This window comes from Idiotropiscis lumnitzeri, chromosome 3 (genome assembly GCF_059441095.1).
Source record: "Idiotropiscis lumnitzeri isolate Australia: NSW breed Sydney's pygmy pipehorse chromosome 3, RoL_Ilum_1.0, whole genome shotgun sequence".
Lineage (NCBI taxonomy): Eukaryota > Metazoa > Chordata > Actinopteri > Syngnathiformes > Syngnathidae > Idiotropiscis > Idiotropiscis lumnitzeri.
Genome location: NC_142393.1, coordinates 20,465,469 through 20,587,326, shown reverse-complemented (window position 1 = coordinate 20,587,326; position 121,858 = coordinate 20,465,469). Strand labels below are relative to the sequence as shown.

General features: G+C 39.2%; 8 protein-coding genes across 11 annotated transcripts; 2 read left to right on the top strand and 6 right to left on the bottom strand.

The window, feature by feature from the left end:
- Positions 1–5,931: 5,931 nt before the first annotated feature.
- LOC148340301 (muscarinic acetylcholine receptor M4-like) lies at positions 5,932–33,421 on the bottom strand. The gene is made up of 8 exons (XM_088290964.1): positions 33,402–33,421; positions 33,020–33,286; positions 15,575–16,173; positions 13,506–13,660; positions 13,229–13,433; positions 11,053–11,136; positions 9,741–10,010; positions 5,932–8,288 (listed from the first exon to the last, which is right to left on the bottom strand). The coding sequence occupies exons 2-8, from the start codon at positions 33,072–33,074 to the stop codon at positions 8,043–8,045; spliced, it is 1,614 nt and encodes a 537-aa protein (XP_088147090.1). The 5' UTR covers positions 33,075–33,286; positions 33,402–33,421; the 3' UTR covers positions 5,932–8,042.
- A 2,953-nt stretch (positions 33,422–36,374) lies between these two features.
- On the bottom strand, positions 36,375–50,157 carry sonb (SON DNA and RNA binding protein b). Of its 2 annotated transcripts, XM_088292072.1 has the most exons (21): positions 49,455–50,157; positions 48,168–48,362; positions 47,730–47,755; positions 47,469–47,656; positions 47,202–47,365; positions 46,900–47,069; positions 45,729–46,023; positions 45,467–45,657; positions 44,638–44,781; positions 44,386–44,564; positions 43,577–43,711; positions 43,195–43,281; positions 42,914–43,111; positions 42,725–42,835; positions 40,999–41,115; positions 39,476–39,623; positions 39,332–39,400; positions 38,983–39,098; positions 38,797–38,898; positions 38,307–38,362; positions 36,375–38,055 (listed from the first exon to the last, which is right to left on the bottom strand). In XM_088292072.1, the coding sequence occupies exons 1-20, from the start codon at positions 49,535–49,537 to the stop codon at positions 38,330–38,332; spliced, it is 2,751 nt and encodes a 916-aa protein (XP_088148198.1). In that variant the 5' UTR covers positions 49,538–50,157; the 3' UTR covers positions 36,375–38,055; positions 38,307–38,329. The 2 variants fall into 2 exon arrangements, with proteins under 2 accessions (XP_088148198.1, XP_088148197.1); XM_088292071.1 differs by lacking the exon at positions 38,307–38,362.
- Positions 50,158–50,303: 146 nt separating this feature from the next.
- Positions 50,304–58,771, bottom strand: LOC148340299 (calcipressin-1-like). Of its 2 annotated transcripts, XM_088292075.1 has the most exons (5): positions 58,586–58,771; positions 58,193–58,349; positions 52,751–52,924; positions 52,507–52,666; positions 50,304–51,471 (listed from the first exon to the last, which is right to left on the bottom strand). In XM_088292075.1, the coding sequence occupies exons 2-5, from the start codon at positions 58,316–58,318 to the stop codon at positions 51,272–51,274; spliced, it is 660 nt and encodes a 219-aa protein (XP_088148201.1). In that variant the 5' UTR covers positions 58,319–58,349; positions 58,586–58,771; the 3' UTR covers positions 50,304–51,271. The 2 variants fall into 2 exon arrangements, with proteins under 2 accessions (XP_088148201.1, XP_088148202.1); XM_088292076.1 differs by lacking the exons at positions 58,193–58,349; positions 58,586–58,771 and adding an exon at positions 54,406–54,961.
- Positions 58,772–60,582: 1,811 nt separating this feature from the next.
- Positions 60,583–70,450, top strand: LOC148340298 (uncharacterized). The gene is made up of 6 exons (XM_088292070.1): positions 60,583–64,129; positions 67,497–67,606; positions 67,810–67,935; positions 68,319–68,425; positions 68,847–69,028; positions 69,098–70,450. The coding sequence occupies exons 1-6, from the start codon at positions 61,175–61,177 to the stop codon at positions 69,257–69,259; spliced, it is 3,642 nt and encodes a 1,213-aa protein (XP_088148196.1). The 5' UTR covers positions 60,583–61,174; the 3' UTR covers positions 69,260–70,450.
- Positions 70,451–71,626: 1,176 nt separating this feature from the next.
- On the bottom strand, positions 71,627–74,580 carry slx9 (SLX9 ribosome biogenesis factor). Its single transcript, XM_088292074.1, has 6 exons — positions 74,255–74,580; positions 73,058–73,178; positions 72,872–72,943; positions 72,280–72,454; positions 71,999–72,064; positions 71,627–71,930 (listed from the first exon to the last, which is right to left on the bottom strand). Exons 1-6 carry the CDS (start codon positions 74,429–74,431, stop codon positions 71,807–71,809), a joined length of 735 nt encoding a protein of 244 aa, XP_088148200.1. The 5' UTR covers positions 74,432–74,580; the 3' UTR covers positions 71,627–71,806.
- A 513-nt stretch (positions 74,581–75,093) lies between these two features.
- dhrsx (dehydrogenase/reductase (SDR family) X-linked) lies at positions 75,094–83,104 on the bottom strand. Its single transcript, XM_088291155.1, has 7 exons — positions 82,961–83,104; positions 79,446–79,553; positions 78,943–79,011; positions 78,468–78,569; positions 77,317–77,524; positions 76,171–76,378; positions 75,094–75,957 (listed from the first exon to the last, which is right to left on the bottom strand). The coding sequence occupies exons 1-7, from the start codon at positions 83,058–83,060 to the stop codon at positions 75,775–75,777; spliced, it is 978 nt and encodes a 325-aa protein (XP_088147281.1). The 5' UTR covers positions 83,061–83,104; the 3' UTR covers positions 75,094–75,774.
- A 3,954-nt stretch (positions 83,105–87,058) lies between these two features.
- On the top strand, positions 87,059–101,610 carry cd99 (CD99 molecule). Of its 2 annotated transcripts, XM_088291193.1 has the most exons (13): positions 87,064–87,315; positions 88,733–88,765; positions 88,950–89,009; positions 90,163–90,195; positions 92,042–92,095; positions 92,201–92,239; positions 92,555–92,608; positions 92,748–92,816; positions 92,931–92,954; positions 93,723–93,743; positions 98,522–98,638; positions 98,719–98,772; positions 100,431–101,610. In XM_088291193.1, exons 1-13 carry the CDS (start codon positions 87,255–87,257, stop codon positions 100,457–100,459), a joined length of 648 nt encoding a protein of 215 aa, XP_088147319.1. In that variant the 5' UTR covers positions 87,064–87,254; the 3' UTR covers positions 100,460–101,610. The 2 variants fall into 2 exon arrangements, with proteins under 2 accessions (XP_088147320.1, XP_088147319.1); XM_088291194.1 differs by lacking the exons at positions 98,522–98,638; positions 98,719–98,772; positions 100,431–101,610 and adding an exon at positions 96,031–98,514 and having other exon boundaries at positions 87,059–87,315.
- A 1,530-nt stretch (positions 101,611–103,140) lies between these two features.
- On the bottom strand, positions 103,141–111,874 carry prkx (protein kinase X-linked). Its single transcript, XM_088291487.1, has 8 exons — positions 111,367–111,874; positions 109,009–109,177; positions 107,535–107,798; positions 106,748–106,867; positions 106,183–106,278; positions 105,694–105,751; positions 105,216–105,293; positions 103,141–104,448 (listed from the first exon to the last, which is right to left on the bottom strand). Exons 1-8 carry the CDS (start codon positions 111,503–111,505, stop codon positions 104,323–104,325), a joined length of 1,050 nt encoding a protein of 349 aa, XP_088147613.1. The 5' UTR covers positions 111,506–111,874; the 3' UTR covers positions 103,141–104,322.
- Between the last annotated feature and the right edge of the window lie 9,984 nt (positions 111,875–121,858).

Genomic DNA, 121,858 nt, shown 5'->3' with positions numbered 1-121,858 from the left:
TTTTTTTACAGATTTCTACATAATTTGGCACACTGGATTTTTAATATTTTGCCCCAAAAATAATTCTGTTGTCATTGTGGCGGTTCCTCTCTGGTTTGTCGGCCCTGCTAATTCTCTGGTCTTGAACACCGGATCAGGATTGATGCCATTGAGTAACTCTGACTCACTCTGGGCCTTCACTAACGATGGGCACACACAAGTTTGTGCTTAAATGAGATTGGATGAACATTTGACGTACAATTGTAATTCAGGAAAATATTCTTTCTTAAAGTTGTTCTTACTGGGTGAACAAGTTAAGAAAATACAGACTATGTGTGTATACATATCCACAAAAAAGAAAAATCAACTTTTGAAAATAAAAAAACACATTTACAGAAAATGCATAACATATTGAAACTACAATAATTTACAAAATCTTATAAGTGAATCCAGAACGTTGGTAATGTGTTTACTAACTGTCCTAAATCTGTGTTTCCCAACTTTTATTCAACCGAGGCACACAGCATCTGGACACACGGGTCAATTATGTGCTTTCTGTCATCTAGTGGAAGAGCATTTCATTGTTCTGCCTGGAATTATACGTTTTAAAACGTTTTTTTTTTTTTCAATTGGAAAATAATCGCTGGTCCAAATAATCAAATTGACACGGGATAACTTCCCGTTGCACGCTCGAGGATCTCTCACGCACTCATTAATGTGCTGTGACTGAGACATACTGACTGGGAAACACTGCGCTAAATAACCGTGAGATGGACACTTCTCAACTGTTCACATCGTCTTGAATCTTCAAGCGAACACTGTACAATACAACACATAATGGCAAATAAAATTAGATTCTACAGATGCCTGAGTTTCCTTTTGCAGCAGCCAAATGCTCGTCTTGTGTAGTCAGCTCAGGTGTTTTTTGTCCTTCCTCCGCTTTCTCCTTTTTTTCACTGGTCGGACCTAACAAGAACTTGGGCACCCTCGGTTTATGCAGACTGCAGATTGTGGGCGTTGCCTCATTTATTGGAATCCATTCTGATTTATTAACATACGGTAACACACTGTGGTGGGAACAAAATCATCTGGCGTGCACATGTCATGAATCCAACAGTGATTTTGCATATCCACTGAACAGCCTAAGAACATTTGTCCATATTGATTAGTGATGAGGCTAACTAAGAGAGCGCCTTGCATCCTCTCTTTATTTCCCCAGCTGGAAATTCCTCACTCACTCTCACACTGGGCCATAGAGACTGACACCCCCCCCCCCCCCCCCATACTGTGACTTTGATTCTTCTGCCTTGTGCCAAACTAAACCTTCCTGCTCCAAAAAACAAGAATTAAAGTCATTAACAACTTAACACGCCTGTGCAGCACTGCAGTTGAGTTGGTACAGCTTTTCACAATCCTGTGCGAATATTAAGAGATGATGGATGATAAAGGGAGTTGCTAATGTACACTAAATATTTTTTTAACCCCCCCTATATGTGCGAAAGGAGACCTCTGTTTACTCCAGAGCTACCACACTTTTTTTTATTTTTTTTTTAAATTGTTTACCAGCCTTGATGCCAGGAAAAAAATGAAAAATACAATAATAGACACAAATTTGAATCATCAGCAAACTCGTCCATATGGTTCATTCTAACTCCCAATCTAGGTCAGCTGTGATGTTCTGATTTCTTCCTCATTGGATCAACCCCAGAATGGGTGTAGTGTGGCTGCTATTGGCATCACCATGGTTACAGCATGTGGTGACATGAAAGCACCAGAGGGAAGAAGTCACCAGCCAACACACACACACACGCACACACTACAATTGTGCAACAAAGGCTGTTTATTTCCTGTAATGTTGTTTCGTCAACATAATTAGATCTGGATCACATACTGTATGTAGTATTTAGAAAGTATGTATTGTTATTGGTGAAGCTGGCTAAAATGCTGCAAAAGTTCAGTCTTTAAAAATAAATAAACAAAGCAACAAAAAACATGCCAAACATCAAAAGATGTTTTCCCAAAAGCTGCAATGAAATTTTTATTGGAAGAGTAAATTAAACGTCACGAAGATTTATCGACTATAACATTATATTATGAAATCCAAGTATCATTTGTTCTTTACATTTTTAATTGGCCATAAAAAAATCAAGATGCAAAAATGATTTCAATTTTTTTTCTTGTTGCTGTTTTTTTTTTTTTTTTTCAAATGAACTAACAATACACAGATCGTTTTGAATACAAGCAATGGGAATGAGTGTCTTCTGCTGGCTCAGCCAAGCTGGCAAGTGTCGCAGTCATGCCACATTGTGCAGCTTTTGCTTAGAATTTAACCACCAAAGACAACAAGAGAATCAAAGTCTTTGCACTCCTCAAGTAGAGGAGTTTGCAGTGTGGAAAATACTTGCAGGTGAAATAAATACAAAATAAAGAGGGACGCATTCATCAGTCATGCATCCTGTCGTGATCCTGAATGATCTGGCTGATGCACACATATCGGCCTTTATCCGTCCTATTTCCTCCGGTGTGTCATGAAAGCTTATGAAACCTGACACTGAAGTCTACATTTTCTGTAAGCCTTTTCGGGAGACTCCAAGCGCTAACGGCGGGATTAGCCTCGGCACAAATACCACAAACATACTGCCTGACGGAAAGCACAGAGGACCTACGTAAGCTGCAGCATCTAAAGTACACACGCCTCCATCGTACCGACAAACATCATTCACAGGATTTTGAAAAACGATATTTGGCTTTTGACTGAAATTTCAGCATAAACACGAAAAACACTTTAATCTTTAAAGGTGACCTTGTGTTGATTTTCTGTTCACTTTTTAATGCGCAAGTCCAGATGTAAAATATTTTTGCTTAACTTGTTCTCTAAGAAGGAGTTAAAGGGAAACATTTCCTGGATCAATTATAATTTTGAATCAAAAAGTCGTATTCAACCTGCTGTTCACATTTTGCCGGCCAGAGATCTAGAAGACATTGCCTCGGCATTGTGAGGCTTCAAACAGGATTTTCTCAAAAGGGGAGAAGGCATGAGCTTGTGTCATCCGCAGATTGCGGCAAAGATACAGACAGAATAGAAGAGCTGCTGGAAGGCTTACAAGTGGACGTCTTTCAAAAAAAATCCTTGACTTTTGAATTTTGCTGTTCAGATTCTTGTTAGAGAACAGCAAGTCGTGCGAAAAGTACTGAAACACTGATCAGTTGAACGTGTCAAAGGCAGGGGCGGAGCTAGAAATGTTTCAGTGGGGTGGCCAGATTGGAACAACGCTTCAGCAAGAGGAGGCCGTGCATGTGTGTGCATTTTATACAAAACTTGGAAGGAATCCTCACAAAGCTCTTGGGAAGTTGTGGCAATCAATTCTACACTTGTCTCGGGTTGCCGCACTGGTGTTGGGGTCAGGGGAGGTTGCGATTGGGATCCTTGGCTAGAGATCAGTCCAGGGTTGGGTAAGGTGCTTCTGTGGGTCAAACTGAAGAGATTAGAATGGAGCCTGCAATGCGATGTAGACAACAACAGTGAACCACACAAAGTGTTTCTAAATATAACAAAATATTGAGATTTATGAAGCTGTTAGGATTACATAACGCCTAATCGTCTGAACAGTGAGGTCATGTTTGGAGACAAAATCACTCAACACCTGCAGAAGTGCAGAAGGCAATTGCTGCTCACATCATGATTGATTAACCATCAATTGGAACAGAACTATTCTCTTACTTTGCTTTTGGGAAAGCAGTTAAAATAGAAAAAGTATAGACATTACACACAGTGTGTCGACATTTCCAAAGTAACGGAAACATAATTGATGCAGTGATTTATTTTCTCTTCAGTTTGTCTTAAATAGACGATGAGTCCACCAAGTCAAATACACGGTGTTCCAAGTTTGCATTTTTCCCGTTTCTTTATCATAATTGTTTCCCAGGGGAGCCTCATTAAAGGAAAACAATTGATTGTTGACAGTAATTGGAAAGACTGAACTGTTTTGCAAGAAAATAAGTACTGCTGTCATTATGATGGTTTTGCTTCGCAAAATCTTGAATATTATAAAGACCGATAACAAAGAATATCGAGCTCTTTAGAACTCTGTGTCTAAAAGCATATTCTTGACAGAAATGTTTTTTTTTTCTTGCTGCGACTTTATTGATGCTTTGTTTACTATGACAAGAAGGAAGAACACAATTCACAATGCAATGTTGGATCATAAAAAAGTGCATGCGCTGTACACCGGAAGTCAATTACCACGCCAGTTTTCGACAAAAGCATGCTCCACTGTCAGAAAAAGAAAGGACAACTTTCGAGGTAAAATGGTTTGTCACTGACGTAAGTGACACTTGTCTCAAAGCGGTTCTGTACATTTTGGCTCTGGAAAAAGTACAAACATTGAGTCTAATAAGTAGTCGGTTGGGATACATTTGGTCAACTGTCCGTTGAGGGACTTGACACCTACTGTACACCTACTTGTGCAGCGAGTAAACTAAACTGTGAAAATAAAGTGAACACTAACGCCAGTTCTGACGAGTTTGCAATACTGACCAGCTGTTGTGCTGACGTTGCAGAACTTTTTCATATACATTTTATGGACAGAAGTATTGAAATCGGCCCACTTGATTGGGAATATTGATTGTCTTTCAACAAAAAGATTGCCTCTGTTCTCCACTCACACGACATATCTCTTGTCCACAAACAAAATGCAAATGTTCTCTAACTTGATGGTAATTTGGGCCAATCAGTCTGAAGAAATTCATTTCTGGAAAAGGCACAATGACAACATGGAGATTGAAGAAAAAAATAAATAAATCACCACATACTGTACAAGCTGAATACGAACCGTCAATATGCATCCAGCCATGTTCAACTCCGTATTTTCTTATCAATTTTTTTTTTAAATCTTCGGCTAGCTACAAGTCATCATCCGTGTCCATGTAGCGTTTTGTATGTGTACATGTTACAAACATTTGACATAAATGTACTTTTTCAGCGTAGCATCAATGGGAGCTTTAACAATGCACATGTGGTTTTTGAATCTTGAATTAAAGCTTCTGATGTGGCCATCAACGCACGACAGATGATATTTCATTCCATATAATGCTCATTTTCGTAAAGTCAGAGGGTGATACTGCACACCCGTATCACTTTTTTGACAAAATGTACAGTCCACGACACCAACAACATGACATACACTTTCCAGGTAGGAGCTTTGTCGTCTGCGTGGCGAGACGGCACTGTTACATAAACACCATTGATACCACTTTCTTTTAGCCGAATGCCAATGATGCTCGACTCGGGCAGCCCGCCCACCGGCTGGTGTAATGACAAGTTGTTCATCTACAAACTAAACGCTGTCTTATTTTAATCAGACTTATAATGTTGTTAATGTTCAATGTTTAAGAAACATTCTACGTTTTTGATTTTTATCAGTATCTGGTTTCAATAAAATGGATTTTCAACACAAGTGCAATACAAAATGGCATTAACGTGGATCGGGAAGCTACTTGGTATCGACAAGTACTCAAATGTACAAAGAACAACAAAACAGCAAAAGCTGTATTGGTGTATTCCTCTGACTGCTCAGTCACGTGCCACCTGGTTGGGGCACATTTCTGTAGCAGCTTCATTTTTGGATTCAAATCAAGGTCAAATTTCACTCAATTAGATTTTTGGTGTCTTTGTGTGTCATTAAATGTCATGGAAAAGGAGCATTGAGTCAACCCATCATTATATTGCACATGTGTTGTAGAGAAGAAGAGTGTAGGATGGCTTGTCATTGGCTGGGAAAAAGCATGCATTCGTAAACCCGTGCATCTCGGGCAATCTGAGCACCTTAAAAAAAATCTGAGGCAATTACTTTGACAAAGGGTAATAAATGGGATTTAAATTATGCATTTTTCCACAAACAGAAAAGCATAAACATCAACAGGAAGTATTGGAGTATTTTGTTTATATAGGACTGATTTATTTTGTGTCAGTACTGTAAATTGTCATTGGTTCATCGGTCATACTCCGTCCTGTCTGGAGGCTATCGGTCCAATCGTCATTGTGTTTGCATGTACTGCAGCTCATTTGTTAAGAAATGGGCTTTGCTGTGGAACTAAAAGGTCGTGGTTGAAGTCATGCTGCATGAAACACAAATTGTGGCTTGTTGGACATACTGACTTTTTCCTGACTAATGTGCAGGTTGCCTTGAGCAAGGCATCAAGGCCACCTGCTGACTCATCTTGGGGGAACTTTCAACATTGGTACGTCCCATATCACTCCGACACATTCATGTCGAGGAATGATCATGTTAAATTAACCAGTGGATCGGTCAGAGGATTCAGATTTCTTTGCTACAAATAAGGTATCATTGTTCATCGTATGCTAGAGACTTAAATTCTCACTCGGTGGACGGCAGAAGATACATCGAACATATCCGACTGTTGCCAGTCGGATGGCTTTGTGTTCAACTAAACAACGAGACAAGACCATCATTATTTTGGGGTATATACTTTTAGTCTGGTGATGTTGTGTGAGAATTGTCAAATGTGAATTCCAGAGTGCGTCTTGCTTGAATGAAGCTTGGGGAAAACTGCTCTGCTATCGCTCCTTGCAAGCTGCTTAGTGTGGTCTGCATCTCTGTGTAGTGACGAACAAAATTATACAGCAGTGTTAATTGTGTTTCCCTGTCAGGGATGACAATAAGTATACTGAAATGAAAATGGGGGAAAACAATCCAGTAGAACGCTATATCATCAATGGCTTTTGCTAACAATGGCTGATATGGCTAAAGCAACCGTCGCTTCCCTGCAGTAATATCAATCAAACGTGAGTCGTAATACACAATTTTGAGGGTTTGGCAAAACACCACACACAGTTCTTAAAGTCCCTGTAAAGTGAAAATAAACATTTTCTAAATTTAACATACGGTGTGCCAGAGAAGAGTGGAAGTGGAATAGGCTTCAAAATCTTTTTTTTTTCCTCACGGGCTGTTCTACAACGTGGCGGTCTAAAGCAGCCCCGCCAGACCGAATCCTCGGCCGCACGCAGGCGGTCAAGTCGGACTTTTTAATTGTTTCCCTCCTCCTTGCTCTTCGGACTTTCTCTGCATGACATGAATGCACTCACGGCCAGCAACAAGGCACTCTAAAGTGGCCAAAAAGAAAATATCCAAGGAGACGATGCATTTTCAGGGTGTAGGGATCAGGAAAGCTGAAATGTTGAAAAAGAGTTCAACGCTATATGACCATAAATTTCCAACAATTATCTCAAACATGTATAATTCACTTTACAGGATCTTTAAAAATACTTCATCATCTATTCATTCAGTTTAGTCACATAGAAGCTGGAGGCGGACCGACCTGATTTTGGGTGAGAGGCTTTATACATCCTGATCGCCCAAAATAATAATATTGTATATTATACTATGAAATACTTGAGTGGCGTTTTCTTCGCTTGAGTTTCTTTGACTTTTCCCTCACTGGATTACGATAATCTTTGTAGTCCACAATCAATTTTCACATCCACCGTGTTGGCTTGAGCAGAATAAAGACATTAGAAAAGGATTGTGAATTAAATGTGTTATTAATCTCTGACAATAGTGAAATCTCGATAAAATATGAATCGTGGGAATCTTCTAAACATCTTTGGTCAGGTCATGTGATTAGATTATTGTTATCTACTCATCCGCTTGTTTTTTCTGTATATTGTATATCATCCAACCACCCACTGTACACAAAGTATCCATTTCAACACTGTCTGCAATCTATTCCTGCCGCCCTCCAATCATTGGGCAAGTCCTTCCTCCCAGTATTTTACACTCATTCATTTGAATTGTCATTCAAATGTATCCCTCCGACAGTTCACCGCTATCAATCGTTGTCCTTCCTGCTCCCCCCACGTCAATCATTTTCCTGCAGTCCATTTTATGGGGGGAACTGGAGGACTTACGGGCTCGATTTTCTATTATCTGCACATAAATCACGTGTGCTTCTCCACCGCAAACGTCTTCAACAGCCCATCTTTGAAATAACTCCATCCATCCCGACCCTCTCTTTTTTTCCCCTGTTGCCTCAATCCTCCCCACTCATCTCGTGCCAATGTTCTTGTATTGGCACAGCAGCAGGTTCTTAAAAGTCTTTTTGAACGTGGCGTTGCAAAGGGCGTAACAAGCCGGGTTGATGGTGGAGTTGACGTAACACAGCCAGTAGCCGATGGCCCACACGGTGTCGGGAACGCACGACTGGCAGAAGGTGGAGATCAGCACCATCACGTTGTACGGGGTCCAAGTAATGATGAAAGCCAGCAAGATGGCAAAGATCGTCTTGGTTACCTAAAAAGAGAGGAAAAAAATAATGAAATAAAACATGAGCCAACGAAGAGCAAAGAAGGCTTTCAATCATTTCTTTTCCCCAGGCGACCGGTGTTGTTTTCATTTAATAGGCGGCAGGAAAGTAAGGAGAAGACTCGAGAAAGTTTTGCAGTTCATTCCAGTGAACACTATCAAAGGCTGCTTATTTTTACAGATATCACATGAAACCTGGAAAATCGAAAGTAAAAATTGTATTTCAACCTTCCGGTAGTTTTCATCGCCGCGCGTCGCTCATAGACAAACACAAAACACATTACAAAAAATGTCTAACTCTTTCATGTGAAAATGAATAATTTTGTGCTAAATTGATAACTGACAGTAAAAATAGATTATATTATAATATTGTATTAAAAAAAATACATATTTTAAATATTGATGTTTTTTTTAATTATTTCGGGTTCGGGGTTAGGGTTAGGTTAGGTTGGAGGGTTATGGGTTTAAGGTCAGGGTTTGGGTTGGGGAAGGGTTAGGTTTAGGGTTAGGGTTTGGGTTAGCTGTTTGGGTTAGGGTGTTTGTTTAAGGCTACCACCCCAGAAGGGTTGGAGTGAGCACTGGCTCAGATTTGGAAAAACCCTTCTTGGAAGAAGGGGATATATTAAAAAAAAAAAAAAAAAAAGAAGAAAATCTGGAAAAAAATTTTTGGACTGAAAATGTTTGCCTCCCTTCATACCCCATCTCAGGTTCAAATTCAGCCAATGAGAGGCCGTTATCCATCACAAGGGAAAAGAAGAGGGGGGAAAGGGTGGGAAGAATATATCCGATAAAATCAGTCTGAACTTAGTTTTTGATTGATTTAGGCTGTATGTGTGTTATTTTGTAACAAACAAATTCATGTTTATCTGATATGTACTTTGTCAATCGGAGGCAAGCCATGCGTAAGAGGCACTTGTGACACATAAAATATATTCCTATGTTCATCATTATCTCATGTGTTTATTGTTTTAGTATGAGGATGAAAGCAGACCTTTTCCCCCTTTTCCTGCGTTGTCACTTTACTCATTTTTTGGGGGAAGTGGAGGGCAAGTTGTATGAGGCAGATGATAACTTCCTTTTCATGTGTGCATATTTGACCTCTCCTAAGTAGAATTAGTCAAACACTTCTTAGACAAGCCATATGGGTTGTAATTGAACTATCTTCGTGCGTGCACATTTTTATGAAATTACATCTCTCATTATTCTTCTGAGTGCTTGTCCTGATTTTGTCTCACTAAAATGCGAAACCGTTTCCCTTGACAATGGCGTGCTAGCAATATTAGCATTATTACTTGTGTGCCAGTACCCTGAACACTAAAGCCTACAATAATTTTGGCTCTGTTCCTTTATGGAAGATGACACAGGTGTAAAATATTTTCCCTCACCGGTGGTCAGTGCTATTTCAAATGCTGTAAATCACTTAAGACCCCCAAAACATACTTTCTTTTCCCTGGCGGCCATTTGTCGTTTCCGCTTCACTTGGCTCCGCGCGATGCTTGCAAACTTCCTGGCGACCGTCCTGGGGCGGCTGATCGGAATCGAATGCCTCTCGGCTCCCTCCACGGGTGGAACGATCTCTATGGCTGTGATGCATTCATCCCCAGCCTGCTTGGTTACGATCTTTATCTTGGACCACCTTGAGGTGGCATTGATTTTGGATATGGGGGGATTTGTCAGACTTGCTGCAACTGGGTTAGAATTAGTTGGAGCCTGGTAAAAAAATAAATAAAACAAGAAATGTGTGTTAGCAACTTTGCCTTTTGGGAGTACATCTCGGCCAGCTCAGCGAGCTCAGCTCAGTCAGACGGGATGGAGAGACCGTGTCCAGTAGAGTAAAGTAATTCAAGTCTCTTCCAATCGGACAATGAACACAAAAATAGTTTTGGAATGGATAAAACCCAAACATCAACCCGAATGAACATTTGTTTATTGCGCTGAAGACTCTAATCAATTCAACTTTATGTATAGAACATGTTAAAAACAAGAATTGTTGCATACAAAGTGCTTCACATGGAGTAAAATCAGATCAGACATGCAAAACCAAAGAGACTCCATGATGCGAGAACCACCAATTTTAATCGACACTACCAAAAGAAGAGTGTTCTAAATCCTCTTGGAGAGGAGCTGAAAAGTGAGCATCAACACGAGCATGTGGAGAACATGCTTGAGCCGACAATGGAATCGTAAACCTTTAGCTGAGAGGCAGACGAGCAAGCCGGTTCCCCACCGTGCTGACACCATGGCAACCATTACAATCTGAACCTGAGTGAGATCAATATTTTTTCTCACTTATATAAAAATATGACCATCATTAATTAGAAACCTCAGTATATCATGCGTTGTCTGCGGACATATTTCTATTCTTTGGCATTTTTTGTCAAATGTGCTACATAAACGAAGTTGTGCTGTATTGGATTGGATTTTGATGTGAACAAGAGATGTCACTAGAACTGGTCGGGAAAATATTACTTCCATCCCACCATGGTGCACAAAGGCGCAAATGCCACGTTATGCCTAATTCAGTTTGTGCAAAGTCAGCAAAATACCAAAACAAAGAAAACTCCATCCATGCGTACGATTGTGCTAGACCAGCACTGGCAGGAAAATAGGCCCATTATTTGATCAGATTCTGAAATTTTAAATTACACAATATAATTATTTTACATTTCATATAGGGCACAGTAGTTAATTAAGAACATTTTTTTTTAAAAAACAGGCAAAAATAGCAACAAGCTAAAATGCAAACGCTTACTTCAGGTATCACATCATTGCTGGCCTTTGGTTCTGTTGGGGGAATAAAAGCTGTGGACGAATCATTGGAGCTCTCCTTTTCCTCCTAGATGAGATAGAAAGACAAATACAGTAGATAGCGATTCCGACCGCAAAATCTGAGTAATGTGCGTGTGACAGAAGGTCAAAGCCACCAATTGAAGCACTTTACACTTTATGGACTGACTGAGAGTCATGACTTGACGCTCACACACTTTGCCGTTTTAACTAACAGCTTGTAGGTAGGTGGTGGAAATACATTTGACAATTGTCCAAAACATTCAATAAAGGAAGATTGATCAGAAGTAGCAAAAATAAAGTCTTTGGGCCCGGAATGTTAACGTGGGGGAGAACTATCACCGAAAACACGTTGGCGTTTTGCAATATAGTGCGGTTGTCCTGATACAGAGTGGCGCCACTTCATCCATCGACTAACAAGGACAGGACAGCTCATCCCATCACCAAAAAACGAATGTCAAGAAACAACCAAACTACAAACACCAAAGCCAACAGAAAAGAAAAATCATGGTCAACTTTGTTCAAAGAAATGATCCCGAAATGCGTGTCCAAACGCTTGGAAGCATCACATAATGACGGCATTAAAAACACATCGTCTGTCCAGCATGCAACGATTCCAGTATGCACCAAGCAGCTGGGCCACGTTCCAGCTCTCGCGCGACACAAATGAGCAGGTTATTATGAATCCCACTTGCATTTTAGGCATGACACACCCTGCTGCATCTGCGTAGGAAGGGCAGGCTACGCAAGTGAAACGAGATGACCGTTCCAAATATGTATCATATTGGTTCGAAATTAAAAAAAAAAAAAAAGTCCAATTAATTTTTTCCTGTTGGGATCAGTGGGAGTCATATCACACGTAAGTCAGATCTTGCCCTGGATGCGGCAGCAGCCAATAATTTTGCAGCGTGTCCTGCTGTGTAATAATGCCTAATGAGGAGGAGTTCATAAAAAGTAGATGGATGGACAAAAACTGTAAAAAATAATCACGACGCTGAGCAACAAAAACACTCCCTACGTTCCCATACACACTGATCAAAGCGGCAAAAACTTTTGGGAAAAAAGAAAATTGTGCTGATCTCACCTGGTCGACATTTATGAGGGCGTGTGAGGGGCAGTAACAACAATTTAACACACGTGACATGTGGTGAGGTTCATGACCGCTGAGCCATTGCTATCACAAATGAATAATGAAATGCACACATTTATGAGCCAAATTGAGTGGCGTATTTGACGTTCAATGGGAAGCCATTAACAGGAATCGAATGCACACGTTACGCTCTGCTTTCATCACTGACTTGTTGCCTCAATCACCTCGTGACTTATTCCAGTCGCTAATTTTAAATTATTCACTCTGATGGACGTGTGTTTTATTCACTTTTCTTTCTGTCACAACTGGAATAAATATTCCATTCTATAAACTTCTAAAAACACTTTATAAATAAAATGTATTTGCATTATTAGTCTCATTTTCTTTTAATGGTTTAAAAAAAAAAATCTACACACGTAATATTTGGCCTTAAAGACCATTATTTCCACCCGTTTAGAGAAAGCTTATTAGCCAACGCAAAAAAAGACAACTCATTAAACTACAAAGTGTTGTGCGAAAATAAACTTTTCTTGAGGCCAATACCAAAATATTACGTTGATATTTGAAAATATTTCTTTAAATTATAAGATGCACAAATACCTTTAAACACACACTGTTCAACAAAAAAACTATTTTAAAGTCTAGTTTGTAATTTGAATTTTGGATTATTTACAGTATTTATTTTATAGTCTGAGCTCAATTTAATACTAATACGCCTCCAAGCATTCGAGGTTTCTCTTTGCCACACGGCCGAAACGGCAGAGTCCCGTCTGCCTCCCCTCGTGCTTCATTTGCGATTGTATGTGCTCTGCCTCCTCTTATCATACATCCTCGCTGCTCCCCATTCACACCTGAAGGCTAATTGGACCCCATTTGGAAGCTTTGGGGTTTCGCTGCCAGCGGTTTAGACATTAATGGCAGTGTGTTGACTTGTTTTAAGGGGACAGTCCATTTACAACGTTATACAAGTGGTTATCTGACTGCTTCACATTGCAGCAAAGTGTCATTTAGTCAATGTTGTGCGATGAAAAAAAAAAAAATGTAGACAAACCTGTGTTGTGAGCGCAGGACTGGGTTGGGCCGGTGGCTGTGGTCCTTCCTGTTTGGTTGCGCCCGCCCTGCCGTTCTTCACAGCCTCCTCAACGGTGGTTGTCGAGTCCAAACTGAGCTTGGGAGTCATGCGGGGACTGTTCTGAGGACTGCTTTCATTGTTGTTGTTCTGTTTGAGCATGTGGCTCTTCGTCAAGCAGGGTGTTCTGGAAAATAGGAAGTTTGATGAATAAATACTGACAAATATTCCTGGATTTTTCATCAAATTTGAATTTTACTTTGAGCCTTTCTTCTCCTTCTTGTCGGGTTTATGTTTGGAAACCCTGCTCCTGGATGCCAGTGAGATGTGAATGTACAGCACGGTCATAATTATGACTGGGAGATAGAATGCCGCTATTGCTGTGCCAAACGTCACCGCAGGGTTCGACAGGAACTGCACAAAGACACAAAGACATCCTTTTCATCTGGTGGATACACAAGAAATCTTTTTTCTAAAAACAGGCACTCCAGGCGACTCCAGAAGTGACACCGATTACAAAATACTGCATAAGCGCCATCTCAAGAGGAGGAATACTGTAATAATAAGGCCATATTATTTCCCTGGCAGCAAAGTCTAATGTTATAAAATTAAAGTTATACATTATATGGTGAAAAAGCCCATAATATCACAAGTTTAATTATTGAATGTTAAAATTGAACTGAATAATCTGAAGTCAATTTCACACTTGCAAACCTGGTAAATGGTCACATTGGAGATGATCCGGTGGCGTCTGGATTTATCTGATTGTATTTGCAGCAGAACTCGGCAAAGTGGGACATTGCTGTGCCTGAAATGCTCGTTCACTCTGCTGATGTGGGTTGCTCAAATACCTGGTGAGGTCAGGGTGAGTCGACTTCGGCACTCGTATCCCGTACAAAAAGTTCAGCGAGCTGGTAAAAAGCTGAGTAAATGCCGTCTGATTATTGACGATTTGTTATTACCACTGAGTTGTGGAAACAAACACTGACTTGTGAAACAAATTTACACTGAGTTCCCTTTGTTAAAAAAGTCAACACTTTCAAAAACTTTTTGTGGTACGGATGCCGCAACTTGTTAGAGGTCGGATACTTGAAGAGTGGCTAATAGACGAGGCGATACTTCCAAGACGATATCGCATGAACGAGAGCGCCGGCCATCGTTCTTTGACAAATTCAAGGTAACATCAATATGTGACAATAACGCTACCTTGAAATGAACGTTTGCAACCAGCAAAGAGAGTCAGCGTGTCGACAATTGGTGAAATAAATGCTGCGGCCTTGCTGCCAAGGCAGCTAACTGGCATGACAAACTTCAGTTCATTTCCCCAAGGCCTTATCTCACAAAGTGTTTCAATGCAAAGAAGTAGCTACTCCTTTTCTGAGGAATAAATACCGTGAACTGTGCGTTGAAATATAAGTATCAGACCAGGGTTGATTTTATTCATGTCACAAATCTGTATTCAATATGTTCTATTTTGGTACAGAAGTGGCTTTTTTTTTTTTTTTTTGGTAACATAACTGTACATCATGTCGCTCAGATGTCACCAAACTTTTTGAAACTCCGAGGTACTTATTAACGCCAGGGGCTAACAGTTTGCTTCAGACATCTGAAATAACACATTTGCAATGAATATGTTATTAATAAGTAATGACATTTATGTGAAGACACTGATCATGTTCTAACGATTTCTCAATCATTTGGAAACAGATAAATATCAGATACTACTCCTTATTTTGATGAATCTTGGCCAGGGTTCAGATTTTTAAATGATCACATCAACAAAATAATCTCCCATCACTGGTGAGCTATTTTTAAAACAGGATTAAAAGTTGGTGCCCTCTTATGTAATGTGTTATGATCTCAAGTTTTGGACAGATGTGATACTGGTTTGTTTGCCGTGTGCATGTGTGATGTTGCCGCACGTGGTCCAATAAATGCTTAGGGACTTTGTGTGAATGCTCAGACGCATGAAGAGTTAGAGGGAACATTGGCAACAACACTATTTTATATTCTCAAATATGTATGATAATTGTTAACACCTTTCAATTGTGATTGTTATTACAATTTTATTCAAAGAAAACCTTTTTTCATAATCTTCCAGTAATATTTAGACTTTTCTATGACAAATTAGAACTCCAACTTTGATTTGTGCAGGTGCGTGGATTGGATCCGAGTGTGCCAAGAAGCCCTCCCAAAAAATTCATACATAACCTCCCGGGGACATCACCACCTGCAATTTGCATTCACGTTTGTTTGGAGTTGTGATTTACGATTTAATTAGAGGCAATTTCATGTCCTCCAAAAAAAGGACTAACGTTTTTAGTGTACCTGAATGTAGCACTCTCCAGGTGGTACGGTCCTCTGGCCGACGATGAATTGCCAGAACAAGATGGCAGGGGCCCAAAGGATGAAGGATAAGATCCAGGCAGCCGCAATCATCAAGCCCGCCATCTTAGTCGTCCTTCTCGTGGGGTATGTGAGGGGCTTGGTCACGCAGAAGTAGCGATCAAAACTGATAATCAACAAGTTCATCACGGACGCGTTGGACACGACGTAATCTAAAGCAAGCCACAGGTCACACACCACCGGTCCAAGGGGCCAGTATCCAACGATGATGTAAACCGTGTATAAATTCATGCTGAACACGCCAATGATCAGGTCAGCGCACGCCAATGAGAACAAGAAATAGTTGTTAACAGTTTGTAGGTGGCGGTTGACTTTGATGGAAAGCATGACTAGAATGTTCCCCGTGACTGTCACGAGGCTCAGCGAGCCAGTGACCAGGGCGATAAAAAACATCTCGACCGCCTTGTACGGGCTTGCAGCTTCCGTGCCATCGTCCGCCGGAGAGCAGTAGGTGGAATCATTTATGGACACGTTGCACGTTGCGTTGGCAAACAGGTCGTTGGACTTGTTGAATGAGGATCCTGTTGGGAAAGTAATTATCGTCAGTTGAACTCCAAGACCATAACACAAGGTTTGTCAAGAAGAACAATGTTGTCATTACTTAAAAATATGCCTATTCACAGTTCACTATTCATCAGTTCACCAGTTTTTTGGGGGGTTGAACCGGAACTCAGCAATTTGCTGAAAAACTGTGCTTTTCCATAATGCTGTCTAATAGGAAAGTAGTAATTGGTGCTAAGGAAGTGTTTTGAATTGATACATCTAGACTGTGAGATTCGAGGCCTTTTTGGATTCAGTTTTTTCTTAGAAACGTTCCTATTTGAGAGAAGTGGATCACTTTTGACCAACCGTTATGAAAAGGAATGGAGATATTCATTCCCCATAATCCTTATGGCAACAATATTTAAAGCAAAATGCCGCCAACAAAGTGCACTAGAGTTTCACGCTAGAGACTTTTGTCAGCAATACTCACCATCGCACGATGACGCCAAACAAAAGAAGAGTTGGATTCATTTTAAATAGCGCTGTTCAAAAGGCAGCATTGTCACATGTTCTGGCAGTGTGAAGCTAAGTTTAGCCTGGGTTGTTAATGGAAGTTGCAGCGAGTCCTTGCTGCATGTGCAATGTAAATGCCTACTTTTTCAATATTGTATTATCTATAAGCCATCATTTTTTTTAGCTTAGCATTGAATGTTGATCAATTTGAAATGACATTAAACCGTTTTGGAATAATATTTTGTGTTATCCAAGTGGCTAAAAGAGAAGATAACCTACTGTAGTCAGTTATTGATATTTTTATGAGGACGGCATCAATTGGTGGTACTTTTTTCTTTATTTTTCTTTTGGAATCCATGACACGGTTTGGTCGTGTACCTTTTTGGAGGGGGGGGGGGGGGGGGTGAAGCCAGGAACTCTTTGATTGATGATTGCATTTGTTAAGGGGATAATAAGGACACTTTGTGGTAAATGTTCTTCAGTGATTGTTTTCATCATAGTTTCTGTTACTACTGTCGACATCTTAATTTGTCAGCTCTTTGTAGACAACAATTAATATTAGAAGTGTTCCAATCAGGCTTTTATGCTTCCAATTCCGATACAGGTCATCCATCAGTGAGATTAGCTGATGCCGATTCCAATCACATGGACGAGCACATTTTTCAAATTGTCGTGCTTGTCATTGAAGACTCTTTTAATAATCGATGATCAATTATTTTTTCAAATGATTGATGAATCATTAAAAAAAAAACAATCTAGCCAATTTCCCATCCTTTTATTTGACAAAACCAGAACATTATTTCAAATTGACAGTGCAGAAAATTCACAAAGATATATTATATTCGGTCTGTCACATGTGCAGTATTGTTGTTTTTTTTTTGTGATCGGCAATGACACGCATTGATCGACATATGCTAACTGACAGGTGATTGAACTTATTCCTTCCAACACTATATTTAATAAGAAAAATAGTTTAGTAGTTTCAGGAGCGGCTACAGTGCAATTCAAGTGCAATAGGTCATCAGGAGTTGAAACGTGCACAACGTCAGCTGGCTCAATTGGTTTTGCGGCATCACTTTATTAATCACAATCTACTGGCTGATATTATTCTTCATACAAGCTAAAAGCAACATCGACAAGGAAAGCTCAAATGAGCTTGTCCACGGCTGAGATAAAACCACACTGGACAATAAATGTATTCACTTGGTGCTTTGAAGTAAAGCAAGTATGCAGCAATACACAATGTACTGTTTTTTTTTTTTTTTCTGAAAGATGCTGAGTCAAGTTATTCCAAGCAATTTAACAATGAGACTGGTTCCCCGTGATAACATTCAGTGAATGCTTTAAATTTGCCGAACAAAGTCAGCAGAAGATGGTAAGCAGAGGGCAATGTGAGTTGGTAGTGGGGGGTTGGGGACTACTTTTATAAACATGGACTCATGTTTTATTTGTTAATATTCAGGAGACTTATTCAGAAGTGCATACGGGCATTATGTACTGGTTTTCTGTTGCTGCTGTTTGTCCAACTGTCATTTTAGGTGAGACTTCATCAAAGTAACAATGCTTGCGGAAATAATTGCTGTAATTAGATTTTGGGCGAGGATTTACATTTTACACATTTAACAAATGCCTCGACTACTCACAATAGATTAGGTACTAAAGAGTTTCCGAAACAAATAGCATTCACACACAATAGCATTAGCGTGAATGCTTTTCTCAGCAATTCCTCCACCGCATCCAAGAAGAAAGATTTTCATGCATGCATTCATTATCTTTACTGTTCAAAGTCACGAGGAACAAAAAAAAAAAACTGTCTGCACTCTCTAAAAGTCAAATTGACAGTCCAAGTTCTGTATGCAAATGATGCAGTCAGCAATTTACAGAATGCTACAATTACTGCTCAGCAAAGTTCAACGCTGTATTGCAGCAGAAGTGGCTCTGATGTGTTTTTTTTTTTTTTTTTTTTGTATTTTGCCGAACGAAAAGACAAAGAACAGACTGTGTGACTCGTTTGGGACTGTTGTTTTTTCCCCCCCTCCCTAGTTCTATTGTTCTTTCATTAATATTGCCAACAGCATCTCTCAACCTTCACATCCAGTTTGGGAGAGTATTTGAATACAGTGGAACCTGTAGTCATAAATGATCAACGCCAACAATGAAACTATTTTCCATATCAGGAAGGCAACTGAGCATTTTCTTGAGGATCATTCCAGAGTTTAAAAATGTGTCCACGCATTATGTTTTAAAATTATTTACAAGTATGACACTTTCTGGTCCGGTTCTGTGCGGCGTTACAAATGAGAAACTTGGCCTTTATGTCCTAATTGAATTTGTCGTAAGCAGACCTCCATTATAATAAGTTTGTTGAACTACGAGAAAATTGTTGCACGAGCCAAATGAGAAAAGCAACTTAGTCACATCAACCCACCCCCAAACTTCCTCTTTGTTCGTATGCCTTTTCTTTGCGACATGCACACACTCACGCCTGACAATGAGGCACTCTAATGCGACCACACCAGCTCACAGCTGGCAAGTCAGACTTTCTTCTCCTCTCTATTCCCGTCCTGAAGCACGCTAGCCAACATTAAACTGCAGTTTCGGTGTGAAGGAATAGCATAGCTAACTACAGTCAGAGCATATCAAAATTATGCTGCTGATACAAAGAAAAGTGTTGTTGTCTAGTTGTTATATAGGTGAGGGGGGGGGGGCACAAAAGCTCGAGCCCAGGTGCATCACTGGGCCCTGTTTTGGCCATGTCCCAAAAATCGGGAAGGCTAAAATGATGAAAAACAGTTTAAGGTCTTTTCTCTAGAAGTCGGTACTGCATATTATATATATTTTTTTATTGCGTATGTGTAATATATTTTAAAACAAATCTCTCAGGGTCTTTTAAAAATGTGTTTTGCATGTAAACAGCATTTGTCTAACAGCTGTATTATAAAGAGTTCAAGAAGTCAAAGACCATTTCTGAAATGTTTGCTTAAAACAAGCTCAGCAAAAGAAGTCAGACTTCACAATATGACAAATTATTTTTTCACGAAAATATGGCTTGTGAAGTAAGTAAGTTTCGTATGGCTACACCTCTATTCATAGAGGTGTGGGTCCGGGAGCGAAACAGAGTTTTCGGTTCGGACGCCGGGTTTTTGGATCATTCTTGGTTTCCCCGTATGGGTACTCTGCCACCGCACGACGACAACGTGATGATCCGGTGCGGCGGCTTGTGAAGTATGTGCAGTTTATGCATTCACACATGCAACGTATAGAGAGAGTCACGGGGCTGTGATGTTAGAGACTGGATCTGCAGGGCTTGAATCATATATGTACTCTGCAACCTTCAGAGACTTTCCCTTTGGTGTTAATTTTTTATGTTTCAGTGCACCGCGACGCAACCACGTGCTCATACATTTGACAAACTTGACACCATAATTGCCATGCACCATAAACATCATTCTATTGTTGCATCGTATCATAGCCTCAGAAATTAAAGATGATACATCCCCTGATGAGGAAAAAATGATGAATGAAAAGTTTCCTCATGTCAAATGAGCCATGCACCCCCCCCTCACCCTTCATGTCATTGACTTCCAATGCATTGAGACTCCATTTGTGAGATGTTCATACCTTTTTATTACCACAGAAAGACAGTTTCATCTCTGCATTCACACAATGGTGCACAGCGATACTATCATGACACCATTTTCTTCAAGTTCAGGAAGTAAATTAGCGGTCTAACATGTTTACAATGATAAATGCTTCCTGAAGTTCACATTTTTTTCAATGTGCCACTTTTCATCCAAATTACCAGGAACTTAAAGTACCGTACAGTCGTTCACGGAACAAAATGTTCCTGTGTCTCGTTGTTGTGTGTTTGCACAACAGCCAAAGTTTATGTAAATGAGATGATGTCGCACTCGGGGGAACCGCACTACACCTGTAATGTAGACCGCAACATAAAAAGACCAAAATGGTCACAAAACAATATATCATGGAAGCAATGAGTGGTAATAACTGTGCTGCTAATATACTGGTTAACCTTCTACTCAACTTGAGTGGAACATTGCTTTTCTTTAAACAAGCAAGCACACCATTTCTTAGCTAATGGCTTTTTTGGATACATATTTGCAGTAAACTAACCACAACATGAACGTCAACACAGATGATTAACTAACTGACTCTTTCCCAAGTTCATTATTTTTTTCTTGTTGTTTACTTGCCCTTTGTAAGTTACTACAACCACGGCTACATTTTAATTGAACACCCCAAAAGAGAGTTGAATATTCATCCATTTACCCTCCATGCAGTTGTGCCTTCAGCACCTCCTCAAAAACATTATGTCCTGCTTGTCACTCTGCAATGCATCATTGGCCCCGCGAAAAGAGCTGCCTGCTGCTGCTGCTGCTGCAGATTAGGTTGACTGAATAACTGAGACTGGAGCGTACAGTAAATGAGGAGTTGAAGCATGAAGCTAAGAATTATTTGTCAGTTGGCATGTGATACAGGAAATCTCGGTAGCCGTTGTTGCCATGCTGTGGGTGGGTTATGAGATTCGAACTGCAATTACAAGAACTTGACGACATTAGCAATTAGGAGGAAATCACATACGTGCCTGTCAAGTCTCATGCACTCAGGCAAGTTACTGTGGCAAAAATCAAGCAAGTCAAGCCAGGTCCCCACTAAATTTCAAACAAATCAACAATTACTTGGGTTAAGCAAGTCATACAGCATTTATATATTTGCAAATTAGCCAATTTGCACGCAGACTTACTTGCGCTAGTTAGCTAAACTAACATTCATGATCACATTTTCAATGGGCCCAAACTAAGTTGTTTGACCACATGTGAATTTAAAGCGACAGTAACATATTTCGATTTACCGATGTTCATCATTCCCAAAGAACACTTAATTTCAATTATATGCCAATAAAAATAGGTCTACCACTTTGACGGAATTTTCTTAATCAGAATCAGAATGTTGGAGGTGAAGTAATCGCTAATTGTATTATAAAGAGTGCACCTCCCTTACAAATGCTGCATGTGTAACAAAATGCAATGCACTAACTTTGCCACTTGAGGGAATACTAAAAGTCGTTTGTGATGTGATTTTGCTAGCACCTCTGCTAAAGAAAGTGATGGTAGGATTGCTAAATTTGGTCTCTCTGAGGCACAGTAGTGCCTTTGAGTTTAGGTCGTTGTATTATATTAGATCACCACTAGATAGCGCTAAATTCTACAAACTATGCCTTTAATGTAGCTTATCTGACAGACAAGACTTGTCATCTAGTTCAAGTCAAAGTCAAACCAAGTGTCCAGTCCCTAAATACCAATCAGAGGGGGCTTTCCTCCGAATCATGCATTTCAAGGTCTCACTGGACCACAAATGGTGGTCAAGTCACAGTAGCTCTGACTGGTTTTTTGAAACCCCCAGAGTTCCCTGATACAGTAAAACTTAACATTATATAGTGGCCTCAGGCACACGTGCAATAATCACTCCGTCAAATCAGCATCTTGATATGTCACACTGTTGAGGCCGATGGATTATGGGATGGATTAAAGGAGAGACGCTCACTAACCTAGATTCAGACAGATATATGAGGACTATTGGAGAGAAACAGACTTGTTGTGTTCATAGAAAAACTCTCAGATCTTTGAATTCAGCTCATGAAAAAAAAAATAGGAGCAACACCAAAAGTATATTTTTGTTCGTTATATTACTTGAAACAGGTTGTCAACTGTTTGCTCCACACTTGAAGTGCAGATTTAGAGTCTCTATGAATTATGCAAACGCAGATGTAAGGGCCCTTACTGTTAATTTCATCACTATAGCCTCACATCTGGAGTGGATGTGAGCAGCACAACGTTGGGAACATGGAAACATGTTGTGAGCAATTTTTGTTGGTAAACAAAATATCAGAATCAGAATCAGAATCCGAAATCCCTTTATTGTCATTGTACTCGAGTGTGCAACGAGATTAGAGAGCTCCCCTCTCCAGTGCAATACAACAATATTGACCGTAAGAAAGCATTTCTCTACATGCTCAATTTCAAATGGGTTACAAATGAGTTTATTGGCAAAATTGCAACATGGGAGAAAGGAATTCAATGGAACAATTAAGACTCATGGCAGTGGCTCGAGACCATCTTTGTTTCTTCAGATTCCTGTTCATTTTAAATGTCTAACACAACTAATGGTAGATATTCATGACAAGGAAAACAGCTCATACAAGTTGAGCTGATCGAGACATTTGAGCCACTTAGTCTCTTGATACACTTTTAGTGGCACTAGACATTAAAGTGAACACGGAATTGACGACAATGTCATTTTTTTCCCATGGCTGTAATTAAAGAGCATTTATCATTCTATTTTAAGATTGCTGTAGTTAATCATAGGCACGTATATGATTATACTGTAGATTACCTTTGGCATAATCATTTCTTTGGAAATCTGAGTTATTTTGATAATTTTTTAGCCACCTGGCTCACTAAAACCCCACCTACGGAAGTTATGATCAATTGTCATTGGGATTATGAGGAGGACCATAGAAAAATGTCTTCCTTGTAAGGTTTCAATGAACCCAAAAAGTTTCAGAAAAAAAACTTTTCTTAAAAAAAATCATCTGAATTTAGACACCATTTTGGAGGTTATTTATAGTTCTGAATGTGATGACGGTTTAGCTCAACGGAGAACGGTGTTGGAAGACGATTCTGGAGTGACATTAGAGCTGAAGGCCACAAGGGAGCGCTTGCAATCCTCTGCGTTGGCTGTGGTGTTCGTGACGCAAACGACACACAAAAGACAAAGCTCAAATAATTCGACGGCAAAAAAGCTCTCAGTGTGCACTCTTTTTGAGTTGCATGTTGGCTGAAGAATCACAAAGGACAGCTTTAAGCCTCACATGGACCGTGTTTGGTTTAGTCGGGTTGGGCTTAAAGAAAACAACGCCAAAAAATGCCAAAGAACGGGACGAAAATACTTCAAACATTTTGTACAAAAGTACATTGCCGTCACAAACACCGCACCAATGCTCATTTTAAGATTAGCAGTTGTTTTGTTTTGTTATGTTTTGGTCGAGGAAGATTTTTGTCATTCAAAATTAATTTGCTTTGATTAATAATCCCCAAAGCGATAGAGCTCATTTGAAAAGTGAAAGGAAGATCAGACAGTTTGGATTGGATACTTTTAAAAAATTAATAGCCTGGAGGCTTTGCTTCAAAAGACAAATATTCATAAAGCTATCTTTAATTAAAATTCTTTGTTGACAAGTGTAATGATTCAATGAAAATGTCATGCACATGAAAGTTAAAGAAAAATTGTTCCCAAATAAACGGTTACAAACAAGCCGTTCTTAAAGAGCATATCCAAACGTCTAAAACTTAAAAGTTGAAAACAAATGAACTACACTTGGGCAGAGGTTTTTTGATGGACCGCTAGAGGGAGCCTGCATCAAGTTTTACTTTGGGAATCATTGAACTTGTTTTGTGTCAACGCTGGGAGAAGATCGTATACCATAAATTGCATTTACTCTAATAATAGAGTGCATCATGAATCGTATTATGATCATCTCCAATCAGACACTGGAATAGCGTCATATCGTGCAACGGATTTGAACTTGCTATTTCTCAGCCCCGAAACATTTATCAAGACTGCGAGAAGATCAAAGACGAGATCATGAAGAGAAAATAAAATAAGAGGGGGATGGGAATACGGACCACGTTATATATTAATCATCATAATCCTCAATTCATCTTATCTCTAGGCATCTCAGCTTCACATTTCACACATTTCAATTTTGTTTTAGACGAGTGCAATTTCGACTTTGAAGAGAAGCAAAAAAAAAAAAATATCGGAATTTGTAACGTATGGACTTTTGTAAAGCGAGTAGTCATGAAGGAGGGTCAGATATTAGCCTGAGGCCTCTCTCTCTATAAGACGCAAAGATTGCGCCCCCCCCCCCCCAGCCTCTGCTCCACTCCAGCAGAGCACATCATAGCATTGCCAATCCATATTTCACAGTGAGATGCCAGCGCTGCCCTGTGTGGATAGCGTGTGCATGCTTTAATATTAGATGTTCTCTTTGATATGTTCACAATGAGTTTTCTCTACTATACTATCATCAGCTCCCAAAATGTTACTTTACATATTTTCTCTTTAGCCACAGAATTAAAAGGGTCATTTTACCACACGTCCACGATAAAAAAAAAATTTTAAGTATAAACTACAGTGGTACATCTGAGGTTGCATACAATTCTGTGTTGACTTGCCTCCAATTGATTCAAATTCGGAATATAGAAAATAAAATAAATAATAAAAATAAAATCAATCCGCGCCAGGGTCAAATTGTCTCCACCGCTGATTTTCCAAAATCCGTCCCTTTCAAGTCACATTCAATATTCCACTGTACATAGTCGTAAATCTTGTGACACTAATTATTATAATGTACGGAAAATTGACTTTCCATGTGCCTGGGTGCCTGCCCAACTGTAAGTGTTCAGAGTAAAACGACTTAAAATGTCTTGATGAGTTTGCGATTCTTGGAGAAATACACTGTCTTGTCTGTGTACTGTCCTCTCAACCTCAAACAACGGGATACACTTTACTGCATTGGAAAATTTATAATCCAGGTTTAATCTGGAGTAGTCGGAGAAAACCCACACAACGTTCCCACTGCACACAGCAGGACCTCAAATAAAGTTTGAGCCAGGGGGCGCTCGACTGTGAAGCAGTCACATGAGCCACAATTCCAACATGTTGCTGGAAAACTTCATTTGAAAGAAAAACATGAAGACTGGTTAGTTATTACCGCCATCTTGTGGCATTTCATGGCGTTACAAACAAAACACGCTGCGATTCTGCAAATAGGTAAGTTTGTCAGTGAATTATGAGGATGACTGCAACGACATTTTTTTTCCTGCACCGCAGCATCAAAACAGAACACACATTACTTTCACTACAAGTACACGAGTTAAATCGATACCTCTACTTTCACAATAGTCTTTGTTTTAGATTGTGAGTATTTCGGCCACCTTGGATGTCAGACACCACCAACAAATCGTGCAGCGCAGCTGTAATTAAAGCTTACAGCCGATGACCATTTTCTGCAAGTCGACTCTGTGGTTTTTAATTAAATTAATGATGGGTATGGCAATGAATAAAATAACAGCAGTGTAAGCATAATTTCTCCCTCTGACTTAACATTCAAGCACAGCCATCTTGCTCCTCAAAAACATTTACAGCATGTGCAGCGAACACATTCCCACATAGGGACATCCGTGAAGATTACCGAACGACATGTGACTTGGGAACAGCGGTAGCCTCAGAAATTAGGTCATTACGGCACGAAACGGGGTGGAAGATCACACCATAACTACAGGTGGCCAGAGCTGTTGGGGTGATTGACGCATGCGTATTTGGGAAGGAAACAACCCAATCTTTAGCCTCACTTTCGCTCTAGGTCGTTTAAGAGAGCAGAACAATGAAGCCTCTGGCGCCATTTTTAATCTTGGTCGTCATTACTGGGGGAATTCTGCTTTTGGCTATGTTTACATACACCGTGTTACTCCAGCGCATGGAACGACAATAACATTTCCATTTCAATACGGATTTGTGATTTGAATGGGAATAAAATCACATATGGAGAAAACAACCATTCACGCTGGGATGGGCCCTGTTTGCCTCTCGCGTGTAAAGGTGTTATGCTGTGTTTGCCGTGGCTCATTTCCTTGCGCTTCCATTCAGTGGTCTCCAACCATTGGGTAGCGGGCTGCTACTGAGCCACACAAAGACACTGAACAAATTACCAGACGATTGACTAAGTCCCAAGAAGATTCACAATGTTCAAAGCATGTTCAGTTTCTCTTAGTACAGATGCCAGTTTGTCACAGTGGTGCCTTGAGATATGAGTGGCTGGACTACTGGGTTTTTAGAGATACGAGCCGTCATGCGGCCGGTTTTGTTGCTTCGGCTTGCAAGCAGAAATTTGAGGTTTGCTTATTGTCTGGTGTCAACTCACTTGACAGCAAGCAGCAATTTGGCAGCCAGAGAACAATTGTTCATAAAAGAGGTATCAAGAGGTTTTATACCTCTCCCAGATGACGTTTACTGTTGAACTAAACATAAAACAAAGAGAATCACTGTACATAAACTGCATTGGCTTTACAGTATAAAAACCACATAACGTTGCCTTTAATGTTTGCTAGCTAAATGCCAACTCACAATGGGAAATGCCAAAGACACGCTTAATAATAGTATCTATTTGGCTGTGTCGATGTTATGATATTGTACTTAACAAAAACAAATATAATCACTAAAATATAACAAAACGTTTTTGGGAACGAAACAAAATAAAAATTAGAATACTTGATAAAAATTATAGCTCATTCAAACTAATGTTTACATTTTTATAACAAACTGAAACTATAATTACCACGAACATGTTTTGAATTTTCATTTTGCCAATTAATAAAATCATTCAGAGCTTTTTTTGTGTGTATTTGTTTTGGTATTACTGCTAAGCTTTTCAGAAGAAGGAATTGTAATTTACCTTAACACGTAACACTTGCACTCAACAAATAATCCATATTTTAAAAAACTAAAATTAATACAAAAACAATAAAAACAACACTAATTACATTAATAATAATAATAATAATAATAATAATAATAATAATAATAATAATAATAATAATAATAATAATAATAATAATAATAAATAACTAAAATTCACTCAACAAAAAAAAAGGTCAAAATTACATCAAAATTAACTAGAATGAAAAATCTAAAATTATTATAACTCTGGGCTGCATCACAATGGTTTAAGCAAAGGACATTTCAACACACACTAATATTACTGCAGTTAGAAATTCCCTTATAGTAGTAAGTAGTAAGAAGTAGTCTTCTTCGTTTGTGTCTCCATGACTGTATTAGACTGTCCCTAGTGGCCAAGTGGCACACACCAGAAGAAGATGCAAGGACTTAATCATGCTCCACAAACTGTATTCTTCACATACTATTTAATTGATTTATTAATACATATTTAAATAATGAATTATGATAAAGTGTGCTGTGTTCCAGATTTAAAAAAAACATCGAGCAAAAATGTTCATGTTTTTTGAGGGAGTATCATGGAGGAAAGTGACAATATTGCATTTATTTCAATGGGCAAATTTGAGACACAAGTGTTTTGAGTTGCTAGCGTGGTCACAAAAAGGAATTAAACTCATATCGCAAAGCACCACCATATTTACTTGTATTATCCAGATTGAAAATGCTATCTTTAATATTCCCAGTTTTCTTCTCTGTTTGTGCTGAACAGTTTATTACCCGCAACTATAAACACTGTCAGCTAATTTTGAAATATTTATTATTGATTTGCAGCATCCCTCATATGGCTTGTTACACTCTATGTTGGTGTGTTTATTTATTTGTTCTGTTTACCAATTTACTTTCTTGATGTCTTAAGCGAATGTTACACCCTGTGACATTTTAATCCGCTGCAATGCCTCCGATTTCTTATTATGCCTCAAAACCCCTGAAAGCAGAGCTACAGTGTGTCCCCCTCCACAGTTGCAGAATTTTAGCTGCTCACCAGCACCTTTCCCATATTCACGTACCCCAGCACATCTCCCATATATTTGCTTGCCTCTGCCAACAGTCGCTATGTACATACTTCAGACATTTAGAGCATCAACTGGAGAGGTTCAAGATCTATATATATTCCTAGATATTCCAGTCCTCATCAACCATTCTCATAAGTGACAAGCCATACTCTCCATTACATTAAAGTGTCAAGTGTCAAACTTCAGTCACCCATGCTTCCTTCAGAGTCAACCTTATTTCATTGGCTGTCCGATTTGTGGGTATTCCTGAGATGACTATGCAAACTCTCCATTGGTGTCAGTGGCTACTACCCCTTGTATGTGTTTCCGATCTATCCTGGTTAGGCTTCCAATTTGTGTTTCTTTGTATTCTTCCTTGCAGCAAATCGATAATCTTCCAATCTGCAAGACTTGTGTGCTTTTCACCTTGCTTAGCACTCTTCGTCTTGTTTTGGTACGTTGTACAGGATGTCCAGAAAGTCTGGACATGGGGAAACATTTTATTGAAATTAATGGAAATGTCATTAATTATCTGTTCCATCCATCCCCCCAAAAGTGCTTCAGTTATTCACAGATTTTTTGGGGGAATTTATACCCCACTATTGAGTGAAGCCCTTGCTTATTCTTTTTTTAACCCATTAACCCGCTTAGTCACGTAAACGCTCGCTTATTATGTTGTTTTTTTTTGGTTTGTGTTTTTTTAATTCCAATGGCAATTATAATGGAGTGTTAATTATTTGCATATTTTTGCTATCAGTCGATGACCTCACAGCGAGAGACACCATCGGGCGTGGGTTCGATCCCGGCTCCGGCCATCCTGTGTGGAGTTTGCATGTTCTCCCGGTGCTTGCGTGGGTTTCCTCCGGGTCAGCCGGTTTCCTCCCACATTCCAAAAACATGCATGGCAGGTCGATTGAACACTCTAAATTGCCCCTAGGTATGAGTGTGAGCACGGATGGTTGTTCATCTTTGTGTGCCCTGCGATTGGCTGGCAACCAGTTCAGGGTGTCCCCCGCCAACTGCCCGAAGATAGCTGGGATAGGCTTTAGCACCCCCCGCGACCCTAGTGAGAAGAAACGGTAAAGATAATGGATGGATGAACTATATTAGTTCTCGCAGTACTTTTTTTGCAATATAATGCAACTTTATTTGTATAAGCGCATTTCACAATTCAATAACAAAGACAGTGAAAGCAGTAATTATTGAGCGAGAGAGATAACTTATAACCACCTAAATTTAGGCAGTTTTTGTTGTCTGAAATATGTTAATGACATTTCAAATCATTCAAATGGGGAAAGTTGATACATTACCCGAGGAAATTGAGTCATGACCTCTAATTAAACTCGTAAGTCAAGGTAGCGCTGTATTTTCCTTTTTCCGTTATAAATCTTTTCCAGCATCTGGGTTAATTGCGCCCTCTTAAGGTTGCTATGAATTATGCTTCAAGGGCCAAGCAAACAGGAAAAAGTGTTTTGTGTGAGTCGGTGTGTGTGTGAGCGCGTTTCTGCGTGTGCGTGTGCGTATGTGTGCGTGTGTGCCTGTGTGGGTGTGGGTGTGTGTGTGTGTGCGTTTGTGTGTTTGTTTGGTTGGTGGGTGAGGGGAGATGACTAAAACGGGATAACAGCATGAAAAGTGTGGGTGTTGCAACACCCACATACCGAGAGTTGCCACATCCTTGTTCAAAACATAACCTTGGTCCTACTAATGTCAGGGCAACTCAGTTCAAATGATTTGCCAAACCAAATAACCTAGACAGAAATAAATCAGTTTCATTACTATCCATCCATCGATCCATTTTCAGTACTGTTTATCCTCATCGGCCCGCAGGTGTGCTAAATCTTACCCCAGCTGACTTTGGACGAGAGGCAGGGTACACCCGAGACTGGTTGCCACTCACTCACAGGTTGTAGATAGACAAGCAACCATTCACACCTACGGGCATTTTTAGAGTCTCCACTGAAGCGAACGTATATTTTATATATTAGTTGTGTCGGGGTAGAAGGAGAAAGAAAATGCAGCACATTCTTCATCAATGTTTCCCAAGCATTACTAGGCCATGGCACGTGTTTATGCATGAGAAAAATCTCAGCGGCATTTAATTGTAGGGCCTGTCACTATACGATCACACAGATCTGTGAAGAGGGTACTCGGAGACCGCCTTCACCCAGATCGCACGTGTCCATGTATGACCAACTCCCCGCCCTGTCCTCCATCGCTGTGCCATGGCCAGTGGGCTGATTTTAAAAAGATATAATAAATAAGATGATAATAATAATGCATTAATTGTTTCTGCAATGATTCGGCGGGTTAGATGCACAATGTTGTAATATTTTGGAATGAACTGTGATGACCTCCACCACACACACGACTGCAGAGCTCAGAATGTCTGCCTGTGCTCCAATCAAATTAGAACAAAATCACGTTCTTCGACCGCCGCCAATAGTTAGACAGCAGTTATAATGTTTAGTCTAATTTCAGCCACTGTCAGGTAAGGCGGGCATGTGTCCAAGGAAACGCCTTCGGAATGGCGGAACGCCCAGCATGGCGCAGAGAGATGAACCAAATTACCAAACAAGCAAATCGAGGCTTGCAGCAGCACAAGAAGGATACACCGATTTGCTTGTCGGGCTACAAATATAGAGCCCTCTGTGTTTCCAAAGGCACATATTTTACATTTTTTTTTAAAAATCATGGCGCATCACTAGAACGCTAATGATACACCAAAGATCATATTTGTTTTGTAATTCAATTTTTTGACCCACAATATATAAAGTCGTGATCCCTGCATTTACTCATGGATTGAGACACATGGATTTCCATTTTCGCAGAGTTTTTTTTCCTAATTTTTTTTCAATTTTGAATCTTTTTTTGCTATTTTCCCCCACCCATTTTCCATCTTGCGTGGGAAATTTACATACAATTTTCAACAGGATTTTTAAAATTATTTTTTGATAAAAATAAATATTTTTTTTTCCACGAGCTCTTACACCACCATTTCGCCGTCCCTCCAATTAAGTGGGGGTCAGCCATACAGCAAAATCTTTCATAAAATAACAATTATATTTAGAATATTAATACATATCTTCCATGCACCACTTAAATTTATTTCAGGCTGGTGTCTTTGAAGGTGCATTAAACTGTTCAATGTGACTTGGGGAATATTTTGTGAAGCACTTACGGCAAATAGTCTGGGACTTGTCGACTCTGCGATTTTTATCTCTCTTCTCAACCGGGTAGCTGAAATGCTCCCACACTGCTGACATAAATGAGCTTGGAGGGTTTACAATTTCAGGGTTATTAGTTGAACTAATTTCTTCTTCTATTCCACTTTGCTTTCCTCACTTAGTTGAAGACAACTAGCCTTAGCAGCAGCCACAGTTTTGCTCACGCCGAAAAAAGTAATGACATCACGTGACACACAGTTGCAGGAGGCTTGCGAATAATAAAAAGAATGGTAATTATATTTCAACACTGTGAGCTAACATGACAGCATTAAATAGGAGGCGTAAAATTTGGTGTCGGAAAGGCATGACATAGATATGCTATTTCAATGAAGACAAGGATTTGTGTCTCAGAGTAGCGCGATATTTGGTGTTGACCCTGAAGATTTGTGCATGTTTGTATAATCCTCTAGTATTTGTTTCAAAACCTACCTATTATCTGTTTTTATGCTCATACAATAGCTGTGCCTAATATAAAAATAGGGATTTGGCACCATTTTGTCGCATTCTGGGGCCAAAGACGGATATTGAAATGAAGGGAGTCATTTCATACTGCCAGAGCCTTGTCTAAAAAAAAACAAAAAACAAACAAAAAAATGGTACTTTGCTGCCGTCTTGTGGCATTTTAAGGCAATTACACACCTTTCAAGGTCGTCGTCATTCACTCCTGCTTGTCCCGATTCCCCTCAGATAGTCGGGACCAATGTAGTACAGTTTTTCTTGAATAATGATGGATACTTGGCTAATTATACTTTCTGCCACCTAATGAGAACGCAAATATTAGTTCTGTCACTATATGTCGTTGACATAGATAGATAACCCAATCCACGTTAGTAAATAACATTTCCGACCATTTAAGTATAATAAAAGTATCCCATCTAAGGATCTTTCTCCACACACTGGTAGAGAATGATTGTCGTAGATTAGAATTATACTCTCCCATTTAGGCAAAGAGTAGACAAAGACCAGAACCGCAACTCCACTGAGCATCAGTCGAGTTACACAACATTAATATCCACACCATACAGTATCCCAGCATCAAGATTGCGGATGTTGAAGTAAACAATAAAAATGATAAATATCACATTCCTTCAACTGTCCTCTGTCAATATTTTGTACAATTACAATGCACTTCCACTTTATTCCCGACCTTCAGTCAAATTGCACTGGAATTGTAACCTCTTTTTTTCTATCTATCTATCTACCTATCGATGTTTTTAATTGAATTTTCGAGTGAATAAGTATGAGTTTAATAACGCGTGTATTTGTTGTGCAAATAGTTTGCATCGGTGTACAATTTTACTGCATCGCAATGACAGCTTTGTCCAATATTTTGCTTACCTCAATGAGTTACATTAACAGTATTATCTTGAAAAATGCAGACAATTTGACGCGTCTTTTATATCGTAAATGATTATATTTCGCAAGTGGTCCTAACGTTGTAGCTCTAATACGTGCAAGAGTGGCTCGCGCGCAACAAGAACAATAATTGGACCACTTGTCATCATTGTACCACACTGAAGAGTTAAAGGGCAGAAATTGGAATGTTTCGGACTCACCATTGAAGTTCCAGAGGGGCAGAAGCCCCCCAACTCCATCACTGATGTTACTCATGTCGCATGTCCAGGGGTTAGTTCCACACTGTTCTTCGTCCTTCTTCTCACTAAGCTTGTTTTCCCCCCTCCTTCTTTCTCCGAGCCAAATGAATGAGCCAGCCTGCTTGTTTCGACACCACCTTAATTGCGTGCGTCTGTCTTAGTCCTCACAGACAGTTGACCCGATTGGGCGCGCGCACCTGTCATGATTCATCTTCGTGTGCGTGACATCTACGACAGCAATCGATGAAATAACCAAGTGAGCCGACCTGCTTGTAAATATTAACAAGTAAATTAGATATTTTTGAAAATATTGACGCGAAGCATGTGTGGTTGGGTTCCTTACTGAGTGGATGAGCAGGAGCGGAGCGCGGCGCGCGCGAGGAGAAAGAAGGGCGTGTGACGTCACTTGCCACCTTCACCTATCGGATTGTTATATAGAACAGTGGTTCTCAAACTTTTTACTCAAAGTATAATTTAAAAATCGCTCAAGTGTTTATTAAAACAGAGACAGGTTATATTGCCAAAAAGTTTATACTTGTAAGTCACTGCAACATTATGTGCAGTTTGAACATCAATACGGCTCTTCAAAATGGTCAAATAAAAAATGCCCAAAATAATGATTCTATTAAAATGCACTGCACATAAAAGTCCAACAAAAATTCTAAAACAAAAGTTTGAAAAATAAACAGCTGTTGAAATAAGTCTATGCAAAGGAAGGTACTGAAAAGTTCAATACAACTGATTGTATAAACTAAGGCAGTGACTTGCATACCACTAGAGGGCGCCCGCTCGGAAACCCACTTTGACAATGTCTTTCTCAGCCTTTACACCATGACTTCACACACACTTCCAAGAGGCAAAAACCACACTGGCAATGCCTTTGCCGACAAATCAGTTTGCCTATTCAAAAAGAACATTTCAGATATATGGGCTTACATTTTTCATTCAACATATATTTAATTCAATATATCAAAATTTCCCTTTTCAGATCTTAAAACACATTTAACTGGCAAAATGAAGTTGTAGATATATGTACCGGGAATAAAGGTCAAAATCACGTTGTCACATCGTAAAATGGAGGTGCAGATATCTATGTACAACTCTTACACATAACTAATTCACAACAGTATGGGTGTGACTGAATAATAGATATTTGTAATTAGAAGCCCCATGAATATAAATGCCAAAAGTAATCTGTAATTCAAGCGCTATATAAATATGAGTTGAGTTAAATTAGGCAAAGGTGAATTAAATATATCATTACAAATGCCCGGAATAAAAATGTGAACAATACAGAATCAATCGAGGCTACCACTAGTTAGAACGAAGATGTTGATCTGCAATGTAACTTTTCAATAGTCAAACTTGACTTTTTTTTTAAAAAAAATAAGTCCGCTTGTCATAAACAAAAATAACTCAATTGCTCCACTTGTAAACAAATGCTTCCTTGACATTTGACCAAGGCAGAGTGATTGAGAAAAAAAGGGGAAATGCTTGATGATTTTAGCCTTCTTATCCATCGCCATAGTTTAAATGTGTGATGTCAGTCAAAAAATAAGTTATTAAATAAAGTAAATAGCTTCCAAGGAAGACGGAAGGCCGGTCTTAATTTGCATTTCAACAAGTTGATTCAAAAATCAATGAGGTGGAAATACAGACAGTCAACAAGATCGCTGAAGGGCTGGATAATTGAGTGACCTTCCTGCTGCTTGGATTAATAGCACAGCTGTTTTGAAAGTGAAATGTACGTTGGCTAGTGGACTAATTTGAGCATTTTTCCTCGCTTACAATCAAAGTCAGCAAACGCCCGATTGTCGGATGGGGCTGAAAGATGATCCTGAGCGATTATCCGGCTGTGCCTCAGTATATGTGAAACCGCTTCCACAAGCCAGCAAAATGAGGGGAAAAAAAAAAGTCTTTGGAGAGCTTCTTTAGAAATGGGAAAAGGTAAATGATGAGATGCGAGAGGAGACGACTACTTCCAAGAATTCAGAAGACAGAATCAGCAGTCCTACTCAAAATGTGCAACTAATTTATTGCCTCCCATTATTCCAAAATGGTACAGGACATTTGGCTAATGAGCAAACAACGCTCTGACTAGTGCTTTAGGTACAGTATGCACTAGAACTGAGTACCAGCACTTCTCAATTTTAGCTTGTAGCATACCAGGACTTCATATGAGACCACAGAACTCTCGCTTCTATTTCTTTTTTGCACTTTGTGGTACTCCTACTCCCATGACTACACTACATTCCCTAGTGTGCACTGGTACACGCCACTAAACTGTCCCTCGCGAATCGGTCTTGTGAATCGAGTGTGTGAAGAAAAAGGACGTGAAGAGGGAAAATCATTTTTATAAATAAGGCCGGCGTGTCGAGGCCGAAAACGTACCGAGATCGCGGCCGGAGGGCGGGGGACAGACCGGCAAAAAAGGGTCAAGTGCCCAGCTCTCCAAATAAGTTAATCACATTTTCACATATTGACAATTTCGAGCCTCCAATAAAACTAACATGCGTTTTTGGAATAGAGGAAGTACCGGCAATAAATATAAATAAACTGGGGACAAGCGGTTTGGATAATGGATGCGTGGAAGGATCAAAATAAATACAAGCATAGGGAGAACCATGCTAATTTCACACAGGAAGGTTGGAGTCAAGAGAGGAACCCCTAAACTCAGAACTGAGGCAGACATGCGAGACACTAGTCCACCAATGCTGCTTAGTAGAACATGAGTCAATTGTAATGATATTGAAAATTAATTGATATTCCAAATCAAATCCCTGTCAGCACTCCTACCGGCAATAGCAACAATACGCAGACTGAGGTTGCCAGATGACGATCACATAAAATGACACAATGCCTAAGTTTGAGCGCCACCTAGTGGCACAGAGTAGCTGCCTCTCTGCTGGGCCTGCCCTGTCTTTCCAGCCACTGTCACCTCAAAGCTAATATATCAGCTTTGAAGTGACAGCGCCTGTAAAGTTAATTAACGCATTATTTAATTAATCCAATTAAATCAGTATCCATGAAGAGAAACAGAAATTGAGTCCAAGATGAGCTTCAAAACATTTAAGATTCAATTAAAATACAATCTGACGTTCATCATTACTGCATATTGAGTTTATAATGCAGGGTTAAGCTTATGAAAAAATTTATTTATCAATCTAGCAAACCATCTGCTGAGCGGCAACTGAACCTACACTGTCTGCACAGAAGGCAGACAGGTAAGTGACAGCTAAACGACTAGTCATGAAAACTCAAAATAAAACACACAAGAGTGCACCACTACAGTGATAAATAGGTCAACAATGAGAACTCTATTTCACAACCTTTATTGAGCCAAGGCACATATTTACATTAGAAAAAAAACTCATAGCACACCACCAAACCAAAATGTCACAAAAGTACAGTATACATAGTCAAATAATTTTGTCTCAACTACATACTCAATGTGAAATGTTGAACTGTTTAGTTGAACACAAGGCTATTATTTTTATTGTATGAATGGCAACAGGCGCGTATAACGGTTAAATGTTACTTTCTGCCATTTAGCGGAAGACAATTTAATTGTTCTGCCTGTCACAAAACATTACTGACATAGATAGGAATATAGAATGATATGTTTCTCTATTAAAAACATGGCTGCAAATGATGAGTGGCATTTCAATTAATTTCTACAGGTAAATTGATTTGATTTACAAATAAACTGAGTAACAAACGTTGGCAAAGAACTAATGAAATTTTTAAGTCAAGGTACCAATGAATACTTGAAAAGTGAAACTCAGGGTAATTGTACCTTCTGACATTTAGTGGAATAGCATTTTAATGTTTGTAGTAAATAAATACTTTTCAGCCCAATTGAGTGAAATTGGGATCATTTCCAAAAACACACCTGATGATCTAAAAAACAATGCTAATAAAGAATATGAATACAGCTTGAATCAGGACTCAAGTGCATGACGTGCTTCCAAAATGAGAACTTGTGAGGGGGAAAAAACCTGGAAGGTACTATTTTCACTTGACTTTTACACACACTAGTATGCACGCACACACAAACACACACACACACATACACGCGCACACACACACACGTGTCCTGCATTGAAGTGGGCTGATTTTGGCTCAAGCCATTATCTTCTTACACAACCCACTAGAATAGTTCCTGTACATGTGTGCGCACTCTTGTGCTTGAGTGTCATTTTGAGTGATTTCTAAAATTACAAGGTAATAAAGTGCTGCCCCCTCCTGGTCTGCTTCAACATCAAAATTGGAACCTGCTGCAGTTAGAAACACCACACCAGAACACACTTTGTGAAAAATACAGGTTTCCTACCCGCTTTGCCTGCATTTGAGTGTAGCTACATCCATGTTTGTCTGCAGCAGAGGCCACTCACAGGAGGACCTCCTAACACACAATTCCTCCACTATGTGACATAAACAGCTTTAATTTTAATACAGTGCATGGGTATGTGTAACAATCAGTTGTCTGTTCTACAACTATACTAGACATAGTTATTGACTAAGACAATTCCACAGTCATTGTTGGTGTTTAATTTTAAAATACTTCCCAACTTGCACAAGTTCAAAAGGCCACCACTACTTTTCTCCCTACAGCAGTCATTCAACTTCTTAAACAAATTATGAGACATAGGTTGAACACAATTTAAAAAAAACAAACAAATACCTTGGATAAAAGTGGTACCCTTATATATTTGTATCATGATTGCAATGGAAGTCCCCCCCACACCCCACACCCTTCCAAAATCAAAGCAGCACAGCTTGCCTGTTCATCATCCATTGTAGCTTTACTAAAACAACAAATCTAATGGTGGCCCAATACATTTGCACAGTACTGTGTGACTATAGAAGCAGATTGAAAATGAGGATACCAGAACAATGGTCACATAACCGGTTGACGTCTATGTGGAGAACAGAGGGCCAGTGGAAGCCGCCGTGAAGACAGGACCAGTATAGAGTCCAGGTCCATCAGCAGGAACCTGGTGAACAAACACACACAAAAGACAGCTATGGATGATGGAGCAAAGGCTGAAGGATGTGGGTGTTTCAACTCCCACATGTTTCCTGGGGTGATTCTGCATAAACGCTTGACAGTCGCTCACTCTACCCCTTTGTGGCTACACTCGGGCTAAGTTGTTTTTTTAAAGATGCAATGGCGTCTATTTTCATGATACAGAGGTGATTTATAAAGGAGTTAAATTCCTAGTAAGGGAGTGAGTGAGTAGCTTACGTGCAAGTCGGAAGTGTGAAGTCTTAACTTTCACGTTTCAAGCAAGTCTCAACTTCCTGTGGCAAAAATCAAGCAAGTCAAGTGCTCACTAAATGTGACAATTTAAGTTCCTTCATGGTGTAACAACTGAACATCATCACTAAACTACGTAACGTAGTAGTAACGTCAGAATTACTGTACACATTTGTACAAAAACATTTCTAGGCATGCCTTTTTGTGCCATCTGAGGCACAATTCTTACGCTGCTGCAAAACTAGGTCAGTGCACAACCTGCAACCATTGTAACATCAAAACGATGTATGTAAGGCCCATAAACCAGGGACGATATCGCAATAAGCAGTAAGCATCAACATGACAGAAGATTCCATTATTAGCAGCAGGACTCGGATTCAAATTAAAATTGGAAAACAACATGTCTAAAATCATAGAGTGCATGCCATGTTTAAGGATATAATGCTGTTACATTCATTGAGACCTTGGACTTGGTTACCTCTCCAAGCGCCTGCAGGGCCACTGTTGCCGCCATGGCCTTGGCATGTTTCTTGTTGGGACTAGATGTTTGGGGCTGATAGTCTGCACCATTCACTGTGACCTGGTGAGTACACGATGCATTGATGAGTAACATTATCCAGTCGACAGCAGTGCAGTAAGAGCGCAAAAAGAAAAAGGGATTTACTTTGAAGAGGAAATTTTTGCGGTGGTCCGGGCCGCTGTGGTGAACCATGACGAAGTCAGGCTGCGTCATCCGTTTCTTAGTGCACAATTCAATAAGAGCCGACACTGGGTGCTTGCCTGTATGGAAAGAGCTAAATAAAATCAGGAGGCCTAGAAGCGTACGGTTTGGAACTATTGAAATAAAACAGTGACGCATTCACATTTGTTAATTTTTTTAAATGTATTAATCCAGCTACTACACTAATTTTTTCTTTAACTGAAGAGTATCAGTTGGTCAAAGAGTGTGTGATACCTTTTCAGTTATATATTGCAGCTACTTAGTGATCTTACTACAAAAACATGACATTTACCCATAAGGTCCTTGGTTACCACCAGTCCTCCTGTAGGCTTCTGTGGCTTCTCTCCTTCAGCAACCAGTCCTGAATCAAACAAAAAAAAACATTTTTTTTATCACCATTCATCTCAAGCATGGAGGAAGTACAGGACTGTCTGACCTTTACGATCCACCTTGAAGTCAATGATGATCGGCTCCACAGTGCCTTCACGGTTCCTGCCGAGGCCCTCTCCTGCCCTCCAGCCCATTTTTCTCATCAGAAATTCTCCTACGCCGCCTGATACTGGCGCTGCCCTGAGAAATTGGTCCTAACCAAGACATTTGAGGGTTATCAGAGCGAGCCTAAGATTAAGACAGGACACAAGGACATCAAATTTTGTAGTACGAGTCCCTGGGAAGTATATGGACTACAAGGTCAACCAATGAAAATATCATGGTATTATTATCCGGCACCTGAGCAAGACGCTTATTCACACTTAACAACACCAGGTTATATGGTGTCAAAGATCAAATTAATGCACATGGAAAAAATGAAAGATGCAAGGACCACCTTGACATTCTTTATCTTAAATTTCACATGATAAAACTACTTCATCACATGCTATATATTATTTATTTGATAAAGAGAGCAAGGCAATAAAGCAACTAATTTTGTGTGGCAAACAGCCCTACCACCCAATTGAATAAATCTGTTTGTGGACTAAATAGCAGTAGAATCCCATCACCTCATTCAGAAGCAGAACCAGAACAAGAGAAATGAGTACTAATTGCAATTTAGAAGTAAGGAAGTAAGTGATGAGAATAGATTTCCTTTTCTTTCCCAGTTCTGCCTTGCCACTCTGAGCAATTAATTGCATTTGCAATCTAATCACAGTTTGATGAAACATAATTTTCTAATCGCAAATTTGACTGCTCGTTTCTATAATGAGAGTGGACCATGTTAGCAGAGGGGAGCAGAGACTAAGGGAGGGTTCGCCCATGCAATATCAGGGGATGGCTTCTTTTCCAAGTTGATGCTCCTTCTACTACCGCAATCCTCCATTACTCGGTGACGCCAGAAATGTCTCCAAAATACATGTGATATGTAGGAAGTAGCAAAGTCACTTATTTACTTGCATTATTGTTGTAATCTGCACATAAGTTTGTGACTTACTGTTTTACAGTATGTATACTTGTTTACACCACACCTGTGTGGCAGAATTATGCTGGCATGATGAATGCTTACCAAATTGCACATCAAAGCATTTACTAAATTAATACTTATAATTCTAGTGGATGAACGGTCTTTCATATTAATAAATGCTTAATTTGCCTTTATCTTAGTCTAACGTAATGCATATTAGATCTGATATTGTTTGTTGTGATATTTGTTGAAAAATACATTACAAAAAAAGTTCAGTTAAATCACAATCGCAGTTTTGAGGGGAAAAAAATCAAACTAATTATTTTCCAGAATCATTCTGCCCTATTTAACACCCAGCGTAGAAAGTAAGCATGTGCAGTACAATACCATCAAAACAGCAGGAGTCTTGTCAATTGTACATTTTAGTGTATGCAGTGGGCTGCTAAACATGGGATGACACGACGCATACGTCCCTCAGGCTATAGTTTGGACACCACTGACATCGACACTTTTGTCATTTCACTGCATTGTTTGAGGACTTGTTGTGTTGCATCTTTTACCTTCTTCAACCAAGCTTGTGGGCCGCTGTTGGACAGCTCATCAGAGGAGAGGACTTGGGCTCCTGTGGAGCCCGTGAAAAGACCAGGAACAGTGTTGGACTGGGCCCATGCATCCACCTGTTAAAAAAAAAAAAAAAAAAAACTTGAGATGGGCTTAAATAGCATATGTGGTGATGCTCGGGTAACCACAGAACCCATACACAAGCATGGTAACCAAGTGACTTGTCTTATTTAAGTGATGGTAGAACGTAAAGAAAAGGAGGTGTCAAAAATGATAAATTCATCAACACTTAATTGATCAGCAAATTAATAAACAACTCTTCCGATGTGACGTGCAATGAGGTTCATGACCGGTGGAGAAGATTAGTCAAATATTTACACTTTGACCTTCATTAAGTTCAAAATGAAATTTTTTAAATTTGTTTTCAAAGCTTTTGTTAATTCCTCAATCAATTCCACACTGTTCAACAATGTGAAGCAATGTGAATGCAACAACAACAACATAATATTCAAATATAATGCCAAATTCATATTTACTGGGTTGTGGTGGTTGTTTTTTCTGATCACTATTTGTAAAATTAAAAAAATCATTTAGTCTTCCCTTTCATATGTTACAGAAGCCCCAATGATGTCTGGTATCATAACTGCATGTCTGATGTTATCATGATGTTCCCTCGAGTGGTTATGAATATCTATGAGCTTCTTCTACGCATTGCGCCAAAGGAGCACAGTCCTGTCACATGCTGGCACCAGCATGTTGCTTTCTTTGCACCAGCATGCACTTTGAGTTGCCTTTCTGGACTTCAGATTGGCTAAAACGCCATTCATTAAATATATTAGATAGACTGTTTTCTTACAAATATAACATAAAATCTATCCATTTAAAAAATATAAAATGACATTCTTACTGTACAGTATATAGCAGTGGTCTTCAATCCTGTTTCTCGGGGGCCGCCGTCCTGCCTATCATCAAATGATCCAATAATCAACAAGGTCTGCAGAAGCTGGATAACAATCCTGATCATTTGAATAAGGAGTCTTGCAGCAGGGACAGATGGAAAATAGGCAGGACAACGGCCTTTGAGGAACAGGGTTGAAGACTCCTGGTGTATATCCTCCAACTATCAGACAGGGAAGATGATTGGGAAATTGTTTTTCATCTGGTGTGTAACAGAAAAATAATAATTAGGGTTGCAATACGGCGGAAAATTGCAATCATGCAAATACAAAGTTTCCAATAAATTTCCATGGGAATTTTAGATGTGTAATTTGGGAAATATAAAGCATAAATACAAGACTTGTAAAATATTTTCGTGAACAAACATATCATTCATTGAAGTACAAAAATCTAAATGTTTCTTGAATATTCGCCATCCCGTTAAAAAAACCCCCACCAAAAATGCCAACAAAGACCCGTTTAAATTGTTTTATGGAAGGAGCCCCTTTCCTTTCACAAAAGTTGATTAAAAAAAAAAAAAAACATCTCTCAAGTCTGCGTTTTCGCTCAAAACTTTCAGACAATGGACTCTTCATATTCAACTGCTGGCAGGATGATTTTTAATAAATATTTTTCACAACTATCTTTTCAGAGCCAACCTTCGAAGTTTTAAACTTTGAAAATTCCCAGACGATTGCAACTTTAATGCTCATATAAATTGAATTTTCCCTTAAGGGATTATGATAAATTACAAAAATACACTAAGGAACAATAATAAACATCTACTACCTGCTCTTGGGCCCGGCTAAGCATGCAAATGGCGCTGACGTCATAAGGGTTCTCGGCCAAACGCTTCTGAGCTTTGATTCTCTCGCTCACAGCCTGCGAGATGTCGACAGGCTGCAAAAAAAATAAGATGTTCAACAAATGTGTCATTTGTGCAACTGGAGAGCATGTTAGTTCCCAATGCAACTCAACCTGAGGTGGCGGACCAGGAAAGACGCTGTCGTCATCTGTCGCCGACGGCTCAGCCGTCCCCGATAACTCTGCGGCTTTCGTAGTATCACTGGTACCTGATGATGAGCTGGCTGCTTCCTTGGGAACGGCCGTCTTCGTCTCATCAGACGTTTTTTCAACTGGAACCCAATCTCCATAGGCATCTAATGTCTTACTTTCCTGGATAGTACACACTGCATCACTCAAAATGTAAAACAAAAGAAAACAACTCTTATCGGCAAGTGTAAATCTTTCATTGAGACCTTTTTACGGTGTTGAGATCCGGAAGACACTGGGAACTCTTTTGCCATGCCTGCATCACTTCGAGCCGTGGGTCGCACTGTCGTGTTCTGGAAGGAGAACATGTTATGGCCACTAGGATTCACCTTTTCCCATTAATGAGTCCAATTAATCACATCACATGAGGAGTAACTGAGACAGAGAATTTACAATAATAATAAAAAAAAAAAAAAAGAATTGTGTTCCACACTGCCACACCAACTTTTTAAATCCGTCCACTTGGGATGGTGTTTTTATTTTTCGATAATAAGCGGAATTATTCAATAACTATTGAGGTCATGGACAGAAGTAATCATTATATTTTGTCTTGTGTAATTCCATTTGTGAAATGAGTGTGCATTTTACACTGATGTTGAAGCTGATGGCCTTATGTTCACGCAGAACCAATCCCCCAAATGGTTTCCCGTCGTCCTCCTCGACCGACACATGAGGCAACGCCACCGGCAGCTCACCTTTGCTGTCCACAATCATCTTGCATTTCTAAAAACACAAACACAATTTGCTGCAATTAGAAGCAACAACATATCTACTAGTAGTTGAAAAATGCAATTGATTGCCATCAATTGCAGAAAATGTTGCTATTAGTTAAAAAAAATGTAATCACTCGACAACACTATATGTGCAGTATATGTATACACAATATGTGAGTGTGTTGGAGTATGTCAGATGTCATGTGTCAGTGTGATATTTAGACTAATATGCTAATCCATTTGATGAGCTGCATGCTTTGTTTGTATTAAATAAATAATATACTGCAAATACTGAATTTGGTTGTTTATGTCATGTGGATTTATGATTGTGGACATGGTGTTGGTGCTTTATTAATATCGTTTGTTGTAAGTGCTTGGCCGCCATCTTGTGGCATATATTTGCAACTATAATTCCCTTTTTTTTTGCAAGGGGGTCAATTTTCAATTACATTTTTTTTCAATGGGTCACTACAGCTACAAATGAGAACCAGCACACCAATAAAATTAACATATGAAACTCATTATTTCTCCCTATCTGAGCTATGGGACAATTATAAATTCTGATATGATTGTGATGTATCACAAAAATTAGATAACCCCTAACTTAAATAACTGAATCAAAGAAAAGACCATCTTTTGCTCATAACCAAATCTGCAACTTTGGTATAGAATCTGGGTGTTTACATCTGTGAACTCCTTAATGCTGATGCTGTTAGCTTGCTTCGCGGCTTTCTTTTTCACTTCCTCCAATGCAGCATTTATGGTGGTGGTGAGGTTTGCACCAGGAGGTTTGTTGGTTATAGTAGGCAGCGGCAGCAGTGAGGACAAGGTGCTGATGTTGGACAAGGCAGCGGTCATGGTGGCTGCAAGGCAGACACAGGCAATTATGCACTGCTTTTGAAGCGTTAGCATGATTTATCCAACTGACATCCATACCTGCCGTCATAGCGGCATTCATGGCCATGCTTGGAAACGTCAACGGCAGCATTGAGCTTTTCAGGCTGGCGGGGATGGACATACCCACTTTAGCGCACATAGCAGCTGCATTGGCTTTGGCAATTTCCAGCAGTTGCTCTTTGCCTGGGGGGGACATAAAAGTCATGTTTTCAACAAGCAGTGCAATTCAATTACTGTGCAATCTTTGTGAACATTTTCAGGAATGAAAACAAAAATGAACCCAAAATGCGTCACTTTTTGGTACTCTCTACTGATGTACCGACCATAGCGGGACAGTTCAGGAGTTGAATCTTGGGGGTACCCAAAATTATTTTTATCATTGTCATACATTCTAAAAAACATGCACCTCATCCCTACACATGGAGACCAGCACAAAAAAAAACAAACACAAACCAATTATCTACTCCTCCCTACCGTAGCTCTGAAAATATTCAAACTCTAATATAATTTTGATCTACCATTCCTGGATAAATAAAGTTGTTGTCTTTTCAGGACAGAAGGTGTATTATTAAAGAATATTGCACCATTGATTTACAGAGTAAGGACTTCCTTGTGGAATGTTATGAGAATAAAGTTGTATTTTGAAAATGGGGCTTTCTGATCAATCAACGGAAAATTAATTTGAGTAATTTCTGTGACTGCTTACAGAATCGCTTTGGTCCACATCCCTAGCTCGAACCCAACTACAACATGGTGCAGAGTCTCTCTGCTCTCTCTCCTTTGTTCTTCTACTCATCACGGTGGACCGAAGTGGCAACTGTGCAAACATGTAGGAAACAATGCATAAAGCAAATTTCTCACATCAGACCTAGTTCACTGATTCGTTGAGAGCTGTCAGGATTAGCGCTATGTTTCCACGTCGGGGATCTTTTCTTGCGCAGTATGAGCTCAGGCGAGCTGCTTGGCTCTCTTTTCCAGCGGTCCCTTTGACTGTAAGTCCCTCGCCGCCTCCCGTCTCGCGATCCGGAGCGTGACCTTCGTGACCTCCGGTTTCTGGACCTGCATAGACCACATGGAGTATTTTATGACTATGACTACAACAAATCCTCCCTACCAGACGGGAAATCTACCTCGAGCGTGATCGCTTCCTCCTTGAAGAACTCCTGGATCTGGATCTGGATCTGGACCTGGATCTTGTCCTGCGAGTCCGACATGGTGATCGAGATCTCTTCTGCCTCTTAGCTGACTTCTCTTCTTTGCTCCTTGTTGGGGACTTGGACTGTTTATGTCTCTTTTTTGTAGGGGATTTCCTCGCACTGACCAAGTTGCATTCTGATGCTTTCAGCTGTGGGTCGACGGGCTCACCAGTCTGATGAGACTGACTGGATGGATTTGGCACTGACGGTGATGCGGCACAATCTGCACCTGGAACATTAAACCGCAACGAAAGATGAGTTTTAGGATGGCCATAACAGCAGCGGAGAGTAAAACTACCATCAAGAAACAAGAATTTACATGGAAATCTTACATAGTCCTGTCGCATCTGGATCAAGGTTATTATAGTTAACGAAAACAACAACAGCAACAAAAAACTACAACTACAATTTTAAAATTATTTTTGTTAACATATGCATAACATAAACTATATTTTATGATTATAAAACGAACTAAAACTAAGAATAACTAGAGGGAAAATGTCCCTGGTTTTCATCCTGGTCAATTAATGACATTCGAGTGGTGCTCCGATCGATCGACCACCAAACCCGATCAGCTGATTTCCATGGAAGAGTATGTCTTTGGCAAACGTCAATCAGTGCCTTTCATTGTTGATCACAAAAAAATGAGCAGCTTGTACTTTGCAGCCTGCAGCCAATTGGAGAACAGCCTATGTGCAGTGTAACGTCTCCTCCTCTTTTCCTTGACACCGGACATGTCACAGACCAAACCAGTTAATGAATCATGTATGTACCCACATTTTCTGCACTTCCAATTTGACATAATGTCAAGTTTAAATAGTGTTTTTAATATCTGATTCTTCAATGAATTAAAAAAAAGACAGATTAATCAAACAATAAAATAATCATTCGTGAGCAGCCTCTTGAATTGAAATATGTGCAGCTAATCCGTGTGGTTAGTATTGGCGGATCTGACTTATTGAAGATCGTATTGAAATCTGCAGCATAAAACGCTGATCGGAACACCCCTACGACATACATGAGCTTTCGTTTGATTGTCAAAATGACACAAAAAACTAACTGATGAAACAACATTGATCTAGATAGAAGAGTAGGTAGATTGTACCTGATTTGTCTCTGATGGTTTCTGTTGTGGTCTCTCCTGGTTCATGATTATGGTCCTGCAGTTCTGTTATGTCTCTTTTTTTAGAACTTGGAGAAAGAAGTTGGATGGCTTTTGCAGCATCTTGTTTGAACTCTGAGGTTGGGTCGAATCCATCCCTCTTGTCTAAGGATCTATGCACAAATGCAAAAAGAATACGGTATACAAGAATTACAAAGAGGTAGGGTTAGGATTTCAATAATTACATTTTCAAAAGTTTTAGCATCGTTAGCCGTATTTCATATGTCCTTTTGGTGCACAGTTACCTAGATGAGGCGTGGCGATCCTGTGAACCGGACCGAGAGCGAGATCTGGCTTTTCGTTTGCCAGGTCGAGAACTCCACCCATCCGAGCTGGAATGTGAACCGTGGGAATGTGAAAGGGAGCGCCTCCTTTTTCCCTCGTCTGCTTTTGCTCCACTGGAGCTGTCCTGGATTGAGCACAGACTAGTTAGTTATCCACAAAATATGAGTATTAGTAAGATACATTGACAATTAATCATGTGGGATCTCAGTTAAGCTTCTTCTTTTAACCTGTTTTGGGATGATATCAGGCAACTCCTCAAATGGCCTTGGCAACAAACTTTGAGCACATTTCTTCTTTCTTTGCTTTGTGTCAGAATCTGAGGAATTTCCCCGTCTCTCCTCCTTACGCCGTTTTTTTTTCTTCTTCTTCTTTCCTGTTTTGTGCTTGTGACTTCTGGAGTTACTGGCACGATCACCTGAAATAAGTCAATACCAAGTGTTAAATTAGTTAAAATTATGGTTCATATGGACAGGATAGAAAACACTTACAGGGCTGTTCATTTTCTGTTCTTTTTCTGCAAAATAAAAAAGGGAAAACTGAGTTTTTGAAAACAACACATTTTAAATTCTGGTGTTAATGCAGGAGTAAGGGTCTGATGTACTCTGGCCCACAATTTCCTCATTATTGTTAAGTTCAATGTAATTAATTCACATGGACAATTTTGCACAATAGATTAGCAGTGTACTCATGCACACACAACTCGAAAGGTGATTTGTGCATCGGTGTCATATAAGAAGGCGGTTGCGAATCACCACAGGAATTATATGAAATTAGATCCTGTTCTCCATATTATAAGCCAATGTACATCAAACTTATGGTCCAGTGTTGATTTTTTTGTTTTGTTTTTAATTGAAAAAAACATGTCACATTGTTTCTTTAAATATAAGAAGTCTAATGGCCAGTGTGATTTGATATGTCAGTTTTACCTGGAATGAGCATCCAATTCTTCCCCAGATTCTGAACTGCTCTTGTTTGTCTCCTTCTCTCTTTTCCGCTTCTTTGTTTTACTTTTATGCTTTTTGTGCTTTTTATGTTTCTTCTTTGGACTCCTGTCATCACAATTTTTGTCTCTGTTATCCTGTGAAGTCATTTCACTGCATACAGCCACACCTTGAGGAGCACTGTCAAGACGATTGAACAAATTCAAATATTAGGTTCACTAAAAACCAGAGGTGTCAAACTCATTTTTGTCAGACCTCTTTGTAGTAACGGCTTCACTCAGAGGGCCATTATGATGGGCAAACCAAATAAATTTTTCATCGTGTCATTGTATTACTACGTATAAACAAGAAATTGATAGATTACGAGTTTTGAAATCAGAAGTGAAGGAAAACAGTGTGTTTCTGTAAAAGGGGAACAAAAACTTAGTGCAAAATCTCAACGTTATTATTTATTAATGATGATAATTTGAAATGTTGGTACATTTCATTCATTTTAGCAAGGACCATGAAAGTTGACATGCTTTGCTTACAAGGGTCATATTAAATGATGTGGCGAGCAAATTGGGGTCAGGGTCAGATAATGGATGGATTTCCTTAAATTTATATAACAAATGCATTTTTTTACTTAAATGTAATACCTTTTTTTATTGATTGTATGGATATTGCTCATTTATTTTCGAGACCAAATATGTTTCAATTGATTATATGTATTCAACTTTTTCTAAATTACTCATGCATCCTGCATCAAACATTACGTTCATATCAAGATAATTAGACAGGATTTTTATTTACATTGCTGATCAAGAAATATGGAGCATCGTGGCTGAACATTTGAGAGGACCATAAAATAAATAAAAAAAGAACATACAAACGCAGTCTGATAAATATCAGTTCTGAAAACATTGTAAATTACAACAATGCCATGATAGAGATCTTTCCAATGATTACAACATTAGCAATCAATTACAAATAAACATTGGAGAAAATGTCATGTTACGTTCTAAGAATAAGAAGCTCCATTACACGGCAACATTTTGAACAATTAATTCAGCCTGCCAAGCCACACCGTCACTAGTTTATATATACTGTCCCCACTGTATACCTGCTCTTGTTACGACGTTACACTTTGCTATACAGATGAGACAGGATAAACAATCGTAAAAATCGTTCAGCGGCCACTTTAACGTTGTGCTCAAACCGAACATTTTCTGACTTCAGTTTATTTGCGACATGAGGGCAGCTTCGAGCATGCAAAACTGAATATTGACATACGTTTTGTCGACATTCTGGTCTTCGATTTCTCTGATTTTATTTAAAATAAAATCTTGAAAAATTTGTTCAATGTTGGTTGCCATTTTTAAAGTGTGCAGCTAGAGGTCCGACTAGGAGCAGTCGCTAAATCAACGTTCCGGATTATGCTTCGGTTCCTCTCCTTATGTTTGTTGTCTGCGTTCCATGTCTTGCTTTTCTTCTTCCACATAATCAGCAATGAAAGACAATGTCCGGTTATATTTGTTTATGTAACGCTGATATCGCAAAATAGATTTGTATTTTATTTTCTTAATTAGAATGGGGCATTCAAGACTGCATGAATGCTTAAAAAATGAAAGCTTGTGAACAGGGACGCAGCCATGTCGGAATAACAGCATAGCATTCGTGGCACAACCATATCGCTGCAATGACACAAAATGTCAGCACAAGGATCTATTCTGTTGGCTGACAGAATGCTATCGTTTGTTGTCGTACTGCTCTAGAGGGCATCATTGCACAGTCTATCGGGATCGCTGTTTGACGTCACGTATGAACACTTGCAGGTTGGCGTGCAACGTCTTTTTCATCGAGCTATGTCAGCGACAATTAAATACTCCCCCATTTGATTTCCGAAGGGACATCAAACCTGTGTATCTACCTACTACATTCATACAACAAAATGAGTCATGGCGAACTGGATGGAAAATAATCATCTTTGTGTTCAATTAAACAGGCCTAGTTTTCACACCGGGTGACAAGACCATTATTTCAGTATTTATACGTTTTAGACTTTTGGTCCATGGTATGCTGCAAGATATTTCTCTTGTAAGCCAGGTTCCTTATCTCCAAAAAGGCTGTGATACACTGTGGTATAATACTCACTTAATTTCTTTTATTGGCGTTTAGGCTCAGCAACAGTGATTTCTAGATCAGAATAAAATTCTTAGTACATCATATGTAAAGCCAAACCCGGACTAGAAAGGTGGCCCAATTTTACACTTTTTTTTTTGTATGTGTATGGCATAGCTGAAAAACCGCAACCATCATGTTGCCACAGGTGAAGAAGGCCTTGCTGGGTCTCTCATACATGGACAGTTCTGTAAATGAATGAAACGCAGAGCAAGTGTAACAATTCCTTGCTATTTTACAAGAAAAAAAAAACAACACTTTCCATAGCTCTTTTAACATAGAAATGACAACAGGGACAACACTGCAAATATTACATTCTCATTTCAGAGCAGTATTAGAACGTAAAGCAGTACACGTCGACAACATACACGCCACACAAAACAGGTACAATATTAAGGATGTGATCTCACACACCCACCATCTTAAATTACCACCATGGAAATCTTGAATTTAGTAGTGCATAATATGTAGCTTTTGTATTTTATTGAAAAGCCATTTTTCCACACCCAAAACATGATGCTTGCTTATAAGAATGATGCTGCATTTATGTTGCGTGGAAATCTTTTGTCAATTACAAGCTTATCTCATGCACACACGAGTTATAGCACATCGAACAAATCCATAAACCAAGTATCCAATCATAATGTGAAGCATGAACATAATGTTTTACACACTTCAAAATCTAGTACTCCATCATCCCAAACCCTCAAATTGGAGAGCGGTTGTTATCGTACAGCTGAACGTCTCAAAAAGAAGTTCCGATCTTTCCCAAAAGACACAAATACAGCATCTGATTCTAAGTTGGTCTCCTTGCCAACGGGACAATGCAGCACCTCTAAGGTACCTTCCCAAATTCAGAGAGCAAACCTCAGAAAGCACATCTTCTGCGCTGTATGAATGACATCACGAGGATGTTTTAACAGCTGTAATCACTCCAGTGCTGCTAACTGCTCAACACTGTGGGCATAATCGGGCCGGCGCGTCTGGACGATCTTTGGCCGTGCGGGCCGCGCCATGTTGTCTGGGTCGCTGTCACCCCGAGCCAAGCTGTCACCGAGTTCTTCTTTGCAAACATGGACGACGACGCTAGGGGTGGTGGGCGTGGCTGTGTGGAGCTCGTATTTGTCCCCTGGAGATAAGTTTTGTTAGCCAAGTGTGTTTATAAAGATCACATAAAAAATAATAGATTTAATTACAATTCCTACAAAGTAGTCATTTTATAGAAGAGGTCATCTAGTCTAGATGAGCTGATGAGTATTATATCAATCAGGGGATGCTGATCACTACGATAAACTAGGGCAAATCATTTTTTCTCAACACATCTGCCATTTCAAATCGGTTAAATGCATTTACATCCATCTCAATTCTGGCGTGGCATGGCAGTGACAACAGATGATAGGGGAGGTAGTGGCAAAGGGATTTCAGAAAGGCAAAAGCAACATTTTGGCAGAGTTGTAAATTGTAATTGTAAGGCACAGCACTACACTGGGGCTGAGAGGTGCAGAAACCTGTGTAGTCTTGGTAAAGCCTCTACGGCATTGTACAGATGTGTATTACATTTGAAAAGATTTTGTATTAATTTAATAAAGGAGCCATTCTGTTCCAATCCAATCCCTGCTCCCATGTGTGGGCTGCACCTGCACTGTGTCTGTGGTAGAGGGGAGTGACGGGGGGAGACATTCATTTACTTGCACATTTCGTAGAAAATGTTGCCAATGCCCTTTGATAACGTATTTATGTTTCATATAAATTCAATTAAATGCCATTTTATATCAAATATACTAATGCTGTGTATCATGCTTTTATGGAAATTACAAGAATTGCATAATTAAGTATGTGAAGTGACGGACATGTATTATTTACTCAGCCCCTCCAAACACCTTCAAAAGATAGGTTCCATGGCTCGTGCCCCGTTTTGTAGAAAATGGTTATGTTGCCTTGCTGGAACGTAACCCTACTACCTAACAGACCAGCAGTGCAATATTGCACAAGGTGGAGTCAATTACATTAATAAATAGAATTTCACAAGACCAACTAAAAGAAAAATATTAGTTTGGCCTTTTCAAATCATTTTAAAATCTCTATCTGATAATAGTAGTACATTTGTGCAAGTGAGCTAAATCCATAATCATAAAAAAATAAAATAAAGCAGATTCAAATGTACCTGGTCCTAGTTTGGAAATGGCACACAGCAGGTCGTAATTGACAACAGGCATTGCATCCTGAGACTGCTCCCAGCCCACCGGAGGTGAGGCGGGTGGTGAGATAAGGAACTGCTTCTCTGGCTTTGGAGGCTCAAGTCGAGGACTGCCAATGTGGACAGACTGCGGGGAAAAGACAACAACCATAAGTCCAGGCAATATTTATGGACAAAAACCATGAATGAAAGTGTCGCTCAGCGACATTACCTGAGCAAAGTAGAGGCGCATCTCTTTGCCATGAAAATCAGTTTTGTGGAGTCGCAGTCTCGCCTCTGCTGCAGCAAGCGCATCGTTAAAATTAATCCTGACCCGACGGAAGGACTTGAAGTACTGGAACTGAGCTTCTGGGTCAAAAGTATGGAATAAAGCCTCAAAGCTGGCCTGCAGAGAGAAGGGGGGGGGGGGTTATCAAGGGCAGTGCGAGAGGAGGGACAGAACATCAACTCACAAATAGATTTAGTAACGAAAACTTAAGACATGCTACAGTAGGCTACTGCAGACCTCGAGTATTTGTTAAAAATACCACAGGACACAAATGATAATCACACTATGCAGTAATTATTATAGTAAATGTAGTGTAAAGTATCACCATCCTGATCATTCAAATGATTTTACAGCAGCGGACCACAAACAGGTTTCATGAAAAAAAAAAAAAAAAAAAAAAAAAAAAAAAAAAAATCGACAGACCGGCTTATTTATAAATATTAATAAATAAATAAATGATAAAATAATAATGCTAAAATACCCAACTCATCATGACTCTTAATTTATTGATTGTAATAAGTAGCAGCTATGCGCTTGTTTCGGTTCATTGAGCAGATCCCGCCTCAACATAATTGCCATTTAATGCCGGGTGGCTACATATGCTGAAGCAGTTTTGAAGGCTTCATTGCTTGATTTGCAAGCAAGTAATGACATATTATGCAGAGCGGGTTTAATGCACACGAGCTGACGAGCATTAAAACTGTACCTGAAGTAGGACTGGTTCTTGAAAGCTCAGAATATTTTAGCTTAAATTTTTCCACCTATCACATGAACAAAATTGACGTTTTGATAAGAGGCACAGGGATGTAGCACCTGATTTTTTTTAAGGAAAACCTCTTTCAGAACTGATGATCAATGAACATTTTTGTTCAGTCTCTGTGCGGCCGAACATCAATTGGCGCCCAGTGGATGGGGGGTCCTTTACTGTGACAGACAAAACAACCCGTTTGAGCTTTACGCTACAATGAATGCAAGGGCAAGGGAACCTTCAACTCAACTTTCTTGAAAATGAAATAATTTATGATTCTCAGTTTGCACATTCTCCATTTTCTTGCAGGGTTTTCTCCGGGTACAACGGCTTCTTCCCTCATTCCAAAAACATGCACATTAAGTTCATTGCATTAATTAATTGTCTCCAGGTGTGGATGTGAAAGTCAATGGTTTTTAGCCTGAATGCCCTGTGACCAGTCCACGATGTTCCCAAATGAGGCTAAAAAGTATAGAAAATAGATAGCCAGGTGGATGGCTGTGTTACAATCACTGTTTATCTAATTATCAGTCAACTAAAACCACCCTCCCTTTATCCAGGCAGACAGAGTCAACAATGTGTCCTACGCCTGCCCCAAGTCTAGCACCTGGTTGGATACTGCACCGGAACACATCATTAGGGAACTGTCCAGAGTAACAGATGAGGATTTCAGAGTTAGAATCACATAATGACGGTTAGTAGAATTAAGGCCAAACAAAGGAGGCATCAATGACACCAAAACCGGTATCAAAAAAAGGGGTTTTTCCTGACAAGACGTAAAAGTGACCATTTCTGTGTAGTACTGCTGGGCAGCATCAAGTTATGAACTAGAAGCAGACACTTTGCTTACCCGAGCATCAGGATGATCGAACACTTCCCGATTAGTCACTGAGGCGACCAGACATAAGTGGTTACACTTGGTGCTCTTGATGTGCATGACAGGCAACAGATCACGGCGAAAACTCCGCCACTTAAATCTTGATTTCAGGGTTGCCAAGTGGCTCTTGAACGGCAGCCGAGGGGACGATGAAGAGGAAGGAGCGAAATGGGAAGGTCGGGGAAGCGTTGCCTTCCCCAGGGTTACAGATGAGCGAGAAGTAATCTGATGCCTCAAAGCAGGAAAACGGGCAGGTTTGGATTTTGGCCGAGCCTCTTTTCTGCTATCCTCCGCTGCACCACAGTGTCCGAGATCAAGCGCCTATCTTCTTTATTAATGTTCCATCAGCTCAGTGGCAATCTGTAAATTGAAAGAATTTTCCAGGCATTTGGGTGTGGAGAAATGACTCATTTAGTCTCTCTCTCTCGCAAGCTCGTTTCCTCACTCTGTGTGTCTCTCTCTCTCTCTCTTTTTATCACGCCCCTTCTGCAACATGTTGACGCACTGCCCACAGCTCCTGCCCACCAACTGAGCGATTTGCTGAGTTCCAACAGACATGGAAAGAGGGAGGAGATTGTCCATTTTCTCTTGACAAATATTATTCAATTGCGACTAATCAGGCAGACAAGAGGACAGCGTGCGTATGAAGAGGAAAGTACTGACATCGCCTGACATCTGACACATAAACCATTATGTTCAAATCTGATAAAATAACCTCGTGGAAAGTCAGATTGATTTTACACACACTGACCTGGAAAGGCATAAATGGAAATGTGTCAGCGGGAGGAAGACAGAAAAACAAAGGTTGAGAGAGAGAACAGCTGAGGGGAAAAAAACAGATGGCAGCTGGACAGCAGCAGAAGAAAAGGAGTGGAAAGAGTAACAGAGACATGACGGGTAGGAAGAATGCAAACTGGAGGGGCGAGGTACAGCTCATGGAAAGTATGCGGCATGATAACACGCTTTTATGAGGTATTAATAGCAATGAGCGTGAAGAGAATATCGTGTGATGTTATAAGGCTAACAAGTTATGTTTAGCACGTGCATTCATTGCTTTAGTTTGGTTAACCACTTTCCATTCATAATCACCTGGTATTTCTGCTGTTGCATTTGCCACTGTGGCATAAAGGGGGGGGGGGAAGTATGCAATTTTCAAGATTTAAAACAATTATGATGTGTCTTAATAGAATATTTCTTAACTTATTAAAGACACACAAAGGATAAATAATTAAGAGTACAATTGAAGACCATGTAATTTGAATTATACATTATCGTGGTGGGCACTGCATAAGTACCGGCGGGAGGTCCGTAACTGATGGACTGATGGAAACTTTGAAACGCTGACGGAATAAGCACTGATGCAAGCGATTTTCGGTCGTCACCCGAACCGTCCGTCACTAATCCGAAAAGCAAACTTTCGGAAAATAATGTTTTGCGGCACATGTTGGCGCGTTAACTACGTCCTCACGACAAAAACTGACGGAGTGACAAATTGACAAGACTATGCTGGCCCAGAATAAAGACAGAAAGATGATGACGATGGACAGACCGGCGGCATTCATTGACTCGCCCAACATATCATACACGTTTAAAGAGATTTAAAACGTAGAAATATTGCATTGAGCGGTTATTCACCAATTGAGATGACATGTTTTCTTGTCATGATTATAAAACGAAGTCCAGTGACGCATCTGGCCATCCAGCATGAGTCACCCCTCCCCCACTATGTAAGAAGCGAGCGCCTTTGCTATCAGTGGCTATCTCGTGCGTTTGCAAATTACTTGGCCCATTTCTACCACTTCAGTGAGCAGTTAGCAACCTCGTTATGCCAACACCCTCTGAAAAAAATGCAACTGCCCTCAATGCCACAAATTACCAAACAGCTTGGTGTCATTAAAAAAATAGCTCATTAATAAACTTGCAATTAATGGTCCCTTCGTGGCACCACATGAAGTCACTATTAGTTTATACATGTTCAAAGAACTCTTCCATTGAGTCATGCAGCTGAGCAACCCTCATTCTATACCACAACCAAAACAACATGCACAGTGGAAAATGTTGCAACCTGACTAGTCAGCGGACCCTTGAATCCTGTCAGGCATTGTGTAAAAAACGTGGAGGAGGGAAGAAACAAGTATTTCTTTCCCTTGAGAAAAGGACTCTCAATTTACTTTAACTTATTAGCTTTATCCAACAAAATGCATCTGCGGTTCTTGTTACAAAATGATACGGTCTCCCGAGAAAAGGACATTCACTCCAGTGTAATGTTTGCATTTCTTCAACGTGATCAACATTCAGGTTCAAACTTGCTCAAAACATTTCCATCCAAACGTTTGCAAAATTTGGGGGCTACTGAGGACAAGGTGGTTCAGGAACCGTCAAGCTTTTTCCATTCATTCATTTATTGATATCACACCATTTCTTTCCATTTGATGTGAGCAATGATATGAACAGACAATGGGTTGTATGTACTGTATCCAAGATGTCCCATGTGATTGCGGGCTTAGCAAGCATCCTGCCTGTTTCCACTGACTCAGACTTTCCAGTCTGATTAACATTGCAAACATCAGCATTTCAAATCTGTCAATGAGAAAATACTGACAATATTGAAAACGCTAGAATCTTCAATGTATTATGCTGATAAACACTTGCTGACTTTAACGCTGACTGTGCCGGTGTGATGGACACTTATTAATTTGCGGTTGATATACAAGGAGTCTACAGGAGTGACTTTTCAAGACCCTTTCAAGACAAATCCGAACAAAATTTAAGACCATCACAGGATAAAATATTAAATGGTGTCAGAAAAGTCATTCAAATTTATTACAGGTAAAAGAATAAAAAATCTTGCTATAGGTTTGCAAATACAGGATAATAAAAAAAATAACTGACAGATATTTTTCTTGTTTCATACCAAAAAAATAAATGATCGTTTGAATAATCTTGATTTCAATTATTACCATAATAGTCGTAATCCCCCCCCCCCCCACATAATCAACCAGCCGTACCTGCTCCCCATTTACCAAAGACACTTTGTAACAAGCAATTCATGTGACACTAAGGAGTAAGAACGGCTAATTGGAGCCAATTTCAATACAAACATGTTTGTACTAAAAATGTGAGGGCGTACTTGCTTACCAATCCTAAATATTCAATTTTTTATATGCCTGTTTTTCCAAACAGGATAAACCTCCAAAAATCACTTTTCAGGAGACCCCAAAATAGCATGTTTGTTCAACAATTAACATTGCATCATCAAAGAGAGAAGGCTATTGTCAACTTAGATTCTTTAATAATTTGTAAATACAGACAAGTGCGGACTGACCATTATTAGAGATTTTAGGAAAGGCTTTGGCCAGACAGCAGTGAAATGTATTTTTTGTGCGTGTGTTGGAGTGAGAGTTTGAGTAAAAGACGAATAAAAGCCATTAATATTGTTTACTTAGTAGCTAATGCTTTATGAAGTCGTCCATTGTCTGATTTATGAGGGATCTGACACATTCAAAATGGCGGATGCACTTACGTATTCTGAAAACACGCCAATCCGCTCAAGTCGGTATCTACGTAAACATGATGTCTGTGGGCAAAACGCGACATTCAAAAACAAACCCGACTCTTAATGCCACCTACTGGGCACCAAAAGTCACTGCTTCTTGGTTTCTGCTAGGAAGCTATTCAATCCAACGAGTTAAGAAACTCGGTGAACACACTCGGAGACACACAGATGACGGTAATAAATAATAAAAAAAAATAATCTTACCTTCAGACGTTCGTTATTGAATAAATCCTCCGGCACTTTGTACGCAACAAGGGCGTTTGCTAAGGCATTAAACTGGACTTCCACCGCCGTCGCGTCCTCTTCGCAAACATTCTCCGATTGCTGCATTGCCAGTGGTTTATTTTGTCAACAGCGCTTTCTGGAAACAGAAAGATAAAAGCCAGTTTAGCGTCGTAAACGCCCACTAGCCTTTATGTGTTCCGTGTAAGCACCTGTAATACCGAGCTATTATTCTTATGTTACAATCACATATATCTAGAAAGCTTCACGCCTTTTCGTACTTCTAACCAATGGTGTCCCGAACGAATATAAATCTACGCCAGCTACTAGTCGTTGTTAAAAACCGCTATAAGACAGTTCGCAGGATAAACTGACCAAGAAACTGAGAAGACGACCCTAAACGAGCAAAGTCCGTCCCATTCCGTAAATGTAACTTCTTTTACACACTCCGAACGTGAGCACTACACCATTTAACAGAATGTGCCAAATATCCAGGCCAATCCTGTAGTTTTTGTTTTTGAATGACTGTGGAGGATAGAGGAAGTGGCGTCATTACAAAGAGCAGCTGATTGCCATTCTTCTTCTTCTTGTGGGTTTTTATGGCGGTTGGCAAGAAACTGTCTGGTGCACCGCCACCTGCTGGTAAGGAGTGTGAACCAGGTATGTTGCTAACCTATTTCCGCAAAGGAGGAAGAGAAGGAAAACAACTCTTCCTATTTTTTAGTATTTGATGGATGAACTAAATCCAGTTTCAATTTCTTTTTTCCCCCAACAGATTTATCATTCGTCTACTCTGTGTCATATTTTGTACAGCTAGTTTATAATGACATGTTCTAAAGTCTCTACTTCTCCAGAATGACAGTTCCCGGAGTCGTACTTCCCTCTCTTATAGTTTTGACCCCATCATTAATATCCTGTACAATAATTTAGAATTTTCAGTACTAGATCTGTTCTGCTTTCCGAATGACTAACTTGTAAACTGTTTATCACTGAACTGGAACCTGAGCATAAAAGTGTACATAATGGTCTAGCCAATACTAATGCTACCACCTCCCCATTAATCCTTTTTCCCATTTCAGTCTTGAATTCTGCTATTCCAACTCTACCTAGTTTATTCTTAGATGCATCAATATAGATGTTTACATAACTAATGTAGCTACTGGCAATCTTTTATTTATTTATCTGCTCCCAGGAGACCTTCCCCTCTAAATACAGCCTTCACAATGATTTTAATCTTTTTGTTTTTTTCTTTAACCTGCACTACACAATCTATGATACAAGTATAAAAAGAAGGACCTCTCAAAATCCTCACTCTGTTTTTTATTCACTCATTATCGCTTCAGCATATTTTATATTAGCGGCCACTTTAATTTGACAGATTTCAAAATTTTTCCACAATTCACAGCCTCCATATAACACCCTGTATTCACCTCCACAATTGCAACATTTTACTGACACATCCCTACACTCCTCAAACCTGCGTCCACCTCACATTTAGGATACCTCAGTTTCCCTTTACACACCACGGATATTATTATTAATCTATTTTGGCCCTGGGATTTACTGGTAACTAGTTCAAGGGTGTTCGCTGCCTCTCACCCAATGACAACTGGGATAGGCATCAGAACACCCAGGACCTGAGGGTAAGCAGGTCAGAGAATGGGTGGATGGATAGACTGTCAATTATATATGTACAATACCCACATTGATAACGTCACACGATAAGGGGAAAAAAAATCTGAACTGTTGCATTGACTCAGGCTTTCATTCTAACAAACAATATGTTCCCAAAGTTTCTTAACGTTGTGAACTGACTAGAAAAAAAAATGGGTAGGTGTACCCAAAGTCAGCTGATATGTAGTCACCAGCTCAGCTGAGCCCCAAATGAGGACAAGAGGTACAGAATATGGATGGATAATGTTTGTAATGCAATGTAAAGAGCTGTCTGTAAATTCAGCTGAGACTTGACAATAGTTTAGCATGCATTGTTTCATGAATTTGTTCCCCGATGTCTTAAAAAAGGGTCTATGACAGAATTTCAGCACACCTAATGACCACTTGTAAAGCTCAAGTAAAAATAACTCCGTTTTGGGTGAGGTGGTTCTGTCTCAGGCAAAGGCAAAGTATGACTTTTGTGACCGTGACCCCGCCCCCCCCCCCCCAGAGAACAATTTATTTATTTATTTTTTAAAGTGTCTCGTAGAATCTGTGAGAAGTAGTTCTTCTTGACATCTTGTCAAACGTAATTGAGCTGAATTACCTACAATTTCCACGTGTTTTCAGCAGTGCAGTCTGGTGTTGTGCTTAAACTCAAATTGTGCTGGGGTTTAAGCTCAGAGTCATGTGGGGATCAGGCTTACTTTAATCCTCCAGAGAGAGAGAGTGTGTGGGTGTGTGTGCATGTTTGGGAGGGAGAGAGAGAAACAAAGAAAGAAAGAGAGAGAGTGAGGGAGGTCTGATTGCGTTTGTTAATGTCTAACTCTGCTTCGGGTGCGGTAGACTTTTTGGTTTTCAACAGGGAAAGACTGACTGCAGCTTCATTGCCTAAAAAATAGTGGAGGCCTCAAAATTTGGAGTTTTTAACACTACCTTGTCATCCAAAAGGTATTTTGTATTGCACCTTGAAACTTTGGAGTGACCAGACTCTTACCAGGCTTGGCTGGGAGGTACCCGAATTAAAGCTTTTGGTTGCCTTTTGGAACTACAGTTTATTTTGATTTATCACAATTTTTTCATTTTACAGTATAATTGATTCTTAGGTTTGCACTTTGTCATTTTAAATCTGGAATATTGTGTTCATCTTACAATTGTTGTCGGCGACACTCGGACATTCAGTATTTAGACTCACTTGTGAACTGAAAAAAAAATGGTATCTTGGAAGTCCATTGTTTATCCAGAATTCTGAACACCTTAGATAGATTTACGATCCAAGAAGGTGGTCGTTCAGCCCTTTGTACTTTTCCAATGGCTCAGTCAGACTTCTGGCCAAACCCGGACCTTTCCAACTCCACTGTGGTCCACAGCCCTGTCACTTTTTCTTCAGATGCAAATGACCAAAGAGGGGAAAATGATGGGGACAGAGAAGAGGAAGATGAAGAGGTTGAGCTTGGTGAAGAGGTGGGGGAGGACATTTTGGCTGAGGCTGAGGCAACAGATGGACGAGCTGAAAAAGAAAGCGCAGATCAATGTGAAAAGGAAGAAATGGAAATTCTTTCAATCGCCCTGGTAACAAATGAAATGACAAGGGAAGAAGAGGAAGGTCAGGAAAGACGGGAGGAGTGTGAAGTGGAAGCAGCATCTGAACAGCCCAATTTAGTGGAGGAACAGACTAAGGAAGAGAACAGAGTCAAAGAGGAGGCAATGCCAACATGGACTGAAAATGTGTGTAACTTGTCCGCGCAACTTGAAGATGACAACAATGAGGAAGCTGATAATAAAGATCAAAATGGTCAGCATTTGAAAACAGTTGAGAGTACAGAGCAAATAGTGGAAGATGTAGAAGAATCACAGACGGGCATTGAGAATTATGTCAAGACCAGTGACAGCATTCTGATTTCGGGAAGTGAAAATGAGCATGTAGGTGGAGAGGAATCTGCAACCGAGAGGATTATGCAGGAAGAAGAACACTCAAATAACACAGAGACTGTGACAGCTGAAATCCAGAATTACTTCTTTACTGTTTTGCAAGTTGAGAAAAGCAAACATCATGAAAGTGAAGATGGGAAAATAGAGGATAAAGTGAATGAGGAAGAGATCAAGGAAGAGAGTAAAACCAAGCACGAGGACCATTTAATCAGAATTGAAAACTTGTGTCATGTTCCAGGAATGGTAGAAGGTGATGAAAATGGCCAACACAAAGAAGGAAATACGGAAAACGAGAAATTTGAAGAGCCAATCGGGTTCAAAGAGATCGTCCAAGAAGAGGAAATGTTTCATGAAACAAACATGGACGCAGAAGTTCTGGTTCAGCTTTCAGCAATAGACAAAGACGGAAATGGCAGTCACAAAAATGAAGAGTGTGGAGAGCGCAAAGAACTGATTGGGAATGAGGAGAACACACAGGGAGAGCAAAGCTCAAGTGACAATAATATGGTGATCGAAGGTCTAGCAAGTTACTACACATCATTGGAAGATGACAATGATGAAAATGTCACAAGTGAAGAACAAAACACTCACGAGGTAGTGAAAATAAGCGATATGATGGAGGAAGAAGAACACTTGACAACACTGACCTTGGAGGAAGCTGCTCACGGTATTCAAGCCTCAGTTACCAATGTAGAGGATTCCCATGAAAATGCAGAGGTGCTGAATGAGCATACTCACAGTGATCAAGCCTTAGCTACAAATTCACACGATTCCCTTGAAGGTGTAGAGACCACAGATGAGATGGCGCACAGTGCGCATGGCTCAGCTACAATACCACAAGACAACGAAAAAGGTGCATTGACCAGTGGCGAAGATGACGATGATGTCGAGTCTTTTCAAGGGATTCAAGCCACAGTTAATATTTCACACAACTCCAATGAAGTTTGGCAGGTGGAAGCTGCCCAGAGTGCCTCCCTTTTAGAGGACCACGTCAAAGATGTCAGCAACGAGTTTGCAATGCCAGTCAAAAGTGAAGGTGATCAATGCCAGGCTTCACATACAAGTGTCGTTATACCTCACTGTTCTTCTTTTGAACCCGCAGCCATTCAAACCAGCCAATTGATCGACATGGTGAGACATAGTGAAACTACCCCAAGTGACAAAATGAACAGCTCAACAGAACTGGAATTGGCTGATAACTTCTTACAGCAAGAGGTCCTAAATATGGAGATGCAGGAGTTGGTGAAGGTCACAATGTCTGCTTCAGACGAACAAATCAAACCATGTCTGGAAACTGAAGAACCATCAGATATAGCATTAATATCGTCCTTAGATCAACCAGATGAGGACATTCCTGTTGAAGGATTTGGGACATCTGAAATAAAGGAGCAAAAAGAAAATACATCATTCATGGAAATGGATGGAGACGACCAAACCTCAGAGAAGAAAGAGGAGCTGGATAATGGCATTGAGCTTGAGGATAAACAGTTAATCACCCAACAAGATGATACAGAGCAGGACATGGGATCAGAGAAAGAGGTGACATTGCCAGTGGAGGAGCTCATGTCAGAGCAATTCATAGATGATGTGTCCGAACCTGTCCAAGATCAAACTCTACAGCCACTCAGTAAACAACAAAGACAAAGTGATGATGTGAAGGATGCGCTAGATCAAGAAGAGAATGCAGAACCTGTGACCATTCTAGATAATGAGGTTGAGAAGATGCACAAGTGTCAAAACAGACAACTTGAAGATCTGGGCAACGTTGAGAGGGAAGATACCACAGATAGCAGGTCAGAAGCAGATGAACATGAGAAACCAGTAACACAAGAGTTGGACCTGGATCGAAACGGAAGGGTCAAAGAATTAAAACAAGCCATGGAGAATGGCATACTTTGTCCCGAGACGCAGTCGATAACCAAGGAAGTAAAACTGTTGTCAACGAGGAAAAAAGATGCATGGATTAAACTGAAGCAAGGAGAATCAGATGCATCCCCAGAAGGAAAACACCAGAAAGACAACCCAGTGAGAACAGACATCAGAGAATCATTAAATGACAACTTAAATCTACTTGTGAGGGATGCATGGATGAAGGAGCTTAAGTCAGTCATTAAAGATGAAGTTCTTTCCAAAAAGAAAGATGACCAGGTGAAGAAAAAGAGGGTGGTGCTGTTTGAGGATGGACAGCCATACATTCCGAATCAGGAGAGTCAGACAGAGAAGCGACAGGAGATGATTTCGCCAAGAGTGGTGGATAGTCTTCTGCCACCTGTGCAGGATTATGCATCGGCAACGCCACATGACCAGGACAATGACATCTCACTTTATGTCAAGGTAATGAAAGAGTACACTCAAGTTAAGCTAACAAAAAGCTATTTTATGTTTGTTGTAGACAAATAATAATTACACATAGGCGTGTACATCAGTGCCATTTTGGCAGTAGCACATTGAATACAAAAGTTACAAAAACAAGTTGACGAAAACATGATTAGCGTTGCTATTTTTTGGCGAGTAAAAAAACATTTTATTGAGCTTACATTTAAAGGTGATGATCTTGGGGAGTTTCCTTATTGAACAGCCTATTATAGATATTGTATTTTGTTCAAAAGTTGTCTGTTTATGGTGGTTCTCTGGAGCCCAATCTGGTGTCAGGAATTCTATCAGTCTTTTTGTAGAAAAAGGTGATATGGAAATGAAGATTTGAAACAGTCTATGTAAACATCCACGTTTGAAACAGGAACTTTTAGAAGTTTTCAAGTTCTCAAAGTTAAAAAGTGCTTCTTCAGCACATTACAATGGTGATTTAAAAATGCTCTTGCCATAAGCCTTGATGGCTTGATCATACAGCTGTTCGAGGGGTTTCACAAATTTTGCATCTGCAAAAGCAGTGAAACAGTAGTGATCAAGTGGGAGAAGGTTAAACAGTGGAGATATGTTTTTACCATATCAGCTGTTAAGAAGGGTAATATTCGTTTGCAATTGTGTGGGTTAAAAGTAAATGTATTCCAGACTTTTCTTAAAAAATGTTTCTAGTAGCCATCCAAGACTAATTCTGTCTGTTTCCCATATCTTCTAATAGAATAATGAGCTGGGACGGCAGCCCGTACTTTGACCTCATCAGTACAGTTAGCGGTCCAAAATAGGAAGCTCGGGTTCGATCCCCATGTTGGATGAAAGCCGCAAAAAAAAGTAAAACCTAAAGTACTCATACTCTCTACTTAAGAAGTACAGATACATTGGAAAAGCATAAGTGTTGATTCAAGCCCTGTACTTAACTAAATAAGTAAATGGGGCTGTCACTTGTATAGCGCTTTCTACACTCCAAAATGGACTTAAATCAAAAATGAAAAATATTTATTATAAATTCCATAAAGTACCTGTTTTGATACCTTGAAAATAAAACTGCATAAAAACAGTTTCCCTCTTTTATTCACTTGTATAGTGTTGGCACTGGACGAAAAAAGAAGGAAAAAAACATGCTACACGTTTTTTAAGAGCTAGCTAGCTAGCTAGCTTGACTTTTATGCCATCAAAACGTGTTGCAAAAACTTTGCTAACATTGTGAATCCAAGTAAAAAAAATGCTCAATTAGCCAACAGAAAAAATACACATTGTTGTGTTTCTTCAGTTTAGACAGAGAATTCTTAAATGCCAGCAACGCATGGTTTCAGAATCATGCTAACAAGATCAAACAATTAAAGAAGGCAATGCATGGGTGATATGTTACTTCTCTGAGTCTGTTGCGCAGTTGTTGTTGTTAAAGCACACTGGTTCGCATTCCTCCATGTTGTTGCTGTTCCTCTTTTTGCTACCTCATAAATCCCTAAGACCTCAATCAATCAAGATCTCAACTGCGGTTGACTTTAGCTCGCCTCTATTTACCTTTTATTTGATGATGTCTCATCATCAACATCAGTTGGAAAAAAAATATTGAGCACATTTTGACAAAGTAATTTGTAAAAAAAGTACAGAGGGGCATACAAGTAAAAAATCAAGTTAAAGTACATATACATTTCGACTAGTTGCAAAATTGTTCTGTAATACTTCCCACCATTGCCAGTAGGACGGATTAATACCTTGAAAAAATGTGCTAATACCGTGTGCGAGAGCTGCTTCAGTCCCATTCAAACAAAAACTACCTTTGTCAAGTAACTTGTTGGCTGATTGAATCAATTCAACCCCCTGCTATTGGTTAGCATACAAGGTGATGTTTGAACCTGCTTCTTAAAACTAATCAAATATACATAATTAAGCTATACTGCTTTTGCACATATCCACAGAACTAAGTTGAGAGAAATTATTTGGAGTGTAGGAATGTTATACTGCTGCAGTTCGAAGGCTAATCTCCGCATTCTCACTCGGTAAGCTGATTAGCCTGCTGTTTAGTCTTCAGAGTTGTGGGCACGGTAGCCCTGGAAGCAGCACATTTAGTGTACACCCTCACACATCCATCATCTTTATGTTATATGCCATATACTGTATGATTTTAGAAGTGCACTGATAACATACAAGGGGAAGTTTGCAGTTTTCTATCTGTTAGCAATATTTGAATGTAGCCACACCTCACTCTTCCCGCTGCTGCTTGAAGTTGCTGACCAAGCCACACGGCCACCACTAACATGAAAGAGCCGTGCGCTGTACCAACGTGCACTGTAAACAAGCCATTCTTCGCCACGGCTCACGGATCATCGCCCACTTTGCAGCGGCCAACTATACATAGTCTGGAAGTGGAAATCTTGTTGCTGTTCATTATAAAGTACTTTGTGTGCATTGATCTCCCTCACAGACATCAGCGAGTCTGTTATGTTTCCACCATGTAGACCACGCACCTCACCTGCTCTAAATTTAAAAGGAATAAGTAAAGCCACTTAGATTAGTCAAGAATCAAGTCTGCTGTGTTCAGTCCCACAACGGCGCAAACGCCCCTAACTTATATATGAAAATGCCAAAAGAAAGTAAAGTCTGCCCATGTGCACTTAAGAGTAGACTGAACTTTGCGCTAGACTTGCATGGACAGCATACCTCGATTTCGCTTTCTGTTGTTACAGTCTCTTCAAGGGTATTCTTGTAAAGGCACGGTGTAAAATAATAATTAAAATGAAGACAATTAGACAAATAAGGTGGGGCCAAAGAGGGATGAGTTTTCCAAGAACCGTTTTAATAATATTGTACTGTCAGATCATACAGGCAGTTTTAAGATATAAGACAAAAGGTGTTTGTTTGTCTTTTTATTAGTACAAACTCCATCTTTTAACAATTCTAATATCACAATGGATGGGGAATAGCTTGCATTTGGGAATATTTGTCATTAATGCTCCCCAGTCTGTGTGTCCATGTTGCTGCTGTCCCGTTTTTTTCTGATTTGCCTTAAATTTGCCAATTCAATTTTGTGTTGTCACCTGTGGATGTTGAGTCTAGGTTGAGAAAGCAATGAATACATGTACAAAGTACAAACAATTGTTTTCAAAATAGGGAGTTAAAAAGTCATGAGGAAAATAAGTAGTCACGTATTATGCATATAGCAACCAAATATTTGTACTTCATTACTTCCTACTGCAGAATAACTTTTTTTTTTTAAAATCTCAGCTCCCTTTGAAAACGTCATCTTATATCATTCACAGGAAGTGATGGTGTGTTGCTCATTTGCATGTGTGTGGGGGGGTGTGCGTGTGTGTGTGTGTGTGTGTGTGCGTGTGTGCAGGCGGGCAGCGATGGGGAGAGCATCGGTAACTGCCCATTCTCACAGCGACTTTTTATGATCCTCTGGCTCAAAGGAGTCATCTTCAATGTCACCACCGTTGACCTCAAGAGGTAATTATTACTGTTATATAAGTACATTTGGTATGGGAAATTTTAAAAAAGACATTTTCATTTCACTCATGGTTGCCATAAGAACGGAACTGGAACTCAGAGTTCCCCTATGTGTTTCTGTAAGTTCTGTATATTTATTCACATTGGGTACCAAACTTTTTTTATCCTGACCTGACCTGGCATGTTATCTTTTGTGCTGACAGAAAACCTGCTGATTTACAAGACCTCGCTCCAGGCACCAACCCTCCATTTATGACCTTTAACGGAGAGGTCAAGGTTGACGTGAACAAGATAGAGGAGTTCCTGGAGGAGAGACTGGCCCCGCCGCGGTACAAAAACATGCGCACACTCCACCGTAAATAAGCAGAAGTGGCAAAAACACTCACCGTCTGTCCTTAAGTGCAAGTACGGATGCTTGCTTGAAAATCGCAATTAAAATAATATTGTCTTTTGTGTGAAAAATCTCACGGGATTCCAGACCTCTGGTTAAAATGTTGCCATGGCTATGGTTTTGCAGCTACACTAACATTCAAGTTTAATGACGTGAATTCAAACGTTAGAGAAGGTGAACTTCAATTAACTTTTAGAACCATCCTGAAACTTCACCTGAAAGTCTAACATCCCCAACATTTTGTGAGCAGTGTACATAAACTACACGATGTGTTTTGATGGGAAACGGGACCTCAGATCGTTGATATTTTGGTATCACCAGCTACCCAAGACTGTCACCGAAACATCCGGAAGCCAACACAGCCGGCATTGATGTCTTTGCCAAGTTCTCTGCTTATATCAAGAACCCAAGGAAAGAAACCAATGACAGTAGGAGGAGCTACCATTTTACATACCGCACTTGTTGAATGCATGTTTCTGTTGATCATTTTTAAATAAAGTGAACTCAACTCTCCACTGCATATGACATTACTGTTAAACTTGGGCCTGTTTGGATTTGGGACCAACTGGAGCCCTAATAATCTGTACTGTATTAGAAACTATCCATCCATCCATATACCGTTTATCCTCACTAGAGTTGCGGGTATGCTAGAGCCTATCCCAGCTGACTTTGGGGAAGAAAGCTACACCCTGAACTGGTTGTCAGCTAATTACACACATATTTACATAATCATACATGCTCACGTTCACACTTGCAGAGAATTTGGAGTCTTCAATTAACTTTTTCAATTAATTATAGCTTTCTCATCAGTTAGTGAGTGAATGTCTTAATTCTCACCCATCTGTTCAGCCTTAGAGAAAGCGCTGCTGAAGTCTCTTCGACATCTTGACGACTTCCTGCGAACTCCCCTACCATATGAGATTGACGGTGATGCCTCGGGAGATGTCCCAGAATCCACCAGGAGCTTCCTGGACGGACCAGAGCTCACTCTGGCTGACTGCAATCTACTTCCTAAATTACACATCCTGAAGGTCCGCTGCTCTTTATTGCATTTGGTGGATGGCGCATGGTCATATCTGAAATGGTGTTCTTCTTTCCAGGTGGTAGCGAAGAAATATCGTGGATTTGAGATCCCCGCAGAGCTGTCCGGTGTTTGGCGATACTTGAACTGTGCCTATCAGAGAGAGGAATTCAACAGCACCTGCCCAGCCGAGAGGGAAATTGAGTTTGCCTATGCTGATGTTGTTAAAAAAGTTAAATAAGGTCAAGTCATCCAGTAAGCTAGATCACGGGTGTGCAAAGTATGGCCATAGGGCTACATAAAGACCAATTCAATAAGCCGGCCCACCGCATATTAATGTTATCAAAAATCTTGTAATATTTGTTGCACGAGACGTTTCTCTACAAATTGGCTAATTATATTTATTGCACTATTTTTATTGATTTTTTATTCATTTATTAAATAATAGATTTGTTGCAGATAGTTAAATTAAAAAGTAAAAAAAATAATTTATTTTATTAGAAAATAAAACAACTTTAAATGCACATTTAAACAATGCCATTCTTTCATTTTATTACATAGATAGTTAACTGATTAGAATTACATTAGAAATAATATCAATGAATTATTCGATTAACAATGAGCAATTTCTCTTACAATTTTTAAAAATGTGCCTGTTCAAAATGTATGCTCTTAAAATATTGGTTAATAATTCAAATTAAATTACTGAGAAATCAGCCTTAAAAGTTAAAGTGTCCAGAATTTAGTGCCATCTAGTGACGAACAGAATGCAAACTTAATAGAAAGCAACGATCTAAGATCGAAGCGTGTGCATTTTGAAGCACACGCGCTACGTTGCCTCAGAGAGATCACACTTCGCAAGCCCCTTTCATTACTGAAATAAGAATAGATTATTTTACTTGTAAAATAAAACGACACGGCCCTTCTGTTAGTGTTCAATAATCAAATGTGGCCCTTGAGCATTAGTTTTCTCACACCTGATCTGGAAGGAAATAGGTGACAAACGAGGACTTTGCCAATGTCGACTTGATCATCATCTCAATCATCCAAGAAGTCACAGACACCCGGTTTGATTATGACCTACCTACATTGGAGGTCGTACAGTGTTTTTTGTGCATGCAACAACAAAGAATCAAGTTTTTTATGTTTGAAAGTTAGACCAAATAGAAAATATAAGAATAATTTAAAATGCCTGTGTTGTACTACTGATAACTCATATTTGCATTGTTTTGTTACACAACTATTTGTAGTACTATGTTACATTTTATAAATCACACTTATTTTTGTTAAAAATACAATCAGTTGAGCATTTTGCACAATTTATTGCAAAACTTCTTTGATTACTGATAAGACAAATTGCTTCTCAGAGTATGATCGCTCAATCAAATATGGAAAGAGTCAAATCATTAATAAAGTCACCTTATTACATTCATGTTGTGACCTTAAATTTCATTTGGTCGGGTTTATCAATTCAAATCCTGTCACGTTTGCCTCATCACAATCAGATGTAGGTGAGAGCTATCTGAAATCAGCAAATCCCCCAAAATCAGCCTGCTGTGTTCTGGCCTAAAACAGTTTTTTTTATTACTATTGTATGTCATGTTTTTGTTGCGTTTCCTTTCTTGTCCATTTGTTTTCATGCAAAAGTGCATCGTAATAATTGTACAGTAGCAATAATATAATACTAATAATTGTCTTTATTGTTACTTTCCACGAGAGAATAATTATAATTACACATTGTAATATGTAGGAATACCACACAATGCAAAAGTGTATCCACCTTATTCCTACGCCCGAATAGTCTTTGGGTAAATTAGGTGCTTTGTTAACATGGAAATTGTTTGTGCGGCTCAACTTTCTATGACCGTTACAGACTAACAATATGGGAACACCAGTTGCTGCAGCTTAGAACAGAAAACTTTTCCAATTAGCTTCTTGCGAATGTAGCAGGAGGATGACCAGTGACAAGGTACAGTCACGTATACTAACACTGAATACCTGAATGATAACGTATCATATCAAATGATTTGTTTCCTACTCTGGATCCACTGCTGCCAGGTCACCCTGGTTGGGAAAATCCTATCATCTGAATTACCCTCTCAAGATTTGTTGCGCCGCCCCCCAAAATGGGCTTTATGGGAGTTTTGGCATGCCCAGACAGGGATTTTAGATCAGGGCAAGTGGCCAATGGCTGTGCACTGTGGGCCTGTGACGTCCTTTGAGACACTTTCATGTTTTGGGGCTTTGTAAATAAATTTGACTTAGCTAACACGACATACCATTGCTTACAATGAACCCCTGATTAGTCATAGTTTGGCCCGGGCTTTAGGTGCAATCAAAACCCATACTTTATTCACAGATTCTTCTTCTTTTTTTTATCCTTATTTGCTGTTTTTGTGCTGGGCCAAAGCAATAACGGGGTATTGTATTGCTTTAGGAACAACTAGTCGCAGCTTAGTGTTAACAAATAAAAAATGGAACCAAGACAAAATTGGTTCTTTGCTGCCCTCTTGTGGCATCTATAGGGAATTTACATGCCTTATGGGCTGGGCGTAAATTCTTGATTTTTTTTCTATTTGTATTACTGTAGATGCAGCCGTCAAACTCATTGAAAGCAATATTTTATTGTCATCTGCTAAAAATTTTGTTATGAAAGACTTGTCAGCTGAGTCTGTGTTGTCAGCCCAAGTCTTTCAACAACAACAAAAAACAGTAAACACGGGTTCTAAAATGGAGAAACGCTGACTTATTTATTGAAATGCGTTAAGTAATAAACATCTTACTGATGTTAACTGGAACTTTCTTCTAAATGCTTTAGTCTCTTCCTCAGATGCTCAGAGATGTCATTGAGAGGATTCCTTTTGCTGCTGAGGATTTTCAATGCCTCGCCAAATCTACTGACTTCTGACTCCCTGTAGTAAGAACATCAAAAAATAAGCACATTTCATGATGACAACGCATAAATCAAAAAGTGGCTTACAAGAGTTTGCGTTTCTGTAGGGGCCTCATCTGACTGAAATCGGTCACTGCACACTTCTTGACTGGCCTGGGGAGGAGAGGTGGAGTAGTGAGTTTGTTAGTAATATTACCGTATACAAACTTGAAAAAATGTTCACCAACAAGCATATACAATACATGTTGTATCTTGACCGTTTTCAATCTTAAAATGTCACATTTTGAACATGTGTGCATTGTGCGTGTTGTTGACACCTGCTCGACAAAAACTATACGAGACTGAGGACGAATTTTAGAGCAACTTACACTGTGCTTTTCCGGCGAGCTGTCGGGGCGACGCGGGCTGTACCAGCTGGTGCGATGAGCTCGGACAGCTCAGGCAGGGCTTCCGCGAGCACACTCATGTCTCCCACTACCGGAGTGGCCTGCCGCCGGGCTTGTGCTGCTTGACGCTCCTTTGTCAGCTTGATGATGCTTATCTCTGCGGAGGAAACCCAAACACAGAGAGGAAGCAGTTAAAGCCCCTTCCAGCCAAGCAGTATTTGTTTGGTTACTTTCCATAGCATTTTCAACGTCAAAGGTTTTAAAGGAGAGATCATTATGAGAAATATATCCAACAGGTCAAAGGTTTAATTAAATTTATAAATGATGGACATCACGGTGTCTGTTGGGACCTTTTAGGCAGCCTTTTTTTTTTTTTTTGGTTATGTGAAATTATGTTGAGTCAATTCAACACAGGCAGACTTCAATTAAGTTGTACAAACTATCATTGAGACGAATAAGGAAACTTCAATAAATAGTTTTGGTGACAAACAGCAAGCTTGATTTTCAGGACAAAAAAAAAAAAAATCAACATTTCCTTGGAACACCTGATGTGACGAAGGGTAAATTAACTTACTGTTTAGCCATCGCTCCCTCCTTTCTTTCATCTTTTCTTTCTTTGACTTGACTTTCTTTGCTTCAGAAGTACCTTTAAAAACACACATGGCCGCAAACACACACAAAGTAAGAGCTTGCTAGCCTAAGGTGACATGAGACAAGATAAAGTTATATTCAATGACACAAAGATGCTTACAAAGCCTACCTATTTTGGCAGGTATGGGGGCTACTGGAGGGTCTTTGAATGTTAATGTTTGCCTCAGGGCCTCTGGAGCAATTTTTGTACCTGAAAATATCCCAGCAGGGGAAGACTTTTGGTTTTGGGCCTGCGGAATTAAGTGCAAGTATTAGAGGTGCTATATTAATCTAGTAATCAATTATTAACGACTACGTAAATAAATATATAAATAAAGTAAGAAAGAAAGAAAAAAAGAACGAAAGAAAAAGAGACAAGCACAGGCAGCAAAGATCACAAACATGACCAGATAGTAGGGCTATACAAAAAGCAAAAAAATATCAAGATTGCGATAACGACCTATGAAATATTGTATCGCAAAGACATGCAATATTTTTCTTATGAAATGGCTATTATCTGAATTTGACCAGTCAGATGCAAACATAATGAGCATCGCCAACCAATGGACATTTTTGTAGGGGAATTGCAGTTAATTAGCAAGGAACACATGGTCTGCTTCTTTCATTCGATAAGAAAAATGTCATTATATTAGGTACATGTTAAATATTGCAATATCAATATTGCTATAGGCAAAATCCATATCTTTCATACATTGCGCAGCCCTACTAGATATTGTAGTAGTTCATAACATGGTTGCAATCATATGCAATTGTGTGCTACCGTATGCAGCACACATACACGTCCCATAGTCATTTTGTGTTTTTTCTGTGAATTGAGAGAACATATGATTTACCTCTTTATTTATTGTTGTTAATATCTACAACAGAGGTCTCAAACTCCAGTTCTCAAATGATCGGGGTCGTTGTCAGCCCCCTGCAGAATTTGCTGATAATTTCGATCAAGTGTGCTACAGGTGGGAAACTTCTAAAACATACATGACAGCGGCCCTCGAGGACCTGAGTTTGAGCCCCTTTATCTACAATATTGGGGCGAGGGTGTCAGTTGTCTTGCTCGTGGGCAACTCGACTACTATCGCAGAAACTTCCATCAAAGTCCACAATGTGATATTAAACTATGGTCCCTTGGATCTAAGCTAGTACAATTATTGTGGTTTGATGTAATGAAAATGTGGGAATTCTTTCTCTGTCACTGTTGCCATGAGTTACTGTGGTCGAACCAAAAGTAGCATGTTATTCTTCTCAAAATGTCTTTTTGAATAACAGTTAATTAGCAAAGTACAGCAGGCGTTTTTCATTGGTTACTTACTTGTATCTTCTCTGTAACTTTAGGAGATCCACTTTCCACATGTGAATGACTTGGCTGATGAATTTGGAAGGCGACAGGCTCGTCCGACCCTATGGACGTAGCACAGCTCGGCGGCCAGGTCAGCTTCACAGCTTTCTGGTGCAACCTCTGCCGGACGTTCTTAATTTTCCCAACCATTTTCCCGAAGAGTCAAGCTAGTTTAGCAATATTGTGAAAAAAATTTTAATCCCGAGCTCGCCCTCGGGGTTTGGCTTCTTTAACGCTGGCAAACGACGTCTTCCTTGTCCGGTTCACCACGGTCTCAGTCTGGTTTACGGAGCACTTAGCGCCACCTTGTGTTCTGGAGTCAAAATACCCGAATGTTAGTCACTGTACTTGACTCTGAAATTTGATGACTCTTCCTCAACAGATTCAAATGAAACTGACCTAAAACCTATTCTGTGTGCACGGAAAATTAACAGTATGTAAGGGTTAATGTTGAATTTCTGTGCTTGTGTTCAGAATAACACCCTAACTATTATATAGCATCTGATAAAATGAGTTTAGTTGGACATGTAATGCTTTTCAAATGTCTGGTACGGGTCATCCTTTATCATGAACTCTATCGAACCCCTGATGCATCTTGAAAGGTAGTGAGCAACCAATGGTCACTAGAAAGGCAATATATCCCACGATACAGCATGTCGACACAGAAAAAATGATATTTTTGCTTTTGGGATATTGTGTGCTTCATGGCAGAAACCCCAAATGTAAGAAGTGTGATTGTGTGATGTACACTCCCACCAAAACTACTAATTTTCCAGCTAGTCTTCACTTTCCACAAAAAAATGCAAACAGCATCACATGATTACATGTGGTTTATTTGCAAGGCTCCTGAGAAAACAAGCTCAAGAAATTGCTGTGTAAAAGCTGGACCCAGATAATACCATGGCGATGACCCCGACACACTGATTCAATCTTAAAAAAAAATAACAGTACGCCACTGTGATCAGGCAAGGAAGTGGTCGATATTGCAGAGCCAAAACATTTTTCTCATACTGAGCACTGAGCAACCACACTGTTCTGGCCTGTGTAACAGATACCTGCCTAATACAGTGTTTCTCAACGTTTATTGAGCCAAGAGCAGGCACATATTTTAGATTAGAACATAAAAGAAAAATGTGACAGAAAGTACTGTATATTGTATATTGAAATAATGATGATCTCGTGATTTACTCACAAATTAATATATAAAATGCAACAGGTGGAAACAGGTTCATTGGACCTTTTGCCAACTAGATGAGCATGTCATTGTTCTTCCTGTCACTACACTGTACATTGCTGCCATAGATTAACCAAGACATTATTGTAATAGAGAATTAATAATTGTCTTATTAATTCCATTAAATATGACCACTTCCGCCACTCAGTGATTGGTAATCACCAGTCTAATTAAAGTGTGAACAGCATTTGCAGTGGAAAAACTTTGATGTCTGTTGGATGCGGATCTCTTGGTCTTGGAATGGCGGCCGCCTTGTATATCAAGGCTGTTGTAGGCCTGCAAGCTCACAACTCTTTTTCCACAACTTCACTTGAAGCTCAGAGTCATAGGAGTCTTGGGCTGATTGCCTCTTTTCTCCGTTGTACAGGTAGCAGCCACCCACTCCTTCCATCTCAGCGGCAGCTGCAGCATACATGATGATCGAGGCACCCTCAGCTGGAGTCTGCGCGGAAAAACAAAAGAAAAGTGACTAAGTTTATTACAAAGAATTTTGAAATTTTGACAATGTTTTGGGGGAAAATGTTACATTGGCAGAGGTGGAAATGGCAGAAACAGCATCAACATTACAAAAGCTAATTTTTAGGGTATACCACTGTGTATAGGCATACTGTTACCTAAAATTAGAGTTAAAGATTAACATACATATTTGACATACCCTAAACAAAGTCTTTGCAAATGGCTTTTTGAGTGCCTGTGCAAGGGTCCACAGGTTGTCGTAGAGTGCCGTGTCCACCATCCCAGGATCCACAGCGTTGACCATCACTGGGAAACCTTTGGCTGTCATCTGCTCTTGGAGGTAATAAGTGAAAAGCACTAAGGCTAGTTTGCTTTGGGCGTAGGCACCATGAGAGCTGTAATTTAACCTGGTAGGGGAGAAAGGAGGTAAGATATTCATTTGGTTGTTGTCATTTACTTAACAGAGACTTGGATATCATCAAGATATGTAGATACCACAGGTTTTTTAGAAATATGATCACAACTAATAACTGCCTAGTCACAGTTCACTCTTATAAATTCATCCAATTAGCCTCCCCCCGACCCCCAACCCCCTGCGGAACATTTCCTTAGCTATTTGCTGAAAAACTAAACTTTTAACGTTTTAGTCTCTCTCTGAAACACCTCCACATGCCACAAGATGCTGCTAAGGCCCTGGCTAATAGGAAAGTAGTAATGGAGTCACTGTCAAGTATGTATGTTGAAGTGACATGTTGACTTTTTCAAAGATTGTGTACAAACGGGAGGGGCTCTAGGGTTAATCAGTTTTGTTGATGGAAGAAGTTTTAGAGAGTCTTTGCGGCATGTGAATCTTTTTGCTTTACTTGAATGGCTATTAAAAATCAAGTTAACAGCTGACGGAGATTTCATTACTATACTGCTTGACAACTTTGTTTTATGGATTGTGAAGCCACACTTCCAGTGCATTTTGTTGAAACGAAATCATTTGTAAGCCATTTATATTTAATGATAAAAGTTGTAAGATGAGTTAATAAAGATATGAATGCATTTTGCGATCATTTGTTGTATATTGACAATTTCAACGTTTTATATGGGCAATTAAAAACATTTAAATTATTACATTATTTTTAACCATTCAAGGGCAGGGCTCACTCTCGCTCTGCTGTAAATAACATATCAGTATATTGAGAACGCAATTTTTAATTGTTAAAACTGTGTCCCACCTTAGCCACTTTTGTTGTTCTTTGCAATTAATTCAGTTGAAGCTCATGATTGAAATAACAAGGAAAGAAATATGTTCACTTTCAAAAATAAACCAAGCAAGGACGTTGACACACTCTTTTACCTCCTGTTCAGATCCTCCATTTGTATAATCCCGGCATAGTGTGTTGCAGAGGACATGTTGACAATTCGGGAACAGCAGCCTGTCCCCCCTGATCTCTTCAGAAGTTCAAGCAGCAGGTTGGTCAGTAGGAAGTGGCCGAGGTAGTTGAGAGAAAAGTGGAATTCAAAGCCATCTTCGGTCTGCATCTCAGGAACCAACATGGTCCCGGCTACACAGTTATAGTATAATATAGTGATTATGGTGAAATTTGCCACAGTACTCATTATTATCACAAAAGTGAAGATATTGAAGACGTGAACAAATAAACATCATTTGGTCCGTACAAATACAAATTGATGCATCCATTACGTATGTAATATTCTTGTCCACCCTGTGGAAACAGCAATCCTCGGGTAGTGCAAGCGTAGCTTTTTAATGGTAGAATGCGTGAATTTGTAAAATAATCTTTTTTTGATATTATCTCATCAATGACACTGCTATACTGAACTTGCTAGGGATGGGACGGTACTCGGGTTCGGTGCACTATATACAGCATTTTTTCGGTTTTGCAATTCACTTTGCACTGACGTTGTATGTGTGTGAATGCCTGTTTTGCAGTCACCCATTCACAGTGCATCTGACTGACACTGTAAAACAACCAGCATGAGTGGAAGATTTGCGAAACGAAAATGTGAAGAAGCACCTAAGCGTTGACAGACATTATACTGTCTGCAAGAATTTGAAACATACATACGTACAATATTTTTTTTCCTGATATGATTCACGTTAGACACACGGCAATCAAAAAGGTGACACCAGCAAGATAAGTGTCTATTGAAATACTTTTGAACACATCTATCAAACCACTTAAAATAACGACTAGATAATAACCTGCAGCCCTTGTGAGTGGTCAAAGATGTGTGGTTTATTCACTTCATAAAAAGGCACAACCTATGTTTTATTGAGCTCGTGGTTCCACACCGAGTTGGATTCGGTGTGGGTTGACTGGTGACACCGTCAGACCATAAGTATGTTTTTTTTGTTTAATTTTTTTTTTTTAATAGTAGTACTGCCACGTGTTTACAATGTTGAAGTTTAACAACATGAAGCACTTTGACTTACAGGGTCATGTATGCAAAGCGCTCTACTAATACAGATACAAAATAGCTTACCATTATTAACCAGAAGATGTAGGGGAAGCCCTCGGCCTTTGAAAGTTTCGACAAATTTTCGCACTGAATTCAGCGAAGTCAGATCCAGAAAGAGAAACTCCGCTGGAAATTGATTACAAGTTAGTCAGGGAACATGATCTTGAAAAGCGATTAAAAACAGTAGCATTCACACGGACATGTTGGTAACATATGAGCATATGGTAACACAAAAGTTCAGAATTCATGTTTATGAGATTAAGGCTCAGTTGTAATATTTTTAGAGAACTTTTTAAAGAATTTTTATTTCCCTTCTCTTTAAATGATGCCCAATTTTTAAGGAACATGCATTTGTGGCGTAAGCAGAACATATGTGCGTTATCCACAGACTCAGTTGTGATGGGAAAAAATAAACAGCCTTAAGAGTAGTGAGAAATTAATGGCAAACATTGTCAAGGAAGTATTCACAGAAGAAGTTTAAAAAACCAATAATAATTACCTTTTCCCTCTCTGCATTCTCTCTGAATTGTCCTTGCAGCAGCCAAGCCCTCCTCTTTTTCATTTCCAGCTGGAGATGACGATGAGGAATGAGGGAAGACTCATTAGACAACAAGTAGCTCTTGACTGATATTTATAGCTCATAAAACTATACATGAATATAAAAATACTTGCGACATTGAAATCAAATACTTTAAAGTTGAGGCTATGTATTCTGAAATTTAAAATATGGAGACGACTAATCCACCAGATCTTTTGGATGAGAATTAGATTTTTATTTCTCAAATGGTTAAATCTTAACATGCAAGAGAAAGGTCCTAATTCAAGATGCAAACCTATGTTTTAAACACAATTAATGACATCTTGAAATTAAGCAGAGGGTTCAAGTTTAAGGAGGTGCTGAAAAAGATGTATGGGATATGTCAGGATTAGGATTTTTAAATACAGGGGTTTGGATTTTATTAATACCAAAGGTGAGTGCAAAGTGATGAGACAAAAGCCTACCAATAATTACATGCATGCCAAGTCTTGCCAGATGTTTTGCAGTCTCATAACCCATTCCTCTTGTACCACCAGTAACAATGCCAACCCTTCCATTCTGCTTCTGTAAGACTGTAAAAAAAAGCAGAGAAGACAACATGACAACACAATGCAACACATGTTTTTTTTTCAGGTTACAAAATGTTTGAGTTGTCTGTGACACTGATTAAAAGGCAATACATAAACAAATAATAATGACTGAGATTTAAGTAGCACCTTTTTAAGAACCCAAGGAGGCTTTAGGCACTCACAGAATTATGCATCTGAAGGACATGAATTAAGTGCACAATGGTGAAAAAAATTACAGTCGGGGACTCCCATCCGTATACATGCCGATTGACCCTTGTACACATACCAACTCGCTGTAACAGAAATATTGTGAACCCTCTTGCTGCTTTTAGGAAACAAGGTTGCAAGGCATCACATATACAGTACTGATCAATTTTCTGTGTTGGAATGGCCAAGTCAAATTCCAGACCTGAATCCAATAGAGAATCTGTAGAAAGTTCTGAAAAGTGATTTTCACAAAGTCTCTCTATATGATCTACCTTAGCCGGAGCTGTTTTGCAAGGAAGAATAGCCAAACATTGCAGCCTCAAGATGTGCAAAAAGGATGGAGAGATAACCCAAAAGACAAGCAAGTCTTTTAAAAGCAGCTCTCTACTTTTCATTTTTTATTCAATAAAAAAAAACAACTTATAAATATATGACTTTCATTCCACTTAACGATTGTATTGATTGTTCACAAAGAAATTCCATTTTATTTGCAGGCTGAACTGTGGCAAAAGGTTAAAAAGTTCAAGAAAATTGAACACTTTCACAAGTCACTGTATACTAGCTAGAGAACAAGTTCCTTCCAATTGTCCATGATATTCTTTGTAGAATAACAGTGTTATTAAAAAAAAACGAATAGATCTTTCGTCTGAAATAGCACACTTTTGGCTGCTTCAGAACCACCTGCACATTCTAATAATATGCATAAAAAAGATGATTGAAAACTTTCTTTAGCAATTGAAGATTTGAACGAGAGGTATTGTTTAACGTCTAACGAGTGTGGCACGTGGACTGACTCTGAACTGTGAGTCGGACGTGCTAACTAGTGGCCCACCGTTCCGGGATGATTAACAAAATGCTTTTTATTTTATTTGTTGACTGTAATCCGTCTGTAAGTGTCAAAGTGAGCATTAATGTTTTTTGTCTATGACTTCAAGTCAACTGAGAGAGGCTCAAGACCACAGACAACCAAGTCAAGTTAAGCAGCACAGAAAAAGATGGATGTACAACTGTTCTCTTTCATACCGAGAACTGTTCAGTTGCTACACAGTCTTGATCCATTTTGCATGCTTTGGGATAAACCATGCAACTATTCAAATAAGTAACACTGTTGTGCAGATTAAGCGTAATAAGGCGCCAATGCTTAATGCCCTCCTTGTGACTCTCACATGCTACACCACACAATTTGGTTTGGCTTTTTTTTTAAACAGTATATGGCTGTGTTTTTAATTATATATATATATATATATATATACACACACGCACACACGTTTATACATATACATACATACATATACATAGATATATAAATAAATTCTTTTAGGGCTGTCAAAATTAAAGCGTTAACTCACGATTTATTTTTTAAAATAAATTGCACATCTTGCAGAGCCAATTTCAAACGCTGTACCATATTAGCTGTTCATCTTCAGCACTTCCTCTCAGAACAAAACACCATGCTTAAATTACCACTAGGACTTGCAAACCAACACTGCTGGAGTGTGGTGCTTACAACTAAAGTTTACTGTATAAGTTTAGAGAATTGTTTCTAAAAAGAAAAAATCCTGTAAAGATGATTCTTTGAGTTAAAATACACTTCATATTTGTTGATCTTGCATTAATTTTATTATATTATTAATATTATAAGTAAATGTGTGTTAATTTTTTTTGCGATTAATTAGTTAAAAATATACAGCACTAATATACATACATAGACACACACATATATACATACGCATGCACGCACAAGAAAGTTGCAAGTTCTAAAAACAGCAAGTCAAATCTGGTTTTGAACATCCCCAAGTAGGCCTTATGTCCGAGTTATTCAATTTATTAGTGTGTCGCTCATTAGATAGAGAAAACAATTAGCCAGCCAGTGGAGTAGGCCTGATGTTAAAGATATTCAATTTATTATACTTATTATCTTCAATTGCAATCAAAAGAGAATCTTACTTTGTCAAAATAGTGAGAGCATTGAATGTTACATGACGAGGGAGTCCTGGAAATGGTGATGGCAACTGATACAGAGAAGCAAGATTTTCCCAATGATTGCCTCATTTAACAGTGCTGTCAGCTCCAAAAATGATTTGGGGCGAATACATTGTTATTTTTTTTTTTTTGCAGCGCACTAAAAACACAACTTCTGGCATTCAAAAATTCATTGAAATATGAAATAAATAAATACAGGTACGGTATACTTTTTTTCCAAGCAGTAATTCGTCAATTTAGCATTTTTTAGTAGGCAGCTTACAATATTACCAAAGATGGAAACGCATTTTGATAGCATCCAGAGAATTTCTGTCCTCCATATTAGCATGTTACATTCTATTAATAGTCACTAGCTCTTTTAAGGAGCTCGGCTTTGAAACCAGAGCCAAGTTCTGCTGTGTACAAAATGTCTAAAACTGAGAAAGAAACAAAAGGGTTAGTATATGTTGGGGAGATGTGAGTCAGCTTTCTGGCTCCTGTTTAAGGTGCTGTTGAGCAAGGAACTGTCCAGCTCTCCATCTCAGAAATTGCCACTCCGAGTATGCATGCGTGTGAGATGGCTTGTGAGGTCTGCAACTCAAAATATACATGGCGTAGGGCGTGAGTTGAATTTCCACGTCAGGGATTAGAAACGGGTTAATAAATTAAATTAAAAACTATTTTACGTCAAAAAGTATTATTTCGTGGTGCCAAATTATCCAAGCAGGTATTATATAATGGTATAATAATAGCAGTTTAGAAGTGTATATATATATATATATATATATATATATATATATATATATATATATATATATATATATATATATATATATACATATGTGTGTGTGTGTATATATATATATGTATATATATATATTTATATATATATATATGTTTGCTTTTGTACTTAAGTAATTTCAGAGACTGCATTTTCTTTTGGTTAAGTAAAAAGGGGGAATCAGTATTTCAACTTCTTTTTTTTTTTAACCCTATACATATGGAATTGAGCAGTTTTGCCACCACCTCTGCCTTAATCATAATAAGAGCAACGAAAAGACCACTTGTAATCTATGGGAAAAAAACTATTATTTTACAGTTTAAAGTAAAAAAAAAATAATGCCAATTGTTACTAATACTGTGTAATATTCCGCAAAAAAAACATACAATATATTCTCAATTTTAAAGAAGCCAGGAAAAATAATAAACAATAATAAAAAAATAATAATAATGGAGCCAACCTGGTAGGATAAACGATCTGTTGAATATCTGGTAGATGAGAACTCTGATTCCACAGTAGTAAAGTTTGAGTAGAGGTACCAAAATAGATAGTGGATTCATGCTTCCTCTTCCTGCTTCGCCGGCGTCCAGCTGTGTGTGCACTCCTGTCGGTTGTCTGGAAGGAAACGAAGTAACTCGCTTTAGTTCCGCCCCCAAAGTGAAGACGTCACTGAACGTCAAAGGCGTCAGAAAAAAAATATTTCCCAATATAGAATGACAACTAAATACATGCTGCATTTGATGTGATTAAAGAGTTCTCCAAAGTCACAGGTATGTATTTGAAATAAAAGTAAATGTGAGCGTATGACCATTAAGGAATAATAATGATAAAAAACTATATCTAGGAAGCATGATTACCAAGGATCACCAAATGAGAAATTCTCTGAATATATAAAACTCCCCAAAAATATAAAACAGAACAAATTCTTGCTAAGAACATTTTGGTGTTGATTTCCCCTTTAAGGCACAGTAAATAATATAAAAAGACACACTACTAGAGTGTACTGGGATAAAAAAAGAAACAAAATGCATATTACTGTAAAAGAAAAAAAGTAAAGCCTTTTTGCCCTTCATGAGATTTTACTTGCGATTGCGTTTAACTGTACTCTTTGTAGCTCCACTTGGTCTATGAGATGAAGTCCCTCTTGTCGTTCAGTAGTCTTCAATTAATGGGTCACCCAGGATTTGTTGTTGGAAAAACACTGTACTTCTCAAGATGGAACAGTCTTATCCACAGGGTAAGTGATAAAACTTTACTGTGTTTAAAGCGAAAGAACATGACGCTGAATTAATCACAAAGATTTGTATTATAGAAAAACACCCAGGAATTTCTGTGGGTGATCACTCACCATTCCGCTTGCTGTTAATTAGGTTGGAATTGCTACTGTACAAGAATTAATTGATGTTATACACATTTTGCGGTAAGGTTATTTCTTTTTACCCCTCAGGGTATTTCATGTTAAGAATACTGTGCTTCTGAAGCTTGCAGTGTTTAAAGAGCGACCATGGAAAAGTTCCGCAATCGCTTGGGCACAAATCCCTTTACACACTTGATGAAAAGCAGCTCAGTCTTAGCTATAAAAGTGCTTTTGATAGCCATCATTTCTATGTACTGTTCGTCCTCACCAGGGCCTCAGCACCGGGGGTGTGCTAGAGCCTATTCCAGCAGACTTTGGCTAAGAGGTGGGATACATGTGTGTCAATTGCAGTGCACATATAGACAATAAACCAGGGGTGTACATCTTTCCAATAAAAGACGATTCGATATCTCAATACTACAAAACTTTTTTTTTCCGACCCAGTACCGAGCGGGATTGGTACTGGGGTACGGGCAGATGCTTCTGTCCACTGTAGCAGGTGGGCTGTGCCCCAGTAGAGATTCATACCTAGCAACTAGTGATGGGCATGACAGTCCTTTAATGTGAAATGAATCGCATCTTGTACGCGTAGAGGCGAGAGAAGCCTTAAGCGTAAAACCTATTTTGTGCATACGCGTGGTGGGTCTTGTACACGCGAAACACATTTTGGGACGTACAAAACATGTTTTCGTACGCGGTATTTGCCATTCCGCTTACGTAATTGTGGCTTGTACGCGATATTTCGTATTGCGTACACTCGAAACTCATTTTTGTACGAGGTATTTCACATTACGCTTACACAATTGTGGCATCAATTTACGTCGTTAAAATATACTCATATACAGTGATAAAAAATATTGAAAAAAAAATGGGCCATATTGTGTTTGGCTGAGCAATGATATTTCCGAGATTTATGATATGCATCACGCTCGAGACTTCCCTGTCTCCTATTTGTATGCACATTCCAAATTTTGAATGTTATTATGCATATAGAGAAGCAAAATAAAACGTTTTGTATTCAGGTTGAATAAAAATAAAATTAAAAAAATCAATTCAAGTGATGATTTTAGTTTTGTTTAACACGGTGCATTTCCTCAATTTTTTTCGTATGGTTTCACGCCCTTCTACATTTATAAATGGATTGGTGCTCAAGAAAAGGGTAATGTGTTTACAAGTAGTTCTTTTAGTATTTATAGGTAGTTTCATAGTAATAGTGCAACTCGGCATAGTGTATAGGTTTGGGTTTCATTCAAAACACGAAACATTTACACGCTTGCGCTAAACATCAATGCGTATTTCGTTTGTGGATCACTATAGCATCACACGAGCGCACAGAGACAACCGTGACAGCAATAAAAAATAAATAAACTATTGAATGGAAATCGGGAACTGAAAATCAGAAATCGAATCAAATAGGGACTTGAATGAATCGTTACGTCCCTAATTATTAGAGTCAGTTCGTCAAAAAGATTCGTTCAAAACATACGTTCACCGAATCATTTGCAAAAAATAAAAAACAAGAAATACACACTCACTTTACTTTTATTCAGTTTATTTGGGTTTTGCTGTCAGTGTAGGGAGTCATGCTTCAGAGGTGCTTTGGGACACATGGGACGCACCGCAGCTTCTCATTTAGAACTTTGACCCCCCCTTCACTGAAGAAAGGTCCTACCTGTCTGTTCCTCATCCCTATGTCGCTCCACACCACGGTCGATGTTGCACACATCCAGCCAAAGGTCATGAAGCATTTAACTATAGAGTCCTGGCGGAGGGCGGTTAGTCTTTGGAGTATCAAACATCAGATGCTGTGCATGTTTAAAATAGTTTAAATAAAATCTACATCAACGTCCTAGCAGTTGAAATAGTCCAAATCCCAGCTTTTTCTGTTACTTTCCACCAATTTTGAATACAGTTCGGTAGGCTCAAAATTTACCTTACCCATAATGCACCGCACAGCCAGAGATCCACGAGTCACTTATTATGAAGAGCACAATATGCGGATTTTCACAAGAGATGTGCTGATGAAGCCTAGTGAAACGTTTGAGGCCTTCGTCATACCGATTTGGCAAGAGTAAAAGCCTCAAAGCCTTTTAAGAGTATCACACACCGGTGACATCTGGTGGTCAACGAGAGTCATAGCAGCTACAATCCTCAAAGTGATACATTGATTTATATTCCAATTTATGACTCATATATTCAGTCTTACAGTTGTGTCTTTCTAATGGTCATCATGCACACGTGAGAGCCGGACCGTTCCGACAAACTGCCCAGCTCTGGATTTAATGTAATTTGAACATTATCATCTATAGAACAAGAATCAAGAGCTGTTGCTCCAGAACTTCCCATCATATGAACCACTAACCCACCTTGCCTACGAATTGGGGAACATATTTTCGACCATTGGCGTCTTTCTCCTGCCTAAACTTCTTCGCTTTCCGTTTTGGCTATCAGACTTGAAGGGAACTCACTGTCTGATAAGTTGAAAAGCAATAGGGCTCTGCAGGCTGGAGCGGGTGGATTGAACCATTTGACGTAAATGGAGAGGGGGAAGGCGTCGAGAAAGTTTCCTAAACAAATACGCTTAATTTTGCCGCCAATGCATTGTAAATTAAATATATGAGTAATTATATGTTTATTACTGAGTGTCATATTATTTCGTCAGGATTATAATTTCATTAGGGGCACTTCTGGGCCCCTGTCGATCATGCGCCCATAGAATTATTCTCCTTATTCCCCCTTTGCGGCGTCCCTGACTGTAGGTAACGTGATTTACTCGTAATAGAGTGTTACTATACCAAAAAAATATTAGAGTAATTTTGCCACCTGTACAAATGTTACGGACACCAATCCCACCTCTGCAATCTTGAGCAATTTGCCTTCAACACCCGTCAAATTTGTACTTTTAGATGTTTTCAATCTCTAACAAATTTGTCCCACTGATGAAGGGAAGCCCCACTAAAAATGTACTTCAACTTGCATGCACTAGGTGGGAGTAGAGCTTAATATGAAAGCAACCGCTCCACACCAGACCAGCCCAACTTCTCAAACGTCTCAAAATGCTCAGCTGTGCGTCTTGAAACTTCCTCAAATCCATTCTTTAATAAAATATATATATATTGTCCAACTCACGTGTATCAGTCATTTCATTAGTCACACAAACTGAATGCGTTTTTTTTTTAGAGGAACGCCCTGCCACACCCAGCTGGTGTGGTACCAAGTTGACTCATGAGAGATTTTGTAACTGGACACCACAGATCATTCGTGTTCTCGCCTGTACTGCTCCCTGAAATATCCCCGAGCTAAACACGCACATTGGAACGGGCTCGAACCTTATACCCCATTTTGGTTTCCTGTCTGGAGACCGAAAAACCGAGGAACTAATCCGTTTTTGGTCAACATGAAGTTTTATCTGCTACCCGCTTTACTCCTCCTGGTGACTGGGGCATTGACGCAGGACGGCAAGTTCCCCCCTCGTTTTGTATTTTGAGAGCATAATTCTCGTTGAAAGCTGAGTGAATCAGTGATTTCATAGTTTCATACAATTGTGTTATGTCCTACAGTCACAGAGGTTGCCAAGGAACTTTTCTCGAGGGTTCCCAAAATTGTCTTGTTTTGCACGGAGCTTCTGAGTCACCGCCAAAAATGAACAAGACTGGTTGCATTAGATGTAGCGTAAATGTAACACCATATCGCAAACTATTTCATAAACTACGTATTATAAAGTGCGCAATACGATCTGAGTTCTGTCACTATTGCTAAAATCGGCTGAAACTGACGCATTGGAAAAAAACAAAACAAAATCTTAAATCTTGAGTGAGGGTGTTTCCGACAGTTCTAACCTCGAATCAGTGTTCGTTTCTTACTGCAGAACTAGCTTCATGTTGTTGTATTGTTTTAGTCTGACTAATAGGTCAGTTTCAGAACAATTTACTGGACCAAGTCTCGTAAATATTGTAGCTGTCCCTTTGCTAATTAAACAGGCTCAAACAGGGACCACCAACCCTTTTCAAGGTGAGAGCTACTTGAGTATACTGATTAATGCGAAGGGCTACCAGTTTCAAATACACTTCCGGAATAGCTACAAAATAAAAAGGTACATGTTGTTATTAATAATTAATAATATTCATTTATGTGAAGTCACTAGTAACGCTACCGAATCCTCACAATAATAAGGAAACAAATATCAATGCAACACTTTTCTCCCTCATAAATATTTTCCAATGTTATAATTGTCACTTCTACAACAGTCCCAGGAAATCACAATGATCCATCATTGTTGAACTATTTTTAGAAAAGGCCCGTGGTCTACTCATGCGGTCCTTGGGTACCGAGTTTCTTATGCCTGGGCTAGACGTTTTCAGATGGTTGGCCCTTTTTATTTGCAGCTATGAATCATCTGACCAAGCGCATTCATCAAACACTGAAAAGCACAAATATCACATGCACAATGTGACACAACACAATGCAGTTCCAAAATCAGGACAAAATACAGTGAAGCCTAAAACTCTCATAAAGTGATTAGCACAGATGTCTCACAGTCGAGGCTTGAATCTTGGTTTAAGTCTTCCTTTGTGGAGTTTGAATTGTGTATCCAATACTTGTGAATCTACTTGCAAAAATGCTAAACTACAATCACGACAGCCAGTCGTAACTCTGGGAACTGCCTTTTTGTTTGGTTAAGATTACGGAGCAGGGGGTCAAAGTTCAATGTGACACGTATGTTTTGGCTGCAAAAATAATATAGTAAGCTTTATTATTTGGATCTTGTTGAGTTTATGGTTGTAATGCATTTGTAGGTTCAACTTAATTCTTAATAATTAGAGAATACAAGACAGTACTAAATTTAGTTAAAATTTGTTATCTCTTTCAATACAGAATTTGACCTGTTTGATGCTCTTGATGACGTAGGTGAGTAGTCCATATGAGTTTCTTGAAAGTGTCTTAAACACACACACACACACACACCCACACACACAAAAAGATGACATTTCCTGACCAACTTATGTGGAACTCTAATTTCTCATAAATTTTCTTGCAAATGCATGATGGACAGTGATGATCATATTCAGAACACTCTTTCTGTTCTTTGTAGAGCCAACGCCACCAAAACCTAAAGAGCAACCAAAAGCCCCAGGGAGTCCTAATAGTGATGGTTTGTATACTTATTTAGACATGATTTATTATGATGCTTCGTATTTAAAGGGGGCATAGATATATAAATGTTACTTGTCAAGTGTTAGCATGCATAGAGTTGGTCTCTGCATGATATCTGCCCACCCATTAAGTGTGAAGTTACACAGCCAAGTCAATCTTTTTTCAGCTGCCTATTTTCCACATATCACACCATTTTGCGCAACAAACTGGGAAATTAATTTCATTGAAATTATTCACAAACACTGGTAGAAACTTTGGAAGCATGATATGGGGATGGATTCATTTTTTTTTTAAACTTGCCTCTCTGTTTTGGTGTTTTAATGTATTTGTTGAACTCATGTGGGACAAAATGTCTTTTATGCAACGATACTTGACATTTGTGTGAAGTCTACAGCATTAAAGGTGTGTCAGAAAACTTCTGTTTCTCGGACAGTCTTGTGAGAAGCTTGCATATTTTTCTTTTGACTTGTTGAAATGTGAGATTTGTTGTTTGTCAACATGTGTGTCAGGTTTAATTACCTAAGCATTCACTGAACATAGGCTAAATGAATGGAAGGAAGACAAGAGTTGATCTTTTACTCGCGAGGAGAACGAACGGAGGTGTGCTCAGTTACATCTCCAACTTCGTTCTGGAGCACACTCCGCCGAGCCCTCTATTTTATTAGGGAAGTCCCTAACAATACAATGTATTTGCACTAAGGGATGAAGGGGGGCGCACCAGCAGGAACATGTAAACATCTCAGACACAAGAGGAAAGACAGACATCAATGGCAGTCATCCACTGATTGAAAAGGCAGATATGCCTTTTAGTGCTCTGGTACTAAAGTCTCAGTCCTTTTGTTTCAGAGGTGTGTCTCGGCACACCTCTTTTGATGTTGCAGACGTTGATCCAGTCCTCAGGCATCCGCTTCTCTGTGAAGTCTTATCATCCATATGGTCAAACATAGGTCACGCTGTGGAACAATTCTTTTGCAATACTAATAGAGTAAAATATGGGATAAAATATATCTTCAACCTAACAATGTGCCATGTACATCTGGGATAGGTCCTACTTATCTGCAACCCTAATTGATATTTTTTGTTGTTGTTTATTGAACATCTACGAAACTAACAAACATATAAAGTCTTTTATTATTCTTTTCTCCCCATAGATGGTCTGGACCTTTTTGATGCCCTCGGACCAGGTAAAATATACAGTTCATCATACGCTATTATTTTGTACATCGCAGTACAGACAATATTTGTTTATCTATGAACACTATGTTGACCTACAAATTTTTGTTTCACATGCATGTACTGCATCCAAAGCCGTTTTTTTCTGGTGCCAAAAGTAAAGAAATATATAGTTAATTGAATAAATGAAGTATGAATTTATTTATGATACAATACAACTTTATTTATATTGGAATGTAAATGTATTTAAAGGTTCCAGGCAATCAGAATCTAAATTTGTCCACTGGTTCATGCACAACAAAGGTCAACTTGAATTGTGACTTGGTTTCAAGTTTGACGTCGATGCGGTTTGTCGTTTGCATGCAATAGCCTTTGAAAGGTAACGGCCTCCATAAATGAGGGGATTTGAAATTGGTGCCATTGTGACGTACATTTGTGACACATTGTAAACCTTTCAATGATTACAGTATTCTGTATTTAGCGTCTTTATACTGCATTATTTAAGCTTATAAGAAAATATTACTCATGCATGGTTACTTTTTTGCATGTTTTTTACAGTATAAAATCTAACTGAAGACAGTATTTTTAACATTTCACATTTTCTGGGCTTCACCTTATGGTACAATTTAACCTGACGTGCAAAAGAATGTGTGCAGTGTGGTAAAAAGATCAATTATGATTGAACGAATTGCACTTTTTTAAATATTAATTATTTAAAAAGCAAGAAAATGTTGAGTTGATCGTATTTGTTTATGATATGTCTTTATTGTGTCAGTGCACTTCGGGTGGGCCGACACAATCACGTAGTGGCTGCCGGCCACTGTTAATGTAGAACGTTGCTTTAGATCCTGCTTATGACATTATTAGGTTACCGATATTTTACAGTGAGTAATCACAGGACGTTAATTTGTGTCTGTTCTTGTCATCTGCGCCGCTTCTGCTTTCCCGTCCCTTTATGCCAGTGCACATGGAGCTAATTTTAGCATTAACTGGTGGACCTGCGAGCCCCCAAAAAAAAAAAGTATTCCATTTGGTCACCGCTATCACGCATCAAGTCGCGGCACCTTGTCGCTACTTGCCTGCTCACATGACCAATACAACCTTTATCTGTGGCTCACACATGACATGCATATCTGCTACTTATTACCCATGCTGCTTTGCACGCTAACATACAACAGCAGTCAGAATATCACAAAACTCACAGCAGAAACATTCAAGTGAATGCTGGAGGCCCAATTTATTTTCTCCTACAATCACCTTTCTTGGAGCAAGCTGCCTTTTCCTTGATTGTTACGTTTCAATTTTATAAATTATTCAAAATTTTAAAATTCTGACAAATTGCAATATACTGTGCAGGTTTTGGTCACACAGACGCATGAAGGTGGTCTCCAAGTGACCACCCACAGGAGCCAACTTGGCATCATCAGCAAATGTATCTTCTTGCAGATCATTTTAAATGTACTTTGCACGTGCCAATCTCCTTCATCGACTTGCCATGTAGGCCGTGCGTCTCTTTCCGCACCGAATTTAAAGGGAATGAGGGGAAGTGCTTTGATTGGCCAGGAGTCGGCTGCACTCCCTCCCACAACGGCGCAAACGCCCTCTTCTACCTGTTAGAGCAAAAATTCCAAAACTGCTTGAAATGAATAAATAAATAAATAAAATGGTCATGGGATAAATACTTGAAGATTCAAAAGTTATTTCAGATTTTTCACTTTAATTCACCATCGGAAAGTTTGATAAAAAACAATTTTCCCATTCTAATTATATATTTAAAAGGCACAAAACTCAATGACGCAAAGTAAAAACAATATGTTAAAGTCAATTTTATACGCGTTCCATGTTTTTCTTTTCAAGATGAACCAGAATCAGAGAAACCCAAGAAGCCTAAACCCAACCCTGGAGATTCTGGTACATTTGCCCATCTTTTTTCTTTGGACAAAATTTACAATAATATAAGTCGCCTTGACATATGTATATCTAGCTACTCAACCAAACTTGTACTTTTGTGTGCAGATGGCTTTGGATTTGACCTTGAGGATGCTCTAAAACCAGGTAAAGCTTGTTCTGCTTGTTTGTTAATCCTTCAGGGATCATTATCCCCAGCGTCAAAGGAAGAACATAAATTTCTGTCTTCTTAAACTAGTGCGAACTTCAACTTTACAGTAATTCCGTGCTTTAAAAAAGAACGGTACAAGTCAATCATTAAAAGCCTCAAATTAACATTAAGGACATTTGTGCCCGTGATGAGCACATGCAATGTACTTTCTTTATCTGCTCTGGAATTGTATGCTTTCTGTCTGATTTCATCCATGAAGTGAATGGTTGCGTCTTTTCTCAAATGAGTTCCCCTCTTCTCTCTATCTTAAGACCCGAATGCCAAACCTGACAAACCTGCAGTCAATCCACCAAAGCATGGTGGAGGTGAGTTTGGAAATTGCCCATTCATTTATTTAAATCCAAGTAAAGTATGATTTGCATCCAGCAGAATCTTGAGATGTTTTTTGCATACCAAGTATATTTTGTCTTTGACAATAAAAGCTGTTTGGATAATTCCACATAGGTGGTGGTAGCTTTGGCGATAAGGACTTATTTGATGTAAGTGACGGTGGAGACTACAAGCCTGAGGGAGGTAAGACTCCTTTTGTAAATATTTTGCATTTTTATTATAATTAATAGTAGATTTTTTTGTGTGTGAAATGTTTAACATATGCATGCCTTTCTGCTTTAAATTTATGCCATTCAGGAGATTCTGGCTATAACTATGAAGGTATGTTGATTCTCGCAACAAGTGTGACAGAGCTGTTCCATCAAGGCACACATTACGCACTGCGTACATGCCCAACACGTGCCTACAAGCACTAATTCATCACGCGCACACACACCCACACACACTTCTCATATTTGCAGTCATGTGAGCAATTGGTTACTTTTGGTTGTCCGCAGAGTTGTTTAATGCTCGTCCTCATTTGTTTATGCTTGTGATTGTGGAAATAATCACAACTAAAGGTGTTTGAGGAGCGGAATTGTTCTTGTTTCAATTCTATAACAACTGTAATTGCAATGATCAGAAGGAGGGGCATCATGAATGAAAAGCCCTACCGTGATGACAACAGTAACAGTAGGATTTGAAGGAGAATAACCTATTGCGCATCACGTTTAGTGATGTGATATAAATTTCCTCCCAGTTGGCGAACTCTTATTTTTGGAGCTGTTGCGAAAATCCTGTCTTTACAGCGACATTAATGCTCGCTTTTGATCAACATTCAGATAGAATTTGACTACTGCATGTTTATTATTGTGCTTGCAGTTCGCAGTATTGTCGAGCTGCGAGGATTCCAGTTTTTGGTTAGCTCATTTCGATACTGAGCTTGTTGGCAGGCAGTTGTACACAACTACAAAAAACGTCCGCATGTTGTTTCTGAATAGATGAAAAGAAAGCTGTGTCACAGACAAAAGGAACTAAAACTAATCAGTTTGTGTTGATTAATTGAATTCACTACAATCATTGACTAATTGTGCTTTGTCATCTTTCCAGGTGGCGCTGATCAGCCTCAAGGTAATTGTCAGTTTTTTTCCCCTGCTTTTGTCTTGATATTTTCTGCCTTTTGCTGGCATTATTAACTCACCCATTGAGCCAATGAATCACGTTTCCGGTATTCTGTTTAAAGAACATGTACTGTGGGTTAACCAGAGCTTGTTGCTGGAGGTTTGCTTGCTGGTACATCTTGGCCGTTGTGGTTACCGTTTACTGCTAAGTGAGCATCTGAAGTTTTTGTGTGTGCTGTAATAAACTTCATCTTGTCAGTGTATGGAAAGTCAACAAAAGCTGTACTTTTCCCAAACCTTTTTAATTTACTGTAGTGCCAGCGTAGAGAACGGATTTGCATGAGGTTTGCTCATGAAACTGAGGAAATTTCTTGACATATGTCCGTAACTAACACAAATTTTTACTACAAGACATTTCCAAGATGGCAATATGCGCCACTCAAGTAAGTATGGAAAAAAAAAAGGAGCGTCGCAGTCGCCGATGCACCTTCACCTATTTATTGAGTAGTACGAACATACAAATATAAAATGAGAACTCTGCCTGCCTGCAACGCGCATGCGTCGTAGTGATAATCCGGGTCATCTGTGATGTCAAACAGAAGCATTGTGGGTAATTGAGTTCCATGTCTGACAGAGACCGAAAGTCCGGGCGAATTTCACAAAATGACTTAATACTTATGGAAACCTCCCTTTGCTGTTAAACGAGCATCTAAAAAGGAAGCATATTGTGTCTGATGCCTGATTTAGGGACAGTTGTATCTGAAAGCTAGCTGTAGTGAGCAGACAGAGGCGACCGTGTGCATCGGATGGAACACCGCAAGCGATGTCCTGTTTTTGTACGCTAACATATTGTTGCGTCTACTGTGCTTTAGTCAGCGAGCTCTCAGTTCTTGTATACCCGTGGTTGACATGAAACAACAAGAGCACATGTGCTTCCTTACAGTCACTCACATGGCGACCATGCACCGAGTGCTGCAAGTAAAGTAACACAACATGAGCTATTTACCACAAGCCTTTATTGGCAACACCTAACAATATGAGACATAAACGACCTTGGTTGTTTGTTATACTAATTTGCAGTGTACTATAATTGTTATAATTATGTTCCTCAGTATCTTTAAAGTTTTTTTTTCCTGTTCCAGGTGAATACCGCATTTTGAATGTGTAGATCAAAAAAGCTTTTGAATTAAAGGTTAAATAAAAACAACAACAAAAAAAACATTTATTTTAGTTTTCTTTAGCACAATGCATTTCCCAAATGACACTTATATGATTTCACAACCTTCGACATTAAGAAAAAGGATTGGTGGCCAAGAAGAGTGAACTATGAATAGATGCATTTTTTCATAGTATCAGTGCAACCAAGCGTAGTTTTTGGCTCCATTTTAAAATGCTCTTAACATTTACAGCTAAACGTATCGCCTTCAATTTCAGTTGCGCCATCATTTATAGACATATCAGGAATGCTGGTACAAGCTGCAAGTTGAATGTACTGTCTTATTAATTATCTATATTATTCATTTGTACACTCGCGGTAAGATACCGATGGTCAAGAAAGATTATAAGATTATAATCCGATTAGTCGACTAACCGCGACTACTATTTAATTCACACAGAGCTTAACTGTCCATGTTTATGATGTCACTCACTAGGCCACGCCCTCTTAAAGGGAAACAGCTCAGGCGTACGGTTGTTACTATTCGCTTGTCCCACTAATTACACTTTATGAAATCAATTTCTTCCTTTCCTTTCTCTTTTATTATGATTTTTTTTATGCCGCAGTGTTTGTTGTTGTTCTAAATAAGTGTTTGTCAGTTTGTCAGATGTATGATCGTTGATATACAAGTAAATAGAGTCAAGTCGAGGTACTGCTGTTTTCACTTTGAGAGTACATGATTTGATTGCCAGCTGCAGTGGCAAAGTCACTTATTGCGTTCCAGTAATGTGGTGACGTGCTCTTGGAAGCAGTGCCACTTTAAGTTTGGGCTTCGAGCACAGTGAGAAGGAGGCCTCCTTGAATTCAGATGTGGCGTATACAACTTTCAGGCCATGTTATTTTTACGTATCGTCACTGTCCTGTGAAAAAACATTTAGGTCCAGGTTTTTTCATTTGTAAAGAAATTTTCACGTGAATGGAAAGTGTAAAACGTGCAAAGCTCATTAATGTAAAAAAATAAATAAATAAAATTGGACATAAGTGTTTTTCGCAGGACAGCAATGATATGCAACCTTTAGAAATGAGGCTCCCGGTTTAGTCTGTCTGGCTAAAACTATGCTGCAATTTTGTGTTGTTGCAGATCCAGACCTTCTGTGGCGACAAATCCTGAAGATGCTAAATTGTAACATACCTGAGGAAATCATTATGTGGATGTCCAATCTAAAAAAGATCTTAGTGCCGCTCTTAGAGAGGGCTTTGGAGCTTGTGCAGGTTCTGCCCTGATTGTGTACTGCATTCTCAAGAATTGTTTACTTTTGGGTTTCAACCTTATTACGTCTACTACGGTACTTGAATCTGATTATCCAAAGGAAGTCAAATGGAAATGGACTTGGGTGTACGTTGTTTAACTCAGGAGGCTTTTGGCTCACCTTTGGCTTTTGTAAAAAGTAGGATTGATCCAGGCAATTGTTCTTCTTGCTTAATTATGGTTACATAATGTTACATAATGTTACTCCCTTCCACAATTCTCCACTGACACACGTGTCATGTTTACCAAAGCGGCTCACTGTCCTCTGTATAAGGCACCAGGGCGTGATCGGGCGATTGAGGTCAACCTCACAGATTTGCTGGCTTCCGACACCCGAGAGGCAGAGTACATTTAAACCAGAGTTTGAAGTTTAACACCTGACACTAACTGCCTATGCCCCTGTCGCACTGACACGTAGTATGCCACACATTGCATGAACCAGCTCGCATACTGGAAGGCAGCCTGGTTGTTATTTGCCAACAGAGCCAACAAATTTGTTGATCATTTCAATCCCCTTAAAAGAACATTTGAAAATAACAATTTCATGACACAAACCATCGTTGTTATCTGCATCGTGATGCAAACAATCTTTTTTCTATCCCACCCCTAATTTAATTAAATACACAAATGACACATTTGGAACGATAGATATAAAATGGCTGACATTTTATTTAATCAAAATGGACTAATACAGAAATGATATTTTTTGGCTCTGCACAATGTAGTCGTGCAGTTATTTATATTTAAATCCAGATTCATGGTGTACTACTGCTGCATAATAAGACATCCTTTGCTATTAGTTCACACCTTTGTGTTATGTATAGAAATTGTTATACAATTCCTGATCTGAATACCAGCTTGCATGTTGGTGGGCGTGTCTGTAGACCTGTATAGAAGAGGCTTCTGTTTATGAGGTTGTGTGAGTCATGTGTAGTGTATGCAGCCATGTTACATGAATAGATGAGAGGGGGGAGAAAAAAACACAAACGTCTGTTTTCTGAGGGTCTTTATTGTGGATGCCTTTTTGCAAATAAAGTCTGGTGACAGGATGTTAAAGCAACCAGACGTTCCGTTGGGATCAATAAAGTACCTACCAACTGACAACAATAAATACAGTTCCATTTTTTTCTGTCACCACCTCATGTCAGGACACACCCAGCACATTCTCATCATAGCCAACAATAACAATCTGTTCTTCGTTTGTCAAGTTGTAGTCGTCTGAATGCCTTTGTTAGTTTGAAATAGCGCTTTTTGTTTGAGTTGGGCATACAGCGCACGAGGGATGTCTCGGTTCATGTAATGTGACATGAGTAGGGGGGGGTTCGGTCATCGTGCCCACTCTTTAAACACACCCAGGTTTGTATAAAGCACTTTAATGACTAACAGATCCGGCTAGATGGTGATGTTTCATCGCTTTGGATCTGAGATTAGCACAGCTTTTGAGTAGAAAATAAACAAAGATTAGGGTTGAATCTTTTTCAGATGTATTATAAGGGAGGGAAGCAGGTTGGAAGTCTGACAAGTTTTGGCACCTGACAATACAGAGTACGGTATGGTATAAAAAGAGTATGTGTTGTACTTGGTAATAGAAAGTGCTGTGATCATGAGAAAAGATGGCACAGGACATGGCACATGGATTATATGATGAAAAAGTCAAACCATGTGGCAGGTTTGGAAGTTGGAGGTGTCAGAAAAGCAAAAACTTATTGGGATCAAAGTCACTGTTCTGGTTGAAATGTTTCTTTTCACAAAAGCTTGTTTTCTCTGCTATTTGGTCAGAAACTGGCATTTTCTTTTATTAAACCAATCCATGTTCTAATGAATGGGGGGAAAGCGAGGAACAAACGGTATCATGGTGAAAGAAGATTCGGTTTCTTTTGGTAGGTTGTGTGCTTTTATAGTCACAATACACAATAATATTCTGTAGGTCCAATCAAAAATGTTCTATCATGACTGGCAGAAAGTCTGCTTTAAAAATGGGTGGCATTGACGGAGTTAATTTATGTTTGTACATGTAAAAAGCTTTATCTGACTTCTCGTGAAATTAGAGGCTATGCAATAATGGCATCTTTTCAAAATCTTGCATATTCCGAGGTCAGTGTAATGCAGTTGTACCCTGCTACCTGCTTTATTTTTTTTAATAGGATGTAGGCCAGCTGTTGTATTATATGAGTAGGGTATGATTGTTTTATACATTTTAAAGTCAAGGTATAGCTGCGTTCAGGACCGCATTGAAATCATATCCTATGATAGTTGTCTAGACAAAGTACAACCAAATGACTCAGATGTTGCTGATTGCACAGAATTTCCATTTGTCTTGCAGAGGCCGGTTCCGGAACAATCGCAGGAATCGTTAGCGCTATTGGGGTGGCTCTTTTAGGAGCAGCATCCAGTTACTTTGCTTACCAGAAGAAAAAACTGTGTTTCAAGATACAGGGAGGTACTAAGTCTTTCTTACTTCTTCCATACTGTGTTGGTCTGACATTGTTGCAATACTCAAGTAAAACATATTGTGAGCAGGTGCTGACCCAGAGAGCGGTAAATCCCGACATCCTGCACAGTCTAACCCTCAAGGTAGGTTGCTTTGTTTTGTTTGCAGTGAATACGAACAACTTCAAAATAACAGGATGGATCACAAACAGTTAAGGGTGGGACAAAATATCACATCACTAATGGCACCTTTACATTACAAAAGCATTCTTTGTACTTGAGCGGCAGGTCCTAAATGTTATTTGTTATAGTTGCTTCGCTTGTTCCTCCACTAGTCGTTTGGCTTATACTAGCAGGGAGACATTTTATTTCACATATTTGGCCAATAAAGATGATTCAAATTCTGAAACAAAATTTTAAATGCATCACAATGCTAATGTTCATGATTTTCAATCGATTAATATATTTCAATGCTACAAACCCTGATCATCACAGGGAATACGTTCCAGACCCACCCGAAATAAAGAGCGTGTAGAAAAGTTCTTTATTTTTTGGAATAATCATACCACTCACACACCTTTTCAACACATTGTGGACATATTCGACCATGGATGGGATGGTTGCTGCTTAATTCATATTCCACAAACACAATATTAATCAGAATAACGTGTTTAGTGGGGCCTTATAGAACAGATTATTGTCAAGGACATTTTTGAGTTGACTGTCCCTTTAAGGAGCAAAGAAAAAAAACAATTTTGCTTGCATAACCAAACAAGACATCGTTTAAAAAATAAAATTGTATTGCATTGTACTTTATATTGCTATCATATACCCTTGCACACTAACATCAAACTTTAATCGCTATTACTGTACTCAATTTTTATTTTTTTTTTTTAAAAGACAAATTTATCACGCTGTCATTGGTTAAAACGGGAGAATATGTTGTATGTGGACGGCTGGCGCTGACTTTAGTACGTCACAAAAGCCAACAACTGTTTTACATCATATTCCCTGAAACTCCTTTTCAAAAGCTCTCAAATATGAATATAAGAAAATCTCCACACACTGACCTTTGTGGCTGAAACGGTACCTTTCCAGCTATCCATTTGTGTAAAACAGGCTTGCTCATCTATATAACCTAACTATCTTCAATTGTCATTGTCTATAAAAAAAAAAAAAAGCACCTGCACATTAGGCTAGAATTACGCCGCATGAGTGAGTGAAAAGGCAGTTTACAACATTTCTCAGACAATAGAGCGTTTGGGAGCGCTAAAAGATTTGAGCTCAAGCTGTGTTCCATGCGCAATCTGTCAGCAGACACAATTCGCAGCTGGTAACTCTCGATTGGGACTTAGACATCACAATCCGGTCGACAGCTGATAATGATTTCACCTAATTTATGTTGATTACTTATCCTTTTGATTTCTTTATCCACAAACACGATATAAAAGCTTTGTTTTGACTAGTGCTCTCACCCAATATATTGTTGTTTTAAAAATGATCGGGTTCTAATAATGCAGATAAATAACAGACGATGTGGGGACAAACCAGTAGTACTCATTTATGAACAAAATCTGAAAGTCATATTTGGAGGTTCCTGCCTAACAGTGACAATGTTTTTTTGTCTTAAAAGTGAGTTACAAATGAAGCTAGACTAAAAGCTGTTGTAAATATTTCCAATAAAAAAATATTTATTTGGGAATCATTACAGTCTGCCATGATATCACAAACAAAAATTGAACATTTCCTCCTGACTTCATCATCATCATCATCGTCTTTTCTTTTTCTCTTCTTGATTGCAGTTTACAGCAACTTGCTCAGGACGTCCTAGACGCCCCTCTGCAAAAGACGTGCCTCGTTGATGGAACTACATCTAACTTTCTTCGCATTTCTCTGTACCAAAGTACCGTATGTGACTTTTCAGAAATTTCTGCTGCGTGTTGGTTGGCTTTTTTTTGTCGTGGCAGAGAACATTTTAGCGGCTTTATCAGTCATTGTATATTTGTTGTTTGTAATGGTAACACTTCTGTACGGGCACTTTTAGCTGTCATTTCAGAAGGGAGACCAAGTTATATATATTTTGTGTTGTAGTCCCAATGTCATGTGTCATAACATCTTTGTTGTATATGAAGTTTTTTTTTTTTTTCATATCAGTAATCGAAGTATTAAAAGCTGGGACGGAGCCAGCATATTTTCAGTCAGGTTGCCAAGGTGACACAACCACTCACTAAACGGCGCTTAACAGTGTGCGGCTCGACCGCGGGTTTTGTGGCAATTCGAAATATGAATCGCATTTGCTCGATTTGGAGACATCACAAATGATAGCGCATCAAATGCACACACCTTTATGGTTATGACTTTACAGCAGAGGTGTCAAGATCCAGTCCAGGAGAGCCGCTTTCCTGCATTCTTTCAATCTATACCGGCTGCAACTCACCTGATTTGATGAGTCTGGATTTCTATGCAGTGCTCCTTGCCGCATCACTAAAAGAAAGAGCTACATTTGTCGACTAATCAGATAACAGTGAAGTTACTTTTAGCAAAATGTGTGGGTGGTCACCATTGGCCACCACGTAGCTCCGCCCCTGTTAAAAACCTTGGTGCAGGTTAATTTTTTGTTTTTGTGTTTTTTAAGGATAACAATGATGGGTATAATGGGTGACTCATGTATGACAAGTTTTGTTGTTACAGTGCTATCTTCATTTCATTTTGGAGTGCACCGACCTATGGGTTTTCTAAATTACTGGCTGTTGTTTCAGCCAATTTCATTTTTGTTAGCCAAAATTTGAGGCGACTCCAAGTACGCTGCAGAGGTCACATCTGCTCTAGCTTTCTGTGTCTTGCCCACAATTTGAGATATGAGTTAATTGAATACAAGCTCAGTCATGGAACAAATTAAACTCAGATGTCCGGGTACCACTGTATTTTGTTGAATGAATGTAATTGTGTGGACATGTTTGGAATTAAAAATGGAGGGAGAGATTTGCATTTGTATTATTGCTTGACACCGTTTTGAATATTAAACCTGCGTGTTGAATAGGCCTACTGAAGATTTAGATATCAGGCCGCACAACAATCCATACAGCTTTTTATGTTACAATAAAAATGATTGACCCACTCCGAAGAATTTAGTGCATTAAAACTAAAATGACCCATTTTAGACAGAACATTCAAATCGTAAGTTTCTGTCATATTTTGTGGCACTCAGCAGGATTTTTGAGTTTATAATCGCTTATGCACGTTTCCATCTTCGCATGCACGTGTTTTGGTTTTCCTGTTTTTTTTTGCCTTCCTCGGAAAAAGTGGGTGTCTCGATGGCAGTCTCTTAGGAGCAGATGTAGAATCCATTATGGTGAAATCATCTTCTGGTTGGGACTGTGAGACAATGACGAGAATGTGCATGTCGTCACATCTGCAATGAGCGCGGGAAATTCAAACCCGGTTCCAGTTTGAAAATCAGTTTTCAGAGGCTTGCAAAAAAATTCCCATTGGGAGCAGCTAAAGTTTGAATCTGCTATTTATAAGATGCGCGAGTCATAAATGATCAAATAGGCTATTGTGAAAGTATTTAGGACCAAAATCCTGCAGAGTGCAGTTTTAAGCTCAAGAATAAATATTTTTAAAAAGTACGCAGAATTAACATTCAGGTCTCACGTGAAAATAATTGAATCATCGTCTTTGTCAGAGGTTTTGTTTGCAATTGCTACGAATCAGTTATTATTTTTCGCTCAATACAGGGCATCTAGGAATTCATTCAAAGTGCTCCACTTATCCATATTTAATTGTTTCATTACATGTATTGTGCTCTTTTTTAATTCCTAACACATTTGCAAACATTTAATTAAAAAAAATGTTGTGTTGTCATGGAGAATTCAGTGTAAAATTGTGAGGGGGGAAATAGTACATTTTATGATAATGCTGTAACAGCAAAATGTGGAAAAAGTGAAACACTGAATACGTTCCAGATGCACTCCATGTTTGACAAAAGTTAATGTCATTTTACAGCCCTGAAAAATAAACTTGTTGGCAGAGTGGTACTACACAGCAGTAGTATCGCGTCCAACTATTTTCAGGATCAGCGAACCAGAATTTCTGTATTGACAGAGGAATAACTACACACAACCTGTCTCGTCTGACAGTGTGGAAGAAGGGGATGAAAGGGGCGGCACATCATAAGCATGCATGTGACAAAGTATTACATCATAAACATATACGTAACAAAGTAAGGACTTTGAGAGCACATCTTTAACAAAACTAAAATCTGTAATTTGTGGCTGGTAGATTATTTCACAATTGTATACTACTCTATTGAAATGTTAACATTCCGAGAGCCTGCCGTCTGACGCTCTAAAGGAAACCATGACTATTTACAATGCTGCACTTGATGAAAATGAGTTTGACCCATGATAAGCTAGCCTCGAATGGCCAGTTTATTGTACATATTATTCTTAGAAATTAAATAAATGGCTCAAGTAATAAAAAAAAATATATATATTTAAAAAGATCAGAGAATTGCTAAAACTTTATTTTTATTTTATTTTGAGTCACGTCACAATGAGAAGTTGAGGACAAATTTCAAGTGAAATTAACAAATATGTAGCAAAAACATAAGGCACCTTTTTGCTGCCTTTTGTAAACAAAAAAAGGAAGTAGTATTTTCCCATAATACTCTTCTGGCCAAGAAGTCACAGGGTTCAGAGGTCACAAATCAACATCCAACTGCAATGAAATATAAAACGTTTTAAAAAGTAGAAGATAACAGTCTTGTTTTCCCCCCATGTTTAGGCTCAGAAAGATTAATACTTAAAAAACAAACAAACAAAAAAAAAACGGGCTGGCGGATGAGAGTATAAAAAGCATATATTGTGTTATGATGGTTACAGTATGACTCAATAGGAGATAAAGGGAGTTTAAGAGGTATAACATGCCAACTTTGAGTAATATGAATACAGTGGACTCCAACTATTCGAGTGGGATTGGGAGCGAACCCGACGGCAAAAGGCCAATTGCCGTTAAGAACTCATACGCTCTTGAAGTGATTCTAATCAGCTATATTAATAGTTGAAACCATAAATACACCAATAACGATGATCCAAAAGACTTAAATAGCATTTCAAACAGTTACATTGTCAAACATTGCTGTTCCCTTAAAAATACCGTGCAGTCAACAGCTTACAGCTAAGCGCGTACATACACAATGTACAATTCCAGGAGTACGTAGACATCAACAATTCTAATGAGGAACAATTAGTGTAGTGGTGCAGTCCATTGGCAAATAATTAACATTTGACGACAAAACAAACAAGTAAGCTTAGCGATGTTCCACTGAGCTGTTGTAACAGATTCTGCTGGTTTTGATGCAGTTCAGTCCCGCCAAAACAGCTCCGGCAGACATGCTATGCCGTCACCGTCTAATCTGTCCGCCCTCCCGTATCTGACAGTCAATCACATTTCTAACACGGCTACTGTGAGATTTGGGATTGGATTTGGTGCTTTGCTCGATTGGAAATTTAGTACACTAAATATCATACATAGTGTAGACCGTATTTTGCCAGCGAGTTTTTACGAGAATAACAGGATGAATTGAAAAGGAAAGAGCGTATGGATCAATTTGGAAATGCTGAACCGTGAATATGTGGGGGTCCACTGTATTCCCTTAACTTATTCCATAAATAAAACAGTCTGTCCAAGTTGTCAGAAGTTTTTGAAGATCTCCAAGTCTCTTGGAGGAACAGAAGGGTCTTTTTTCCATTCGTCATTGGGGTAAACTTCAAAGTTTGTGGTGTCACCTTCATGGGAAACTTTGGGAACTATTGGAGGCTGTGGATTTACAAATAAAAGTTCCAGTTAGACTTTGCAATTTATTCAAATTCAACTTTTTAATTTGTATTCAAACTGGCAGTTTTTTTTGGGGGGGGGCTGTACAACTATTCTGAATTGTAATCTCTAAAACAAAAAATTTAAAGGGCCATTTGAATCAGATTAGAGATGTTCATTTCCATCACTGAGGCTTAAAATTAATGCTGACGCGGAACCATTCACTGCAATAATAACACCTTTACGATAGGATTCATTCAAATTCTGAAGCCATACATTTGACACAAAACCCTTGTGACCATATGTAGGGGATTATCAAACGGGAGGTGGAGGTGCACAAATTCAGGCTCTCCAACGTCCACCAGCTCCATGATGCTATCATGGAGGAGTGGAAGAGAATTCCAGTGTAAATCTGTAAAGCTCTGGCGAATTCCATGCCCAAGAGAAGGTTAAGGCAGTGCTGCAAAATAATGCGGGCCACACTAAATGTTGACAATTTGGGCATAATTGGAGAGTTTCACTAAGAGGTGTACTCACTGTTGTTGTCTGCAATTTACACATTTATGGGTGTGAAGTCATTTTGAGGGGAAATTACATTTACACATTATAAATGCTGTCACTGACTACTTTAGATTATAGCTTAGCGACATGTCATTATTATTTGTATGTTTATATCCAAACACAATGTTTCCATTTGTGTTGCATTTTTACATTCAAATTCCGCAACATGGTTTCATGAACAACTAGTTCAATGATAAGAAATGACTCACCTTCAGTTTTCTCAGTGGAACTGTCTCCCAATCAATGGCCTTAAACCATCGGTGCTTTTTCACATCATCTGCTCCATTCTGAAGCGATAGAAGGAAGGCGGAACAAATCAATCATTTAAAAGTCAAAATGTTACTTAAACATAAACAAACGCGTGAAAAATATAATAAAATGCTTGCATATGATGTAACACTCATCACATATTTATCTTTAACTTTGAAAACGTCTGTGCAGCAACAACTTCAGATGTCATTTTAAGCACTGACTAAAGGAAAAATAAATCAACAAACGTTACCTTTGCTGTATTATTTTTCAATATGATTGTGATAAGTCTTTCAGGAGGAAAAACTTCTGCTGATAAAGAGCCATTCATAAAGTGACCATGATGTCCCGCAAACATTGCCGTATATCGAATACGAGGCGGTATACAAGGTATTAGGTTTCAATTGTTCAATGCAAAGAAATGACATTCCAACTCACTTTCATGTTGCCCAAACGTCTGGCTCGGTCAATTACCAGAAACTTCTTGATTAGGTCTCTGTGGGAAAAGCAAACAGTCTGTAAATCGTTCACCCTGATTGCAGCTCCAAGGCACCCCCTAGTGGCTTATAAAAGAAAGCACTGTACACTAATTTAAAGAAAAATGGTCCATAGGGAAAAAAAAGAAAATTTATTTGATTTTTTATACCATTGAAAGTGTCTTAATCTGATCTAACATTAAAACACATTAAAAGGTTTGAGAATCACTGCTACAATAACCACAACTGATGTAGAGGTAGGCTGGCATTGTTCAAATACTTCTGGCCATAACTATGAATGTCAAATTAAGCAAATAGAGTTTCCTCTTTTTAGGAAACTTGAACCGATGAATCACAGTTTTCAAGTCTCACTTAAAATCTCCCACGAGATGTAACGCATAAAAAGCTCATTAAGATGTGCCGTCTTTTTTTATTGGTAATGAAAGCTTACTTGACATAGAAATCCAAATGCCGTGGGAAATCCAGTTTTCCTGCCAAGATCTTCTGGTAGATTCCAAATGGACTGTCATCAAAAAAAGGTGGATGCCTAAAGAGAAGGAACCAGAACTTCAACTATTTGGTTCTTAGCACACCAGATTTGAAAGTGACTGCACTGGCTAATCATTTTTTTAATCATCGCCTTGGTGATCAGAAATACACAATGTTTAGTATATTTCTTGACCATTGAGCACATTTGAGGCACCATCTCACGGCACAGCACCCAAAAATTACGATTCTGAACGACGAATGAAATGTCATGCCAAGCAACATATTATTGCATTAATTTGTTTTTGGTTGACTTCCTCTTTAAACTGTGAGCAATGCATGTACGAATTTTGCAGCATGCAAATATACAATCTTGGTATTCCAAGAAAATGTTTCTGTTTCCAAGTTAGGTTCGGTGCATACTGAAATCTGAAGAAAAACATCTTCAGATTTCGGTCCATTTCCAGCTTCTACTGACAGCCAGTTGCACTGACTTGGAATCAGATATGTGTGTATATAGAAGTACGCACCCGGCCAACATTTCAAAGATGAGGATGCCAAGAGCCCACCAGTCCACTGCGCGGCAATGACCTTTGCTCTGGATAACTTCTGGAGCAAGATACTCTGGCGTGCCACACAGAGTCCAGGTTCTATTCCGGAAGATAAAGACAATATGAGGCCAAGCTCCTAAAACATTCTCCCAAGTATTCAACTCATTATGAGTTAAAAGTGTGTGGCTCTTGCTTTATACGGTACTGAAAAAAAGTCCACCCAACTTTTGACTGACTTCATCTCGTTAAACACTACCACAATATGATCATATAAGGAAAAATAAATTATCTTTAAGCAAATGACATCTAGCAACAGATAACATCGTATAATTTCTGACATAACTTGAAAGTGACAAAAAAAAAAACACAACTGAGAATTAAGGAATGAAAATCAAGCTTTAGTTTATTTGATGTTATCAGGTGCCCGCCCACGTGTTGGACAAAGTTTGATTGCAGTGCTTGCCTAACAAAGGTTTCGCAACAAAACGTTAAGCTAACGGTACCATTATCATCCCAAGATATTTTTTTTTCATGTTCTTGATCATCATCTTGATGATCATCATCAATTGCATCATTACTGCAGATTAAAGTATCAGGTGTGTAACCCGTCTTCGTGTATGCATCTCTGTTTGTATTATACCTGCACTCTTTACTTAACAAAATAGTACCAACATTTTTCACTAACATTTAATTGAGACAAACCATTTTGTGTACAGTGCAAATCTAACAAAATCTCAACCAACAAGAACATAGCGACTGGTTTTACCTGTCAGAAAGCTTCTTTGCAAAACCAAAGTCAGTCAGGCGGATGTGGCCTTCCCTGTCCAGCAGGATGTTCTCAGGCTTCAGGTCGCGGTAAACGATGTCTTTGGAGTGGAGGTACTCGATCGCACAGACAATCTCAGAGGCGTAGAACAGACCAGTGGCGTTACTGAAGCGGCCTCGGCTGCGAAGGTAGCTGAATAGCTCGCCGCCGGGCACGTAGTCCATCAACATATAGAGGAAGCATTCGTCATGGTGCGTCCAAAACCTGACCAAGAAAATAACAAGTAGTGGCGTGTACGATCAACTTGAGGGTTTCTTAGCTTTCTTAGAGCCAAGGCACTTAGAGCACATTGCATTCGAAAAATGTCATGGAACAAAAAAACTAAACAAAAACGGATATTAAAAAAAAAATTATAAAATAACAAATAACCATCTCGACTCAATTTACAAATTGAATTACTCATCTTGAAATCAAAGTCTGTTTTGTTGAACACAAAACTATTAATCTGTGGTATGAATGGCAAAAAAAGGATACACAGGTTACTGAATCCTTTATTGATCTTGTGTGTCACTTGACCTCGCCGGTATCGATAGTTAAACAACAATAATTAGGCCTCATTTTTATGAGTTCATTGAGATTTTTTTCCCATGTATTACTTTTGCCAGTTTCACAATTTTTCAGTGATCATTGTGGGAAGAGGTCCAACAATTTTGCCAATGTGTGCAGTTACGCTATATAATTGATAAATGACAAACGTGTTTGTTTAATAAATGCGCTCTTGTGATGACTAACAAATGATGTCACAAGGTTTTATTTGTTAATACAAAGGATAAAAGAGTGAATCATCTTATGCAACCAAACGATAAGAAAAGACTTATTACAAGTATTCGAAGTACAGGCAGAACGCTGAAAGACGCTACTGGTATGTGATGCCCATCATTTTTGGAATCTATCTTGAAGTAGACTAGGACTGGGTTGTTTAAAGTAAACACTAATTGTTGTATGCTGACCAGAGGACAATCTTTTATTGCACTTCTACATGCTATTACTTTTTTGTCTTTGTACTTAGTTTGGCAGCCTAATCTGAATAGAGAACGCAAAAAGTTTAAAAGTACGAAATAAAGCTCAAGAAAACTGGATACTGGATGAAGCATCCTCTACACATTTTTCAGCCTTTTCAAGGTCAGGCAAGCTCAAATCAGAAAAGAATTTTCATCTCAGATTCTCAAACTTTGTCTCACACACTCACAGAGCCTTAACATTGTATGCAGTATTCTCACATCTTCGTGCATTGCGACTCTCGAGCGGGATATATCATGTGTACAAATATGAGCTGCACGTCTTCTGATGCTTTTAATGTTGTGGTTTTATTCCATGAAATCTGGTCTAGTATAGGACATAAGTAGGGTTCTCACTGTGTACATGTTTATGATGAGGGCGGGCTTTTGCAAGAAACCGTGGAGAACAGACTCACAGTCGTATGAGGAAGGGGTGGTTGACCTCTTTCAGAACCGCTTTCTCGTTGTGTACATGCTGCTCCTGCTTCAAGCGGATCACATCAGGGATCCTCATCTGTTTCAGAGCATAGAATTTCCTGCTGGTCTTGTCCCTAACCAGGTATACTCGACCAAAAGTTCCAGTACCTAAGTGAAGGGGACACAAGGAAGCAAGGGTAGTCCTATAAGCAAAGTATACACAAACCATTACACAGGCCTCATTGGAGCATTCCCAACCTCTACTTTTCATCAAAGTCAATAGAAGCCTAATTTTATGTTTCAACTATCCAGAATGATAAACCTGGTGGTGTAGGGTGTGTCAAGGGTAATTTTCCCTCCCGAGTGTGCCACAAAACAGTCGGGTCCAACATCATAACCATAAACCAAGAAAATATCAAAAGTATTTCAAACAATTTTTTTTATTTATTTAATTAAAAAATGTATTTGTTTATGCTTTGGCCTCCACATGCCAGTACCATGACACAATACAATAAAATACATTAAAACTTTATTTATATAGCACAGTAAACAGCTGGAGCTGTAACAAAACACACAAAAAAACCCTGTAGAACTAAAACACATTGTTATGAAATCCGGAGGTAAATATGTCAAGTCAAGTTGAAAGTTGACACATGCTAACGTGATTTGATGATTAAATAGAAAAATATATACTTTTTGGTGAGTATATTGTTGTCACTGTGTAGTTATGTTGTTTTGTGGTTTCTGCATATATGGTACAACTTTAATAAAAATAATTTGATATACAATAGAAAAATGGCTGTGAGAATGCCAAGACCAAAAGTGTGATGTGAAGTGATGTTTCCCCCCTTATTGGTGCAATTATGTCATGTGGCAGGTAGTGTCTCAAACGCCCACCACATCATATGTGGAATGGTTATTGTTAAGACAGAAGTCAGTCTATGGTTTCACTCAGGTCCCAAGTTAACGTAGTAAAAAGTCAAGTCAAATTGAGTACTCGCTAGGATGTTATACAAATCTTCCTCTGTCACAATATTGAAAATTAGGCACTTTGCACTCATCTGCACTCTTAGGTCTACTAATACATTCACATGTTTTTAATCTCTGCATTTTCTGGTAGTTTATGATCTTCTCAATGAAACAGATAACCAACATGAAGCTCAATTAATGTTTAATGAGCAATTGGTTAACTGAAATGTTAAGCTAAAATAGCTTAACTATCTTTGTGTGTTTCATAGCGACGGACAAACTGAAGTAAGAAGTCATAGTTGTTGAGTCTCTTATCATTGAGTTGTAAACCTTGCATATTTTCACCAAGTTTGATCAAGAACATAATCCTTGAAACTAAATATCTTTCGCGCTCCCTCCATGTAACCTGATACATGAGATGGCCGCCACCCATACTAGATATTGGTCGAGCTGCCAGGTTTGTGAGCACCATACATGCAAATTACTTGTCAAATTGTGTAGTTAAATGTTCATCAAGTGGAATCTCCGAAATACCGTGTCAAAGTAAAGTCGGGTCGAGTCTAAGACCTATTCCTAAAATTTGCAACTTAAATCTGTCCCCATTTCTGGTCTTTTGTGACCTCATTTTGGTGGTAGAAGTGACGGCTGGAGGTGGCAAGGTTGATGTGTGACAATGATGGACAGAGTTTAGCTGAGAGATGGCACAGACTATAACGTTTTGAAAAATGCAGAGAGGAGGGATATTGAATGTACTGGCAAAAGGAGAAAGAGGAAGAGCAAAAGATTTACGGAAGCAGTGCGACAATAACTGCAAATAGCTGTGGATAGCGCAGAACATGTAGAAGTCAGGGAGAGATGGAAGAGGATGATTTAGCGGTGACCTAAATACACCCTTTCGCCAAGATGATGTTCTTCTGGATGACAAAAGCTCAAGCCATTTCTGATCGCAACCATTAATAATAAACACCCCCGACAGAGTAAAAAGCTTGAATGATGATTCTAGATTTTAGCCGTCTTCTCTGCAACCACCATTTCAATGTGTGAGTGTCAGTCGAAGAGAAGAGATTATTCCATTTCAACAGCTGATTCAGAATCGATGTGCTCAAAACGGAGACATAGTTAACGCTCAATTTATGCTTCTCACCTGTCGGTGCCGTTGGCTTAATTATTTTTTTCTTCAGGAAATAAATACAAGACACCACCCACAATTCAACAAAAAAAGTGTTTGTCATCATTTTCAGTTCGGGTCAGCGGTGGTCAGTCGCTTACGCCACCCGGAAGTACCCTGGCGCCTACTATTGAGTTGACATACATTTTCAAAAACTCTTGAAGGGTAAGCACAAATGTGAAGAAGATTTTGGTAGTCATACTCTGTACTTGCAACTCACCCACAGTGGCGATGCTCACCAAGTCTTCAAGGCAATACCTCTGGTGGTTGTCTGATGCTTCAACCGAGGAAACGCTGCTATTTCCTTTCGAACAATTGGTCTCATTGCCTACTCCGGTATCTGCTTTTGAGGACGCCATGAGTCACGTCCGATCTTAATTATTTTTTGTATGAAAATGTTGGAGGTTGAAATAAATATGCCATGTCATAATCCAATAATGAACTAAGGGAGATAAACATCAAAAGTCCGGTGACATTTTATCTGAGGTACAGTCAGTGGACATTTGGGCCTCCACAGTACTAGGACAAAAGAAGTTGGTGACAAGCAAAAGCGATAGCTGAGTGGCTAGCATAAAAAAGAGCTACAGACTAAAGCATCCCAACGGGTGTTAAAAAAACGAACGTATGAAACTACAGAAAGGGATTGCATCTTAAAATTTTGTAGACGGACTATTCGTACGCCTCCGCATTTCCTTATTTACGCCGAACCCCCTTTGACGCGCATGCGCGTCTGTGTTTTTCCTTCTGTATTTAGTTACGGTTGACAATCAGCTTAAAGATGCATTGACGCCCTCTAGCGACGTGGAATTGTATTATTTGCAAGCAACCTTTTCATCTAGTACTGTATTTTCAGAATTGGAAAATGAATTTAAAGCAATTATAGAGTCTGTACAAAAAAAAACCCGCCATGGAGTCAAATAATACGCGTACTTTTTTTTTTTTTTTTAATCAAGTGTCGACCTGTGCTACTTTGTATGACTGACTATGATCCCTTGGCGGATTTATATGCAATGTCCTTGGGGGCACTCATGTGGAGAATTTTAAAATGGAATGTTTCGCAAAGCATTACGAGTAAGCAAGAATGAGGGGTGCGGCTCGTGATGGTTGCCATGCGACTGGAAGGGAGAAAACTCTTGAACTGAAGGGTGATGGTCGTCTCGGCATGTCTCAAGCCGCCTTCTCCCACAGATATCATCTTCATGTACTTACTCATGGTTCGTTTAAATTTCAACGCTTCGGTACCGTATTCCTTAAAATCTACCAAAATCAACTACTTCAACGACGTAATAATTGCTTAGCTTGAAAAAGACCAATGCAAGTGGATATTGGTAGTATAAAAATGTTTTTGTAAAGGGTTTGTTGAAAGAAAACAGTAACGAGCTTGAAGAAGAAGACCAATACACGTGGATATTGGTAGTATGTTTTTTTTCCGTAAAATTTGTCAAAAGAAAACTGTAAAACCAATAATGAACCAATGAGCCAATAGCGCTGTAGATTGACAGAACAAAAAACAGCAACAGAAAACACCAACAAAAATATTTTTTAAAAGACAGAATTTAGAAAAAATATCAAATTTTATTCTTTGGGCATTTAAACAATAATAAGACCATGTGTGCGGACAGTATAGTCACTTCCTGCAAGCGGTTTACTAAAACACCACACGAGCGAGAGTTGCTTAATGAATGCTTTGTATCTCCTGATAACTGCTCTTTATATGCACGATAAAAATAAGGGGACTGGGCCAAAATGTATACATCAAGGTAGAGGTTTCTCTTTCACCTGGCACTGGTTGACAACATTTAGCCTCCCTCTCACCCACTCAACTGGGATAGGAAATCAGCTTCCCATGAATCTGAACAAGATAAGCGGAATAGAAAATGCAAATCTCTCTTGCACGCACGCACACACAATGACCATCCCACACAATAAAACCTTGGAGTGCAAAAAAAGTGCTCTTAAATCAAGCGCAATACAAACCTTGGCCCAAAAGAGTTCTCATTATTTACAATTCACGACAACAAACCACTTATTTAACAATGACCTAGTGTAACCGTCTTGTGCTATGTGTTGGCATTTTCTAGATATTGAAAGGTTGTACAGTGGTTCCTTGCTGTATGACGGCATTAAACGCAACTAAAATTATTTTGAATTACAAGCATGACCGTGGCACAAATTAACCTTGTATCTCAAGGCACCACTGTATTTTCTGTCTGGGTTTGTGGGTTGGGAGAACAGAAAAGGGAACTGTTCAACAATAAGGAACAATACAACACATTTGATTTCTTGTAAAGAGGCACAAAATCACACCTCAAGCTTGATAGTTTTACCAGTTGGCTCCATTAGCCTAGATTAGCATGTACAGTACTACAATTCACCATTACGGTCAAAAAGTGTGACTTTATACAATCTCTATCCACCCATTCATTAATTTTCTACCACTGATCCTGTTTTAGGTCATGGGTGAACTGCAGCCTATCCCCAGCTGACCTCTGCACTGATCCCAGCATATATGTTTTTGGAAGGTGGGTAGAAGCAAGAGAAACTGGAGACAATTAGATGTAAGATTACATGAACACTCAAAATTGTCCATAGGTGTGAATCTGAAAGCTTGATTATATGTGACAGACCTCTTGTCCAAAGTCATCTGGGATTGGCTCCAGCTCACCTGTGACATGCGAAGCGGTAGAAAATGGACAGAGGACATTTGCAATACAGTACAAACTTTTTTTTTTTTTAAGTAAAAAAAATACTTAAAAAAAAAAAATTGTTGCATGCTCCAAGATAAAGGTGAGAGCCACCACATAATGCGTCTCATTCGTTCTGATGCATACATTCAGTTACCATGTACCATAACAGGGAGTGGTTTTAATTTGAGTGTAACTCTGTGAAATGCTGATTGAATTGCTGTGTTTTTGTGTGATGAAAATCAGGCAAGGAAAGAGAGTGTGGCCCTGCAATGCACTTCTAGTGAAGATCAAAAGCATTTCCTATTTTAATGTATGGTCTACAGTCGACTCCAGAAGTACTGGAACGGCAAGGTCAATTAATTTGTTTTTGTAATATATAGAAGACATTTGGTTTTTAAATTAAAAAAAATATGAGACAAAAGTTCGAATTACATTTTTTATTTCATGGTATTTACATTTAGATACGTTAAACAACTCAGGACAGAGCACCTTTTTGTTTGAAGCAACCCACTTTTTAAGTAAACGAAAACACTAACTGATATTGCAGCAGAATAAATCGTGGCGTTTACAAAACCATTTTGTCGGGCAACAGGACAGAAAAACGCATGCAAACTTTACTGGGAGAAGCTTCATCATGCAGCGGTAGTGACCCAAAACACACTGCCAATATGACAAAGGAATTCATCAGGGGGGAAAAGTGGAAGGTCTTAGACTGGCCAAGTCAATCACCAGACCTTAACCCAACAGAGCATGCATTTTACTCCCCGGAGAGGAAACTGAAGAGAAACCCTCAGAAACAAACAAGAAATGAAAGAGGCTGAAGTAAAGGCCTGGAAAAGCATTTCAAATGAAGAATGCAACAGTCTGGTGATGTCAACGGCTTGATACAGTTATTGCAAGTAGGGGTTATGCCACCAAATATCAATTGTTATTCACTTTAAGTTCAATTTATTAATGCTCATTGTAATACTTTTGCTCACTTGCAAAGTGGGCGGCTTCAAACAAAAGGTGCTCTGTCCAGTTGCTAAACACATTGAGATATAAATACCATTAAATAAAATGCTGAAAAAACTTTAGTCTCATAGTAATCATTTGATCTGTAACCAAAGTATAGTACAACAACAGCAACAAAAAAAGGAATTGACTTTATAGGGGACTGTAGAGCAGTGATTTCCAGCAAGTGAGGGAGAAATCTGAAAATTATCCATTTTGTCTTCATTGGTCTTAAAATATTTATTACAAATAATATATTTTTGATCATCTAGCTATGCCGGCGACGGATAGTAACAGGCAGAATAATTAAATGCTGTTGCACAAAATAGCAGAAAGTACATAATTGGTTTGCCCATGTAAAATAGGCACCTTTGCTCAACAAAGTGAAAAACAATTGCTAGCTTGTCAACAAGAGTTCCCTCCTGGTTATGTTACTGTGTTGCTGACTAAGCTGTTGTTTTATCTGAACTGGCCGACACATTGTTATTAAAATAAATACATGGAAACATATAAAAACCTTTTTGATAATTTTACCCTTTTGCTTAATTTACTTGTGTTCGGCTCGTACAACTCGTGCAACCTAAGGATCATTTTTCTCGAAGGGCTTTCTCTGACCTTCATGGGGTTATTGTGGAATTGCAACGTTAGCAATCTGGTTTGGCAGCATCTACACGGAACTTGGGCAGGTTGTAGAATTGCTGTTTTGACGGCTTCATCAGCTCATTACCTTCAACTCTGACAGGCACAGTTTAAAGTGGCAAAGAAGGGAAACAGAAACACTAAATCGGAGAATGTGGTCTTGTTAAAGAAATTTAAGTTTGTATGTTCATCTGTTAGTTTTGTTGTTTAGTTTGTCATCTTAGCAAGTTTCAAACTATAACTAATCTTACAGGCCCCCTTTGTTGCACATGCATTCGTATCTTTCTGGCCTCAAATTGAACTGTCCTATGGGTGCCAGGTACGGCTCCTCGCGAATGTGACTCCCCAACGCCAGAGCCCTTTTCTGTGAACACCTCCCTTGAGGTGTTGATGACCTCTTAGACCCTTAGCAGATAAAGAGAGACTCACTCGCTTCTAAGGCCGTAACTTATGACTTGGGGAGGTTCAGCACAAGGCTTGGTACCTCTAAAGCAACAATATCGTCATGGCCAGAGAGATAACTTGTATGTGTCAGGCCTTGTGAAAATACACCATACACCAAAAGATGTCTTGTAATCTGAAACCATTAGAATAGGCTGGAAGAGTGTGATGGAGTCAAATGTCAAGTTTCCCATTCTGTATTGCATATTCAAATTGCTTATGCTGATGCAAATAAAAACCATGTGTGCAGTCGAACACGCTGGCTTCGCCTCGGAGTTCGAGGGCTGCCCCGCGCGTAAATGACAGACAAACTTGGCTGGTTGATTCATTTGTTCAGGCTTGTTTTGATAGAAACATCCCTAACATTACTTGGTCCTTCGAATGCCGGATGAAAACGTGTGATCTGCGGTGGACGATTGACGACGACTGAAAACGGCGCCATCGTGAAAAGTCCTCTCTTCCAGGAGGCCGGTCCTCGGCCATCCTCCACCGGAGAGAACACAGACTTCATCCATGAACCGCGAGTGTCTCACCAGCGGAGAGATTGTCACAGGTCAGTGGTTGTATACAACAGATAGTAAAAAACTTGAGTTTTTGGGTTTTTGAAGGATAGTAGGGTTTCAGGGAGTTCCTTTACCCGAAGAGATAGTACATCTTAGCTTCGTTATTTTCTGGAAGAAATACAGATTTAACTTTGCTATTTTGGAAGGCTTGTTGGAAGACTCGGATAGTACAGAATTAACTGTTGTTTTTTTCTGGAAGGCAGATTAAGGCATTCCTTGTCTGGTAGAGAGTACAAGTGTAGTTGATTATATCTGCTCGGATAGTACAGAATTAACTGTTGTTATTTCTGGAAGGCAGATTTAGGGGTTCTTATTTCTGGTAGAGTACAGATGTAATTATTACTATATTTGGAAGTGATAGTACAACGTTTATTTATAGAAGATGAAAATAGTTTATCTATTTTCACAGACACAGAAATGATCAATCTGTGAGTGTGTATGTGCATTGTATGAATGTCCAACGTTTGAGAAAACTAAAACTGACCGAGGGTTGTGAGTAAAAACACCCAGGAATACCCGCTCCAAATTGGGAGTAGAAGCTTGGTATTCGACCCAAAGTCAGGCAATTTGAATTTTTCTCAACACCGAGGAACCATAACTAGACATCAAGAATAATTAAGACCGTCAGAAATGGCGGCAAAATTGATGAAGGAAATTAACTGTCAACCTTCCGAATTTGAAATAAAGGAAAAATGTAGGTTAGCTGAAATTGAAAAATATTGATTAGCTTCTCGTTTCTAGCTGTTCAATGTTGAGAACCGTGTGTGTTGTTTTGTGGGCCCGTGTATATGTCTGTGTCTGACTATGTGTGTGTGTGAGAACGAAGAAGAGAAAGGGGGTTGAGTCAGTGAGCTGGAGTGTGTGCGAGTGTGTGGGGTGAGTAGATCATTTTGTTTGTGAATGTTTGAAAAAAAAAAACTGTATGCAAAGTGAGTGAATGGTGTGATTGGGGATTACAAATACCATTTGGTATTTAATCCCATGTAATACAGTAGGATTATAAACAGCGGACTGTTGTGGATGTAATAGACAAGAAATCTCCACCTGAAAAAGTTGAAGTGAGAATTGCCACAACAGGAAAATTGAGTTGCTGTCCTACTGATGAGAAACCAGTTTTTAGAACACCCTAGGTGTTGACAAACTGGTCCAATTTTCTAAAATTGAGGTATTAGGTAGTATAGTAAAGTCCAGGGAAACTTTGCAGTGTAGAGATTGGAAGTTAATAAGAAAAGAAAAAGAATGTGTAGAAAAGGGAAAGGAACAATTAATGTTCCATAGAAAGGACTGATGAAGTCCAAATGATAGGGCAAGTGAGATAGGTGTCATAGGCAGATTTGCAAGTGGAAAACTGTAGAGAGTAACAAAATTAGAGCCTATGTGGTTGAGGTACGCAGAACACTGAGTTGGTTGCATGAGTTGAAGGAGAGAAGTAGGTGTTATGAAAGATTGAATGAAGGTTTTGAAAGTGAACATGAGGAATCTTTGCAAAAGCATAGGTGTTTCCTGATTTTGACATTTTTAATTCAACACATTGGTAGCTTTGAGTGGTTGTGGAAAAACTACAGTGAATTTGGAAATTGGGAGAAGAAAAGCCTTTGCAGGAGGCAAAGAGGAGGGGTGGTCATAAATCAGGGGCGTGCAGAAGGAGCAGCCTGTGGAGAGGTCCCAGGTGCGGAGAGAGTTTAGTGATTGAAGGCTGTGTCATTTGAATGAGAGAAGGAGGATAGAAATTAGATCCTGCTTTTTGGTGAATTGAAGAAAGAGTTTATATTTCATATTTCAGTTGATAATTTTTGGATCAAAGTAGAACAGAAATGGAAAATGACACAGGAAAAAAGATGGAAATTTAGTTAGAAGGGCTATAAATTTCATTAAAGCATAGAAGGAATTAGAAACTACAATAACATTAATGGGCACTTGTCCACTTTAAGGAAAAATTGGTTAAAGTGAAATGAGTCAAAAGATTCGGAAAAATTGGAAATAAAATAGAATTAACAAGTTCACTTTTGTGATAAGAAATTTGTGATTAGGTGAAAAAGGAAAAGAAAATCACAGGTTTTTCGAATAGAACAACATAATTTAAATTGGCCAGCTTGTAAAATGGAAAAGAAAATCCTAAATTATGCAGAAAATAATGAACGTGTCGAACAGGAAAAGAAAAAAACTGAACGTCTTGATAAAAACATAAATTTTTCGGGACCGAGTCGTGATAACAAAGAAGAATTACGTGGACAAAAATACAAAAAAAGAAGTCCAGTTGACTTGTCCAAATTGTCACCCAAACATCAACAGTGGTTCAAGGAAGGCAAGTGTTTCAATTGCGGAAAAAAAGGTCATCTTGCTCGTCATTGTGGGGGAAAAGTTAAGCCTAGTCGACGCCGTGTTGACGAGTCACCTGATGATGAATGACTAGGCCGGGACCCCAGAGGGGCTTCGGACTGCGAGTTAATGTCCAAACCTCTGGATTCCTCCTCTGACAATGACAGCGGGGAAGACATCGAGGAAGATATTAAACATACGTTTGACCACGAGAATTACTTAATGTGTCATCAAATTGAACCGACGATATAATCTGAACTAAAGATAAGATGCAGCTGTTAAAAAAGGAAGTCACATATTTAGGCCGCATTTTAACTGAAAAGGGGCGCATTTTTGGGGACAAGGAAAAAGAAGTCGTTGCCCGAGCCCTAAAACCAATAACAAAGAAGTAAATAATGACCTTTATAGGTGTATGCAACTATTGCCAGGCATGGATTGCGAATTACTGAGAAATCACACGACCATTGCTGGACATCATTTATGACAAGCCAATGACATTTGAGAAGAAAAAAAAAATGTTTGAACACTTGAGGCTGACAAGCTTTTGAACTTGTCAAGCGTGAACTCATTGATTAAGATGTATTAGCACTACCAAATTACTATGAGCCATTTGAGCAAACAGTGACTTCAAAAATGGTTTCATGACCTTGTGTGGCTGCAGACGCGCAGGGCTCATGAAATCACTTGCATATTAGTCACAACAATCGGATCAAGCAGTTTTCACTGCTGCTTTAAGGAATAAAAAAAATGACATTCCATCACACGACATTCACATTGCACAGCGACTTAATTGTCACAGGGATATTACGCTAATAAGGTGCGATGCATTTCAGCCCAGCGTCATTTTGTTTTCCGCACCATTAGAAGGCATCACACGACTGTGGAGCCGCTCCAAATTATCACGAACCCCCGACTTGACCTTTTGTTTTTTTTTTTACATTATTTTTCCTTTTTCCTCCCGACTGGAGGAAATCAGACTTGTAACACAGACCAGGTGCGCTTTCAGACTGATAAGAAAGTGACTGAGAACCAAGGTTGTAGGAAGAAATCACGCTGACTTTTATGCGATGGGAGTATTAGTAGTCTGATACCAGCAGATAACTTGTAAAAGAGAAATTGTTCGGATAAGCAGGAAGAGCGTAGGCGGTTGTGAGCTAATTAAGATTTGGGGTTTTCCATTTTGTATGAGTTGTATGGTTACAATGTGGACTGACAAATGTTTATGTGTTCTGTCGACATTGGGCAAACGGCGCTTTAAAAAATCACAGAAGATGAAAGAAAAGTTGTGCATAAAGCACGTCTAAATAAGTATTTGTAAACGCAAAATTCTCTGAACAGAAAATGACACGATTACAATTGAATACTGCCTCGCTGACAATGCAGCAAGGGGTAATGCACACACACACACACACGCAGCAAATCAACTTGACAATTTGATCTCACGCCAGGAAAAAATACACCACTAATTGAATGCACCGTTGGGAGAAAACAAAGGTGCAAACATTGCTGAGGACAGGATCAGCAAATTGGCAGATGGCAAATCCTGGCTGCCTAATTCATTGATTAGAGGAATAAGATGATTGACACACGAGCAGATAGTCGTGTGTCAACAGGGGGAAGTATGATATGAAATTGTTCCCACATATAGACTTTTCAACAAAAAACTTTTTTTTAGACAAAGTGTTAGTTGTTTGGGTTGCAATATTGTTTGGTTATAATTAATGTGTTTTCAAAATGGATTACGTTGTTTCCAACAACACATGATGATGTTAAAACAGTTGGAAAAAGAGTTGTGTAATCGAATTATCCTGACATTTGGAATTTCAAGAGTGATTTAAAGTGAAAATGATGCATTTTGTGAATAATGTTTGTAACAAGTGGGACAGTTGTTGCAAAATTGACTCAAAGCGTCATTTTGCATACGGTCTGCAGGACTTGTGGAACGCACGAATGTAACTGACTTATCAAGACAAAGAAAAAAAAAAGAGACAATGGCCAGACTGTGTTTCAATCACAGCAATGAGGATAGTGACAGACGAAGGAAGGACACTATCCCCTTTTTATCCTATATGGCCTCACACATAGACTCTCAGGTTCACCAGAACCACCAGCGACTGGCACATCTGTCCCAGTCCACATGAAAGACATGTTTGACCACAATTACTGGCCAGTGTGTTTTGATCCACAGATAAACCACGTCCATGTGGGAGACCAACTCTTCCTCAAGGTGCTGAAACGACCTCGTTGGGACAGTGAACGCTGGGACGGCCCTCATCAGGTGATTGCAGTGACCCCGACGGCAGCAAAAGTCGAGGGGCGTGGCGGCTGGATCCACCAGTCGCAGTGCAAGCTTCTCCGGTTCCCTGCTGACAGGCCTAGCGACGCTGGTCCCTCCGGGTAGGATCTCCACCACGTACACTCTCAGTGTACCGACGAAAGACCACAGTTGGAAAGAGGGTTTTCCGTGGCAAACACACCCCTCTCGGAAAGATGGAGCGAGCCGCCGAACGGCGATTGGGCACAGCCCTGTCGACCAGATGCATCATCTACTTCCTTGCAGGGCTGTGCCTGGTGGAAATCAGCGCACGACCTCGAGACCAGGACGACATCGACGCATCCAAGTTGCACAGCCGCAGACTGCTGTCTACACTCATGTCGAAAAACCTGCAGCTTCTGACAAAAGACTCAGGGACACTGATTAATGTAACCTCTCTTTCACAAGAGTATGCCATTACCATTCCTCTGAATCAATTGCAGGCCCGCCGAACCCAGTTTGAAAAAGTCTCAGCAATACCAGATTATTCAGGAAGGGTTACACTAGAAGAACAATATACCGAAATAACTGACATGAGTCAGTGGTGAGGTTATTGGTTTTATCTAATGAGTGCTCATGGCGACAATATAAATTGGAGGTCCTGGTCAAATTATATCACTTCTGTTGATGGTGATTACTGATAAAAAATAAAAAGAAATCAAGGAGCACTAAATTGGCATAATAAAATTTGTATTTCCAAAGTCATGAATACTATGGAATTGAAGGTAGCTGCTCAGGTTTCTGTAGCCCTGTCCG

Bases quoted from the DNA above. Each gene is read 5' to 3' on its own strand.
- sonb (XM_088292071.1), bottom strand. From the start codon at position 49,537: ATGGCAACCAACATTGAACAAATTTTTCAAGATTTTATTTTAAATAAA. The intron at 47,366-47,468 runs GTTAAAAGAAGA...TGCTCAATCCAG, and splicing joins CTGATATCATCCCAAAACAG to GACAGCTCCAGTGGAGCAAA. The intron at 39,099-39,331 runs GTAAATGTCATG...CTTTCCATACAG, and splicing joins GGTAACCAAGGACCTTATGG to GCAAGCACCCAGTGTCGGCT.
- LOC148340299 (XM_088292075.1), bottom strand. From the start codon at position 58,318: ATGCAGCAATCGGAGAATGTTTGCGAAGAGGACGCGACGGCGGTGGAA. The intron at 52,925-58,192 runs GTAAGATTATTT...TTCTCTCTGCAG, and splicing joins TCAATAACGAACGTCTGAAG to GCCAGCTTTGAGGCTTTATT. The intron at 52,667-52,750 runs GTAATGTCGCTG...TTTTCCCCGCAG, and splicing joins TGCGCCTCTACTTTGCTCAG to TCTGTCCACATTGGCAGTCC.
- cd99 (XM_088291193.1), top strand. From the start codon at position 87,255: ATGAAGTTTTATCTGCTACCCGCTTTACTCCTCCTGGTGACTGGGGCA. The intron at 92,096-92,200 runs GTACATTTGCCC...TTTTGTGTGCAG, and splicing joins ACCCAACCCTGGAGATTCTG to ATGGCTTTGGATTTGACCTT. The intron at 93,744-98,521 runs GTAATTGTCAGT...TTTGTCTTGCAG, and splicing joins TGGCGCTGATCAGCCTCAAG to AGGCCGGTTCCGGAACAATC.
- LOC148340298 (XM_088292070.1), top strand. From the start codon at position 61,175: ATGGCTCAGTCAGACTTCTGGCCAAACCCGGACCTTTCCAACTCCACT. The intron at 68,426-68,846 runs GTAGGAGGAGCT...CCATCTGTTCAG, and splicing joins AAGGAAAGAAACCAATGACA to CCTTAGAGAAAGCGCTGCTG. The intron at 69,029-69,097 runs GTCCGCTGCTCT...TCTTCTTTCCAG, and splicing joins CTAAATTACACATCCTGAAG to GTGGTAGCGAAGAAATATCG.
- dhrsx (XM_088291155.1), bottom strand. From the start codon at position 83,060: ATGAATCCACTATCTATTTTGGTACCTCTACTCAAACTTTACTACTGT. The intron at 78,570-78,942 runs GTAATTATTATT...ATCAATTTCCAG, and splicing joins AGAATGCAGAGAGGGAAAAG to CGGAGTTTCTCTTTCTGGAT. The intron at 77,525-78,467 runs GTAAGCTATTTT...ATAACTGTGTAG, and splicing joins ACATCTTCTGGTTAATAATG to CCGGGACCATGTTGGTTCCT.
- LOC148340301 (XM_088290964.1), bottom strand. From the start codon at position 33,074: ATGAGTAACATCAGTGATGGAGTTGGGGGGCTTCTGCCCCTCTGGAAC. The intron at 13,661-15,574 runs GTACACTAAAAA...GTCTTTGTGCAG, and splicing joins CTGGAGAGTGCTACATTCAG to TTCCTGTCGAACCCTGCGGT. The intron at 13,434-13,505 runs GTAAAATTCAAA...CCTATTTTCCAG, and splicing joins AAGGAGAAGAAAGGCTCAAA to AACACCCTGCTTGACGAAGA.
- slx9 (XM_088292074.1), bottom strand. From the start codon at position 74,431: ATGGTTGGGAAAATTAAGAACGTCCGGCAGAGGTTGCACCAGAAAGCT. The intron at 72,944-73,057 runs GTAGGCTTTGTA...GTGTTTTTAAAG, and splicing joins CCCCATACCTGCCAAAATAG to GTACTTCTGAAGCAAAGAAA. The intron at 72,455-72,871 runs GTAAGTTAATTT...TTTCCTCCGCAG, and splicing joins GAGGGAGCGATGGCTAAACA to AGATAAGCATCATCAAGCTG.
- prkx (XM_088291487.1), bottom strand. From the start codon at position 111,505: ATGGCGTCCTCAAAAGCAGATACCGGAGTAGGCAATGAGACCAATTGT. The intron at 105,752-106,182 runs GTAAGCTTTCAT...CTTTTCCCACAG, and splicing joins CATTTGGATTTCTATGTCAA to AGACCTAATCAAGAAGTTTC. The intron at 105,294-105,693 runs GTGAGTTGGAAT...CTATCGCTTCAG, and splicing joins GACGTTTGGGCAACATGAAA to AATGGAGCAGATGATGTGAA.